At 37.5% G+C, this 144,179-nt stretch overlaps 1 long non-coding RNA gene across 1 annotated transcript; it reads right to left on the bottom strand.

The window, feature by feature from the left end:
* Nucleotides 1–29,177: 29,177 nt before the first annotated feature.
* Nucleotides 29,178–135,123, bottom strand: LOC128653840 (uncharacterized). Its single transcript, XR_008401396.1, has 3 exons — nucleotides 135,066–135,123; nucleotides 124,906–125,067; nucleotides 29,178–29,995 (listed from the first exon to the last, which is right to left on the bottom strand). It is a non-coding gene; the product is annotated as an uncharacterized LOC128653840 (long non-coding RNA).
* Nucleotides 135,124–144,179: the final 9,056 nt, after the last annotated feature.

Raw genomic sequence — 144,179 nt, 5'->3', positions numbered from 1 at the left:
ATATAGTAATTTAAATAGGAAAGCAACATGGCTTTAGGTGTACATGAGGGCTGCACACACTCCATGCAGCATGAGAAATAATAGGTAATGTGTGATCGCTCTAACTGTAGCTTATTTAGTTTAGAATACATTTTAGATGTTTTCTTATTTAGTTGTTAATCTGGTGTGTACACACCTACAATTCTACCAGCCTACATGGTCACCATATTTTTAAAGAGGCAATGAATGTGCTAAAAAAAAACATTTAAAAAAAAATCAGTGGTTTAAAGTCATTGCAGAAAAAACTGCTCAAAAGCTTTCCTTTAACCCCTGGAAAAAATCCCCAAGGCTGGCACATTCCACCAGCCCACATTTTTTAAGGAATGTAAACACTTTGAGAATACAACATTTTAAATAAATTCTAGTAAAACACCTTTGCAATAAACTTTCATTATTTTGCACCATTTTCTGCAATTACACTTTGAAAACAAAGTTTTTTTTTTTCCAATTCCAAGAATTGGAAGTGATCATGCACTATCTAATCCCAGTTGGCTTCAGTAAAGGTTATTCCTGGTGGGTTCTGCTGGCTATGGGTCCTGTGGTGGGTCCTACTGGCTGTGGCGTGCTGTGGGTCCTGTGGCTGTGAGCTGATTTGTTGGTGCAATGGGCCACTTGACTGGATTTGCCCCCCAGGCCTAAGGCTGCCAGCCCTCCCCTGATTGCAATGTCGATCAGGCTTCACTTCCGGTTTAAGGTATTGCGCAGCAGTCAGAGAGCTCAGTGCGATGTTTGATGATATCTGCCATGTTGGTAATCGCAGATTCATAAAAAATGGCTTATCATGGTCTGCATAGATTCAGCGATCATCTCCCATACTTTGCCGCTTGAGTGCTCAGTATATTGCCAGAACTTGTTGTAGTTAAGGGCTAATTGCACGGAGCTCCGGTTTTACACTGCTCTCATGGCAGCTTCCGGCTCCGCCTCCCTTTCCAGTTTACTTTTATCATCAATTTTGCTTTGTTATTTTTGTATTCCTAGTTGAAAGCTAAACCTAGGAGGTTCATATGCTAATTTCTTAGATCTTGAAGGCCGCCTCTTATATGAATGCATTTTGACAGTTTTTCACCACTAGAGGGTGTTCATGTGTGTCATATACATAACACTGTGCTCACGCACGTGGAGTTACATAGGAGTTAGCACTGATTGGCTAAAATGCAAGTCTGTCAAAAGAACTGAAATAATGGGGCAGTTTGCAGAGGCTTAAATACAAGTTAATCAAAGAGGTAAAAAGTTAATAATTTAACTGTGTTGGTTAAGCAAATTTAGGGAATGGGTAATAAAGGGATTATCTATCTTTTAAAACAATAAACAAATCTGGTGTAGACTGTCACTTTAAATATTTTGCATGAAAATAAATAATGCTAATTTATTTAGGGCCAGATTACATGAAAAGTGATATTTGCGCACCACTGTGTAATACCAGCTCAATCTAATGTGTGCTGGTATTATAAGTTGACAGTAATACGACCGCAAGCTGGACTCATTGCTGGCCAGTTCAGTACTCTCCAGCATTTTGTATTAAACCATTTCTGGGTGCTTTTTGATGTGTGTTTGGGTCATTGTTCTGCTGTAAGACCCATGACCTCTGACAGAGGCCCAACTTTTTGACACTGGGCCCTACAATGCACGACAGAATTCTTTGGTATTCTTCAGATTTCATAATGCCATGCACACAGTCAAGACATCCAGTGCCTGAAGCAGCAAAGCAACCCCAAAACATCAGTGAACCCCCACCATGTTTGACTGTAAGGACTGTATTCTTTTCTTTAAAAGCCTCATTTATTTTTCTGAAAACAGTAGAATGATGGGCTTTACCAAAAAGCTGTAATTTTATTTCATCTGTCCACAGCACATTCTCCCAAAAGGATTTTGATGTATTATATGCTGGTTGTCACTTATAGAGGCATATTTAAGAAATGTCTTCCGGACTTGATCCGACAGTGCGGATCAGGTCCGCAAGATATCGCTGAATGCGGAGAGCAATACGCTCTCCGCATTTAACATTGCACCAGCAGCTCACAAGAGCTACGCCGCCCCGTGCAGACTCGCGGCCAACGGGTCGCCAGCAGGGGGTGTCAATCAACCCGATCATACTCGATCGGGTTGAATTGTTGCGATTCCTGTTTTTTTTTAATTTAGCCCTGCGGAATCTGTTGGCACTCTACAAATACCTGATAATTATAAAATACATTTTTTATATGTACTATTTCAATAAAGTGGATTGAAGTTAGCAAATCTTCATGTGCACTAACCCGGCCACGTTAGTGCTAAATTGCAAACCTTGATACGCATTACGCATATTTTAAATTCCTCTGTTCGTCACATAGAAAATAATGCACTTTTTTATTAAACATATATATATATATATATATATATATATATATATATACAGTATATAAAAATATATATCATAATGTTCATGTAAAATAGATATTTATACCTATATCTAAAGGAATAGATATAAAGGTATAAGTATATAGATATCAAAATAACAGGAGTTTTGCATCGAGCAATGATACTTTTTTCTTGGACTAACTATGGGTCAGATTACGAGTGGCAAAATAAAAGTTTTGTGCGAACGATAAGGGGTTTAGCACGGGTATTTGCAAGCGTCGGGTTTTCCGCTCGTATTACAAGTTGAAAGAAAACGCAATTGCTTCATCACAATCGCGATTTACACGAGAATGATTACTGTATCCTCAGAGCTCTGGGTAACTGTTCCGCGAAACAAAAAAGTGTCACAAAACACATCACAAATACATTACAAAGTACAGTTACACTCATAATAGCAATATCTAATAAAAAATTATTTTAAAAAAATTACACAAAAAAAGTTATAAAGGCTCAAAGATATGAGGTTGCAGGTGCTAGAAAAACAAATGCAGGCAAAGGGCTTCAACATTGAGATACATACATATACATTTCTAATGATGTATGTATATATACCCTCTCTACATATCTCAAAACAGAATGCACCTGTCATGGTTGATTATATATTTCCTACCTGTTCTATGTAAAATTTTTGCATATATTGTGTATTATTGTTTTTTTAATTTTATTGTACCCTACTGTATCAATGCAATGTTTTGTGGACCCAGGACATACTTGAAAACGAGAGAAATCTCAATGTATCCTTCCTGGTAAAATATTTTATAAATAAATAAATATATATATATATATATATAATATTTTGCGTAATTATTTTGGTTTTGTTGGCTGCACCCCTAAGAAGAAATAAAAATAATATTGTGGGGGGGCGGAGCCTAGCCACGGACCTGAATGGCTGCCTAATATAAGAGCTCTGTGGTCCCCTTGTCTCTCAAATAAAGTTAACGTTTTCCTGACACTCATTAAAAGCCATCAAACACCTATTAAAGCTGCAGGAGTCGCCAGGGTACAGTATAAACTACATATCAGGTGCCGCTGCAAAGACACAAATGTTTATACCCGCATAGGAGACAGAGGCTGGTGAGAAGAGACTTTTTGGTGCGAGTTAGCGCAATTGCAGAAGCAAGTAGACTACCCTGTAAACGAGGTGGAGAGGGGGTTAGAGCTCACCTTCAGTTTCAGCCCGATCGGAACACCGGACAACAGGCTCTCCAGGCACCGGGATCACTCGGATCACGCGATCAAAACAGGGCCCTGGGGACCGGAGCCGGGGAGCAGCTACACTCTGTGGGCCCTGCATCGCAAACACTGGCACAAGATACCGGTAAGACAGATACTTACCATACCACACCAAAACTTACCCCCTCACCCTGAAAAACTAAGACAGGCAATATTAGCGGCATCTGTTTCATATCGCAACATTGATAAAGGGCTCACATCAAGAACCCCAGTAAACAGGCCGTACACAATCTGAGAGCAGGGGCCTGTCTCCCACTGCTAAGGACACTTTGCAGAATCTAATAAACCTGTAAAGGAGCAGCAATATTAAGGCTAACAATTTACAGCATAGGCCCCGAGAGCCTTAACACTGACAATTTTATAACTTTAACTGGTACTGAAAAATATATCCTTGAACCAAAGGACACTGACTCAGTTATTGAAACAATCATAACAGGCAAAAGCGCTAACAACACACAACTACCATACCCATAAAAGGCAGGGGTATCCCCCATAAAGAGTGACCCCAAAACAGAATCCACATAAGAAGGGGACACTATAAGCAAACAAAGTTAACGTATAACGACCAAGAAAATATTAATTATTAAAGAGCCAGCTCCAGAAGTGCGCACGTCCCCTGCTAGGCCTGAGACCAACTCAAATCAAATAAAGGTGATACATAGGCGTACTGAATAGCTCATCACAGACAGCCATGACCTCCAAAAGAAATAACAAGCCACTCAAGGCCACACAATCCACAGCGCTAGATAATTACCTGATCCCAGCTGAACCAGTGGCAGCCTCCATTGACACTGAGCACAGCATACCCAAGCCAACAGCAGCTGCACAAATACACGAAGCTGACCCACAATCTAGGTCGCATGCCTACTTAACAAGAGAAGATATAAAACATTTATCCTCAAAAGAAGATATTAAGGAGGCAATGCAAGACTTCAAGACAATGTTTGGAGAACTGAAAAGGGACATCATGGTGGTAGACCGACGTGTCACACAGATGGAGGAAAGACAAGAAACCTTGAGCTCTGACCTGCAACACCAGACCAGTCAAATGCAAGCTCAAGAGGGCACAGTCCAAACACTGATGGACCGCATAGAGGACTTAGAAAATAGGAGCAGGAGGAATAACCTCAGACTGCGTGGGATACCTGAAGCAGTGGACCCTCCTGCCCTACAAACATACATACAAGACTTTATCAAACACCTCAAAAATAATGACGCAGCACCAAATATAGCTATTGAAAGAGCTCATAGAGCCTTACGCCCCAAACCACCAAACAGGGCGCCCCCCAGGGACATCATCATGAAATTTTTGTCATTTAAAGATAAAGAGGAGATCCTGCGACTCGCCAGAACACAACACCCGCTTAACTTCAAAGGCGCAGAGATCCAAGTGTATTCTGACCTGTGTCCCGCGACACTTCAGAAAAGAAGAGACTTAAGATATGTCACAGCAGTTCTCAAAGAAAAAAGGCTGCAATATAGGTGGGGTTTCCCCACATGCCTGATAGTTACAAAAAATAACACCTCTCACGTCCTGAGGTCACTTGACGACCTTCCAAACTTCAACCAAGCCCTGGGTACCAACATACACCCACCACAAGAAGCAGATGAGGCCCAACGGGGCCACCCCGGACACAACCAAGGACTGAACCAACAACACCCGGCCTAATGGGACAACACCAAGCCTGCTCACCACAACTGCATCTCTCACTGTGGAGTGGGACACTGTGGACACTCCCTAGTGAAACTGAAGATGTGACCCCTAAGATCTATACAGGTCGTATGTCTCCTTAAAGACTCAGATACATAAGTCTAGGTTATCAGACTATAAAAAGTGAACTTTTAATTAAGATCTTGTCAGGGTTGGGTATAAATGTTATGGTAGTCGCCTAATGGGCCCATTATAGAGTTGTAATTATAACTGTATATTGTAAACTAGCACTGTGACCGTTAACATACACTGACTCTAGAAATGCGACGCGCACACTGACGGTAACCACACCTGACGCTGTGGGTAAGCAGTTGGGACTGACACACAACTACAACTCAACCTCACCTCAACCGATAGCCACACTCACCTAGAATCACACGTCTGACCGATACATAATAAGGCATGACTGAGGACATACGTTACCTACTCCACTCACAACTATACACAAAGAATAGCGCACTACCTTCCTAACACACACACTACAAGACCACAACAACCACCCACAACCACAAGAGACAGCCTTACTAAGAAGGAAAACTCCCTCTACACCAATATACACGGACAAGCCTTGAAATTAGACAGACACCTAAGCACTTTGATGACCTGGAGACATAGGACGACTTCTGCATATCAGACAAAATTCAAAGTTGAGCTACTATAGTTCAGAATGGAAAACGTTGATTTAATGTTATAATGTTATATGTTTATATTTCAATTGAGAGCAAGGGGATAACTACCCCCAATTTATAGTAAACTTTGTTTTAGATATTAGCCAGGTGGAGGGTATTGTACTGAATTTGTATTACTGCTCCACTACACCTTTGAGTAGCTGACCTTCTACTTTACTCCATACTCCTTCTCTGTTCATTCCTTCCTCCCTCTCTTTTCACCTCTTCTCCCATCTCTGTAGAGGCATCTGTCCTCACCTGCTACTCCTCTCCCACTTTATCACCCATCCGCACACCTTCACCGCCATCACCAGCCCTATCCTTACCCTCTCTTAATCTCCCCTCTCCCCCCTCCTTACCCTCTTCCCCTCCCCCCTTTTTTTTTTTTTTTTCTCTTTCCCCTCCTCCCCCCTACATATAACATCTCACTCTTCCCGAGTGCAATCACAACATGGCAATCAGACAGGGACTTCCACGCACACACCCAATAGAATTGATCTCTATAAATGTAAAAGGTCTTAACAGCCCCAACAAATGCTCCATAGCACAAAGAGATCTGTAAAGGTTGGGTGGGGATATAGTATATCTTCAAGAGACTCACTTTGTAGCAGCCCACGAGCCTAAGTGGATCAGCCGCCACTACCCAACTGCATTCTTTGCGTCAGGTCCCAAAAAGAAAAATGGAGTAGGAATCATTCTACACGCAAAACTACCATTTCAATTAGCACAAATACACAAAGACGCGGAGGGCAGATTCATAATTGTGACCGGCTCTCTTTACGGCAGGCCTATTACACTGGTCAATGTATACTGCCCACATCACTCACAACACATTTTTCTAAATAAAGTCATTCGAAAAATCCTAGAAATGAGAATTGGCATGCTTTTTCTAGGGGGGGACTTTAACACTCCATTGGATCCTGCCCTAGACACCTCAGATGGCATCTCCAGCACCCCCCAACAGGACACTTAAACGTGTGGTGACAATGTTGACAGATCTGACAGTTCATGACATCTGGCGAGTAAACCACCCGAGGGGCAAAAACTACACATTTTACTCACACCCACACAGGAAATACTCCAGGATAGATTATTTATTTACGGACACAACCGGGCTCACAATCACTCAAAGCAGTAACATCAATACGATCACCTGGTACGACCATGCCCCGGTCAGCTGCTCTATCCTCTGGCCAAACGTTCCAGTCACACCTTATGTGTGGCGGCTGGACGACACTCTACTGGAAGATCCATTATTCAAAGCGGAAATCCATAAAGAAATAACAACCTTCTTTCAAACGAATACCAACAGACACATAGAGAACACTACGGTTTGGGAGGCACATAAATGTACCATTAGAGGGCTGTTGATTAAAAGAAAAGCCAACCTTAATAAAATTAAAAGAGAGCGCTATAGAAACTTACTAACACAAGTAGCGCAAGCGGAACAGCAACACAAATTACAGCCTAGGGACACTGCCAAAACTGAGGCTTTAGAAACAGCCAGGAGAAACCTCTTGCAGTATTTACAAGAGGATTATCAAAAAAAGGCACTAATGATGAGACAATTGTTTTTTGAGCAGGGCGATAAAGCAGGTAGACTGCTAGCCAGAGCAATAGCAAGGAAGAAAATTAAGACACATGTTCACCACATAAGGGATAAGGAGGGAGAGAGGAAGGTAGATGCTGATTCCATCGCGGACACCTTCAGGGCATACTATGAAACCCTGTACAACATAACACATACTGAACAAGAAATAGGTGGTAACGCACCCCAGATACATAATGATGCAGACATTATAGAATATTTGGAGGGAACTGACCTTCCAAAGATAGCAGACAAAGAAAGGGAAGAGCTGGACGCCCCAATCTCAATTATTGAGATTAAAAAGGCGATCAATGATCTCCCCTCGGGGAAAAGCCCCGGGCCTGACGGCTTCAGTCTCAAATACTATAAAATATATACTGACTCATTAGCTCCACACCAGACAAGTCTATTCAATGCCCTATCCCAAACCCCTAATCTCCCAAGCTCCATGCTAGAGGCATACATCACGGTGATCCCCAAGCCCGGAAAACAACACGATACGCCAGGAAACTTTAGACCAATATCCCTCCTAAATTCGGACATCAAGATTCTCGCAAAAGTCTTGGCCAATAGGGTTAATAGACTGCTGCCGGATCAGGTGTCCACAGACCAAGTAGGATTTGTTCCTGCTCGTGAGGCACGAGACAACACCTTGAAGGTGCTGCAGATGATCACACACTCTCAAATACACGGAACACCACTCTCTCTGGTCACTACAGATGCAGAGAAAGCATTTGACCGGGTGAGGTGGTCGTTCATGAAACTGGCGTTGCATCGGTTCGGCTTCGGAGACAAAATCATAAATATGATAATGTCCCTCTACTCCTCACCAAATGCAAGAGTCAGACTAAATGGTACGCTCTCCAACACATTCAAAATCAACAACGGCACTAGACAGGGCTGCCCTCTGTCGCCGATACTATTCGCCCTTATGATCGAAGTGTTGGCGAGCAAGATCAGGAATAACCCCCTTATCGGAGGGTTCTTGATAGGTGGCAAAGAACAAAAACTTTCAATGTATGCTGACGATGTTTTGCTGTCTATCTCAGACTCACCAAACTCCTTAAGGGAGGCCTTGACAGAGTTCTCGACTTTCGGGAACATGTCTAATTTTTTACTAAATCCACAAAAATCAGAAATATTGATAGTCAATGAACGACCAGAGCATATCAACACCCTACAGTCCAACTGCCCAATTAAACTAGCACAACATTCCATAAAATATCTAGGGATAAAAATCACCACTGATATTAAGGAAACAATAGAAATCAACTATAAAAACATTAGGGACGAGATAACAACAGATTTAACTAATTGGAAAAATAAGACCATTTCATGGCTGGGGCGCGTCGGGGTCATCAAAATGAATATCCTACCAAGGGTACTGTATATAATGCAGGCTATCCCGGCGCTCTCAGCTACACCTTACGTTCAGCAGATTCAGAAAGCCATAGAAACCTATATATGGAATGGCATTAAACCAAGAATAAAAAAACGCACCATATATATATACCTAGAAATGATGGCGGTCTAGGCGTGCCCCTACTAAAAGAATACCAGAAAGCCATCACATTGCAGAGACTAGTTGAGTGGAGTCAAAACAAGCGTAACAAAGCCTGGGTTCAAATTGACAATGACCTACTGAAACGTGGAAATGTGGGAGCTCTGGCCTGGGTCTCTTCTGGGAACAGACCAGCTAACATCACACAATACCCCCTGATTCGGGGAGTGTTTGAGGAATGGGATAGGATAATAGCTAAGGAACCCCACATCTCCACACTATACTCACCGAACATCCCTGTCCGAGAAAACCCGGACATAGGTATGGAATACAAACCGCACACAACGGGCGAATTTTACACACTAGCGGACACTTCTATAGCCAACATCCTACAACAGGGTAAACTTAAAACACAAGCCGAACTGTCGGACTGGGCACCTGAGGTCTTTGAATCATGGTTCAGAGTAGCGCAAATGCAACACTACATTCAGAAGCACAAGGACAAACCAGCTCTATCCAGACAAAGAACGTTTTATGAGACACTATGCATCATGACTCAGCCACCGACACATCTCATATCACTATTATGCAAGGCATTACTTACAAAAGGGGGATGCACACTACCGTCTTACACAACTGCATGGCAGAAGGACTTAGGTCAAGACATAGACGCAAAAGACTGGACAAAGATCTTTGTAAAAGCAAAAAAGGCCTCAGTATCAATGAAACTACAAGAATCACACTACAAACTGTTAAGCAGATGGTACATGACTCCCCAACGCCTCCATAGAATTTACCCACAAGTGAGTGGGGACTGCTGGAGGGGGTGTGGGGGGGAGGGAACACTTCTACATATTTGGTGGGAATGCCCCGGCATACGATCATACTGGCAAGAAGTACTAGGGGAAATGAGCAATAAACTAGGTGTGATGATCCCACCCAAGCCCACGTATTTAATCTATCATGGCCTACCCAAGATGGTCGGGGAAGACAAATATCTACTCCTCTTGCTCATGCTAAATGGAGCAAAGGGACTAATACCCACTTACTGGAAGAAAACGCAGGTCCCGACCGTCCAAGAATGGAGACTCAGAGTGGGGGACTTACTCAAATTAGAGAGATACCACTATCTCAAAACAGGCAAAATAGGCACACACGAATTGATGACACTGAGATGGGAGGGTAGAGGGATATAACATCAAACATCAAAAGGAATAGCCACAAACACAGGACAGAACCCCGGAAAAGCTACCGCCTAAAATCATCTACTAAAGATATCTCCCCTGCCTCTCTTCCCCCCCCCCCCCCTTTTTTTTTTTTCTCTCTTCCCCTTCTCTCTCTTCTCACTCTCCCTTCTCCTCTTACTACTCTTCTTACCTTACACACCTCCATCTCTCTTTTCTGCACTTGCTCCGCCTGGCACATGAGGAGCAAGGCCACAATCTCGGGAAGCAATATAGACTCGGTGAGATGTATCAGGAATCCGAGAACCGAACTGACCAAAACCAGTGGTAATCCCGAGATTAAGCTCCAAAGTTTAAGATTAGATGTTGATAGAAATGTTAATACTTAATAAGCAAATTATATGGTTAAAACAAGCTGCAGAGCAAGGACTTACGTCCACACAAGACAAACAGACTGGAGAAACAAACTATGCTACAAACTCTAGGCACTTCTGGAACTACCAAAAGACTATAAGCACTTGATATTAGGCACTTCACTATGAATGTTCATGATGATGTATCTGATAAACTAGAAATGTATGTACTGATCAAAATTGTTCCAAACTACTCTCCAATAAAGCTTGTTTTTGAAAATTAAAAAAAAAAAATATTGTGAAGTGTGCTAAACCATATGATATATATATACATATGTTTATATGTGTGTACATATGTATTTATATGTGTATATATGTGTATTTACAGACATATATACACATATAAATACATATATAGAAATGGAGTCATTTGCAGTTGTACATGTTAATACATATGTATGCAATATTCATATTTGTGTTATACTGTGTATTTACTGTAAATATTTCACATTCTAATGTTCTGCACATATGGGAATATTTCTAAGTATTTACAAATAGATATTCCTAAATATATCTGTATATATATATATATATATATATATATATATATATATATATATATATATATATAGGTATAACATATATATTTTACCAAAATACCATCAGATATATGTATTTATGAATAAATAGAACATATGCTTCTATGTGAAGAACATTGGAATGTGAAATATTCATATTTTCATGTTGGGTTAATGCACTTGAGAATATGGGATCAGGTTTGCGTGTGAGTAGGGTGTTTACAGTTTACTTTCAACTCATAATATAAGCGCAACCCGACGTGCGCAAAATGCTTACTTCTAGCGCAGTTAACGCTTGAGCAGGAGTGTTAAATAGCTCTCTGTTAATAATCTGTCCCTATATATTTATAAGTAGACAAGCTTTCGGGATATTCCTCCTTTTCTCAAGTCTGAAGCAATGATGTCCATTCAATAGAATTTACAGATTGTGACTGTCATTTATCACGCAAACCTGTCTGCCCAGGATCGCAGAATGCAGGCAGCATCTTGCAGCAATACACTGCCTGCATTTAACATTGCACAAGAGTTTGCTTGTGCAATGTCACCCCCCTACTCGCCCAATGGTGTGCGAGTAAGGGTTGTCAATTACTCCAGGGCAAATGTAAGTAGACAGACAGGGGAGAGGTATAATTATAGAGCAGATACTGACAAAAAGTATATATCTACCTGGCATCAAGATTTATAAAAATATGTAATTATGGGGAATATAAAATAGTCAGAAAAAAATAAATGAACAAAAAATAATAATAATAGTAATGGACATAAGCTTACCTGTGTACCTATGTATAAAGAGGGTGGAATATACAATGTAACTGACTATTTGAAAGTTTATTACAAAACAAATTGATAATAAGATTGATAATAAGAACCCAGTATTCAGTATTTAGTCCAGTAGGTAACTTGTTGAAGTGCATTATAATCTTGATTTTGAAGTTTTGGATGGAGTGGTCAGTTTGGGTGAAATGGTGACCAACAGGGGTACAGTATTTTGCTTCACATTGATTTTTCTTTCAGTGTCTGTGAAATTTCATCTGAAAGTGCAGTTGTTGGCTTGTTTCTCCATTATAACATTCCACATCACATGCAGTGCAATGTATCATGTATACGACATTTGCAGATATATATGAATATGACCCTTTAATGTTATAGGATTTTTTCTTGTGATTTGCTGTGTTGTTTTCACAAATGTGTTGACATAGGGCTCGTTTCCATTGAGGTGGTAAAGTCTGGAAACTGGTGATAAAAACATTTACCTCTATTAAAGTCTATGGAGAATTTCATTGTTACCACCAGTTTTCAAACTTTACCATCTCAATGGAAACTAGGCCACAGTTTGCATAGATCTTTATTGCAGTGCTTGGTTCCATTCTGAGTGTTTTCTTTCTCACGTGGTGGCTTCATGTGGATCCGTTTCTGTTTTAGGTCAGGTGGTTGTCTGAATGCCAGGATTGGGGGCTGTGGAAAGATTTTTTGGAGTGTGTGATCCCTGTGAGTAATGGTCTTTTATGATTTTTCGAATCCCCTCCAGAGCAGGGTTGTATTTGAATACTAGTGGGATACGTGATAGGTTTTTCTTCTCCCTGTATTGTAATAGATGTTCACGTGGGGTATTGAGGGCAGAGTTAATTCTTTTACTTATATCCCTTGCTTTGTGGCCTTTCTGTTTGAATGATTGGGACAGTGTGATAAGGTGTTCGTCACGGTCCTTGGTATCTGAGCAGATTCTGTGACATCTGGTAGTTTGGCTGTAGATTAATAGATTTTTAATGTGACTGGGGTGGGAGCTGGAGCTGTGGAGGTAGCTGCATCTATCTGTTGGTTTCCTGTATACAGTTGAGTGCAGTTTGCCATTTGTGATGGATATTGTTGTATTCAGGAAGCTAACACAGGGCCAGATTACAAGTGGAGCCACATATAAACACATAAATATAAATATATATATATATATATATATATATATATATATATATATATATATATATATAAGCATATACTGTGTATATATATTTACAGGGAACACATAGTTCCCCATAGGCCTTTCAGTACCTTTTTTTCTAACACCCTCAACCCGCCAACTTTAACCTCTAAAAACTACTACAATATACTTTATTTTGGGGCAAATGGGGAATATTTTAAAAATTAACCAGAGATATGATCTCTGGTTAATTTTCTGAGCACTAATTGCTACCGCGAGCTTTCGGTAGCAATAACCAGCCACTTGTAATGGCTGGATATTTATCACGTGCCCATAAATGGGTGAATTTGCCCATTTACGGAAGCACAATAAATTATCGCTCCACTTGTAATCTAGCCCACAGTCTTTAGAAAACTTAATTTTAAGCTTGATTGCTGCATGAAATACATTAAATGATTTATGAAAATGGTCTAGGGTTTTTTTTCCTTCTGTCCATATGATGAATAAATCATCAATGTAGCGAAAGTAAAAAAGGGTTTGCGAGGGTGAGTGACTAGGAATCCCTGTTCTAAGTCTGCCATGAAGGGGTTTGCATACTGTGGTGTCATTTTGATGCACATGGCTTGTCTACTTATAAATATTGATGGCTAGATTACAAGTTTTTGTCGGTAATGGTGTGCGTGGCTAACGCACAGTTTTCCCTCACCGCTCACCTAAAGTAACGCTGGTATTACGGTTTTTTTTAAACCCGGCATTAACCACAAAAGGGTGAGCGTAGAGCAGAATTTAGCTCCACATCTCACCTCAATACCAGCACTGCTTACGGTAGCGGTGAGCTGGCAAAACGTGCTTGTGCACGATTTCCCCTAGGAATCAATGGCGCAGAGCCGGCTGAAAAAAAACCTAACACCTGCAAAAAAGCAGCGTTCAGCTCCTAATGCAGCCCTATTGATTCCTATGGGGAAATAAAAGTTATGTCTACGCCTAACACCCTAACATGAACCCCGAGTCTAAACACCCCTAATCTTACACTTATTAACCCCTAATCTGCCGCTCCGGACACTGCCGCTACCTACATTATCCCTATGAACCCCTTAACTGCTGCCCCCAACATCGCCGACACCTACTTTTTATTTATTAACCCCTACTCTGCCGCCCTCAATGTCGTCGCCACCTAACTACACTTATTAACCCCTAATCTGCCGCCGACAACGTCGCCACCACTATAATAAAGTTATTAACCCCTAAATCTAAGTCTAACCCTAACCCTAACACCCCCCTAACTTAAATATAATTTAAATACATCTAAATAAAATTACTATTATTAACTAAATTATTCCTATTTAAAACTAAATACTTACCTATAAAATAAACCCTAAGATAGCTACAATATAACTAATAGTTTTAGGATTATTTAGGATATATTTTTATTTAACAGGCAAGTTTGTATTTATTTTAACTAGGTACAATAGTTATTAAATAGTTATTAACTATTTAATAACTTCCTAGTTAAAATAAGTACAAATTGACCTGTAAAATAAACCCTAACCTAAGTTACAATTAAACCTAACACTAATCTATAATTAAATTAATTACCTAAACTAAATACAATTAAATTAAATAAACTAAAGTACAGAAAAAACACTAAATTACAGAAAATAATAAAATAATTACAAGAATTTTAAACTAATTACACCTAATCTAATACCCCTAGTAAAATAAAAAAAATAAAAAAATAATAAAAATCCCTACCCTATACTAAATTGCAAATAGCCCTTAAAAGGGCCTTTTGCAGGGCATTGCCCCAAAGTAATCAGCTCTTTTACCTGTAAAAAAAAAATACAATACCCCCCAACATTAAAACCCACCCAATCCTCCCTTCATAAATCCCCCCTTAATGAAACCTAACTAATTTAATTATAGTGTAGTGTTAGGAGTAATTGTAACTTAGGTTAGGATTTATTTTACAGGTAAATTTGTACTTATTTTAACTAGGAAGTTATTAATAGTTAATAACTATTTAATAACTATTGTACCTAGTTAAAATAAATACAAAGTTGCTTGTAAAATAAAAATAAACCCTGAGATAGCTACAATGTAATTATTAGTTATATTGTAGCTATCTTAGGGTTTATTTTATAGGTAAGTATTTAGTTTTAAATAGGAATAATTTATTTAATTGTAGTAATTATTTTCCGATTATTTTAAATTATATTTAATACATTTAATATAGTGGTGGCGACATTGGGGGCAGCAGATTAGGGGTTAATAAATGTAGGTAGGTGTCGGCGATGTTAGGGAGGGCAGATTAGGGGTTAATAAAATGTAACTAGTGTTTGCGATGCAGGAGTGCGGCGGTTTAGGGTTAATATATTTATTACAGTGGCGGCGATGTCCGGTCGGCAGATTAGGGGTTAATAAAATGTATTTAGGGGGGCGGAGCTAACTGCCTAACAGTGAAGACGTGTTTAGAGGGAGCTCTCTGCCTATCTTATATAAAATAGTCAAATCTCGACTTTTAAAGTTTTGATAGTACCCTAGCAGGGTTAAAAAGTCTTGCCAGGGCTGCAGATTTCATTGTTGGATGAGCCCCTTCTTGACCCGGCTGGTTTGAGGAGCTAGGTCACGTAAGAAATACTGCTGCCGTGACTTAGAGGCCTGAATTTGCCGTCTCCTTTAGGCTTTTACTTATCTATCTGAGCTCCGGAGGGTCGGGGATCCGCTCCGGAGCTATAACCTACACTGAGGACCCTCCCGGTGCTAAAGAAGGGGACATCAGCGCTGTAGCTGAGTAGACACGACCGGGCCCACGTGGCGGGTAGCTAAGGAGGTGGTGGAGTTCCGTGACAAGAGGCACCGCTGCATCTGGGATACAAGGTCTGTCTAAGACAACAGTGGACCCTTAGATTTCTGGATCCCGAGCTCAGTATCGGGGGAGATTGAGCGAGAAAGAGCCCTGTGCACCTCTCATCTGCCGCCGAGCCGGTCGCTGCCTCCGAGGTGTTGTGAAGGGTGATGACTGCCACAAATAAGAAGCAAAGGGAGCTTGAAGTGGACTAACCTTGCACCCAGCTGCACAAAAGCACTCCACATCGGCTCCGGAGGGTCAGGGATCCACTCCGGAGCAAGAGGCTGCTGCCGATTAACTTCGGCTGTTTGAGATTTTGCAGCGCGACCCGGCATACCTGTTAAGTATTGGCGCGAAGATCCGCCATTTCCTGAGGCCTTTCTTGTCCCTCGGAGCACTGTCACCAAGCCTGGAGAAGGGAGGAAGAGACCGGCTTGCCTCCACACTTACCGCCTCAGCTTGCTTTGGAGGGGGACCACCTCGCTCCTAGACAACTAAATCAACTGCCCACAGACCACAGCAGGGGACCGCCTAAAGCTACCGACGGCCTCCATGCAGGGGGAACTGATCCCGGTTTGAGGTGAGACTGAGAGGGACAGAGGGCTACACGGGGCTCACATATATGTCAGGGCTTGTTCCTCAGGGTCACCTGTAACACCCGGTCTTCCCTTGCCAACCCTGAGGCCCTGTTATAACCGGGCAACAACAACTTTAACCAGCTGGTCCTCGAGGCCCAGTGAGGCCTAGTTTACTAAGTCCCGGGAGGGCCCTTCCCCAGACTTGCCAAGCCTACATAGCCCACCTCAGAAGCCCTACAGTCTTAAGCATAGACTCCATTTAGACTCTCCCCTCTTCTACTTGGGGCTTGGATTAGGGCCCTACACCCAGTTGTTTTCGTTCTTTTGCCTTTGAGGGTTACAAGTGGAGCTACTCCCCACTGATAGCGAGACATACATCTGCATTTTTATGTAAAGTGTACTGCTTTGTTGCGGCTGTTTTCTGCTTTATGTATTGAAAGTACACATTGTGAGCACCCTGCTAACTTTCAACTAGGGCCTCTGGAACTCTTCACAATACAACAAAGCTGCTGCGTCAGCTCAGGTGTCCCTGAACTTACATTCAGGGTGTAGTGTCATTATTTTAACCTGTACTTCTTTTTCCAGGGTCCTTGCCCCCTACATATCCCACGGGCCACCAAGCCCTTCTCCCTTACTTTAATAACTACTCTACACTGGGGGAACATACTCCCTTCAGTTTCACTGGGGTATTAAAAATCCCCCCCTCTCTCTACAACCACCTGGAGCCCTTTACTAAATATCTCTCTACAGAGCCAAGATTTACTCCTCAACTTGCCCTACTCAGGGCCTGCACACCGGTACACCATTTCATAAGCTGGGCCTGCTCATATTAGCATCACTGCAGCTCAACTCACCTCCCTACATACCTGCAACACATGCTAGTGTTATAGACAGCTGCAGTACCTTTCCACCTAGCAGGCCTCTCTCCCTGGTTTTGACCTGCAAAGTTATACCCTCCTATATTTTTCAGTCTGACCTGCTCATACCCATTGCTGAACTTATTGACAGGGGGCATTGTCATATAAATGTGATCACTTGTGCTGCTGCGTCAGCTTCTGTTTCTCTGGTGCCCAGGCCCAGAGTGGAGTGTTTAAGTTTTCCTTTTTATCATGCATTCCTCACACACACATAACTAGCGGAAGATATTTGCTTAATTTAACCTGTCTTTATCAGTACATCTTAGACTAGGATCTAGATCCTTTTACCCAGTCCACACAGAACCACTCAGTTCTATATCTTTATCTGAGTGGTAAGTTCTAGTTCTTTCATCCACATACTTGCTTCCCCCCTCATCCCCCCCCCCCCCCCACTTAGAACATCATTCTAGCTGGATTGGTCACATAAAGAACTACAGTAGTTTTCCACATCTGTAATTTCCCCTCACCTCCCCACCCTCTTCCTACTAACCAGGCACATAGGCCCTTACTCAATACAGTAGAGGATAACTTATTAGCTTCGGCCTTAGAGTATTTAATTCCCAACACCTCAAAAGAGGAGCTCCCCATCACTCATACCCAGTTATCTGCTGGGACCTTTGCTAACTAGAGTTGTCCTAGACATTGAAACATTCTGTTGTGTGCCCCTATTGCTCTGTGTATTTGTGATAATTCTGTGGGTCCCGCTGCACGGGACGGGCCGCATTGGTCCCCCTCGCGCCTCCACCGCTCCGGCCCAGCTTGTCTGGGTTGGTCACTTCCACCTCCCCTTTTCCCTTCCTTTTGGTCGTATCCCTCCCCCCGAGGTGCGTGGGGGCTCTTTGAAGCCACCAACATTACTGAGGTGTAGAGCTATGTGCTAGGTGTCACTCCTTCTGAGGATAGTGCAAGCCCCGCTCTTACAATATACCATATTATGCTAATGTATCATCCAGGTGTTGAAGTCTAACCTTTTTTTTTTTTCCCTCTCTGAGGTTAATCCAGGTCTCTAACGACTTCTCTGTGGGTACGTGGTCAGGGTGGGCCATACCTTCACCATACCGACAAACTCCTTGGTCTCCTTTAAATATTAATCATGTCACATTCAGCTAGAAAAAACACCAAGTCCCAAGCAGCCTCGAAGCAGACTGTCCTAGATCATTTCTCCCAACCGAACAAGAAACCTCCCTCCATGAGCAAAGACATTAGTGACCCAGAATCTCAAGATGAGGGTTCGCAATCGAGCTCCCAGTCTGTTGCGCATCTCAACCACTACATCACGGAAAGTACCCTCCAGAAACTCCTCGCAGCTCAGACTAAATCTATCACTGCTGAGATCCAGAGAAGTTCGGCTGAACTTAAGAAGGAAATTCAGGAAATAGGAGGTAGGGTTGACTCCTTCGAGCGGCAACAAGACAACCTGGCCACTGATAACTCGAACCTCCTGGCCTATGCAGAAAATCTGGCCGAACAAATCTCCCAGCTAGAGTTGAAGCTGGCAGATGTAGAGGACAGAGCTAGGAGGAACAATATAAGATTTAGGGGCATACCTGAGACGATAAATCCGGGTGGTCTACAGGAATTTCTCACTACTTTGTTCACCGCATACTTGGGCCCCCTGGAGGGCAACATGCATGCTATGGAGAGGGCCCATAGGGCTCTTCATCCACGCTCCGTATCCTCAGATAGACCGAGAGACGTGGTCGTCTGCTTCCACCACTTTACCTTCAAAGACCGGCTGATGCAGGCAGCATACAACAGACCTATTCTACCCGATAATCTCAAAGATATCCAGCTCCTACCTGACCTCTCCTCACATACCTTACAACAACGAAAGCTCTATGCTCCAATTACTACTCAGTTGAGGAAAGCAGGGATCAAATATAGATGGGGATTCCCCACTAAGCTGATTGTGACCAAGGACAATCAGACCCACACAGTTTCTTCACCCTCTATGGGAGGTACTCTACTAGCTAACTGGGGCCTTCAAGCTGCCCCCATCAACCAGCAGGACTCTCGCTCCAGATTGAGGGTCACAGCTCCTGAATGGTCTGTCAAAGAACAGAGACCAAAGAGGTCAAAACCGAATCCCCCTGACCACACCTTGAGGCCACAAGCCTCACCCACCTGAGATTGTCAATATACACCTCAACACCACTGTCAAGTTCATATATTGTGATTTGTTTCTATTTTCAATGTTTATTGTAACTAATTTAAGTTAGAGTTCAAACAGTTACGTATGGTTAATTAACTATTCTGTGATTTTTTTACAGTTGAGCGGGGCTACTTGCACTAGTCCCTCTGTCTCTTAGACAAGGTTAACTCCCCCCCCCCAATTTCTGGTGCCCATTCTAGGGCCCCACATAGGTGGACTATTTCCACTTGCTTCCCTTTATCCCTTATCCCCCCTCCCAACCTACCCTTGATTCTACCCTCCTTTCCCCCCCCCAAAGACCCCTAAATGACCTCCCTCCGACTCCTCACCCATAATGTCAGAGGCCTCAACACTGTGGGCAAGAGATGTCTCCTTTCACGTTCTCTCCGTCACCACGGTGTAGACGTGGCATTCCTACAGGAGACCCATCTCCTGGCGGACTCCCCCCCCCACATCTCCAAGGACTTCCCAGTCTTTGAAGCAGCTTCTTTTACAAAGAAAGCCAGAGGGGTGGCCGTCTTAATACACAAAAGAGTGGCTTACGAGCCCCTCTTTATATTCAGAGACCCACAGGCTAGATATCTCACCCTTATTTGTAATTTGGATCATGTCACATATACCCTCGTCTCGGTCTATCTCCCAAACTCTCTCCATACCTCAGGAAGGTCCTTCTGCATGTGGAGAAAGTCAAACAGGGCAGAGTTATTCTCGCCGGCGACCTGAACATGGTATGGGATGAAAAGATAGACAGGAAAACAGGCTCCTCTAAGAGGCTCCTCTCTAACCATGACCCTACCAGTCGTAGGTTTCGGGAACTTATTTGTCAGTTCACATACTTCGACGTATGGAGGTCTTTACATCCTCTAGATAAAGATTATACCCACTTCTCTCACCCTCACTCTACACACTCTAGACTTGATTACTTTTTCTGCCACCCCTCCGTACTAGACCTGGTCCGTTCAGTGAACATCCATCTCACCCCGTGGTCAGACCATGACCTCATTACCCTAGACATAGACTCCAGTCACACGACTAAAACCAGAGCCCCTTGGAGACTGCCACACCATCTCCTCTCAGATGTCCCGTTTAAAGAAGAGATCAGGAAGGAGATCTGCTTCACCCTCCAGACCAATGATACCCCTGGAATTAGTGATAATACTATATGGGGGGCATTTAAGGCTACTCTACGAGGCCTTTTCATCCGTAAGCAGGCTCATCTCAGGAGACAGGCAGGCCTTTCCCTCTCACAAGCGCATAGCAGACTGCGGGTACTTGAGACCCAAAGACGGACCCCTGACTCGGGTACCCACAAACCTGAGGTGGAGGACCTTAGGCGGCATATTTGCCAATTAGAATTCCGTAAAACGCAATCCAATCTCCTTCGGCTGAAACACATCCTATACTCCAAGGGCAATAAAGCAGACTCTCTGCTAGCCAATAAAATCAGACAGCGTGCAGGTGCCACTCGTATTCATGAAATTAAACAGGGTGGCCGTTCAGTCCGACTTCCTTCCCAGATTGGCCAACAGTTCCATCAGTTCTACTCTGAACTTTACAATATAGGCAATACAGCGGCGATAGGGAAAGCCCCCTCAGAAAACATAGATTCTTTTCTTCACTCCCTAGACCTCCCCACCCTAGACGACTCCCACAAAGAGTGCATTGACTCCCCGATTACTAGCCAGGAGGTTAAATTGGTTATCAAAAAACTAAAATCCCTTAAAGCCCCTGGTCCTGATGGCTACACGGCCATTTTCTATAAGAGATACCTAACAGAACTCATCCCTATACTTACCAGATTTTTCAACAAGGCTATGTCCACAGGGACATTCGACAGGGAATTCCTTGAGGCCTCCATCATCACCATCCCCAAACCCAATAAAGATCCTACCCTCTACGCTAGCTACCGACCCATTTCACTCATCAATACTGACATTAAGATATACGCCAAAATACTGGCTAATCTGCTAGCAAAATTACTCCCAACACTGATTGACCCAGACCAGGTCGGGTTCATACCAGGGAGAGAAGGCCCTGATAACACCAGGAGGCTCCTTAACATACTTCTAGAGGCCAAGAGACTGAATAGGCCACTTGCAGTGCTTTCCCTGGATGCCGAGAAAGCCTTCGACCGTGTCAGATGGGAATACCTCTGGCGGGTCTTGGAGAACTTCCAGTTCCCTACGCGCATCATTCTTTCGATCAAGGCTTTATATTCCTCCCCAGTGGCTTCAGTGAGAGGACTAGGATTTGACCCCACTCCCTTCCCTATTTCTAATGGCACCCGTCAAGGTTGCCCCCTTTCCCCCGATTCTATTCGCCCTGGCCATGGAGCCTCTGACTGCGGCCATAAGGACAGATAATGAGATCTCGGGAATCACCCTCCACGGTACGGTCCATAAAGTAGCCTTGTTTGCAGATGATACTACCTTATTCTTTTCCAGACCCTTACAAGAGATACCGAGACTCTTGTCCCTCCTAGAGACATTTGGCTCCCTGTCATACTATAAATTAAATCACTCGAAATCCGAACTATTCACCTCTGGGTTACCTGAGGAGATCTCCAGGACCCTTTGTAAAAAATATAAATTTACCCCCAGCCATAAGTATGTATCCCACCTTGAGGTTAAACTATCCGACTCTCTCCCCCAAATTCTTGAAGATAACCTCAAACCGCTTCTGACCGAACTGCGGTCCCTGCCCGCACGTTGGAACTTCAAATGTGTATCCTGGTTAGGACGCAGAGCAGCACTAAAAATGAGCTATCTCCCTAAACTCACATATGCCCTTCGATGCCTACCAATAAGAGTTCCTAGAACCCTTTTAGTTCAGTTCCAGAGCGCCTGCACCAAATACATTTGGCAGGGTAAACCCCCTAGAGTTGCCCATAATGTCCTACAATACCCCAAAGTACATGGCGGGGTTGCTTCCCCCTCTATCTTTAGGTATGCGGATGCCTCTATGCTCACTCATATCTCTCAATGGGGCGTCAAGGAATCAGACAGCAAATGGAGGTCTATCGAGCAAGCCTCCCTACCATATAACCTTACGTTGAGGGACCTAATATGGACTCCATCCCACTGCAGAAGGAACCTAGGTGCCTCTAACCCGATTATTAAGGAATGCCTGGCTGCCTGGGACTGCCTAAGGCATAACCCCAAGGTAGCCCCTCACCCTTCCCCAATAACCTCTGTAACTGGCCTCCTGTCCGGTTTACCGGACTCCCACCCGAACGCTTGGGCCCGACTGGGTATTACGAAGGTGGGAGACCTTTGGTCAACCCCGCCACATACAACTTTCACCCCCTACACCCAACTCAGCATAACTCCATCTACCCCTTTGTTCATGAAATTTGAATACTCCAGAGTTACTAGTTTCCTATTTAGGTGGGGCTTCAAACCATCTTCATCTCGACAGCTTACCATTTGGGAAGCTAGATGGCAACAGGGACTCAGACTGGGCAAACCAATGTCCTTACACTACTCCCTTATTGAAGGTGCTGCCCCAGTTGATAAAGCCCAGCATATTCTGAAATGGGAAAGGAAGTTAGACTTCACGAAACCCTCTATAGAGTGGCAACGCACACTCCTTCTCACAAAGAAAACCCTTCATTGCATCACCATCCTGGAAACCTACATCAAAGTTCTCACACACTGGTATTATGTCCCAGCTAGGCTTGCGAAAATCTTCCCGGAGGCCTCCCCCACTTGTTGGAGAGACTGCTCGCACGTAGGAGATATGATCCACATCTGGTGGAGCTGTCCCAGACTTAAACCTCTTTGGAACAAGTGTTTCTCTACACTAACCAGTTTTGGTATTAACATACCCAGAACTCTCGAGACGGCCCTGTTTCACCTGGGTGTTTGTAAACTGCCCAAACACTATGGTGCACTTTGCATCTACTTGTTATCAGCAGTTAAACTTAATATAGCGAGATCCTGGAAGAGATCCCTCCCCCCAGCCTGGTCGGATATTATATCCACGATGGCATACATGTACTCTATGGAGAAGAGTATTTACTACGCCTCAGGTAGGACTGATCTCTTTGAGTTGATCTGGTCCGACTGGAAAAACAGTTTTAATACCCTCTGGCTCCCCACCTTCGAAACCTAAATAGCAGTACATCCCTAACCACACGAACAGTGGATCTGACCTCACCCTTACAAATCTGTACTAACCCCCTTCCTGTAGTCACCTCAATGTACCTTCCCACTCTGTTCCCCTTCCCCTCCCCCCCCCCCCCCCTTATTGAGGATAGCTTATGTCCTGATAGGACACTGTCTCACTTTTCATCGAAATTTACATTATGTCTGTATTGATTATGTAATTGCGTTGATATTTGCAGTACTTATATTTGACGTACGATTATCTCGTACAGTTGTTTGAGAAAGGTCAGTGTATGACCGAAACGTGTCGACTGGTAAGTGACACTCTGGTAGGATTATTTTGTTTAAAACCATCTGCACTATTATTGTTTTTGTTTTTGGCAGAAAAGAATAGAAAACTGCTGAGAATTGCATTGACCGTTTGGGTCACCACTTAGAAGATAGATTGTACTTCACATTGGCGAGAGGAACACTGGGAGATAAGTTTCTACACTCCATTTGGGAGGAATAACAAGTACACATTTTTATCCTAAATTGACATTTTTATGGATGTGTGACTGTTCACATTTTTTCAGGATTATATTTTTATATTATTATTTTTTTATTATTTTTTTCATTTTTTCTTTTTTCTTTCACATTTGAAGTTTTACTTTTTTCATTATTTTTGTTCACCATTGACTGTGACCACTATTATTTTACCACAAGGGAATATTAAGTTTGTTCACATAGCAATTTGATTATCGTTTGTTCACTTTGTTCTTTGATTATCGTTTGGGAAATTTGTTTTTCAACATTTTTTAAGGAAGAATTTTAAAACACTCAACTTTAGACACGATCATTTTTGGTATTATCAGGCACTTTAAACTCACATTAGTTCATTGGAAGACAGAAATTAGCAAAACACACAGAATTACATTGCACACCACTATTACCACAAGATGCAAGACATTTAGTTATCATTAGACAGACCTCAATACAAGAAAGTTACTATTTGACAGACCTTAATACAAGAAAGTGTCTCTCTAGTAGAATTAGCTACACTGATTCACCTTACATTCGGATATATTACACTATTTGAAATTTTACTATTGTATGGAAAGATTGTATAATTAATTGTTTTTAATTTTTGATTTTAACTTATTGTAAAATCTTGGAACATTGGAAATATGTTCAGCACATATACAGTAAAATACATACATACTTAACCCCTTAATGACCAGCGATGTACCCTGTATGACGATGCTGTCCTCGGCTTCTCTCTGCCGCAATCTCACTAAAAGTAGTGAGATTGCGCTATGTCTGCATGCCCCATGAGTGGGACAGTGTAGAAATAGGCGTGCAGAGTAACCGATGCAGAGAGGGACACTTTGTGTTCCTCTCTGCATCGGGCATCAGTAGTGCCTATTGTTGGTGGTGTGGGAGGTTTAAGAGGGAGGTGGATGGGCGGCCCATTGCTGGAGAAGGGTGGGAGGCATGGAAACAGGTGAGTCTGCTACACTACAGGAAAAAAACCTTTAAGAGTGGCAGGGAGGGGGAAGGAAGGAGGGGAAGGTGGGAGGGGGAGGAGGGAGGGGGAGGAGGGAGAAGGAGGTAGAGGGGAATCCTACGGTGAAGGGGATAATTAGAGGGTAGGGAAAGGATCTTGGAGGGGGGTAAATGAGGTAGGGGGGAGGGAGTTGGGCAGCTACACTACAAATTCACTACAAATTCTCAGCCTTCTAATTACCAAAAAGAAATGGCAAAGCCATATATGTCTGCCATTTCTGAACAAAGGGGATCCCAGAGAAGCTTTAACAACCATTGATGCCATGATTGCACAAGCTGTTTGTAAATCATTTCAGTGAGAAACCTAAAGTTTGTGAAAAAGTTAAAAAAAATTTTTATCGCATTTGGAGGTAAAATGGTGGCATGAAATATACAAAAATGGGCCTAGATCAATACTCTGGGTTGTCTACTAATATATATATATATATATATATATATATATATATATATATATATATATCTTTTTGATAGTTAAATAAAAAAAAGGCTCTATTTCTGTTTAAATGTAGTGATGGCAAAAAAAAGCTAAAAAATGCTCTGTTCTTTTGGGGAAGTTTTAGTCTGAAATGCCCGGTCCTTAAGGGGTTAAATACATATGTTTCCACATCTATACATATATATATATGCATACATACACATATTTAGACATGTCTATGTATGTATATATCTAGGGGCGTGCACTCATATGAGGCGTTGCCTTCCCTAAGATATGGGGCCAAAGTTTAATTAAATGTAATTAAATAAAAAAAAAATTCAACATCCCCCCCCATGTAATGCTATGGAGAGGCAGCGTACAGGACCACTTCTCTCCATTGCGCTACATGGGTAATAAGAAAAGCCGTGCTGAAGCGCCACCTGTTTGCCGTCTATCAGCACAGGAAATTGGGACCAATAGGAGGCAGCCCTCTTCATGCCTCCTTGCGAGGGAGCGAATCAGAGATGGTCATTTTCTCCTGGGGATTTACAGCACCAAGAGAATGTGACCAGCACTGATTGGCTCCCTGCGCATGCGCAAGGGAGTACTAGAAAGAAAAAGCAAGACTGCCTGGTGGGAAGCGTGAAGAGAGAAAAGAGACTTGAAGAGTTGTGATCATCTGACTGCTACCCAGCCCTGCCTGAGACACTTGGGCACTCACCCTACAGTTACTTTCTAGTACAGAGATGTAAGTAACTGATAGGAGAAAATATTTGACAGCTTGTGTTGTAAAACCAAAACCTACCTACTCATCTGCTCCTCTATGCCAACTGAAATATTGCGCATCAAGTATTTTATTTTTTGAAAAAAACAAAAACAATGCGCAATCTATCAGTTTGGCATAGAGGAGCAGATGAGTAGGTTACAAGTTCCAGAATCCAGCTGCACAATGGGAAAATACTTAATGCACAATCTATCATTTGGAATTAGAGGAGCAGATGAGAGTAGGTTACAAGTTCCAGTCCAGTGTAAAATAATTTTCAGATTGTGCATGCTTTTTATTACACTGGACTGGATCTTATAACCTACTCTCATCTGCTCCTCTAATTCCAACTGATTGCACATTAAGCAGGGTTGTGACTGTGATTTTTTTTTACAAAGCACGGGCGGCCGGCAGACAAGCAGGCACATGCACTGGCAGCATGTTAGCGATAAACTTCAGCCCCTACGACACTGGTGAGTGCCAGCCAGGATCTGGGTGGGATATCTGAGGAGTGTCAGCTGGTGAGATGGGTATAGGTGCTGCATGTCTGAGTATGATTTTGTAGGGTAGGTGCGTGGTTCACTAAATGTAAGTTCTCCTATGACTTCCCTGACTGACACTGCTAACGAACTAGTCAGCACTGCTGTAGTACACTCAACTGGGCTGTAAGCAGACAGAGGCACGTTGGACAATGTGTGTGATTCACAAAATGTACTTCCTGCAGCCCTCCTGAAACTGCTAGCTCATTTATGGTTCAGACGGGCTACAGAATCACACACATTGTCCTACAGCAGCGCTGACTACTTTGCTAGCAGTGTCAGGTCACGGTGAGCCGGTTATCTTGATCCCTTGTTTTACTGCCTCCTGAGTCCACTCCTTCAGTACAGAAGCCTTGCCACTGTTCGTTTTCTGCAAATACCCTAGGCCATGGGCGTGGTCAGGTGTCACAAAGAGACTAAGCTATTTTCTTTTCTTGAGCATGTTTGTAGCAGGGATTGATAAATGTGTGAGCCCAGCACCCTGCTTTCCCTCAGAGTCTCAGACAGTGCCACTGCTTACAACGGAGCTCCACCTCCCATGACCAGTAGTTCCTCAAGATTAGAATGTTGATGTTCATATAAGCAGAAATAAAAATGTATATTTTTTTTATTTTAAATAACTGTCCCTAGACTCTCCACTGATAATATGTATAGAGTTACTTAGCCCAATATTAGGATACCTGGTGGTGAACTGCTGCTCTGAATATCAATATATCCACCTACCTCATCTAGTCAGAAGCCAAATAGATCTATAACAAGATAAAAATAACATTTCATCCAAGCATGTGTGCCACTGCCTGCTATTGTGTAATAATGACCTGGAAACTGGTGGCTTCTTCATAATATATAATGTTAAAAAGATATGTGTGTGTGAAAAAAATGGTTATACTATTGACTGCAAAGTAATGAAATAAAAGAGAAAGTCCAGTTACATTCTAGAAAATAAGGTTTTTATTTTTTTGTGCTGACAGAAAATGAACACATTGAAAGAGAGATACCAGTGTGACTATGTTCCTAATTAATGTTTTTACTGAAATCCTAAATGTGAGCAATGTTTATGGTTCAATCCATTCATGAGTCATGTTGTATCATGTGTAGCACAGGAGAGCAGTGGGTGATCTAATTTCCCTGTACATTCTTATTTCCTTTTCTGTATATGTGCAGCAGTTATATGTTTAAAAACTGTTCTTCAATATGCATGATAACATATTTTAGAATTTAATGTCCCATAAATAACTAATAAAATTATGGTCACATACTTAAAATACTAGTTGAGTAGAAACCCTCGCTGTGATTAATGTGAAAATAAAAAGCTGCTTGACTACACAAGCTACATTGCTATAAACTTCCATGATGCAGATAGAAATTGCAATTTAAAAAAAAAACAAAAAAAACTTTCTAATTTACTTTTATTATTATGCAGTTTATTCTATTGGTATCCTTTGTTAAAGAGCATGTTGGGGATTTACAAGTGCATGTTTCAGAAAGAACAAACATACAATATTAAATAACTTTACATGTTACTTGTTATCTAATGTGCTTTGTTCTCTTGGTATCCTTTGAAAATCATAACTAGGTAGGCTCAGGAGCAGCAATGCACTATTGGGAGCAGCTGCTGATTGATGGCTGCACATATATGTCTTTTGTCATTGGCTCATTTAATGTGTTCATTTAGCACCCAGTAGTGCATTGCTGCATATCCTTCAACAAAGGATTCCAAGAGAATGAAGCAAATTTAATAATTAGCAAATCGGACCTGAAACCTGTCAATTTAATCATAAATTTAAGCTGCCTCTGTCAGGCGTATCACAGCCAGTGCCTCACCAGCCTCTGACCTCACCGCACGTCACTGGTATATACTGTATATATATATATATATATATATATATATATATATATATATATATATATATATGTTAAAGCCGTTTGAAGACCTATTTATTTTCAAACACCTTATACCATCTATCTTTGAGCCATTATAACATTTAATATTTTTTATTCATTTTTATCATACAGTGTTTATATAAGTGTAACTCACTCATACGTGTTCTTTTAAGCACAAGTTATTATGAATAGAAATTCTGAACCTCCATCAATTCTGCTTCTTAAACACCCCTGACCCATTTAGTCATTATGACTCAGAGACCGGCTTTACTATGTCAGTATTAAGCATTTTAATACAGCAAGGGATCATTATAATTTCAATCATAATTATATTTATTTGCATCCTTCATAGGGAGTTGAGTTTGTTTGTAGGCTGTTTTTTCAGCCAGTACATTTACATAATTTTATCAAGGTGCCATTTTAATAAAACAGTACAATTTGTATATCACGGCCTTATTTTGCATTAATTTAAAAGAGGGTATTCTTCCTAATGGTTTCTATTCATGTGACATACATAACACTGGAGTATATTTTTTTCCATCAGGACTTATATTTTTTAATATATTATTATATACATTTGCCCCCATTTATGAAGCTGCTTAAGTAGCTTCTAGACTGTTTCAGTGCGGGCTCGATCGTGTGAACCAGCAATCGAAAGTTATTCAGCAGCTGCTTCCTAAATATGCCTGTAACATCAGAGGCTTGAAATGTCAAATAGCTAGGGCGTGCTTTTCCGGAATGACTTATAAACCCTGCTGGTACACAATTGGTTAGACATGAGCAGGGGGCGGGGCTGCGTGCTTAAATTCTGGCAGTTCTTGCCAATCCCAAGGCCCCAAATGTGTGCAAACAGGTTGTCTTAATGAGAACCTGGTCCATATGCATCATCATAAATGGGGGCCATTGCCCTGGTATCTTTTTATATTAAACATCTCTCTAATATTCACACTTTTCTGTTCCCTGATCTTGTTGCATATAACATAATATTTAAACGTTGGACGGTATTGTCAGTGTGTTTTTTCAGTAATCAAAATCCAAAAATGCTTCTGATCTTCATACTCCTGAAGCAGGAAATGTTTAACTCCTGAAAACAACACAAAATGGTTATCTTTGTAGTTAAATGCGCAGGATTAAGGAAAAACAAAATGGTGATTTTGTGGGTTTAGCAATTACGTCAGAGATTAAAGGAGCTGTATGTTGAGTGATCTCTTTTTAATAGTGTGTAGTGATGTGATGCTAATAGTTGACGTGCAATTAACCTATTATTCTCCAAAATCATAGAGATATGTGTATATGTCTCTAAGGTATTTTAAAAGGGGCATGTGCGTTTGTTGGATTATTGGTTTCCCAAATTTCTATAAATATAAAAGTGCTTATTATTAGTTTTTAACTTTAATTGACTTATTGGATTGTCACCCAATATCAGGCATGGCGCACTATTTAGCCCTATCGTTCGCTCGCAAACACAGCTGGAAGTAAACTTTGAACGTGCATGGGTAAGCACGCATTACAAGTTGAAAGTAAATTGTTTGCAATGCGTGCTAACTTCAGGAGTTCAGATATCGCAACCTCGCTAACTTCTTCTCCCCAAAAACATAAAGTGATTGTAAACTTTAACGAATTAAAGCCCAGTATCAAGTACAAATCTTAAAAACAGGGGCGCTTTCATTAATTTACGTTTACAAAGACGCTTATTTTTAAAAATACTTACCTTTGAGTTATGGTAAACATAACGCCAATCCTCAGCCCGCATCTCCTGCTTTCTTTAGCAGATTGATAAAGAATCCCGCTTCCTCCAATCATTGTGTGCTCCCTTAGGCCTAGATTTAGAGTTCGGCGGTAGCCGTCAAAACCAGCGTTAGAGGCTCCTAACGCTGGTTTTGGGCGCCCGCTGGTATTTGGAGTCAGTGATTAAAGGGTCTAACGCTCACTTTTCAGCCGCGACTTTTCCATACCGCAGATCCCCCTACGCCATTTGCGTAGCCTATCTTTTCAATGGGATCTTTCTAACGCTGGTATTTAGAGTCGTTTCTGCAGTGAGCGTTAGAGCTCTAACGACAAGATTCCAGCCGCCTGAAAATAGCAGGAGTTAAGAGCTTTCTGGCTAACGCCGGTTTCTAAAGCTCTTAACTACTGTACCCTAAAGTACACTAACACCCATAAACTACCTATGTACCCCTAAACCGAGGTCCCCCCACATCGCCGCCACTCGATTAAAATTTTTAACCCCTAATCTGCCGACCGCCACCTACGTTATACTTATGTACCCCTAATCTGCTGCCCCTAACACCGCCGACCCCTGTATTATATCTATTAACCCCTAACTTGCCCCCCACAACGTCGCCGCAAGCTACTTAAAATAATTAACCCCTAATCTTCCGACCGCAAATCGCCGCCACCTACGTTATCCCTATGTACCCCTAATCTGCTACCCCTAACATCGCCGACCCCTATGTTATATTTATTAACCCCTAATCTGCCCCCCACAACGTCGCCGACACCTACCTACACTTATTAACCCCTAATCTGCCGAGCGGACCTGAGCGCTACTATAATAAAGTTATTAACCCCTAATCCGCCTCACTAACCCTATCATAAATAGTATTAACCCCTAATCTGCCCTCCCTAACATCGCCGACACCTACCTTCAATTATTAACCCCTAATCTGCCGACCGGAGCTCACCGCTATTCTAATAAATGTATTAACCCCTAAAGCTAAGTCTAACCCTAACACTAACACCCCCCTAAGTTAAATATAATTTTTATCTAACGAAATAAATTAACTCTTATTAAATAAATAATTCCTATTTAAAGCTAAATACTTACCTGTAAAATACATCCTAATATAGCTACAATATAAATTATAATTATATTATAGCTATTTTAGGATTAATATTTATTTTACAGGCAACTTTGTAATTATTTTAACCAGGTACAATAGCTATTAAATAGTTAAGAACTATTTAATAGTTACCTAGTTAAAATAATTACAAATTTACCTGTAAAATAAATCCTAACCTAAGATATAATTAAACCTAACACTACCCTATCAATAAAATAATTAAATAAACTACCTACAATTACCTACAATTAACCTAACACTACACTATCAATAAATTAATTAAACACAATTGCTACAAATAAATAAAATTAAATAAACTATCTAAAGTACAAAAAATAAAAAAGAACTAAGTTACAGAAAATAATAAAATATTTACAAACATAAGAAAAATATTACAACAATTTTAAACTAATTACACCTACTCTAAGCCCCCTAATAAAATAACAAAGCCCCCCAAAATAAAAAATTCCCTACCCTATTCTAAAATACAAATATTACAAGCTCTTTTACCTTACCAGCCCTGAACAGGGCCCTTTGCGGGGCATGCCCCAAGAATTTCAGCTCTTTTGCCTGTAAAAAAAAACATACAATACCCCCCCCCCAACATTACAACCCACCACCCACATACCCCTAATCTAACCCAAACCCCCCTTAAATAAACCTAACACTACCCCCCTGATGATCTTCCTACCTTGTCTTCACCATGCCAGGTTCACCGATCCGTCCTGGCTCCAAGATCTTCATCCACCCCAAGCGGGGGCTAGACATCCACTGAAGAAGTCCAGAAGAGGGTCCAAAGTCTTCCTCCTATCCGGCAAGAAGAGGACATCCGGACCGGCAAACATCTTCTCCAAGCGGCATCTTCTATCTTCTTCCATCCGATGACGACCGGCTCCATCTTGAAGACCTCCAGCGCGGATCCATCCTCTTCTTCCGACGACTAGACGACGAATGACGGTTCCTTTAAGGGACGTCATCCAAGATGGCGTCCCTCGAATTCCGATTGGCTGATAGGATTCTATCAGCCAATCGGAATTAAGGTAGGAATTTTCTGATTGGCTGATGGAATCAGCCAATCAGAATATAGTTCAATCCGATTGGCTGATCCAATCAGCCAATCAGATTGAGCTCGCATTCTATTGGCTGATCGGAACAGCCAATAGAATGCGAGCTCAATCTGATTGGCTGATTGGATCAGCCAATCGGATTGAACTATATTCTGATTGGCTGATTCCATCAGCCAATCAGAAAATTCCTACCTTAATTCCGATTGGCTGATAGAATCCTATCAGCCAATCGGAATTCGAGGGACGCCATCTTGGATGACGTCCCTTAAAGGAACCGTCATTCGTCGTCTAGTCGTCGGAAGAAGAGGATGGATCCGCGCTGGAGGTCTTCAAGATGGAGCCGGTCGTCATCGGATGGAAGAAGATAGAAGATGCCGCTTGGAGAAGATGTTTGCCGGTCCGGATGTCCTCTTCTTGCCGGATAGGAGGAAGACTTTGGACCCTCTTCTGGACTTCTTCAGTGGATGTCTAGCCCCCGCTTGGGGTGGATGAAGATCTTGGAGCCAGGACGGATCGGTGAACCTGGCATGGTGAAGACAAGGTAGGAAGATCATCAGGGGGGTAGTGTTAGGTTTATTTAAGGGGGGTTTGGGTTAGATTAGGGGTATGTGGGTGGTGGGTTGTAATGTTGGGGGGGGGGTATTGTATGTTTTTTTTTACAGGCAAAAGAGCTGAAATTCTTGGGGCATGCCCCGCAAAGGGCCCTGTTCAGGGCTGGTAAGGTAAAAGAGCTTGTAATATTTGTATTTTAGAATAGGGTAGGGAATTTTTTATTTTGGGGGGCTTTGTTATTTTATTAGGGGGCTTAGAGTAGGTGTAATTAGTTTAAAATTGTTGTAATATTTTTCTTATGTTTGTAAATATTTTATTATTTTCTGTAACTTAGTTCTTTTTTATTTTTTGTACTTTAGATAGTTTATTTAATTTTATTTATTTGTAGCAATTGTGTTTAATTAATTTATTGATAGTGTAGTGTTAGGTTAATTGTAGGTAATTGTAGGTAGTTTATTTAATTATTTTATTGATAGGGTAGTGTTAGGTTTAATTATATCTTAGGTTAGGATTTATTTTACAGGTAAATTTGTAATTATTTTAACTAGGTAACTATTAAATAGTTCTTAACTATTTAATAGCTATTGTACCTGGTTAAAATAATTACAAAGTTGCCTGTAAAATAAATATTAATCCTAAAATAGCTATAATATAATTATAATTTATATTGTAGCTATATTAGGATGTATTTTACAGGTAAGTATTTAGCTTTAAATAGGAATTATTTATTTAATAAGAGTTAATTTATTTCGTTAGATAAAAATTATATTTAACTTAGGGGGGTGTTAGTGTTAGGGTTAGACTTAGCTTTAGGGGTTAATACATTTATTAGAATAGCGGTGAGCTCCGGTCGGCAGATTAGGGGTTAATAATTGAAGGTAGGTGTCGGCGATGTTAGGGAGGGCAGATTAGGGGTTAATACTATTTATGATAGGGTTAGTGAGGCGGATTAGGGGTTAATAACTTTATTATAGTAGCGCTCAGGTCCGCTCGGCAGATTAGGGGTTAATAAGTGTAGGTAGGTGTCGGCGACGTTGTGGGGGGCAGATTAGGGGTTAATAAATATAACATAGGGGTCGGCGATGTTAGGGCAGCAGATTAGGGGTACATAGGGATAACGTAGGTGGCGGCGGTTTACGGAGCGGCAGATTAGGGGTTAAAAGTGTAATGCAGGGGTCAGCGATAGCGGGGGCGGCAGATTAGGGGTTAATAAGTGTAAGGTTAGGGGTGTTTAGACTCGGGGTACATGTTAGGGTGTTAGGTGCAGACGTAGGAAGTGTTTCCCCATAGGAAACAATGGGGCTGCGTTAGGAGCTGAACGCTGCTTTTTTGCAGGTGTTAGGTTTTTTTTCAGCTCAAACAGCCCCATTGTTTCCTATGGGAGAATCGTGCACGAGCACGTTTTTGATGCCGGCCGCGTCCGTAAGCAACTCTGGTATCGAGAGTTGCATTTGCGGTAAAAATGCTCTACGCTCCTTTTTTGGAGCCTAACGCAGCATTTGTTTGAACTCTCGATACCAGAGTTAAATTTATGGTGCGGCCAGAAAAAAACCCGCGGAGCGTTAACAGCCCTTTTACCGCCGAACTCTAAATCTAGGCCTTAGTGTCCAACTCGTGGGGCACGCTTTAAAAAAAAACCAACTAACACTTATCGTTTGTGCACTAACCCAACACTAACCTACAGAGCTAAACCCGTAGGTAGTTATGCATATTTTACATTCCAATGTTCTTTATATAGAAGAAAATGTTATTTTATATATATATATATATATATATATATATATATATATAAAATTAAAAATGTTTTAAATATATGTCTATACCTATCTATATGAATGTATACAGGTATAGATATATACAGCTATATATAGCAATGTATATTTAAAAATACTAAGAACATTTTCTACTATGTTAAGAACATTGGAATGTAAAATATTTACAGAACAAACACAGTAAAACACATTATAAAATATTAAAATGTAATACAATTGATTTTCATGTTTTGAAATATTTGAGTGGAAAGGGCTACAAAATTTATATATGTGTGTGTGTGAATATATGTATGTATATATGTATATTTGTGTATATACTGTACATGTATATATATATATATATATATATATATACACCCATACCCATATTTATAAATATATATCCATTATATACCTTTCCATTCAATTACCTTGTCATATACCATATACCTTTAAACCCTTATTTAATTTTTTGTTAAATGGACAGTCCCCTTATTTCAGTTATTTTGATAGACTTGCATTTTAGCCCTTTCATAAATAACTCCATGGGCATGAGCACAATTTTATCTATATGGCACATATGAACTAATACCCTCTAGCTGTGAAAAACTGTCAAATGCATTCAGATAAGAGGCAGCCTTCAAGGCCTTAGAAATTAGCATATGCGCCTCCTAGGTTTAGTTTTTAACAAAAAAATACCAAGAGAACAAAGTAAATTTGATGATAGAAGTAAATTGGAAAGTTTTTTTAAAATGACATGCCCTAGGTGAATCATGAAAGTTTAATTTTGACTAGACTGTTCCTTTAATATTTATTTGAATATTTTTTATCAGATAGTGTGTATATATCAGTTTAAGGGGTCAATTTATTATTGTGCGGACAGACATGATACAATGTATCGTATCATGTCCGCCGCACATCAATAAATCATTGCACCAGCAGTTCTTGTGAATTGCTGGTGCAAAACCGACCCCTGCAGATTTGGCCGCTAGCAGGTGGTGTCAATCAGCCCGATCGTATTCGATTCGGCTGATTGCTGTCCACCACCTCAGAGGTGAAGGACGAGTTAAGGAGCAGCGATCTTAGGACCGCTGCTTCTTAACTTCCACTTCAGACGGAACTGAAGCGGAGTGGGTCGGAAGCAGCATCCGCTGCTTCATAAATCGACCCCTAACACTTTATTTTAAAGTCTTTATGTTGTGTTTGGTGCACATTTTATCCACTCTGCCAAATCTGACGCTGGCTAATTTTGTTTGCGCTCAAACATTTTTATATTCAACTTGTAATATGCGTGCAAGTTAGCGCGGTGTCGATATTGCTTATCGTGGCTCGCGATCCACTTGTAATATGACCCATTGCAGGGTAATTTCAGTCTGTTTTGGCCATGTGGAATACCAATGTTATATTTGCAAAATGTTTGCGGTACTTAATAATCATTTGAAAAGTATTTTCTGGGATTTATCAATCCTTTTAGCTGTTCAATTAGATAAGTGGAAATGGTCTTGGAAATGTGCTGTTAAAGGGACAGAAATGTCAAAAATGAAATGTGCATAGATGCAGGTAAATGTTAAATATAATCACATTTTATACCTTCATTAGTAACAATGCTTCTAGGGAAAGTTATTACTGCTGTTCTGTTGTAAACACACGCTGTGAGAGCTCCATTCACCAGCATTCAAACACCACACCATCTCAGAGAGTCAGCGGTGGCTTGCATGACACAAGTTTTCACTAAAGCAACGCATGCCACCGCCAACTCTCTGACCAGTCAGGGGGCTGTAGCGAATCATGTCCGCCCGGCATCGCTAAATGCTGACAGCATACGCTGTCAGCATTTAACATTACACAAGCATTTCACAAGACAGCATTTGTTTATTGGTGGGTAAATTAATCCACCAATCAGCATGAATAACCCAGGTTGTTCACCAAAATTGGGCTGGCATCTAAACTTACATTCTTGCATTTCAATTAAAGATACCAAGAGAATGAAGAAAATGTGATAATAGGAGTAAATTAGAAAGTTGCTTAAAATTGCATGCTCTATCTTAATCACGCAAGAAAAAAAATTGGGTTCAGTGTCCATTTAAGGTCAGAATTTGTGCTGTGATCAAGCAAACATGAATAATGTTTAGTAAAAAATGTATTTGCAAGTTACATACTTTAATTGTCCTCTTAAAAGTGAAGGTCAATTTCAATAAATTAGTGCCCGGTTTTTAATAATCCTATTAAAAACAGGGGCACTTTAATTCATCAAAATTGACATTTCACTCGTTTTCTTAAAAAACTTATATTTTAATCCTGACTCTAGCGATTGCCCCGGCTGTCGGAAGCCTCTTCATACGTCAGAAATGACGAATCCGGCTACCTTCAATCACAGCTTTCCCACCACGGGGGAATCATGGCCTGAGGCAACGCCATGATTGGAGGTAGCCGGATTCGTCATTTCGGAGCCGCAAAGAGGGCTTGCGACGGGCGGAGGAAGCGCTGCAGCGGCTGTCAGGATTAAAAGGTACGTTTTTGAAGAAAACTAGTGAAATGTCAATTTTGATGAATTAAAGTGCCCTTGTTTTTAATAGGATTATTAAAAACTGGACACTAATTCATCGAAATTGACCTCCACTTTAAGGTTCATGAGACAAGTAAAATGTACACAAATGCAAGAGATGTGCAATATTCTTTAAGGCTGCGTTGCTTTTCCATGATTTTACCACATTTTCTAAATATGGCTAGTACTTCCTCATCTTTCGCCTCACTGCCAGTTAAAGATTACAATAAATGTTCCGCTTTATAACTCAGAATAATATATTTCTGCTTTGTAAAGTTAGTCATAGCTTCTCCTAAGGCACATAGTGAAAGTGTAAAGTAAATGTTATGTTGTAAGTAGCATCACTTTATATATATGTTTTCTACTGCTATAGTTTAGGTTTGTGTTGTGCTCCATGTTAAATATTGATTTTCAAATGTAGCTTTTGAGTGCATGAAATGAGGAAATGATAGTCACCCAGCACATAGCAAATTTTGAAAATCTGAAGTAAATTGGTTCAGTATTCTAAGTTATTCACGTGAAAAGCATAATTTTGTGAGGGCAGCCATTTAAGTGAAATATGCAGAATTTGATCTTCATGGATTTGGCAATTTAAGGGACATTTTTATGTGCATATTGTTTATCAGCAATTAAGGTAAGTATTGAATTGCACATTACCCAGGTAATGCTAGGATTACCCAAGCGGCGGTGGGTAAAGCCTGATGTAAGATCATAAATCCCCTCAGACCGCTCGAGTCACTGCATCAAACATATATACGATGCACTGTAATTCCCCCATCTTCACTATCTTTTTTGCCTCAGCCTAGGGTTTTCAAGGGGGGCAAAGCTGGAGGGTTCAAGGGGGGTAAAGGTTCACTTGGTGTGGATGCCAGAGGATCGGTGTGGCAAAAATGTTAAAACATTGTGTAGAATGGGGAATTACAGTACATCAGACTTTACCCACAGTTGCTTGGGTAATCCTAGCATTTCTGACTTCACCCGTAACATTATATATATATACACCTATTTATATACTGTATATATGTGTGTGCATGGCTATGCTAGGTATCTGTGCATGTGCGTGTATATATGGCTGTGCTGTGTGTTTGTGTGAAAAAGATGTCCTTAAAGGGACATGAAAGCCAATTTTTTTTCTTTTGTGATTTAGAAAGATCATGTCATTTTAAACAACTTTCTATTACTTCTATTATCTAATTTGCTTCATTCTCTTGATATCACTTGCTGAAAAGCATATCTAGATATGTCAGTAGCTGCTGATTGGTTGCTGCACCTAGAGGTCTTGTGTGATTGGCTAACACATGTGCATTGCTATTTCTTCAACAAAGGATATCTAAAGAATTGAGCAAATTAAATAATAGAAGTAAATTGGAAAGTTGTTTAAAATTGCATGCCCTATCTGAATCATGAAAGTTTAATTTTGACTAGACTGTCCCTTTAAGGGATATGAAACCCAAAAAAAACAAATTTTACGATTCAGACAGAGCATGTAATTTTAAGCATCTTTCTAATTTACTTCTATTAACAATTTCCTTTGTTCTCTAGTTATCTTTTTGCTTAAAAAGCAGGGTTGTATGCTTAGGAGCCGGCCCATTTCTGGAGAACTATATTGCAGCAGTTTTGCAAGAATGTTATCCATTTGCAAGAGCAGTAGATGGCAGCACTCTTTCCTGTATTGCTCCAGGTGCCTACCTAGGTATCTCTTCAACACACAATATCATAGGAACAAGCAAATTTTATAATAGAAGTAAATTGGAAACTTTTTTTTTTAAATGGTTTGTTCTGTCTGAATGACAAAATAAACATTTTGGGTATCATATCCCTTTAAGCACTTGGTTGCAATTTTAACAATGCATTGCAGGCAACTGAATAAGGAACATTTTTATTATTACATTTGTTTAAATAAATGAAAAGGGGTGAATTCAATGTCAAAAAATAGGAGTTCAATTTCTCTCAAATGTAAAAAAGCAAAGAAATGAATGCTTTCAACTCTGTTAATGAGAATCTGAGACTTCTTATTATCCCATGATGCAAAAAGTAATTGCAGAAGATGCACAGAATGTTACTGTTACTAATGAGGAGCACATAATGTTACAGTGTGTGGCTATAACGCCCATGCTGCGAATCTTCACCTTTCCTCTTCTTCATCATCCATCTATTCCATCAGGAAGGAGACAAATAATCTACAAGCATAGGCAACATCATATGTTTTATGAAGAAATGATTTGTAAAGAAATATTTTTAATATAACAAAATGTGTTATTTGGGCATGCAAGTAAGAATTTCAAATGTGATCCCATATTTAGGAAGGCCAGATTTGAACATTGGTAGAAAAGAAAACAAATACAAATACAGCCAGACTATACTTCCATTTGCTTTCTAAAACAGGGACCTGGAGTCTGGTACGCATGATTGTCTAGGGGAAATAGCCCAGGTACTTTGGCAGGGTCCTCAGGGGCGTGGTCAGGTTGTTCAGGGTACAGACAAGGAATTTCTAGGTGAGGCTTTAATCTCCCTGGTTTTAAAATGAATGCAAAGTAGAGCAAGGACAGCAGTACACAGATCTCAAACTGTAGCAATACCAAGAACTCAGAGCTAGACACACACCTAGACATGAAATACAGATGGATAGAAAAGCAACAAAATATACACACAGACTACCAAGACGTTCTACATGAACACATACAACTTTCCACATTTTTATTCACTAAAATTTGAATATTGCCCTCTTGTCTATTTAGCACTTAACAGATGAAAGTTGGGGATTTGAGAATGTTCCCTGGCCACCCTCATTGTGTTTTCTTTGTTTATTTTTTGCTAAGCTCTGTGAGCAAGTTTGGCAGCCATTCAAAATAATCATACATTCATAGCAGAAACAGAGAAATCCTGTTTGCATTTTACAACTGATTCACCGGCATTCTGTTCTCTGTCACCAAATTACTTACAAAGGTCTCACAGGAAACTTTAACACATCCAATGAATCAGCCAATATCGAATCAGGCTTGAAAGCTATTCCGTTGGCATTTCCTCTCTATTGTAGAACATCTGCCAACACCTCCATCTGACTTGCAGAAGCATGAAGGAGACAGACTGCTGATATTTCAGGTTGCTTATAAAGATGCACCTTTTAAATCAACTAGAAATAAGCTGAACCCTGGAGGATCCAAAACTAGTTTAATAATATTTTCACTGTTTTTTATGTTTGTACAAAACACTAAGGGGTCAAAATGCATTGCAGCCTTAAAAATATAATTCAATTTTGGGCAAATGGCATTTCATTACAAGCCTATCAATCCAGATAACTGATGTGTGTGATGTGGGTGAGCAGGGCAATATGCCTAAGTGGTGATTACTACAACTCCACTATACTTCTAGATTGTAAGCTTTTTGGGGGAGAGTTCTTGCATTGTCAATTGTAATGTACTGTATAATTCAGTGAAGTGATCATATACTCTTTGCTGTGAACTATGGTGGCACTTTACAAATAAATTACAATCATAATAAGGAAAATTATGTGTTGTCATTTCCAGTGTATTCCTGCAAGTTTCAGGAATGTAATATGTGTACTTTGTGGTATATGTTTCTGTTCCCATCAGATTTGTTTAGCTATCATAATTCAGATACAGCATGTAATTTTAAGCAAGTTTCGAATTTAGTATCCTTTGTTGAAGAGAAAACCTAGGTATGCTCATAAGAGCTAAAGAGTGTACAAGTGTCTTTAGTACTTTATGCAGCAGTGTTTTGCAACACTTTTTGTAGCAGTGTTATACAATGTCGCAAACACTTCTACATAAAATGCTAACCTTAGCTCCTATGAGTCTACCTAGATTTACTCTTCAACAAAGGAGACTAACGGAACAAAGAAAATTTGATAGTAGATGTAAATTGGAAAGATGTTTAAAATTTACAGTTCTGTCAAAACCAGGAATGTTTAATTTTGACTTTACTGTACCTTTTACTTTTTTATTCCCTTAACAACCGCAATGTACCATGTATGTCACCAGTCACAAAGGGTTTTTGCACTGTGACCAAGGTATTATACCCTCCCTTCTTGTCATTGGAAATAGCACAGTCTCACTACTGGCCGTGAGACCGAACTATTAATTGCACAATCCCCTTGGAAAGACCAGCGATGGTCTTTAAGGGGTTCTTAAGGGGGTACTGAATTTAGTCCAAGATACAACAATTTAAACTGATTATTCTTTTTTTATAATCTATTTATCATTATTTATACTTATTCAATATGCAAAACCAGAATACAAGATAAATAAATATATTTATACCCACCTGGCATCAATAATCTGACCCACGTACAAGAATAAAATAAGTGTATAGCTGCTTGTATATACAGCCAAGAAACAAACTATATACTTACCACCCACACAATGTATTTGCTATTTGGCCACATAAGATCATATGACTTGCAGTAAGCCACTAAAGGTACATTCTTTTTTTTTTATTTAAATACATTTTAATTAAATTTCAGAATATCTCATGCACAGTAAATAAAAAAGAAAAAATATAGAGGATCATTCTTCCTCTGACATAAATCCAAAGAAAACAAAAGGGGAAAGAAAATTCAAGCGTAGTGAACATTTACATATCTACTATGTCACAATATACTAGCTTATACAATAACCTCTCTGCAAGGGAAAGAAAAAGAAGGAAAGAAAGAAGGAAAGAAAGAAGGAAAGAAAGAAGGAAAGAAAGAAGGAAAGAAAGAAGGAAAGAAAGAAGGAAAGAAAGAAGGAAAGAAAGAAGGAGAGAAAGAAGGAAAGAAAGAAAGAAAGAAAGAAAGAAAGAAAGAAAGAAAGAAAGAGGGTGTGTGACTGGGTCAGTCTCTCTCTCGCTCCCTCCACCCAATCTTAAATCTACCGATTTGCCCAATTCTCTGGAAAGTGGCCTGCAAAGACATTTTGTAACACATATTCAGTATTACTGAAACTAATTGAGATTGTACATTTTCTGGGAGAGCCTTAATGAATACTGTACATTTATTAAAAAAAAATAAAAAAATTGTAGATCTGTAGGATATTGCATAGCAAATTGTTCCATGATAAACTGCGTTATATATGCCTTTTTGCACTCAGCACATTTAGAAACTCTGTGAGATTTCCAATTCTTAAGGATAAGGTTCCGAGTTACTAATATTATTACACTGAGCAAGTCGGTATTCCTATATTGCTGCGAATATTTAATTAAAAAGAAGACATGTTGAGTAGCAATCCCATTTTCCATTAATAATGTTATTTTTAGCCAGTAGTTTATTTGGGACCATAATGTATCTATTTTAGGGCATAACCAAAAGTAATGGAGGGTATCCGCTGCCTGTGCGTTACATTTAGGACAGCCTTGATTTATCTTATACCACTTCTTAAGGCTATATGCTGTTATGTATGTTCTATTTATCAATTTTAAATGTGATTCATGCCACATCGTTGATATCCAAGCTTTATTTATTATTTTTAAATTATCTTGTACATTTTACTAGTGATGTCGGGAAAATCTTTTTGCCATCTAGTTTGAATCTCCTCTATTTGTTTTAGATTCAAATTTGAGTTAATTAGACCATATATATGTGAGATTGAATGTACTCCCCCTTGATATAATTTGATGCTAATATCTAATGGCCCCAAAGACCAATCTGCATTATATAATTTTAGTAGCTTGTTAATATAATGTCTGATTTGTAGAAAAGCAAAGAAGTCACATTTAGACAAGCTAAATTGCATTGCAATATTCTGGAAGGATTTGATAGATAAATCTGGTGATAGAAATTGTTTAATCTGTGTTAAACCTTTGGTCTTCTATTGCACAAAGACCCTATGTGTAAAACCAGGTTCAAATGCAGGATTTCTAATAATTGGTAAAAATTCTGTACAAAAAGTATTAATAATAATCTCTAGGCAATAGTTTTTTCCACGCCAATATTATGCTTTTGAAGGAAATCAGATTGATTATTTTACTCCGCAGCATGTATTGGGGGCAATGTAATAAAGCTTTAAGATCATATGGAGCTAACATCCCGGTTTCACATTGGAAAAAAGTTACATATTCCTGATCAGTAATTCAGTATATTGCAAATTTAAGTAAAGCAGCTAAATTGTAAAACTTAATGTTTGGAAAGACTAAACCAGCTGCTTCATTGGGTTGCATCAATTTATTTATGTCAATTCGTGGTCTTTTCCTGTTCCAGATAAATTTTGTACATGCTTGATTGAAACTGGTCAAATCTGCTTTTCTAAAGAGAAGCGAGATATTTTGGAGCAGATATAATAGTTTTGGAAACAGGATTATTTTGATTAACATTACTTGGGCCGTGACAGAAATTGGAAGGTTCATCCACTCTATTGTATTTCTTTTACATTCTATTAAAAATTTGGTAAAATTACTATCGTAGCATTTTTGTGGGTCCTTGGTTAATATAACTCCCAGATATTTTATTTGTTGGACTTCTTTAAAGGGATGATTACAGGAAAGTTTAACTGGTTTGTTTAACCATAAGAGTTCCAATTTCTTGATATTGATTTTGTATGCTGATATGGAACCAAATTGTGATATAATAGCTATCAAGGTCGGTAAAGTCTCTTCCAAACTACTTAGGTATATTAATAGATAATCTGCATATAAAGAAAGGACAATATTCTGTCCTACTATTTGGATACCTTTCAATTGTTGTCTCAATAGAATTGCTAAGGGTTCCAGAGAAATATTGAAGAGAAGAGGAGATAAAGGGCATCCTTGCCTAGTGCCTCGATGGAGATTAAATCTGACAATAACCCTTTGACTATAAAGGTACATCCCAATTTTTATTTATATATTTATAGTGCTTGCTGATTTTTTGCTACATATAGCCACCAATCAGCAAGCGCAACCCAGGTGCTGAACCAAAAATGGGCTGGCTCCTTAGTAAAGATTCCTGCTTTTTCAAATAAAGATAGCAAGAGAACAAAGAAAAATTGATAATGGGAGTAAATTAGAAAGTTGATTAAAATTGCATGCTGTATCTTAATCATGAAACGGATCCTTCTTATATTAAAAATTTCTATTTATATATCACTGCCTACTTCCTAATGGTTTCTATTCATGTGACCTACATACTTAACAGGGGAGTGTTTTTTTTGTTTTACCATCGGGACTTATCATTTTTATTACATATGTTGGTCCCCATTTACAAAGCTTCTGAGCTGCATTGGAGCAGGCTCGCTCATGAGGTCCTGTAACTGAAAGTTCATCAGCAACTGCTTCTTAATGTGCCCCTAACCTCAGAGGTTGGAAATGTCAAACAGTTCGGACTTGTTCATCCAGGATGACTGACAAGCCCTGCTCGTACACAATTGGTTGCATGCGAGCAGAGGGCAAGGTTGCGCGCTTTGATTTCGGCAGCGGATGCTAATCCCAAGGACAGAATGTTTGCAGACAGGTTCTCTTGATGAGAAGCTTGTCTGCATGCAGCTTCATAAATGGGGACCATAGTCCTGGTTTATTTATATGATCTCTCCATTTTTCACAGCTTCCCATTCCCTGATCTTGTTGTACATAACATACTTTTGATTTACTCAGCAATATGGGAGACAATTGTATTTTTTTAATCAAATCCATATAATTACCAACACCATTACAAAGAGCACAAATTATTTGTTTTTTATGTTTCCAAATTTGTATCATCTCTTAATGAATTAAGTTTTATGTATCCTACACATTTTAGCCTTCTATAGAATCTTGAGGCTGAGTACTATAAATTATATTCTACCTAATAATTCCGCTAATAATTTTACAGTGCTTTAGATAATTTTTCATATCGATAGACTTTGTTCTCCAAAAAAAAAAAAATGTTCACACACTGCAATGCTTCTTTGGAAATTTGTACCGCTTGCTTGCTGCTGTGCTCACTTTGCCTCACATGGTATTGCGTAACATCCATTTAATCTACAATTGACAGTGAAAATTATGGTAAATTCAAAATATTTTATTGTGATAACCGAGCATTTAAAAAAAATTATATTTGAAAGTGACTCCAAATTTTAATGTTAAAGCAAATGTAAATTTTGATGCTAAAGTGCTCGGTTTTTAAAAATTTGATTAAAAACAGGGGCACTTTAATTAATCAAAATTTACATTTCACTCGTGTCGTGAAAAAATACTTACCTTTTAATCTTGACAGCTGTCGCAAAGCCTCTTCCTGGGTCTAAAATGAGGAACCGGCTTCCTCCAAACACGGCTTCGAATCAGACACTGATTCCCCAGGGGGGGAAGCTGGGATTGGAGGATGACCGATGCAACATTTCTGATGTCAGAAATGGCTTTGCGATGACCGGGGGAAGCTGGAGCGGCTGAGAAGTTTAAAAGGTAAGTATTTTTTCATAACAGGAGTGAAATGTAAATTTTGATTAATTAAAGTGTCCCTGTTTTTAATCAAATTTTTAATAAACGGGCACTTTAGCATCAAAATTTACATTCACTTTAATGCTTATTTGCTCTAAAAAAAAATCACTTTTTGTTTAAATATTCCAACAATTGGATAGTGCTCCACTGGGGCCGTCTTCATGGTCTCTAATAAACCTGAGTCATCTAATCAAGACACAAAAATGGCAAATGAAGTTGAGTTCAGCAACAAAATATTATATTATATTACCATTCTGAACCTGGTGACATTCTATGGGAGTATTTCAGGAATCATTTTGAACACACAATTGTAATGCTGTTTTTGAAAGGTGAACTGAGGCTTTATAGAATCAAAGTAAACGCTTGAGAAGTTTTGTAAAGAAAAAGCGACACAAATCTTTAAAAAAAAAAAAACTTTATTACATTTCTTTAAAATATAATTTTAAATTAATAAAAGCTATTGTGAAATGAAAGCTGTGGGGGGAAACAACATACAGGGGCCGAATTATCCAATGGAGGGCGGACATGATTTGCTGAAGGCTCGCACGGAAACAGGGGGATCAGGGGGCATTCGGCCCTTGTTAAATCGACCACATAATATATAACTACATACATGATGTTTAACTAGAAAGATAATAGAAGTTAAAAAAAAAAGACAGAATAACATTTCAGTATTATTTAGATTGCATTGGAAATTAAACATGTTCTACATTTTTTGTACAAGTCACTCATTCCTAAATAAAAAGATGAACAATAAAATATAAATTAGTGTGTATTTTCCCACTGTATTAATTTGAGACAAATACTGGATTAACCATAGATGTAGTGAGTAGTGTAGTATTGGAATATACATTTATACAATATCAGTTTAGAATAAAAAGAGAATTATTGTGTGCTTCTTATTTTGATCACTATGAAATCAACGCAAAAAGATTGAGATTTGGGGGGTATATCTATCAAATTCTGTATGGAGCTTGAAGCACCGTCTAAAGACCGCTGCTCCATAACCTGTACGCCTGCTCTGAGGAGGCGCACTGCGCGCTTTGGGTGTAGCGCTTGTATTACAAGTTGAACGTAAACATGTGAGTGAAATCGCGATTTACCCTAGAGCTCTGGTAAACTGTTTTACAAAACAAAAAAGTGTCACAAAATGCATAAAAATTCATTAAAGAGTACAGTTGCACTCATATTAATGCTATCAAATAAAAATGATTAAAACAATTGCATTAAAAAGCTATATGGGCTCATATATATATATATATATATATATATATATCTACACTTATAATACACATAAATACATATGTGTACGTATATATAAGTGTTTTGGAGCCCTTTGCAGTTAAGTAGATGAAAACATGTAAAAACATATTTATGCAATATTTATATTTAATGGTGTTTATGTATTTACTGTAAATATTTCACTTCCAATGTTCTGCACAGAGCAGAATATGTTCTTTGTATTTATAAATAGATATTCCTATATATATCTGTATATATCTATACCTATATATAATTATATATATAGGTATAGATATATATTTTAGAAAAATACCCTGAGATATAAGTAGAAAGCAGGAGCCTTAAATATTGTTTCACTTGTAATCTGGAGTAAAATGTTAAATTATATATAGTGTGGAGGGGAGGGGACTTTGCAAAGCACTTTCATTACTTATTTTACATGGGTTTTTTTTGTAATTTAAATTATGATAACCTTTTGTAATGCAGTGATTATCATAAATTGTTCTTTAATGATTCAGACAGAGAATGCATTCTTAAACAACTTTTTAATTTACTTCTTTTATACAATCTGCTTATTTTTCTTGGTATCCTTTGTTGAAAAACATACCTAGGTAGGCTCAGAAGCAGAAATGCACTACTGGGGGCTAGCTGCTGATTGATGGCTGCATATATTTGCCTCTTCTCATTGATTTACCAGATGTGTTCAGCTAGCTCTCAGTAGTGCATTGCTGCTACTTCAACAAACGATACCACGATAATGAAACAAATTTGATAATAGAAGTAAATTGTAAACTTGTTAAACATTGTATACTCTGTCTGAATTTAGAAAGAAAAATGTAGGTTTCATGTCCCTTTAATTTCTGATGTATACAAAACAAAATTACTTTAATGCCCCTTTAAGAAATCACTTTTTCAATGGAGTGTAACTTGAAAACACCTATTGTGTCTATTTGAATAATGCTAAATTCTTATTCAATGAATCTACCAAACTGGCTTAATTTCTGGTTCCAGGTATTATCTTGGTAAATTATATTTCCTTCCAGCACTTTGGTAAATTCCTTTTATCTAAGCCGATCCCAATCAGTTAAGATAGTAAAATAAGTTTAACTGCTAATAAAACAAAATATATTTTTTCATACAGTAAAATAAAAAGGTTATTAACATTATTATAACAAAAAATATATCTCAGAAAATGAATCTCTCATACATTTCTTAAATAAATAGGAAATAACACAATGCAGCCTACAGGAAAGTAGCTTCCTTTAAATAAATACCTTAGGATACAGTTTTCACAGCCTCTACTAAATAACAAGATTAGTGGCAAAAAGGAAACACCTGAAATAGGAAATCTCTTACAACAACTTTCTATTATAATTCATTCAGATTTTAAGTTACTCCTTAAAGGGACATCAAGTCAAAATAAACTTTTATGATTCAGAAAGAGCATGCAGTTTTAAAGACATTTTCCAATTTACTTCCATTATCAAATTTTACACAGTCTTTTTTATATACACACTTTCTGGGGAACAAGATCCTACTAAGTATATGCACAAGCTCACAGGGTATACGTATACTAGTCTGTGATTGGCTAATGACTGTCACATGATACAGGGGGACGGAAAATGGGAGAAAAAAATAAAATTTGTCAGAACAAAAATCTACTGCTTATTTGAAATTCAGAGTAGGTGTTAATGCATTTTCTTTTATTATGCACTTGTTAATTATGCAATCCTACTACATTGAGTGATCCTTTAAATTTCCCTTTAAATGCACATTTAAAACATGTTTGACCATTCAATTTTTTAGTTTTACAGGGACATAAAATGATATAAAGCTTCAACATGCTATATTATTTTCTTTTTTCATTATTGCTTGTTGGAAACTATGGGCCTAGCATAAAAACGCAAGTAGCATTTTTTGCTCTGGTATATGGTTAATATTTATTAGACTTGTGCATTCCGATCCTACATTAGGATCCGAATGCGGAAGTAATTGCTATTCGTCTCTTTTCAGAGCTGGATTGAATCTGGTGCAAGATCACCACGTTAAAGGGACACTGAACCCATTTTTTTTCTTTCAGGATTCAGATAGAGCATGCAATTTTAAGCAACTTTCTAATTTACTCCTATTATCAAATTTTCTTCATTCTCTTGCTATCTTTATTTGAAAAAGAAGGCATCTAAGCTAAGGAGCCAGACAATTTATGGTTAAGAGCTCTGGACAGCACTTTTTTATTGGTGGATGAATTTATCCACCAATCGGCAAGAACAACGCAGGTTGTTAACCAAAAATGGTCTGGCATCTAAACTTACATTCTTGCTTTTCAAATAAAGATACCAAGAGAATTAAGAAAATTTGGTAATATGAGTAAATTAGAAAGCTGCTTAAAATTGCATGCTCTATCTCAATCACGAAAGAAAAAATGTGGGTTCAGTGTCCCTTTAAGATCTGTGCAAATCCAGATCTTGATTCCTGCTTAAAAAAGAGACTAATATAGCTTACTTCCACATTCGGATCCTAACAAAAAGGATCCGAATGCACAAGCCTTATACAGGTTTATTGTGAGTGTAATAGCTAGTGCTTCAGTGATGACGTCACTAAAGCACTTATAAGATGCGCCTAGGATTGGTATTACAAAAAATTAATTAATTATAAAAAATTAATTAAAGATAGAATTATTGGTATGTGAGCTATAAAGATAGAATTAATTAGTATATCAAATAGCAACAACAGTAGCATTGTGATATTAATATTATAACATCAGTGTAATGGCACTCCAAAGTGAAGAAAATAATACAAACTGTATAGTCCAGTGTATATATTCTAATACAAAGTCCAGGAATACACAATGGTGATTCCAAAAGCTGGCAGGTAGACAGGAGTATTCCAAGAGAGTGTAGGCCGCTCCTCCAGGGTGTTGTGCCGCAACACGGATGACAAATCTAGGAAGGAAAGGATAGAGGGCGCCACATGGTGCAAATCATAAAAAATAAATTAGAGCAACAATTGGATCACAAGAATCCTACTCACACAGTATAAGGCACCAATGTGCAGTATTCGCAGTCCGGAACCACACGTCGTCCGGTAGACCTCTTTTGAAGTGTGTCGTCAGATGGGATTCCTCGTCTCACCAGGGAGAGTCCAGGGAAGCCCAAAAGTGGTATAATGGGAGCAAATCAGTGTCCAAAATAGCTCACACCATAGATCCAAAAGCTCCAAATATATGGTGATACAATATAATATAATTGGCCTAAGCCAAAATGATGCAGCAGATGGAGAGTTAAAAAGTAAGATAAAATTTATTCCAAATTAAAAACAACAGCAACGTGTTTCTCAGTGTTAAACACTGTTTCATCAGGTTATACAAACATACTCTCAACTGCCATATTTAAAATAAAAAAGAACCAATCATTGATCAGAAAAAATCCACACCCCAATTGGGGCATACCATTATACATATAATGAGGTGAACAACAGTTTTGTTTATAACATTCTATAAATTAAAATATATAAAAATTATGTAAAATCTGCAGAACCTATTGTAGTATGCCACATAAGCAATCATTTTCCAAGGACAACAAAAAGTGGTTTCTTATTTGAAACACAAAGTAATTCTAATCTGTTATCATTAGCACCCCTGGCATAATCTGATAGTGGTATGAACTGTTGATAGCAACAGCTTTTTATTAGTAGCGACTTTTTATTACATGTAATTTGTACATACCAATATTTTTTTATTATTTATTATTAATGTGGTTACATATATTTCTCCCCTACTAGTTAGGAGAATATAAAGAAATGATAATTATTATGATGTTATTAGTTTAAAGGGCAACTATAATAGACACTTCATGTTTCCATAGTAACCCTCCTGTGTCGATCTAAAATGGGTTTGATGACAGAGAGGGGGTGTGTGGTTGAAGTCACGCCGAAAACTCTAGAACGGACATGCCAAATTTAAAATGACCTGTTGATATAATGTCTATAGATTGTAGAGCACAGCACTCACGCTGTCTAGGTAGACCAGTTGATATTAATATGATAACATAACACGGCATTTGAGCAGAAGGCGTGAATATTAACCAGGGGGTGTGTGGGTTTCGGCACAGGGGTGTGTGTGAATGAGCCAATCCGAGGGGCCGAAAGATAAGGAGGACCAATCGGGTTAAAGGATGGATGCAAAGGGGAGGGAGGATGTGACGTACACCCATGCAATGGGGGCGTGAATGTAGGGGAAAAGAAGTCGTGAATGACAATCAATCGATGGGGCCTGTCAGTAGCCAAGTACGTGATAAAGAGAAAGGGACATGCTAAGCCCGTTCCTAACATCATAGTGCATAAATAGATGGCATAAGTGAAGGCATAAAAATGATGGGTAATAAAGTTAATTACAACCCATGAAATGTACATACAGGAAATATCAATAAGATAATAATGTCTATAAATAGTATTAAGGCAAATGGAAGAATAATAATACCGTATTTTTCACTTATTTCTATATATATATATATACCCTTACGGTATTATTATTCCTCCATTTGCCTTAATACTATTTATAGACCTTATTATCTTATTGATATTTCCTGTATGTACATTTCACGGGTTGTAATTAACTTTATTACCCATCACATTTATGCCTTCACTTATGCCATCTATTTATGCACTATGATGTTAGGAACGGGCTTAGCATGTCCCTTTCTCTTTATCACGTACTTGGCTACTGACAGGCCCCATCGATTGATTGTCATTCACGACTTCTTTTCCCCTACATTCACGCCCCCATTGCACGGGTGTACGTCACATCCTCCCTCCCCTTTGCATCCATCCTTTAACCCGATTGGTCCTCCTTATCTTTCGGCCCCTCGGATTGGCTCATTCACACACACCCCTGTGCCGAAACCCACACACCCCCTGGTTAATATTCACGCCTTCTGCTCAAATGCCGTGTTATGTTATCATATTAATATCAACTGGTCTACCTAGACAGCGTGAGTGCTGTGCTCTACAATCTATAGACATTATATCAACAGGTCATTTTAAATTTGGCATGTCCGTTCTAGAGTTTTCGGCGTGACTTCAACCACACACCCCCTCTCTGTCATCAAACCCATTTTAGATCGACACAGGAGGGTTACTATGGAAACATGAAGTGTCTATTATAGTTGCCCTTTAAACTAATAACATCATAATAATTATCATTTCTTTATATTCTCCTAACTAGTAGGGGAGAAATATATGTAACCACATTAATAATAAATAATAAAAAAATATTGGTATGTACAAATTACATGTAATAAAAAGTCGCTACTAATAAAAAGCTGTTGCTATCAACAGTTCATACCACTATCAGATTATGCCAGGGGTGCTAATGATAACAGATTAGAATTACTTTGTGTTTCAAATAAGAAACCACTTTTTGTTGTCCTTGGAAAATGATTGCTTATGTGGCATACTACAATAGGTTCTGCAGATTTTACATAATTTTTATATATTTTAATTTATACAATGTTATAAACAAAACTGTTGTTCACCTCATTATATGTATAATGGTATGCCCCAATTGGGGTGTGGATTTTTTCTGATCAATGATTGGTTCTTTTTTATTTTAAATATGGCAGTTGAGAGTATGTTTGTATAACCTGATGAAACAGTGTTTAACACTGAGAAACGCGTTGCTGTTGTTTTTAATTTGGAATAAATTTTATCTTACTTTTTAACTCTCCATCTGCTGCATCATTTTGGCTTAGGCCAATTATATTATATTGTATCACCATATATTTGGAGCTTTTGGATCTATGGTGTGAGCTATTTTGGACACTGATTTGCTCCCATTATACCACTTTTGGGCTTCCCTGGACTCTCCCTGGTGAGACGAGGAATCCCATCTGACGACACACTTCAAAAGAGGTCTACCGGACGATGTGTGGTTCCGGACTGCGAATACTGCACATTGGTGCCTTATACTGTGTGAGTAGGATTCTTGTGATCCAATTGTTGCTCTAATTTATTTTTTATGATTTGCACCATGTGGCGCCCTCTATCCTTTCCTTCCTTTATTGTGAGTGTGGCGGTATAGTGATCACTATTCCTGTATAATAGTGCACATGGGTTATTTCTCTCAGATGACATATTTCTATGAGGGCCTGCATCAAAATTCATGTTGAATAGCGCTCAAACGCAAAGCCTATGGAGTGCAAAAATTCCACTCAAATAGTGGAATATTTGTTTAAGCCATACACCTTTCATGCTTTTGAATGCACAATAGCAAGTGATAATAGTTAATACCTGTTTTTCAAAAGCATTAAAAGAGAAAAAAATATTTCCCTTTACTTAAAGGGCACTAAAGTAAAGATTAAACTTTCATGATTGAGACGTACATGCAATTTCCAATATACTTCCATTATGAAATTGTTTAAAGTCTTTTTATATTAGACGTATGCATGCATTCAACAGTTTTGTCCACTGCTGAATGCAGAAGATGGCAGCCCCTCCCAGCATTCTGCTTTTTTTGGAGCCGGATTTCTTCTTGTGCAAATCCAGATCTAAGTGTGTTGCACTTTTATAAGAATAAACCCTTTCCCCAAAAATAGACTAATGTTGCAAGCGATCAGTTTTGTCTGCATTCAGCAGTGAACAAAGCTGCATAATCTGTTTATATGCACACTTTCTGAAGCACCAGCTACTACTGAGCATGTGCAAGAGCTCACAGTGTATACATATATGATTCTGTCATTGGCTGATGGCTGTCACATGATAAAGTGGGTAGGGAAATGGAAGTAATATGAAATTTCTCAGAAAAAAAATCTACTAATAATTTGAAATTAAGAATAAGTGCTATTGCATTGTCTCTTTATTGCACAATGACCCTTTTTTCCCCTGAAAAGGATTTAAAAACAGTTAATTTTCAGTTTTGGCCGCTGAGCTGAACATGGCCACTAAGTCAATCAGGAGCTGCATATCTGCATAGACATAAATCACCAACCATAATCAGCTTAAGGGATATGAATCACTTTAAAATTGTAAAACGTTAACTTGCGTAGTAAAAAAACCTTTGGGACATACTTTCACCAGCTGAGGCCAGTTAGTAACAGTTATAAACGAGCTGATAAAATCTAATTCACATTTATAATGGGACGTGATAATCAGCATGGTAAGTCAAATGTAATCAAGTTTCAGTAATACGTTGTAAAAACCCCCTGTAAACTGATGTGTAAGCAGTAATAGTCCTCTCCAATCTTTTAAAGGGACGCAAAACCCAATTTTTTTTCTTTTATGACAGAGCATACAATTTAAATGTTTAAAGGGACAGTCAACACCATCATTTTTGTTGTTTTAAAAGATAGATAATCCCTTAATTACCAATTCCCCAGTTTTTCATAACCAACAGTTATAATTATACACATTTTACCTCTGTAATTACCTTGTATCTAAGCCTCAGCAGACTGCCCCCCTTATTTCAGTTCTTTTGACAGACTTGCATTTTAGCCAATCAGAGCTGTCTCCATGGTAAATTCACGTGCATGAGCTCAATGTTATCTATATGAAACATGTGAACTAATGCCCTCTAGTGGTGAAAAACTATAAAAATGCATTTAGATTAGAGGCGGCCTTCAAGGTCTAAGAAATTAGCATATGAACCTCCTAGGTTTAGCTTTCAACTAAGAATACCAAGAGAACAAAGCAAAATTTGTGATAAAAGTAAATTGGAAAGTTGTTTAAAATTACATGCCCTATTTGAATCATGAAAGTTTTTTTGGACTTGACTGTCCCTTTAATTCTGACTTTATTGTCCCTTTAAATATTGAAATAAAAGCATAAAGAACTGGGCACCACCATGTTGTAATCTTGGAGTATCAATGCTCTAGCTGGTGATTGGTGGCTACACATATATGTTTCTTGTCATTGGCTCGCCTGTTGTGTTTATCTAGCTCCCAGCAGTAACGCATTGATGCTTCTGAGCCTACTGTTCAACAAAGGATACCAAGAGAATAAAGCAAATGTGATAAAATAATTAAAATGTAAAGATGTTTAAAATTGCTTCTCCTATCTGAATAATGAAAGTTTAATTTTGATGAAAATGTAACAAAATCAACTAGCATTAAAGGGATATTAAACCCAACATTGTTCTTTCATGATTTAGCTAGAGCATGCCATTTTAAACAACTTTATCATTTATTTCTATTATCAATTTTTCTTTGTTCTTTGGGTATCTTTTGTTGAAAAGCAGGGACATATGCTTAGGAAGCCGACCCATTCCTTGCAGTTTTGCAACAATGTATCCATTTGCAAGAACACTAGATGGCAGCACTATTTCATGCCATGTAATGCTCCGGATGCATACATAGGTATTTCTTTAACAAAGAATAGCATGAGAACAAAGAAAATTTCATAATAGAAGTAAATTAGAAACTTTTTCTTTAAAATTTTATGCTCTGTCTGAATCACAAAATAGTTTTTTAGGTTTCACTTTGTTTTTGTAATTAAGATTCCTATAAATGTTATTTATTGTACAAAATGCATGAATAGTACAAAACATTTATTTCAAATATGACAAAAAGTTTTTTGTATAATGTGAAATCTAAACATCGCACTTGTTAGGACGCAGCACACTAATGTCTCTGTGAGAAGTCCTCCTAACTGTATTCATTTAAAATTGTGGTTTGGCTTCTTCACATCATTGCCAAAAATATGACAAAATACAGCCACATAAGTTATTTGGTGAAACTGTTGGGATGTGAAGCTGTGCAACATAAGCACAGCAAAATAAACTTTACACGAATATATAAAACAGTTTTGTGCTGTGAACTCTTTTAAAAAGGACCCTGGGAAAATAAACTTCAAAGATTGCCAAATGTGACCCTCCCGGCACGGTGGTGTTGGTTATTCGCTATGGCCACTTGGATTAAAGCTCAGTCGGAATCACAAAATATTTTTTTTAGGTTTCACTTTGTTTTTGTAATTAAGATTCCTATAAATGTTATTTATTGTACAAAATGCATGAATAGTACAAGAGTTATATCCTACAAAACATTTATTTCAAATATGACAAAAGTTTTTTGTATAATCTGAAATCTAAAAATCGCACGTGTTCTTTTTCATCATTCATATAAACTAGTCTCGCTGAATTCACTATGTGCAATGATTGTAACCCAAAGGAAACATTACAAACTGACTTTACATTGTAACATTACAAACTGACTTTACATTGTAACATTACAAACAGACTTTACATTGTGACATTACAAACAGACTTTACATCGTGACATTACAAACTGACTTTACATTGTAACATTACAAAAGACTTTACATTGTGACATTACAAACTGACTTTACATTGTAACATTACAAACTGACTTTACATTGTAACATTACAAACTGACTTTATATTGTAACATTACAAACTGACTTTACATTGTAACATTACAAACTGACTTTACATTGTAACATTACAAACAGACTTTACAATGTAACATTACAAACTGACTTTACATTGTAACATTACAAACTGACTTTACATTGTAACATTACAAACTGACTTTACATTGTAACATTACAAACAGACTTTACATTGTAACATTACAAACTGACTTTACATTGTAACATTACAAACTGACTTTACATTGTAACATTACAAACTGACTTTACAATGTAACATTACAAACTGACTTTACAATGTAACATTACAAACTGACTTTACATTGTAACATTACAAACAGACTTTACATTGTAACATTACAAACTGACTTTACATTGTAACATTACAAACTGACTTTACATTGTAACATTACAAACTGACTTTACATTGTAACATTACAAACAGACTTTACATTGTAACATTACAAACTGACTTTACATTGTAACATTACAAACTGACTTTACATTGTAACATTACAAACTGACTTTACATTGTAACATGATTTCATTTTGCACTTAAGCAGATTGCAAACATTCCATCTTCTTTATTGGCGAAGATTGAAAAGAAGCAGCATTTTTAAGCATTAAGCTTTCTCAAGCTGTTCACACCCAAGACATTTAAACACTTCACATCCACACCATTTTATAACAATAGAATTAACCATTCAAGCTCATTTTACAAAACAATAAAACCCTTATATGTGTGTGCATATACATACAGTTTAAATCTACTGCTACTGTTGATAGATATATAGACAGATAGATTGATAGATAGATCTATCTTTCTGTGTGTGTCCCTCTCAGACTGTGCAATGCTAATTAGCGTATAGGTTGCATATTAGAATTGTATATTTAAAGGGGCAGTTTATGTATATATGTGCACATATATGTGTGTGTGTATATATATATATATATATGTGTGTGTGTGTGTGTATGTGAGTGTATTTGCATGTGTGTGCAGTGGAGGTTCTATAGGGGTGCAGAGGGGTTATATGCACCTCCAAATATACATGTAGCACCCCTGTTGCTCCATTTATTATTTATGCTATGTCTTCACAGCCTTTATTAACCGCCAATAAGCTCCCTAAATATAAAGTTCTAGAACCACCACTGTGTGTATATTTGTATGTCTGTAGATATACTGTATATGTGTGTATGTATATATGTGTATGTATTTGTGTGCAGATATATGTTTGTATGTATATATGTATATATGTGTATGTATTTGTGTGCAGATATATGTGTGTATGTATATATGTGTGTATGTTTATATGTGTATGTGTTTGTATGTGTGTATTTATATGTGTGTGTATGTGTTTATATGTCTACGTATATATGTCTATGTTTGGTGAATTTGTATGTGTATATGTGTGTATTTGTTTGTGTGTATGTATATATGTGTATGTTTGGTGAATTTGTATGTGTATATGTGTGTATTTGTTTGTGTGTATGTATATATGTGTTTAAGTATCTATGTGTATGTGTGTGCATTTGTATGTGTGCAGATATATGTGGGTATCTATATATGTGTATGTGTGTGTATTTGCATGTGTGCAGATATATGTGTGTGTATATATGTGTATGTTTGTGTATATATATATATATATATATATATATATGTATGTATGTATGTGTGTGTGTGTGTGTGTGTGTGTGTGTGTGTGTGTGTGTAAGTTTATATGTGTATGTGTTTGTATATGTATGTGTGCAGATATATGTGGGTATCTATATATGTGTGTGTATTTGCATGTGTGCAGATATATGTGTGTATATATGTGTATGTTTGTGTATATATATATATATATATATATATGTATGCGTGTGTGTGTGTGTGTGTGTGTGTGTGTAAGTTTATATGTGTATGTGTTTGTATATGTATGTGTGCAGATCATATATGTGTGTATGTCTGTATTTGTATATGTGCAGATATAGGTATGTATGAATATATGTGTATGTGTCTGTATTTGTATATTTGCAGATATAGGTATGTATGAATATATGTGTATGTGTCTGTATTTGTATATTTGCAGATATAGGTATGTATATATGTGTATTTGTATGTGTGCAGATATGTGTGTGTATGTACAGTATATATGTGTATGTTTGTGTATTTGTGCAGATATATGTGTGCAAGTATATACATGTGTGTATATGTATGTGTGCAGAGATATGTGTGTATGTATATATGTAAATGTTTATGTATTTGTGCAGATATATGTGTGTAAGTATCGTAAGTGTATATATACATTTGTATGTGTGCATAGATATATGTGTGTATGTATGAAATGTTTTTCCATTATAAAAAGGTATGATTTCGAACATCCCTCTTATTTTGGCACATAAAAAATGTCAGAATTATATTAGTGGCAGATAATGTTAGCAATGCTTTAATCTTTTACCATCTAGAAAAAGAAAACAACAAAAAATGCTCAACTTTGCTGAGTAAGCATGGAGAGATGAATTAGGAGCGTATAGTCAGGCGTCCCGGCATTCAAGCACAGACCTGCTGAATCTAGAGATGAGGGTTTAAATTCCTTTAATGTGAGACAAATAAAAACTCTGTTCAGCTTTTACAGGATCAGAGAAAAATGAGTGAAACAAGTTACATACCAGGGTGCAGAGAAAACATTTCTTTGCATGGGGATAAAAACCTATATGTAAAATATATTACAAGGATTCTTTAGACCAGTGATGGCCAACTTCCCAACACATGCAGGTCGCAGATATATTTTAGAAGCCTTAAAGGGACAGCAAACACCTTGTAATTACAAGGCAATTCTGTTGTGTTCACTGCAACTGTTTTCAAATAACAAAACAGCACTTGACTCTTGGCTTATTTGGAGGAGCCAATCCAGGCTTGAGTTTGGAGACAACAAGCCTACACATGGTCATGGTATAAAGTGTATTGTTTTGCAGTTGTTTTGCAGTTGTTAACAGTTAAAGCCAATTAGGGTAAGATATGTAGCAAGGTTATTCCAGCTCTGCGAATGAGAAAATACACAATTTTCAAATTGGCACATGGGCAGATTTTGTTATGGTCTGCTGTTTTGTCCTCACAGAGGGCTCTTTAAGTTGCAATTACCCCAAAGCACACGTTTTTAGTTCTGCTATTTCTTGGGGCCACAAAAACAGGTGCAAATAGCCACATGTAGCCCTTTGGCCGACAGTTGGCCATCCCTGATTTAGAATACTGATTATTCAAAACCTAAGCTAGATCATACTCAACTTCAAGACAAGGAAGTAAAAAAAAAAAAACTTTTATGAAAGAGATATAGCAGCCGATTTATCAAGTGTCTGGTGGACATGATCCGTTGCTTGCGCAATGCCGCCCCCTGCAGATTTGTGGCTGCTAGCAGGGGGTGTCAATCAACCCGATCATATGAGATCGAGCGGATTGATGTCCGCCGCCTCAGAGGAGACATACAAGTTCTTAACTCCTGTTTCCACGGAAACAGGGGTTTATGGCCCCATTCGGGCCGTGATAAATCAGCCCCAAAATGTGTAATTTAAAAAAAAATCCAATTTACTTTTGTTATCAGAATGACATCTTACTATTGGTATCCTTTGATTAACCTTATAATCGTTTGTGCAAAAAAGCATACTGAGGTAGTGTGCGCGTCTTAAGCACTGTATTTATTAATGTATGGCAGCAGTTTTGTAACAATGTTATACACTGGTAAAAAAAATTGCTGACATATAGGGCTCCATTTAAGAAGCTGCAAACACCCGCAGCCAATAGTTATGAAGCAGGGGTCATCAGACAGCTGCTTTCTAATCTGCTACTCCAGCTATAAAGTGCCTTTCCTCAATCCCCCCCAGACTTCTCCAACCAAGGTGATTGACAGGCCCTGCTCATGCGCTATTGGAATATTCCACTGACAACTCATACTGAAAACTGGAATCTGCCAGAGGTTAGAAAATGCAGCCAACATGTGCTCAATATCCATGCACACTTGAGCCTATGTTATTATTATCTGATGAAAAAGAGCTGGGTTTTAACAAAGTATAACTAGAGAAAGAAATATTTAATTAAAAAAAACTAAATGGGATTTTGTTTTTTTATTCTCTGAATCTAAATCCTGAAAGTTTAATTTTCACTTCTATATCCCTGACTGACAGCAACAATCTTCACATACCTTATGCATAATGAAACAATTTTGCAATTTATTTTCAATATTTAGCTCTGAAAATTGAGTAATTTATTATTCTCTGAATTTGAAATGCACCGTTCTGACTTCTCAAGGCTAACTCTGATCTATCTATCTATCAATATAACAATGCACTTTTTATTTCTTTTTTTATTAGTACTTAAGTATGGAAACATAAATGAGAGGCTGAAATCAAACGAAATACAATACTGCAGACATCAGGAGCAGATGGTAAGCCTGTTTCCACTTGAGAAAAAGTTTACATTTTATAACAAACTAACTAACTAACACATACCTAGATTACAAGTTTTGCATTACGGTTTTAACACTGAAAAAATAGCCATTTCAGCCTAAAAACAGTAACCCAGCCATTATGAGTTGTGTCGGTATAGCTATACCGCATTTTATCCTGTAACGCAACATCGATCCCGCACTCAAAAAAATTACGTTTTTGCGTGAGATTTCCATAGCGCCGGTATTACAGGTTGTGCGTTCAGGCTAAAATGCTTGCGTTACAGCCTATACCGACACGATCCATTCCGCTATCTGAGACCAGTAGTTATGAGTTTTGCGCCACAAAAATGTTCCACAAAACTCATAACTAAAGTGTTACAAAGTACACTAACACCCATAAACTACCTGTTAACCCCTAAACCGAGGCCCTCCCGCATCGCAAACACAATATTAAACCTATTAACCCCTAATCTGCTGCCCGCCCACATCCCTGCCACTATAATAAAGTTATTAACCCCTATTCTGCCACTCCCCGACACCGCTGCCAATAACTAAACCTAATAACCCCTAACCGCCAGCCCCCCCCCACATCGCCACTAATAAATGAAACTATTAACCCCTAAACCTATTACCTCCTAATTTTAAATTAAAATTACAATATCCCTATCTTAAAATAAATACCTGTGAAATTAAAAAAACCTAAGTTTAAACTAACAATTAACCTAACATAACTATATACTAAACTATTATACTAAAATTAAAATAACTACCAATTAAAAAAACTAAATTAGACATTAAAAAAAACTAACACTACTAAAAAAAATTAAGTCTAAAATTACAAAAAATAACAAACACTAAATTACGAAAAATAACAAACTAAATTATGCAAAATAAAAACAATTACACCTAATCTAATAGCCCTATAAAAATAAAAAAGCACCCCCCAAATATAAAAACCCCTAGCCTACAATAAACTACCAATAGCCCTTAAAATAGCCTTTTGTAGGGCATTGCCCTAAAGAAATCAGCTCTTTTACCTTTAAAAAAATGCAAAGACCCCCCCAACAGTAAAACCCACCACCCAACAAACCCACCAAAATAAAAAACCTAACTCTAACAAAAAAGTTGCCCATTGCCCTGAAAAGGGCATTTGTATGGGCATTGCCATTAAAAGGGCATTCAGCTCTTTTACATTGCCCTGAAAAGGGCATTACGCTCTTTTAAAAAAGCCCAAACCCTAATCTAAAAAATAAAACACTGAAAAAAGTCAAAAACAACCTAACACTAACCCCTGAAGATCAACTCACAGTTTCTGAAGTCCGGACATCCATCCTCATCCAGGCGGCAAGAAGTCTTCATCCAGGCGGCATCTTCTATCTTCATCCCGGCGGCACAGAGCGGATCTATCCTTGAAGATATCCAGCGCGGAGCGTCCTCTTCATACGGTCACCACCATACACTGGATCTTCAATGCAAGGGAGCCTTTTCAAAATGGTGTCCCTTGCATTCCTATTGGCTGATTTGATTCTTGAAATTCTATTGGCTATTCAAATCAGCCAATAGAATTTCAGTAGCTCTCATCCTATTGGCTGATTTGAACAGTCAATAGGATGTCAGTGGCTCTCATCCTATTGGCTGATTTGAATTTCAAGAATCAAATCAGTTAATAGATATGCAAGGGACGCCATTTTGAAAAGGCTCCCCTGTATTGAAGATCCAGTGTACGGCGGTGACCGTATGAAGAGGACGCTCCGCGCCAGATGTCTTCAAGGATGGATCCGCTCCATGCCGCTGCGATGAAGATAGAAGATGCTGCTGGGATGAAGGTAGAAGATGCTGCCTGGATGAAGATAGAAGATGCCACCTGGATGAAGACTTCTCGCCGCCTGGATGAGGATGGATGTCCGGACTTTAGAAACTGTGAGTTGTTCTTTGGGTGTTAGTGTTAGGTTTTTTTTAACTTTTTTTGGGGTAGGTTTTTTTTAGATTAGGGTTTGGGCTTTTTTAAAAGAGCTGAATGCCCTTTTCAGGGCAATGTAAAAGAGCTGAATGCCCTTTTAAGGGCAATGCCCATATAAATGCCTTTTTTCAGGGCAATGGGTAACAGGTTTTTTTATTTTGGGGGGTTGGTTGGGTGGTGGGTTTTACTGTTGGGGGTTCTTTGTATTTTTTTACAGGTAAAAGAGCTGATTTCTTTAGGACAATGCCCTACAAAAGGCCCTTTTAAGGGCTATTGGTAGTTTATTGTAGGCTAGAGGTTTTTTTATTTTGGGGGGCTTTTTATTTTTATAGGGCTATTAGATTAGGTGTAATTGTTTTTATTTTGGATAAGTTTTTGGATAACTTTGGCCTAGATTTGGAGTTTGGCGTTAGCCGTGAAAACCAGCGTTAGAGGCTCCTAACGCTGGTTTTAGGCTAACTCCGGTATTTGGAGTCACTCAAAATAGGGTCTAACGCTCACTTTTCAGCCGCGACTTTTCCATACCGCAGATCCCCTTACGTCAATTGCGTATCCTATCTTTTCAATGGGATCTTTCTAACTCCGGTATTTAGAGTCGTGTCTGAAGTGAGCGTTAGACATCTAACGACAAAACTCCAGCCGCAGGAAAAAAGTCAGTAGTTAAGAGCTTTCTGGGCTAACGCCGGTTCATAAAGCTCTTAACTACTGTACTCTAAAGTACACTAACACCCATAAACTACCTATGTACCCCTAAACTGAGGCCCCCCCCACATCGCCGCCACTCGATTAAATTTTTTTAACCCCTAATCTGCCGACCGCCACCTACGTTATACTTATGTACCCCTAATCTGCTGCCCATAACACCGCCGACCCCTGTATTATATTTATTAACCCCTAATCTGCCCCCCACAACGTCGCCGCCAGCTACCTACAATAATTAACCCCTATTCTGCCGACCGCAAAGCGCTGCCACCTACATTATAGCTATGTACCCCTAACCTGCTGCCCCTAACACCGCCGACCCCTATATTATATTTATTAACCCCTAATCTGCCCCCCACAATGTCACCTCCACCTGCCTACACTTATTAACCCCTAATCTGCCGAGCGGACCGCACCGCTACTATAATAAAGTTATTAACCCCTAATCCGCCTCACTAACCCTATAATAAATAGTATTAACCCCAAATCTGCCCTCCCTAACATCGCCAACACCTAACTTCAATTATTAACCCCTAATCTGCCGACCGGAGCTCACCGCTATTCTAATAAATGTATTAAACCCTAAAGCTAAGTCTAACCCTAACACTAACACCCCCCTAAATTAAATATAATTTTAATCTAACGAAATTAATTAACTCTTATTAAATAAATTATTCCTATTTAAAGCTAAATGCTTACCTGTAAAATAAACCCTAATATAGCTACAATATAACGAATAATTACATTGTAGCTATTTTAGGATTAATATTTATTTTACAGGCAACTTTGTAATTATTTTAACCAGGTACAATAGCTATTTAATAGTTAAGAACTATTTAATAGCTAAAATAGTTAAAATAATTACAAATTTACCTGTAAAATAAATCCTAACCCAAGTTACAATTAAACCTAACACTACACTATCAATAAATTAATTAAATAAAATACCTATAATTATCTACAATTAAACCTACCACTACACTATCAATAAATAAATTAAATACAATACCTACAAATAACTACAATGAAATAAACTATCTAAAGTACAAAAAATAAAAAAGAACTAAGTTACAAAAAATAAAAAAATATTTACAAACATAAGAAAAATATTACAACAATTTTAAACTAATTACACCTACTCTAAGCCCCCTAATAAAATAACAAAGACCCCCAAAATAACAAAATGCCCTACCCTATTCTAAATTACTACATTTCAAAGCTCTTTTACCTTACCAGCCCTGAACAGGGCCCTTTGCGGGGCATGCCCCAAGAAATTCAGCTCTTTTGCCTGTAAAAAAAAACATACAATACCCCCCCCAACATTACAACCCACCACCCTCGAATTCCGATAGGATTCTATTAGCCAATCGGAATTAAGGTAGGAATATTCTGATTGGCTGATGGAATCAGCCAATCAGAATCAAGATCAATCCGATTGGCTGATCCAATCAGCCAATCAGATTGAGCTCGCATTCTATTGGCTGATCGGAACAGCCAATAGAATGCAAGCTCAATCTGATTGGCTGATCGAATCAGCCAATCGGATTGAACTTGATTCTGATTGGCTGATTCCATCAGCCAATCAGAATATTCCTACCTTAATTCCGATTGGCTGATAGAATCCTATCAGCCAATCGGAATTCGAGGGACGCCATCTTGGATGACGTCCCTTAAAGGAACCGTCATTCGGCTAGTAGGCGTCGGGAGAAGAGGATGTTCCGCGTCGGAGGTCTGCAAGATGGATCCGGAAGAAAGAAGATTGAAGATGCCGTTGATAGAAGACTTCATCCGGATCATGGACCTCTTCAGCTCCCGCTTAGATGAAGACTTCAGCCGGATCATGGACCTCTTCAGCCCCCCGCTTGGGCTTGGATCAGGACATCGGAGGAGCTCTTCAGGACGGATCGGTGAACCTGGTAGGGTGAAGACAAGGTAGGAAGATCTTCAGGGGCTTAGTGTTAGGTTTATTTAAGGGGGAACAAAATTGAAAAAAAGGAGCACGAGCAGCAGATCTATGCACAAAGAATTTATTTACAGACAGTAAACATAGCGCATTGGCGCTCAGAGTGAAGAAAAACAAACACGTTTGTCAAACAATATACAAAACGGTGAGAGGGGAGAAAAAAAAAAAAAAAAAAAAAAAACCCCCGGGGTAAATACTGACAAATTAAGGAGACTAGCTAGTAGGAAAACAGGTATACGCGTTTCAGCTTACAGCCTTACTCATTACCTGACTAAAACACAGTGAGGTGAACTTAAAAACAGTAGCTAGTCATCCCATTGGTGGATGGGAACACTCCCCCCAAATAATCCTCCAATGGGTGTTTAGTTACGTAGCCAAAGACACCTGGGGACGCACAGGGTTGCACACTAAATACAGCATACTGTGAATACACTTGGAGCAGGATAAGAATACAGTTGAAACAAGATGGGAATGATAGTAGTAAGTACTGCATAATTAATAAACGGTAATAAACGATAAAAGATAATAAGCAGTACCCGTGCATGATATACAATTTAATCCTATAATTACAAATAATTACAAAACAATTACAGTGATCAAAGTAGAAGAAATGTGTTCAGTACAGCCGAGGGCAGAACAGATAGCTCCGGACCCAGCTGGACACACCTACAGTGCTGGGACGCAGATTTATAATGGCTGAAATGAAAACACAAATGGTATAAGCACAGGATAACAATCGTTTATATCCAAAGACTAACAAAATATAAAGATTATTATTGCTGAGATATAATCAGTGCGCAATGTGTACACTTACTGGACCTTGAGATATATCAATAGCAGCAATAGTAATAATAATAATAATACTGCAGTTAACCCTTAGCAGAAGTAAAGTTGATGCGGGGTCTACTAATACATAGGATCATTAACATATGTATTTCATGCCATATCGGACCATAGATAGCTTCACTATTAGAAGGAGCCCCAATTACACTAGAGAAATAAGTCCATAGTGCACACCTGAGTCCCATGGACCTGATAGGTTAGACTAGGGAGTCCTGAGATAGTAGGCCACTACGCTCCTAAAGTGGCGTGCAAAGACTATATATAGTTAATGTGTACAGGGCGAACCGGGTGGGGGAGAGGGTCGGCCCTACCAGAAATTGATGAGGTCATATTCCGAGTTTAGGCCCCCTGGAACTCTTGTCTTGAGTTTGAAAATCCAGAAGGCCTCCCTCTCCCCCAGTCTGTGGACCCTGTCGACTCCCCCCTTACAGGGAGCCACCCTCTCAATAATGGTCCAGGAGAAGGAACTAGTGTCTTTCTGGTGTATCCCCGCAAAATGTTGAATCAATGCTGTGGTGAGTACCCCCGCCCTAATGTCACTGAGGAGCAAACATTATGTCTGGTTAACAGCCGATGTGAAATCGCTCTACACCTCTATTCCACACAAAAAGGGGTTGCAGGCCATTCGTTTCTTTCTAGAGAAACAATATGGACCGGAATCAAACTTTGTGAATTTTGTGATAGAAGTTACCAACTTCCTTCTCAACCATAACTACTTTGAATTTGAGGGGGATTTCTTTCTCCAGAGGCGTGGGACTGCTATGGGGGCGAAATTTGCCCCCTCCTACGCCAACCTGTTCATGGGTTGGTGGGAGCTGTCCCACGTCTATGGAGATGGGAATCCTCACAAAGACAGGGTGGTTTGGTATGGTCGCTATATCGACGACCTCCTCTTTATATGGGGAGGTAGTGAAGCTGAACTACAGATATTCATAAAAAGTCTTGAAGATGACTCTATGGGGCTTCACTTTACAAATGAAACACAATGTGACACCATTAATTTTTTAGATGTGACTCTTAGAGGTAGACATGGTCACTTCATCAGCTCAGAGACCTACCGTAAACCCATTACGGGCAACTCACTGCTACATGCAGCTAGTTGCCACCCGCCAGGAGTGTTTAAAGGAGTAGCGAAGGGTCAGTTCATTAGGCTGAAAAGGAACTGCAGCGATGCAGGGGTTTATGAGAAACAGGCCAATGATCTGACCTCACGCTTGAAAGAGAGGGGCTATAGGAGTTCTGTCATCACCAAAGCTAGGAATATTGTAAGAGGAATACCTAGGGAAAGACTCCTCAGACCAAAATCCTACATTCAGGAAAGGAAAGACAACAAAATAGTCTTTTTAACAGAGTATTCAAGACAATATAGAGAAATCTGCCAAATAGTGAAGCATAATTTTAATATGCTATCTGCAGATGACAAACTCCAACAGGTAGTTACAGAGGGCCTAAGATACTCCTACAAGAAAAACAGAACAATAGGCAACATTGTGGCACCCACAAGAATTAGAAAGACAGGACAACCCATCTCTTCATGGTTGAGCTGTAAAGGTACATTCCACTGCCACCATCGCACATGTGTGGCTTGTGAGAAGCTGGCCCCTGGTGACCGGTTTATCTCACTAATGACAGGTCAGAATTTCATGATAGATTCTTGCCTTAACTGTAGGTCTACATATGTGGTTTATTTGATCTCTTGTAGGGAGTGCTCCCTCCAATATGTAGGCCTCACGACAAGAGAAGCTAGAACCCGTATTAAGGAGCACCTCAGTGACATTAGGGCGGGGGTACTCACCACAGCATTGATTCAACATTTTGCGGGGATACACCAGAAAGACACTAGTTCCTTCTCCTGGACCATTATTGAGAGGGTGGCTCCCTGTAAGGGGGGAGTCGACAGGGTCCACAGACTGGGGGAGAGGGAGGCCTTCTGGATTTTCAAACTCAAGACAAGAGTTCCAGGGGGCCTAAACTCGGAATATGACCTCATCAATTTCTGGTAGGGCCGACCCTCTCCCCCACCCGGTTCGCCCTGTACACATTAACTATATATAGTCTTTGCACGCCACTTTAGGAGCGTAGTGGCCTACTATCTCAGGACTCCCTAGTCTAACCTATCAGGTCCATGGGACTCAGGTGTGCACTATGGACTTATTTCTCTAGTGTAATTGGGGCTCCTTCTAATAGTGAAGCTATCTATGGTCCGATATGGCATGAAATACATATGTTAATGATCCTATGTATTAGTAGACCCCGCATCAACTTTACTTCTGCTAAGGGTTAACTGCAGTATTATTATTATTATTACTATTGCTGCTATTGATATATCTCAAGGTCCAGTAAGTGTACACATTGCGCACTGATTATATCTCAGCAATAATAATCTTTATATTTTGTTAGTCTTTGGATATAAACGATTGTTATCCTGTGCTTATACCATTTGTGTTTTCATTTCAGCCATTATAAATCTGCGTCCCAGCACTGTAGGTGTGTCCAGCTGGGTCCGGAGCTATCTGTTCTGCCCTCGGCTGTACTGAACACATTTCTTCTACTTTGATCACTGTAATTGTTTTGTAATTATTTGTAATTATAGGATTAAATTGTATATCATGCACGGGTACTGCTTATTATCTTTTATCGTTTATTACCGTTTATTAATTATGCAGTACTTACTACTATCATTCCCATCTTGTTTCAACTGTATTCTTATCCTGCTCCAAGTGTATTCACAGTATGCTGTATTTAGTGTGCAACCCTGTGCGTCCCCAGGTGTCTTTGGCTACGTAACTAAACACCCATTGGAGGATTATTTGGGGGGAGTGTTCCCATCCACCAATGGGATGACTAGCTACTGTTTTTAAGTTCACCTCACTGTGTTTTAGTCAGGTAATGAGTAAGGCTGTAAGCTGAAACGCGTATACCTGTTTTCCTACTAGCTAGTCTCCTTAATTTGTCAGTATTTACCCCGGGGGTTTTTTCTCCCCTCTCACCGTTTTGTATATTGTTTGACAAACGTGTTTGTTTTTCTTCACTCTGAGCGCCAATGCGCTATGTTTACTGTCTGTAAATAAATTCTTTGTGCATAGATCTGCTGCTCGTGCTCCTTTTTTTCAATTTTGTTTGCACTTGCCTGGCCTTTAGTGTAGCACAGCAGCTAAGTATTGCACCATTGTCCTGACCGCATCTACACGCCCAACACCTGGGACGTTAACGAAAGGAGGAGTCATCCACTGCAGCCACCGGAGCTCACACAGGAGCTGGATACCAACTGAATGAGACAATCCATACACAGCAAAGAAACCGGATATATTGCCGAAACGGACTGTCGCTCAGGTTCCAGTAGTACACAGGTATGGAGTGTGGACTGTTGGCATCTTTATATATATGTATTAGTTATCTAGGGTGTTTGCACCTATAACCTCATACGTGTGCATTTAGCGGTGGTATATGATTCTCACCGGTCCTAACTTGAGGCAGGGAAAACTCATAGGACCTGGTCACTTTCCACTATCAATACTTGTTATTCTAACAAACACTTGCATTGCGTGTTGGGAGCTAGCTGATCAACACACTGCTCTCAGCTGATAGGTATACGTTATCATTGTTACTCTCCACTTTAATTGACTTTCCCTTATTTGTTATTTTATTTAAGGGGGGTTTGGGTTAGATTAGGGGTATGTGGGTGGTGGGTTGTAATGTTGGGGGGGGTATTGTATGTTTTTTTTTACAGGCAAAAGAGCTGAATTTCTTGGGGCATGCCCCGCAAAGGGCCCTGTTCAGGGCTGGTAAGGTAAAAGAGCTTTGAAATGTAGTAATTTAGAATAGGGTAGGGCATTTTGTTATTTTGGGGGTCTTTGTTATTTTATTAGGGGGCTTAGAGTAGGTGTAATTAGTTTAAAATTGTTGTAATATTTTTCTTATGTTTGTAAATATTTTTTTATTTTTTGTAACTTAGTTCTTTTTTATGTTTTGTACTTTAGATAGTTTATTTCATTGTAGTTATTTGTAGGTATTGTATTTAATTTATTTATTGATAGTGTAGTGGTAGGTTTAATTGTAGATAATTATAGGTATTTTATTTAATTAATTTATTGATAGTGTAGTGTTAGGTTTAATTGTAACTTAGGTTAGGATTTATTTTACAGGTAATTTCGTTATTATTTTAACTAGGTAACTATTAAATAGTTCTTAACTATTTAATAGCTATTGTACCTGGTTAAAATAATTACAAAGTTGCCTGTAAAATAAATATTAATCCTAAAATAGCTACAATGTAATTATAATTTATATTGTAGCTATATTAGGATTTATTTTACAGGTAAGTATTTAGCTTTAAATAGGAATAATTTATTTAATAAGAGTTAATTAATTTCGTTAGATTAAAATTATATTTAATTTAGGGGGGTGTTAGTGTTAGGGTTAGACTTAGCTTTAGGGGTTAATACATTTATTATAGTAGCGGTGAGCTCCGGTCGGCAGATTAGGGGTTAATGTTTGAAGTTAGGTGTCGGCGATGTTAGGGAGGGCAGATTAGGGGTTAATACTATTTATTATAGGGTTAGTGATGCGGATTAGGGGTTAATAACTTTATTATAGTAGCGCTCAGGTCCGCTCGGCAGATTAGGGGTTAATAAGTGTAGGCAGGTGGAGGCGACGTTGAGGGGGGCAGATTAGGGGTTAATAAATATAATATAGGGGTCGACGGTGTTAGGGGCAGCAGATTAGGGGTACATAAGGATAATGTAAGTAGCGGCGGTTTACGGAGCGGCAGATTAGGGGTTAAAAATAATATGCAGGGGTCAGCGATAGCGGGGGCGGCAGATTAGGGGTTAATAAGTGTAAGGCTAGGGGTGTTTAGACTCAGGGTACATGTTAGGGTGTTAGGTGCAGACGTAGGAAGTGTTTCCCCTTAGCAAACAATGGGGCTGCGTTAGGAGCTGAACGCGGCTTTTTTGCAGGTGTTAGGTTTTTTTTTCAGCTCAAACAGCCCCGTTGTTTCCTATGGGGGAATCGTGCACAAGCACGTTTTTGAGGCTGGCTGCTTGCGTAAGCAACTCTGGTATCGAGAGTTGAAGCTGCGTTAAAAATGCTCTACGCTCCTTTTTTGGAGCCTAATGCAGCCTTTTTGTGGACTCTCAATACCAGAGTTATTTTTATGGTGCGGCCAGAAAAAAGCCGGCGTTAGCTACGCGGGTCGTTACCGACAAAACTCTAAATCTAGGCCTTAGTTTGTTATTTTTCGTTATTTAGTGTTTATTATTTTTTGTGATTTAGTATTTTTTGTAATTTTAGACTTACATTTTTTTAGTAGTGTTAGTTTTTATGTGGAATTTAGCTTTTTTAATTGGTAGTTTTAGTATAATAGTTTAGTATAATAGTTATGTTAGGTTAATTGTTAGTTTAAACTTAGTTTTTTTTTTATTTCACAGGTAAGTTTTTATTTATTTTAAGATAGGGATATTGTAATTTTAATATACAGGTACAATTTTAATTAATTTTAATCTAAAGTTAGGGGGTTGTTAGGTTTAGGGGTAATATATTAATTTATTTTTTTGTGATGTGGGGGGCTGGTGGTTTAGGGTTTAATACATTTATTGTAGTGGCAGCGATGTTGGGGTGCGGGGGAATAGGGGTTAATAGCTTTATTATAGTGGCGGCAATGTTGTGGAGCAGCGGAATAGGGGTTAATAACTTTTATTAGTGGCGGCGATGTCATTAGCGGCAGATTAGGGGTTAATAACTTTATATAGGTGTCGGCTTTGTCAGGGGCGGTGGATTAGAGGTGTTTAGACTTGGGGTTTATGTTAGGGTGTTAGGTTTAAAGGGACATGAAACCCAAATTTTTTCATTTGGGATTTAGATAGAGCATGCCATTTTAAACAACTTTCTAATTCACTTCTATTATCTAATTTGCTTAATTCTCGTGATATCATTTGCTTAAAAGCATATCTAGATAGGCTCAGTAGCTGCCGATTGGTTGCTGCACATAGATGCCTCGTGTGATTGGCTCACCCATGTGCATTGCTTTTTCTACAACAAAGGAATAACTAAAGAATTAAACAAATTAGATAACAGAAGTAAATTGGAAGGTTGTTTAAAATTGTATTCTCTATCTGAACCATGAAAGAAAAATGTTGGTTTTAGTGTCCCTTTAAACGTAACTTTTTTTCCCCATAGACATCAATGGGGTTGCGTTACGGAGCTCTTCATTCCGCGATTGAGGTATTATTTTTTTTTTCTAAAACTCTCTCCCCATTGATGTCTATGGGGAAAGCGTGCATGAGCACATCAAAGCAGCCCTTGGATTTTGTGCGGTATGGAGCTTAACACCACAATATCGCACGCACAAGGAGGCTTTTTTCAGAAACTTGTAATGGCAGCCCTTTAGAGGGTGAAATAACACAACTTTTGTTGCGTTCGTTTCGCACCCTCTATAGCGCAAAACTTGTAATCTAGGCAACAGTAAACTAAATATCCAAGACTGTTCAACGGTCACTTTCAAACCTATACATATAGAAATAAAAACTCACCAAGCAATCCCAAAAGCAAAACAATGCACTTTGTACTAACTTTTAGACAATGGCTATAGAATTAACCCCTGGATTGGCTACTCAAAATAAGTCAAGTGGTGGGCGGAGTTTGGCTATTGAAAAATAATTGCAGTAAAATAATTTTAATTAGTTTTAGAAACATTAAGACTTGGTTGATGTGCAATTCTGTAGCAACGCAACAGATATGTCTTGTAATTACACAATGTTCACTATCCCTTTAAAGCAGTTTTTGTAGATAAAAATCATATGAAAGAATTAACGTACAAAAATGTCCTCATGTGAAGTGAAGAAGAGCTGATAATCCAAGAAAAAATGAGAGAGAGCGGTTTTCTTATAAATTATTATTCTATTACTCTGTTCTTGTCAGTATAAATTATGGATGGGTGAATCTATGTATTTTGACATTTGATTATTAGAACAAATGTTCCCCTGCCCCATTCGTTGTACGATCAGTGTGCTTCTAAAGAACAAATGAAGAAAAAAGAAATTTGAAAATACCATAAAAATAATTCAAATATAAGATTTAAATATAACATTTTAACCACTTCAGTGCCAGGGTTTGAGGATTTTTTTTCTGCTAAGTAACTTATCATTTCTGATTGTAGATTTGCATGTACCCTTACTGTAAATATACATTTGTGTATATATATATATATATATATATATATATATATATATATATATATACTGTATATGTTGTGGTTTAAGGGACAGTAAACCTTAAAAATAATGTTGTATAATTCTGCACATAGTGCAGAATTATATAACATAATATTAGCGCAATCTTTATAAAACATATTTTCAGGATATTTTTTCTTTGTGAAAGGGGTATAGTGTGCTAAAAGACTGTGCACCCTGAGGAGTTATTATAAAAATGGACATGCATGGAAGGTTTTTTCCAGCTTCTGTTCTATCTCATGGAGTGCTGTTCTTTCATTGTGTTTTATGTAAATGCTCTTAGGTCACCCTAAGAGTAATGGGGAAACCAGACGTGGACTCCATGCACACTTGCCCTTAGAGAGATACAACTGCACCTCACTGACGAGGCCCATAGAAGGCCGAAACGATCGTCTGGGGTTGTTGCTTCCCTTGTTCAGAGAAGAATTGCCTGGTATTTTGGCGCTGGACTGTCATTGGGCAGGGTCAGACTGATATGCTTCAGGATATTTTTTCTTTGTGAAAGGGGTATAGTGTGCTAAAAGACTGTGCACCCTGAGGAGTTATTATAAAAATGGACATGCATGGAAGGTTTTATCCAGCTTCTGCTCTATCTCATGGAGTGCTGTTCTTTCATTGTGTTTAATGTAAATGCTCTTAGGTCACCCTAAGAGTAATGGGGAAACCAGACGTGGACTGCATGCACACTTGCCCTTAGAGAGATACAACTGCACCTCACTGACGAGGCCCATAGAAGGCCGAAACGATCGTCTGGGGTTGTTGCTTCCCTTGTTCAGAGAAGAATTGCCTGGTATTTTGGCGCTGGACTGTCATTGGGCAGGGTCAGACTGATATGCTTCAGGATATTTTTTCTTTGTGAAAGGGGTATAGTGTGCTAAAAGACTGTGCACCCTGAGGAGTTATTATAAAAATGGACATGCATGGAAGGTTTTTTCCAGCTTCTGTTCTATCTCATGGAGTGCTGTTCTCTCATTGTGTTTTATAAAACATATTTTCCCCTTTAAATTTTTAAAAAAACTGCTGTTTTATAGACCCGCTCTCTGTCACAGCCCGGACCGACTGCGCCATAGTACTAAGTGCAGCTGTCTGACAGCAGGAGCGAGCTGCACTGTGTATAATGGCGCGGTCGGGCCGGGCTGTGACTATACAGCTGGCCCGATGCGCTCTTTGAAAAAAACAGACCCACTCAGAAGATCACAGAGAGCGGGTCTATAAAACAGCAGTTTTTTTAAAAATTCAAAGGGAATATTATGTTTTATAAAGATTGCGCTAATATAATGTTATATAATTCTGCACTATGTGCAGAATTATATAACATTATTTTTAAGGTTTACTGTCCCTTTAAGGTCCGAAATTCGGTAATCCTAGCATTACCCAGGTAAAGCTGACATTACCCAAGCAGCTCTGGGTAAAGCCTGATGTAACATGATAAATCTCCTCAGAGGGCATTGAGCCACTGCATCATATATACGATGCACTGCAATTCACACATCTTCACTATCTTTTTTGCCTCTGTCTGGGGGTTCAAGGGGGGTGAAGCTCCCCTAGTAAACCCCATTCCCCAAGGTTAACTTGGGGTGGATGCCAGAGGATTGGTGGGGCACCTTCCTTCAACTCCGCAGGCAGAGGCAAAAAGAATAGTGTAGATGGGGGCATTACATTACTTCGGGCTTTACCCAGAGCCGTTTGGGTAATTCTAGGATTACCCGGATTTCAGACTTTACCTGTAACACATATATACAGTATATATATAATATATATATATATATATATATATATAAAAACCCATCAGTTACACAGTGTTACCCTCCAATGGTCATCCGCCTGGGTGCCAACATGTAATCAATAATCCAAAAATAATGGTCGCACTCTCAGGTCTTTTAGTGAAAAAAACGTAGTAAATTTTAATGAAACGTTTTCGGGGTAATCTACCCCATCATCAGCATAAACAAACAGTGCATCAAACAAACTTAAATAGAAGCATGTTGCTCATTAAACAAATCAAAAGTAAATCAGAAATACCTGTGTGTATAAATTTCTCAGTGTGGTGTCTCCAAACAGTGTGTGTGTGGACCGCTTACTTTGCGTTCCACTGTGAGGACCGGAAGTGTAAAGTGTAGTATTGTATCCGGTGTCCTCGATTTTATAAAAGACTTATATTGTTATTATATACATGTAAAGATCCTGTGTTGCTTGTTCTAAGCTACTAAATATGTGATAATGTTTCAAACTCTGTGTCTTTCTTGACAGTGTATCACACTCTAAGTGTATTGTAGCATTTGCGTACATTTATTTAGCCAGTGCCTAATATATTACACCTAAGCTCTTATATACATATATACATTACTTCCTGTTATCTGGATTACATCTCCCTTATTCGCATGTTACTGCTGCCTGTTGCGATGATCTGCGTGACAGGTTCGATAGAACTTGCTGTCATATTGTAGTTGTCATGGTGACCATTTGTTGTGCCGGTTCTACTTAGGCGGATTGATCTATTGGTTTACCTGTCTCAGTTTACGTTATCCTATAGCCGGTACATATTGCCTTCATGCCTCACTGTTAGCCTGGTTTTCATACATCTATATACCTCTTTTGCCTGTCCTAAAGTGTGTTAGTTAAAGGCATATATAGGGGCTGAACAGTATGCTCTGGCTCTTATTGTATATAGTGTCTGTATATTATCTCGAGTATGGGACATGTATTTCTAGAGCTGGCTATGTGGATTATGTGGTAGGTCCCCACCACTGAACTTTGATAACAGAAAAATAAAAGCATCAAACCATATAGCATGGATAGAAAATACAAGAATCCAGAAATAACTAGTAAATAAACAAATAAATAAACAGCAGCCTCTTTGTTGCTGCTGCATTGCACACTTAACTTTAGTAATGTATAGTTGGTTTTTGATCTTGTTGTAAATTATACTGTATCTATCTCTATTATGTCTGTATACACTTTACATCTAATACACACATCTTAGCTCTCTTAATGTATAATAAAGAAAGCTATTGTTGCCTTATAAGTCCATTTAGTTGCTCCGTATCATGTTGCTTATATAGTGATGTCCATCCTTAATGCAACCATTGGTTTCATCGTAGTTAGACAATCCTAGTGCAGTGTCCCTATTTCGTGATGTAGGCACAACCTGACCCTAGGGTGTATGGGGTATCATCCTTAGTTCCATGGTTGATGTCATCTCTTGTCATGGTTATATGCCCATGGTTCCTCGGCCTATGGCTTTTCTGATGTTCCTATCGGTTGTTCTCCGCACCTTGATGTTGTCACCTTAGATTGGTGTTAATGGATAATCTCTATGTGATTGCCATGGATGTAAAAGAAGCTCAGTGTTTTAAGACTACATGAGAACTTGTTGGCTATAGGCATTAATATACCGAGTATTATTGCATTGGAGGAATCATTACCATGGCTCCCCCAACACCAGATAGTGCACCCTGCCCTGCGTGGTCTACCCCCCACGAGGCCTGACCCTCAGTGCATTGTCACCAATTACTCCAGGTGTATCTGCCATGGCCCAGTATGTATCTCAGCTTAAATGAGCGTTCTAAAATCTGGGGGTGAGTTTAACCCTCCTGGGGCCACCGTGCCCAATCTATAGATCCATTCAGCTTCTCTTCTAAGCAGGGCCTTGTTTCTGTCCCCACCCCTATCGAGGGGGGGGATATGGTCAATCAGGATATATCTGATGGTGGACACCTGGTGCCCCATGTTGGCACAGTGTCTGGCCACTGGTTGATCCGATCCTCCTTGTTCTAAGGCCAATCGTATTGCCCGTCTGTGGTTAGCCATCCTATCGCGGAGTGTTCCGCTCGTCTTGCCCACATAGAACCGGGCACATGGACAGAATAATAGGTAGACTACAAATGTTGTAGTACAGGATATTGAGTGCTTGATCTTAAATACTTTATTCGTATGAGGATGGTGGAAGGTTTTAGTTGTTATGAGTCCATTACATGTTGTGCACCCTAGGCATCTGTATGAGCCTTTGATGTTAATATGGGCAGTATCCATGTAGCTTGATTTAGGGTCTGTGCGTACCAAGCTGTCCTTGAGGTTACTTCCCCTCCGGTATGCTACCATTGGTGTCAGGTTGTGCGTGAAGGTCAATTTAGGGTCAGACTGTACTATTGGCCAGTGATCTCTTAATATGTTACCAGTTTGTGTGGTGTTTGGTGAAAACGTTGTTGCCATTATCAATTTATTCAGCTTCTCTGTCGGATTCCCCTTATATATCAGACTGTCCTGTGTATGTGGAAGGACTTCTCTTAGGGTACTATCCAGTATCTGTTGCTTGTATCCCCGCTGTAAGAATTTGTCCCGCATGAGCTGTAACTGTGAGACCCCTGTGGCTCTGTTTGAATTATTGCGCATTACTCTAGTCATCTGTGATTTGACTATCCCTTTTAATAGGGCTGGGGGGTGACAGCTTGTTGCACTTAAAATGGAATTTTTATCAGTAGGCTTACTGTAGAGTGTGGTGCCTAGGGAGTTTCCATCTATGTAAATTGTGAGGTCGAGGAACTGTATCTCCTTATGGTGGTGCGTGATCTTAAATCTCACTGGTGTAGGGGTATTGTTCCATTTCATAAACCATTCTAGTAGCGCCTGTTGTCCGCCACGCCACACCATGAACACGTCATCGATGTATCTTGCGTAGTAAACAACCTGCGATGTGTCAGTGCTCCATAGGAATTGGTTCTCAAATTGAGACATATATATGTTGGCGTACGATGGGGCCATATTGGACCCCATCGCAGTGCCTGTGAGTTGCAAATAGAAAGTTGTCTCAAAGCGAAAATAGTTCCTAGTGAGGCAGTATTCCATTAGTGTCAACAAGTAGTCAATAGGCGGTCCCTCATATAGTGTACTGTCTATGAGGTGTTGTTTAGTAGCCAAGAGTCCTGTATCGTGTGGGATGATAGTGTAGAGACTGTTGACATCCAGGGTGACCAGGATGTCACCAGTCTCCACACGCACATCCCTCATCTTTCTAATAAGGTCGTTGGTGTCTGAAATGAATGATCTGACAGTCTTGACAATGGGTTGAAGAAATATGTCTATTACCTGTGCCACTGGCTGTGTGAGTGATTGTACCGCGGAGACTATGGGCCGCCCTGGTGGGTGGTGTAAGGTTTTGTGTATTTTTGGGGTGGTGTATATATATAGGGAGTGCAGAATTATTAGGCACGTTGTATTTTTGAGGATTAATTTTATTATTGAACAACAACCATGTTCTCAATGAACCCAAAAAAAATAATTAATATCAAAGCTGAATAGTTTTGGAAGTAGTTTTTAGTTTGTTTTTAGTTATAGCTATTTTAGGGGGATATCTGTGTGTGCAGGTGACTATTACTGTGCATAATTATTAGGCAACTTAACAAAAAACAAATATATACCCATTTCAATTATTTATTTTTACCAGTGAAACCAATATAACATCTCAACATTCACAAATATACATTTCTGACATTCAAAAACAAAACAAAAACAAATCAGTGACCAATATAGCCACCTTTCTTTGCAAGGACACTCAAAAGCCTGCCATCCATGGATTCTGTCAGTGTTTTGATCTGTTCACCATCAACATTGCGTGCAGCAGCAACCCCAGCCTCCCAGACACTGTTCAGAGAGGTGTACGGTTTTCCCTCCTTGTAAATCTCACATTTGATGATGGACCACAGGTTCTCAATGGGGTTCAGATCAGGTGAACAAGGAGGCCATGTCATTAGATTTTCTTCTTTTATACCCTTTCTTGCCAGCCACGCTGTGGAGTACTTGGACGCGTGTGATGGAGCATTGTCCTGCATGAAAATCATGTTTTTCTTGAAGGATGCAGACTTCTTCCTGTACCACTGCTTGAAGAAGGTGTCTTCCAGAAACTGGCAGTAGGACTGGGAGTTGAGCTTGACTCCATCCTCAACCCGAAAAGGCCCCACAAGCTCATCTTTGATGATACCAGCCCAAACCAGTACTCCACCTCCACCTTGCTGGCGTCTGAGTCGGACTGGAGCTCTCTGCCCTTTACCAATCCAGCCACGGGCCCATCCATCTGGCCCATCAAGACTCACTCTCATTTCATCAGTCCATAAAACCTTAGAAAAATCAGTCTTGAGATATTTCTTGGCCCAGTCTTGACGTTTCAGCTTGTGTGTCGTCTTTCAGCCTTTCTTACCTTGGCCATGTCTCTGAGTATTGCACACCTTGTGTTTTTGGTCACTCCAGTGATGTTACAGCTCTGAAATATGGCCAAACTGGTGGCAAGTTGCATCTTGGCAGCTGCACGCTTGACTTTTCTCAGTTCATGGGCAGTTATTTTGCGCCTTGGTTTTTCCACACGCTTCTTGCGACCCTGTTGACTATTTTGAATGAAACGCTTGATTGTTCGATGATCACGCTTCAGAAACTTTGCAATTTTAAGAGTGCTGCATCCCTCTGCAAGATATCTCACTATTTTTGACTTTTCTGAGCCTGTCAAGTCCTTCTTTTGACCCATTTTGCCAAAGGAAAGAAAGTTGCCTAATAATTATGCACACCTGATATAGGGTGTTGATGTCATTAGACCACACCCCTTCTCATTACAGAGATGCACATCACCTAATATGCTTAATTGGTAGTAGGCTTTCGAGCCTATACAGCTTGGAGTAAGACAACATGCATAAAGAGGATGATGTGGTCAAAATACTAATTTGCCTAATAATTCTGCACTCCCTGTGTATATATATATATATATATATATATATATATATACACATACATATATACATATACACACACACACACACACAAACACTACTCTTCCCTCCTCTCTCCCCACTAACTGATCCTCTCATGATAATTACCCTGTTCCAAGAGGTTCCCTGTGGGTGACCCTGCAGCCCCCACCCTGCAGCCCCCTCCCACCTGGATGCACAATGCTTTTCCAAGAAAGGTAGCTTTAAATTTTAATCAACAAGTCTCCCCTTTCCTAGGAATGCTGACCTGACAATATATTTTAAACATGTTTAAATTATGATCTATACACCTTATTCCCTAGAACATATCTGTAGTTCCTCAAATAGACTGAATCATGCAATATCTTAGCTATATATTAGCATCCAATCCACAAAACGTAGGTCTAAATCTCCTACTGTGATTCGGTGGGAGGCTGATGTGGCGGGAGAAAGGGACACTGGCCAATGGGATAAACTATTCTATAATTTAAGCAGAGGCTTACTTAGCGCAGACATGAGAGAAAACTGTATTAAAACGTCTTTTCTTTGGTACCTAACCCATTTGAAAATAGAACACTTGATAAATGGAGGATCTAGAGACTGTTATAAAGGGTGCAGTGAAGTGAGGACTTACCTTCATATGTGGGGGAAGTTCCCTAGGGTTCAGGGAATATGGATAGATCTCTCCAACTTTTTGAGCACTTTATTGATTGAAAGAATTTCCATTACTATAACACAGGCCATGTAAAATGAGAGGATTCCCAAATTCAATAATCACTCTAACACTTTTATTAGGATCCTATGCACTATTGCCAGCATCAATATAGCTAAATACTGGAAGACAGGGGTTCCAACATGGTCTGAAATACTAATTAAAATAAAATATACATTCTCAATGAATCCGCAGCACATATCCACAATAAGACAGACAAAAATTGAAGCACATAGGGACAAAAATTGTTTATTACACCAGGTTTTACTTTTAAAATGTTTACTTTTTCAACTCTCGGGAACATTCAGTAAGCAATAAACCTCTTTACTTCCTCTCCTTGATAAAGACTTGTGACGCATACAGCATATGATGATACCCACTGGACTCATTGGGAATACACTTGGGACTAGAATTGCTGGGATCATCAGTTTGACAATAATTAACCTCATTTTATGTTATATCAGAATCTTAGAGCATTAACTAATCTCATAAAGGTTAACCAGTTGAGTTTTTTTCTTTGAAATGTACTCTGAAAAATGTTTAATAAAAAAATATTTCAACTTAAATGGACATGAAACGCAAACATTTTCTTTAATGATTCAGGCAGAGAATACAATTTTAAACAACTTCCTAATTTACTTCTATTATCTATTTTGTTTTATTCTCTTGGTATCATTTGTTGAATGAGAAGAAATGCACTACTGGTTTTTAGCTAAACATATGGGTGAGCCAATGACAATAGGCATAAATATGCAGCCATCAATCAGCAGCTAGAACCTAGGTTCTTTGTTGCTCCTGAGATTACCTAGATAAACCTTTCAGCAAAGGATAACAAGAAAAGGAAGCATATTAAATAATAAAAGTAAATTGGAAAGTTGTTGAAAATTGTATTCTATGTCTGAATCATGAAAAAAAAATTGGGGTTTCATGTCCCTTTAAATTATGGTCTTTACTATGCCCAAGAGAAATTAGTTTTTTTGCATTTAAAGGGGCATAAAGCGATTTTTTTTAACAAATGTGCATCATTGTATTTAAACATTACCAATGAAAAAAAATGTTTCTTTTAAAATTATAAGTAATACCTTCTAGTGTACCTTGAAATGGCTACACACACTGTCAAAAGTAATGCTCACCTACTCTTTCTGCCACCATTGTGCCAATGACTTCACTGCAAAAGCTGTCCTACACCAATAAGCCTGTTCAGGAGAAAATGGGCATACAGACAACTTATTGCTGCACATGCAGTTGGTTGTCAGCATTCGAAGGGCTAGATTACTAGTGGAGTGGTAAGTGGAATGCGCAAGCGATAAGGGGTATTTTGCGGCTCTTTGCACGCGTTGGAAATATCACACATATTACAAGTTGAAAGTAAACGCGTTCGCTTGAACGTCAGAACTCTGCTTAACATTTGCACAAGACAAAAAAGTTTCACACAAAAAAACATAAACAATACATTTAAAAGTACAGTTACACTCATAACACTGTCTGGTAAAAATTATTTTTAAAAAAATTGCATTAAAAAGTTATAAAGGCTCAGGGCGTTGGGTTTATGCTCACACTCAAACTTTTTACTTTCAACTTGTAATACTAGCGCAACCCGACACGTGCAAAAAGCCTCCATCAAGCGAAGTTAATGCGGAATTGCTAAATTGTGCTCTACTCGTAATCTAGCCCTATGTAGTATTAGTTAGGGCAATTAAATACAACCGATCTGCATAATCAACAGATGCATTATAACTTTTTGCCTTTCAACAAGTGATTCCAAAAGAACAAGGTAAGACTGATAACTGAAGTAAATTGGAAAATTGTTTTTTAATTTTTTTTAATTTTTAAATTGCATGCTCTATCTGAATCAAGAAAGTTTCATTCTGAATTTCATGTTACTTTAACTATTTACAACTTTAAAAAAAAAAAAAAATTCATGTGAAAAAATATTACAAACATTATAATAGTATTTCAAATACCATAGAATTGATTTTAAAAACACTTTTAAGTCCCAATAATCGGACAACGCCCCAACACATTTTTCTTTTTCTTCTCTTTTTTTTTTTTTTGCTTAATGTCTTTATATCTTCTCTAATATAGCACACAATTATAAACCACTAAACTTTTTTTTAGCTTTACAGTAACTACCCAAGAGCAAGAGCATTCCATAACTAACCATTAAGCTCTTCCTGCAGCGCCTGCCAAAAATGCTTTGCTCCCAGAAAAGATCAGAGCTTCTCTGAATGATACAAACTATAAAAACAGCTTCTAAAATTCAACAGATAAACTCAAGTAGCTCCTTTTTAATGTTCTCAACTTGCATTCCGCCATGTTGGAAAGGTGCAATGCCTTCCCATGAAACTATTTTAAACATAGTTGAATGAATACATCAGATGGCAAAAACTGCAGTCATCACTGAGCCTTGAGAACAATGACTTAAAGGGACATAATACTCATATGCTAAATCACTTGAAACTGATGCAGTATAACTGTAAAAAGCTGACAGGAAAATATCACCTGAGCATCTCTATGTAAAAAACATAATTTATGCTTACCTGATAAATTCCTTTCTTCTGTTGTGTGATCAGTCCACGGGTCATCATTACTTCTGGGATATAACTCCTCCCCAACAGGAAATGCAAGAGGATTCACCCAGCAGAGCTGCATATAGCTCCTCCCCTCTACGTCAGTCCCAGTCATTCGACCAAGAATCAACGAGAAAGGAGTAACCAAGGGTGAAGTGGTGACTGGAGTATAATTTAAAAGATATTTACCTGCCTTAAAACAGGGCGGGCCGTGGACTGATCACACAACAGAAGAAAGGAATTTATCAGGTAAGCATAAATTATGTTTTCTTCTGTTATGTGTGATCAGTCCACGGGTCATCATTACTTCTGGGATACCAATACCAAAGCAAAAGTACACGGATGACGGGAGGGATAGGCAGGCTCATTATACAGAAGGAACCACTGCCTGAAGAACCTTTCTCCCAAAAATAGCCTCCGAAGAAGCAAAAGTGTCAAATTTGTAAAATTTGGAAAAAGTATGAAGCGAAGACCAAGTTGCAGCCTTGCAAATCTGTTCAACAGAGGCCTCATTCTTAAAGGCCCAAGTGGAAGCCACAGCTCTAGTGGAGTGAGCTGTAATTCTTTCAGGAGGCTGCTGTCCAGCAGTCTCATAGGCTAAACGTATTATGCTACGAAGCCAAAAAGAGAGAGAGGTAGCAGAAGCTTTTTGACCTCTCCTCTGTCCAGAGTAAACGACAAACAAGGAAGAAGTTTGGCGAAAATCTTTAGTTGCCTGCAAGTAGAACTTGAGGGCACGAACTACATCCAGATTGTGTAAAAGACGTTCCTTCTTTGAAGAAGGATTTGGACACAAGGATGGGACAACAATCTCTTGATTGATGTTCCTGTTAGTGACTACCTTAGGTAAGAACCCAGGTTTAGTACGCAGAACTACCTTGTCTGAGTGAAAAATCAGATAAGGGGAATCACAATGTAAGGCTGATAACTCAGAGACTCTTCGAGCCGAGGAAATAGCCATTAAAAACAGAACTTTCCAAGATAACATTTTTATATCAATGGAATGAAGGGGTTCAAACGGAACACCCTGTAAAACGTTAAGAACTAAGTTTAAACTCCATGGTGGAGCAACAGCTTTAAACACAGGCTTGATCCTAGCTAAAGCCTGACAAAAGGACTGGACGTCTGGATTTTCTGACAGACGTCTGTGTAACAAGATGGACAGAGCTGAAATCTGTCCCTTTAATGAACTAGCTGATAAACCCTTTTCTAAACCTTCTTGTAGAAAAGACAATATCCTAGCGATCCTAACCTTACTCCAGGAGTAACCTTTGGATTCGCACCAGTATAGGTATTTCCGCCATATTTTATGGTAAATCCTTCTGGTAACAGGCTTCCTAGCCTGAATCAGGGTATCAATAACCGACTCAGAAAAACCACGTTTTGATAAAATCAAGCGTTCAATTTCCAAGCAGTCAGCTTCAGAGAAGTTAGATTTTGATGTTAGAATGGACCCTGTATCAGAAGGTCCTGTCTTAGAGGTAGAGACCAAGGCGGACAGGATGACATGTCCACTAGATCTGCATACCAAGTCCTGCGTGGCCAAGCAGGTGCTATTAGAATTACTGATGCTCTCTCCTGTTTGATTTTGGCAATCAATCGAGGAAGCAGCGGGAAGGGTGGAAACACATAAGCCATCCTGAAGTTCCAAGGTGCTGTCAAAGCATCTATCAGAACTGCTCCCGGATCCCTGGATCTGGACCCGTAGCGAGGAAGTTTGGCGTTCTGGCGAGACGCCATGAGATCTATCTCTGGTTTGCCCCAACGTCGAAGTATTTGGGCAAAGACCTCCGGATGAAGTTCCCACTCCCCCGGATGAAGAGTCTGGCGACTCAAGAAATCCGCCTCCCAGTTCTCCACTCCCGGGATGTGGATTGCTGACAGGTGGCAAGAGTGAGACTCTGCCCAGCGAATTATCTTTGATACTTCCATCATTGCTAGGGAGCTTCTTGTCCCTCCCTGATGGTTGATGTAAGCTACAGTCGTGATGTTGTCCGACTGAAACCTGATGAACCCCCGAGTTATTAACTGGGGCCAAGCCAGAAGGGCATTGAGAACTGCTCTCAATTCCAGAATGTTTATTGGAAGGAGACTCTCCTCCTGATTCCATAGTCCCTGAGCCTTCAGAGAATTCCAGACAGCGCCCCAACCTAGTAGGCTGGCGTCTGTTGTTACAATTGTCCAGTCTGGCCTGCTGAATGGCATCCCCCTGGACAGGTGTGGCCGATAAAGCCACCATAGAAGAGAATTTCTGGTCTCTTGATTCAGATTCAGAGTAGGGGACAAATCTGAGTAATCCCCATTCCACTGACTTAGCATGCATAATTGCAGCGGTCTGAGGTGTAGGCGTGCAAAAGGTACTATGTCCATTGCCGCTACCATTAAGCCGATCACCTCCATGCATTGAGCTACTGACGGGTGTTGAATGGAATGAAGGACGCGGCATGCATTTTGAAGTTTTGTTAACCTGTCTTCTGTCAGGTAAATCTTCATCTCTACAGAATCTATAAGAGTCCCCAAGAATGGAACTCTTGTGAGAGGAAAGAGAGAACTCTTCTTTTCGTTCACTTTCCATCCATGCGACCTTAGAAATGCCAGAACTAACTCTGTATGAGACTTGGCAGTTTGAAAGCTTGAAGCTTGTATTAGAATGTCGTCTAGGTACGGAGCTACCGAAATCCCTCGCGGTCTTAGTACCGCTAGAAGGGCACCCAGAACCTTTGTGAAGATTCTTGGAGCCGTAGCCAATCCGAATGGAAGAGCTACAAACTGGTAGTGCCTGTCTAAGAAGGCAAACCTTAGATACCGGTGATGATCTTTGTGGATCGGTATGTGAAGGTAAGCATCCTTTAAATCCACTGTGGTCATGTACTGACCCTCTTGGATCATGGGTAAGATTGTCCGAATAGTTTCCATTTTGAACGATGGAACTCTTAGGAATTTGTTTAGAGTCTTTAAATCTAAGATTGGCCTGAAAGTTCCCTCTTTTTTGGGAACCACAAACAGGTTTGAGTAGAACCCTTGTCCTTGTTCCGACCACGGAACCGGATGGATCACTCCCATTGTTAACAGATCTTGTACGCAGCGTAGAAACGCTTCTTTCTTTATCTCCCTCTCCCACACAGCAGTGAAGAGAAACGAAACTGTCACAATTAAAGCAAAAAACTGCCAAGTGGAAAATAATGCCCAAATATTTATTCACACAGTACCTCAGCAATGTAAACGATTCTACATTCCAGCAAAAACGTTTAACATGAGAATAGTTATTAAAAGGATTAGTGACCTTTAACACAGTAGTTCCGGTGAAATACCATCCCCAGAATACTGAAGTGTATACATACATGTCATTTTAACGGTATGGCAGGCTTTTCTCATCAATTCCATTCAGAAAATAAAAACTGCCACATACCTCAATGCAGATTCATCTGCCCGCTGTCCCCTGATCTGAAGCCTTTACCTCCCTCAGATGGTCGAGAACAGCAATATGATCTTAACGACTCCGGTTAAAATCATAGTAAAAAATCTCTGTCAGATTCTTCCTCAAACTCTGCCAGAGAAGTAATAACACGCTCCGGTGCTATTTTAAAATAACAAACTTTTGATTGAAGTCATAAAAACTAAGTATAATCACCATAGTCCTCTCACACATCCTATCTAGTCGTTGGGTGCAAGAGAATGACTGGGACTGACGTAGAGGGGAGGAGCTATATGCAGCTCTGCTGGGTGAATCCTCTTGCATTTCCTGTTGGGGAGGAGTTATATCCCAGAAGTAATGATGACCCGTGGACTGATCACACATAACAGAAGAAAAGGAAGATATTTTACCTCACAATTTCCTCAGCTCAGCAGAGTAAGTTCTGTGTAAAAAGTTATACTTCAGTTACTGCCCAGCTGCAGGTAAGAAACATAAAAAAAATGAAGAAATGAACAGCAGCCAATCAGCATCAACAGTGCTGAGGTCATGAACTCTTTTACTGTGATCTCATGAGATTTCATTGTAAACTTCCTTAAGATGAATAGGGAAATAAGATGAGAGTGCACGAAAGCTTGCTCCTTCCGCTGTCCCGGGACAGACATACTGATTTGCTGCTTAGAAGTCCTTTACAATGGGATGTGGCTACTGAGAAACTTTTGAGGTAAAATATCTTTCTTTTTTACATAGAGATGTTCAGGTGATATTTTCTAGTCAGCTTTTTACAGCTATACTGCATCACTTTCAAGTGTTTAAACATTTGGGTATTATGGCCCTTTAAAACCTGGAAGCTATGGATCATTTACATAACTACCTTTTTTCTTAATGTGATTCCTGTTTTTTTCTCCCTATAAATTCTTTTTAAAAAAGTAGTTGACCACTTCTGAAAGGAACATTATTCCTTCCTCTTTCCTTTTGTAATGTTAAAGTTGGTGAAAATTTTCTTAAAGGGATATGAACCCCAAAAAAAATATTTTATGATTCAGACAGAACATACCATTTTAAAAATGTTTCCAATTTACTTCTATTATTAAATTTGCTTTATTCCCATGATATTCTGTGTTGAAGAGATACCTAGGTAGGCATCTGGAATACTACATGACAGGAAATAGTGCTGCCATCTAGTGCCCTTGCAAAAGGATAACATTCTTGCAAAACTGTTCCCATAAATTGCTTTAGGAAAGGGACAGCTATTGATATTACAACCCTGCTTTTCAATAAAAGATACCAAGAGATCAAAGAAACAATTATAATAGAAGTGAATTAGAAAGTTGTTTAAAATGGTCTGGATCATGAAAGAAAACGTGGGTTTCATATCCCTTTAAAGGTAGTAAATTGAAAAGTATCTGAAACTGCTCTATTTGAATCATGAAAGTTTAATGCAGCTTAAAGGGACACTAAAGTCAAAATGAAACTTTCATGATTCAGATAGAGCATTCAATGTTAAACAACTTTCCACTTTAATTCCATTAACAAAATGTGCACAGTCTTTTTATATTTACACTTTTTCAGTCACCAGCTACTACTGAGCATGTGCAAGAATTCACAGAATATTCATATATGCATTTGTGATTGGCTGATGGCTGTCACATGGTACAGGGGGAGTGGAAATAGACATAACTTTTAAATTTGCCAAAAAAATATCTACTACTCATTTGTTCAGACAAAGATATTGCATTGTCTTGTTATCATGCATTTGTTCATTATGCAAATATACTGTATTTACTAGGGTTGCACCGATACTAGTATCGGTATCGGTGCCGATACCAAGTATTTGCATGACTACTTGTACTCATTCAAAAGCACCGATACTTAAACCGATACCTCCAATTTCTACCCATATGCCATCTTGGATCTTGGAACTGAGATTTAATGGCCCCAAAATATCTTTCTGACCCATGTAGTTGTGTGAAAAGTGAAAGACTGTTCAGCTTAGCATCAAACGTCCTTACTGATAGCAGAAAGACTTATAGCTGAACATGCAGAGATGCTTCTGTTACTTAATAAGAACTTGCCACTAACTGTTGAAAAATTATTCTAATTGCTAGATTTCCTGTTATACTGCTAGTTCTTATCTTGCACAATTATGCTCAAAACATACTGTACTCTGAGGAACATCCTTAGCCAGGGCTGGACTGGGAATAAAAAGCAGCCCTGGAAAAATATGAAGACCAGCCCTATTTTCTGTTGAGTCAGTAGAATGCAAATGCCCCATTTTTCTCAAAGGGGATTACTGGGATACTCCTTCCCCAATATTATTTTCAGAATTAAATTACTTTGTATTAAGTACAAATGTCAGATTGATGAGTTATATAGGCACCCTACAACCCAATTGCATCCAGTAATCACCCCTTTAAATTGTAGCTTTCCAGCCCCAGCTGCTGCAGCTGTTTTTTGTTGTTATTAATATATGTTATTGTAATATTTTTATTTATAAACATGTCCTGTGAACTTTGTGACAGCAAGCACATAAAACTGTTTTAGTATTTCAAAATGTCTTTTGAGATACAGTTCATAATTATAAAGAAGTGATCTTAAATCATTAGTCTGTATTGTGCTTGGTAAACTGTCATGGCATTAAAAAAAAGTATCAGTAATTGGTATCGGTGAGTATTTGAAAAAAAAGTATCAGTACTGGTACTCGGTCTTAAAAAACTGGTATCGGTGCAACCCTAGTATTTTCTAGTCCTTTAACATAAACTCTCCTTTATATTAGTTGTTGGAATGAAAAAAGTATAATGATGTTAAAGTGAAGGTAAACTTTGATGAATGAAAGCCTGGTTTTTAAAAATACTATTAAAAACAGGGGCACTTTCATTCATCAAAGTTTAGAAAGCAGCCGTTTTGTTTAATAATGTAACTCTCTCCTCTTCACAGCCGGAGCAGCTTCCCCCGCACGGAGAAACTCTCTTCACACGTCAGCATGACTAATCCGGCTTCCTCCAATCACAGCATGGACTCAGGCAATGATTCCCCTGGGAAGAAAGCCGTGATTGGAGGAAGCCAGATTAGCTTTGTAGAACGAATAGTCCTGTAAACATTCGTTTTGAAAAATCGAATATTGATAAGAATGAAAATCCATTAAAATTCAGTAATCTATTCCGGTTTTTGAATATTACTTTAGTTTTTGAATGTTCATAATTTGATCGAATATCCACATTCGAAAATTAACAAATAGTATTCAGAAGTTCATATGGTAGGGTATTTAGTAAATTGATACATAATAGATACAATTTACAAATATATCAATTTGAATGTTTCTATTTTGAATATTGCATAATTTGAATATTACATTTAAAGAAAGCATTAGAAAAACTATTACATTAAACAAAAGTTTACAAATATTTGAAAATCGAAAGAAACGTGTTAAAATTTGTTTCTTTTTTTGAATGTTGTAATAAAATGAAGGTTATTATAACCTGTTAAGATTTTATTAAAGACAAGAGGCGTGTAATTATTCTCTCCCTCCCTATTATCCCATAGGTGGTGGATTTTTTGTTTTAATATGTGTCTGTTATAGTAGATTGTTGTGAGTTTCTATATTTTCTAATTTTGGTCTAGTGCTTGTTATTTTTTTTTCCAGAATGACAAATCTCATGAAGATTTGGAAATGAATGTCTCATCCAGCATTGAAGTCCTCACTTTCATTCTTCCTGAAGTTTTGGATTTTCTACAATTGACAAATACATTTCTTTTGAAGATGATTTGGTTATTTCTTCACTTTCCATTTTGTGGAGTTTTCCCAGACTTTTGTAAAGAAAGAGGAAATCCTTATTTTGGGAGGGTTTATTCATACTCTCTGCATGTTTATTGGTTTAATTTTTGTATTCCTGTTGCTATGTACTGCTAGAGAGCTTTGAGTAAAGAAAGTCAACGCAAAATACTCGACTCATTGACTATTAAGTCACTAAGGTTATAATAATCTTCATTGTATCATAATCTTGTGGAATTTCACTGTGATCTCTCAAGATTTCACAATCAACTTTTTTTAACTGAGGAGAAAAAAAAATTGACTGTGCATGCACGTGCCAGATGCACGCCCCCTTGCTAGCATCAAGACAAGCAAGCATCATAGATTCTTAAGGGACCATTTAATATCTATAATTGCATAATCAACAAAGGCATACTAAAATACAAACCAATAGCATTTATTCTGAATTTTAAATAAACAGCAGATTTTTTTCTGACAAATTTTAAACTGTACTTAAATTTAATGCCCCTGTATTATGTGACAGCCATCAGCCAATCACAGACTCCTATATGTATACACTGTGAACTCTTGCACATACTCGCTAGTAGCTGGTGCCTCAAGAAAGAGTGTTTATGAAAAGACTGTGCACAATTTCATAATTGAAGTAAATTGGAGAGTTTCTGTAAACTGCATACTCTACCTGAATAATGAAAGTTATTTTCAAGTGATGCAACATATGGGTAACAGGTCCCATTATAAAGAAATTAGGCCCATATTAGTCTTGTTATCCTCTACAGAGCAGATCCCTGTAATCTGTCTGTTCCAGTGACTTCCACGTCCAGTCTTTATTTATTGTACCCGCTGTATAGTGCTGTGGAATCTGTTGGTGCATTACAAATAAAGATAATACATAATAATTTTTTATTTAGTGAATACCTTTGGTACCTTATAATACACTACACAGTTATTTTACATAGATAATTCTTAGGCATCAAAGTCCAACTTGTAGAAGCTGAGGGTATTATTTTTTATTGTTCAATGGTTTGTATTTGAGCAGTTTCTTATATACATATTGTTTATATGAAAAAGAAAATAAACATTTTATTACAAAAATAAAGATTTAGTGCATCTATAAAAGGTGACACACAGATAACAAGAATATATGAATATATACCATGCATTCCACACATACCTTATGGACAGTTTAAGTGCGTAGACTGAAGAATATTGCAAGAACAATAAGGATTTTTAGGGGCATTATGACTGGTTTAGTAAAACACAGCTGCCCCTTAAAGTCCCTCATTTTTCTTGCTGTCTGCGGAGCAACTTCCGCCCAGAGTTCCATTTGTTGTTCAGAAGCCGTCAACGAAATACATTTAGCTTAAAAACCTGCGTCATTTTTAGAGAAATAAATTGCAGATTGTTAAAGCTGGTCTTGTAGGATTAGAAAATCAGCTTAAAAACATAAACATTTTTTCACATTTATAACACAACTTAAAGGTACATGAAACCCTACATGTTTCTTTCATAATTCAGATAGAGCATACATGTTTAAACAGCTTTCTAATTTACTTCTATTATCAATTATGCTTCATTCTCTTGGTATCCTTTGCTGATGAAACAGAAATGCACTACTGAAAGCTAGCTGAGCACATCAGGTGAACCAATGACAAGAGGCATAGGTGTGCAGCCACCAATCACTAGCTATCTCCCAGTAGTGCATTGCTGCTCTTGAGCCTACCTATGTAGGCTTTTCAACAAAGGATATCGAAAGAACAAATCAAATTAGATAATAAAAGTACATTAAAAAATTGTTTAAAATTAAATGCTCTATCTGAATAATTTCATTTGGGTTTTATGCCCCTTTAACTCGTGGCTGTTTTTTAAGAGTTTCCCATCTTATCCTCTCCATATATTATTTTTCTCTCTCTCTCTCCTATCCCAGTATTCTTCTTTTGCCTCTTCAACTTCCCATAAAATGGAGGTCAGACTAATAATAGAAGATGACAAATTAATTTCATCTCCAGGAGCCAGCTTCACATATTTAGAATCCATGTAGATACAGTATATATGTAGAGTAAGTTAAGAGCCAGAAATATAATTCTAGGAGCCATGGCCTCTTCACTCCCAGAATTTGTCAAGACCTGTTCTAGGCCCCTGAATGATCAGCACAAAAAATGGGCCCGCTACGAAGCTTTACATTCCTGCTCTTTAAATAAAGATAGCAAAAGAACGAAGAAAAATTGATAATAGGAGTAAATTAGAAAGTTGCTTAAAATTGCATGCTCTATCTGAATAATTAAAGAAAATGTTTGGATTTAGTATCCCTTTAAGCCTACCTAGATATGCATTTCAACCAAGGCTACCAAAAGAATGAAACAAATTAGATAATAGAAGTAAATTGGAAAGTTGTTTAAAATTGCAGGCTCTATATGAACCATGAATGGAAAAAAATTGGGTGTTATGTCCCTTTAATGAGCTATGAAGGATTCTGGGTGTGAGGGAGACATCCTACATTACAATATAATGATCACAAAAGCACCATTTTTATTTTATTTATTATTTGTTCTTTTTTTGTTACAGTTTATGATTTATATAAAAATGTAATTTCCTATGAGATCAAAGTATAGCTTTTTTTGCACAATGCAATAGTGGAACTTCCATCAGTCAGGTTAGTTTTCTTGTTTTCTTAGCAAGTTAGTAATCTCTCACATATCAGACTTGTAAATTGTGTAAGGAACACGTTTTCCATTTATTTGTACTCCGATCTCAGTGGTATTTCATGCTTAAAACACAGATCTCTATTCACTTTGCTAACAAGGTTCTTTATTACTGCAGATTTATCCTGCAGGGTGAGGGTATGATACGAATGTCAATCTTAATTAACAAAAAAAAACTGTTTAACCCAGAAAGTCGACCTTTTGACTTTATAGGGGGATTTTGTCCTTAATTTTTTTTGTTCCATATAAAAGATAGTATTTCCAAAGTTGAATCTGTTATAAATATAACCAACTATTTTCTTGCTCATCGTAGGGAGGTTTCTGCCCCTCAAAACAAATGTGGGGTTTGTCCCTCCCAGCCAGTAGATAACTGCTATATATGTATCAATTGCACTCAAACAGACATTTACTGTTAGTTTAATATTTTTTTACTGGAAAATATATTTTTTTAAAGTTTAATTGGTTCTCTTCTATATGCATTTGTTGAGTACAACCTTTCTTTATACAACTGATTTGTGCTTTCTTTAATCTAAATCTTTATAGCTAATATATGGAAATCCATAAGAGGTTTCTAATTTTGTCAGTTTAGTGCCCTCTTGCACATTTTGGCTGCAAAGAAATTTCAATATACTGTTTAAAAGGGCACATTGAACTGATAACACTAAAAACAGTAAATGGTAACCTAACTTTATCATTAGCTAATGGTAATGTTCTTATACACACACAAATATTCAACCTCTGCAGCATATTAATAAAGGGACAGTCTAGTCAAAATTAATCTTTAATGATTCAGAATGGAGCATGTAATTTTAAACAAATGTTATCAAATTTGCTTTGTTCTCTTGGTATTCTTAGTTGAAAGCTAACCTAGGTTGGCTCATATACTAATTTCTAAGCCCTTGAAGGCCGTCTCTTATCTGAATGCATTTGATGTTTTTAACAGCTAGAGGGTGTTAGTTCATGTGTGCCATATAGATCATGTGTGCCTAATAGATAACTTGTGCTCAAACCTGTGGAGTTACATATGAGAGGGCACTGACTGGCTAAAATGCAAGTCTGTCAAAAGAACTGAAATAATTGGGCAGTATACATACAAGGTCATCACAGAGGTAAAAAGTATATACATATAACTGTGTTGGTTATGCAAAACTGGGGAATGGGTAATAAAGGGATTATCTATCTTTTTAAACAATAACAATTCTGGAGTAGAATGTCCATTTAAATGTTCTCTGATCTCCTTTTACAGAGCAGCAGTAAAGCAGCAGTAAGGCAGGAGAGGCATACTATTCAACAGAAGTGCAGCCCCCTAAGTCTTTTGGGGAATTTTTCTCTCCATAAAGCTACATAGACAATCTCAGTTCCATTACTATTTTTTTTCCTCTTCATGAGAATAAGAAAGACATTGAGTGTGTGTCTATATAGTGTGTGTTTATGGAAATTTTAGTGAAGTCTAAGAATGCATAAATCACTGAATTTTTTTTCATTAACGGGATAGAAAGGTATAAAATGAGATGTGCATGGATGCATTTCAGTTTAAAATATCAAAAAAATTGCAATATACTTCCATTAGCAAAAATGCTTCCAGTAAAAGGTATTAGTTTTCAGTGGCATACCCACATAGGCTGTGTGTTTGAATAGTGTTTGAATACTGTGCACCAGTATTCAAACACTATGCATGCTCAGAGAGTCAAGGTGTGTATTGCTTCTGAAGACAAAATTTGTGTCATACAAACAACTGTGTATTCTCTGAGGAGGTGTGGTGTTTGAATACTGGGGCACAGGCCCTTACAGGATATGTGCATATGCCACAGAAAAACAGTAAATGTTGTTAAGTTACTATTATTAATGTCAACATTGCAGTAGTGCACCCTTGTTACTATTTGTTTAGGATTCCTCCATTAAACAAATCAAGTACACTGTTAAACACCAGTACACTGTTTGTTTGTTTGTTTATTTATTTATATATATTTTTGCAAAACTGATGTCCTTGTACTGAGAAACATTTTTACATTTATGTTTGCAGGGCAGGTCACAATCTACAAATACAGATATGGGACTTTTCCATATCACAGAGCTCCCAATCATCAAACATATTTATGGACTGTCAAGGTTTAGGACTCTGCCTACTGCTCCCTGCCAAGCTTTGCTTACTGCGTGCTCATCTCCGACCCACTGTGTAACTCCACCCATGGATCTCCCTGACTAGGCTGCCAACCTCCCCACCTAGGATAGTCTACAGAAACTTTTATACCAATTGTGTGTAAACATCCACTTTCTGTTAGTTTCAAAATAGAAGTAACAATCTTTTTTTTCATTAAAAAAAAATAAATACATTTTTAACATGTTTAAATAGCTTCCCTTCATACAGCAATATTTTGAGTTCAATGGCCCTTCAACCTATATAGCTCATAAATCATTTAAAAATGTAACTTAAAATTAAGGTTAACGGTCTTCTGTCCGAGAGTTTTACAATTACAAACGGCACTAGACAGGGTTGCCCCCTTTCTCCGATCCTATTTGCGATATCCATAGAAGTCCTGGCCCTCAAGATTCATGCGAACACCCAAGTTGCGGGTATTAAGATAGGTAACACACAACACAAATTGGCAATGTATGCGGATGACATTCTGTTAATGCTTACAAAATCTGAAACATTCCTCCCGCAGGCTCTTAAAATAATACAGGAATATGGAGTTCACTCCAATTTCTTATTAAATATCAATAAATCAGAACTCCTAAACATATCACTACCGGAGGAAAAATTGTCCCAGTTAATGTTAACATGCTCGTTAAGAAAACAGAAAGATAGAATGAAATACCTACCTAGGGGTGTTCCTATCGGCAGTCCCGGACATAGTCATTGAGGCCAATTACAAACAGTTGGAGAGGACACTTGTCTGTGATCTTTCTAACTGGATGAATAAAACGAGCTACCCCGAATTCTCTATATCTTACAAACACTCCCGGAACCATTGCCACCAGACTTCATTACAAAACGTCAAAACACACTAGAGACATTTATCTGGAACGGCATAAAACCAAGAATTAATAAACAGACCTTGTATTTACCAAAGGATGAGGGGGGGCTGGGCGTCCCTAACATACAAACATACAGATAAGCTATCATGCTACAGAGACTTGTGGACTGGTGTGCTAATGATACTAAAAAGTACTGGGTACAGATGGACAGTGATATCTTGCACGCAAGCAATTCTGGATATATAGCGTGGTTATCAAAAAAAAATAGACCCCACATAATAGAGAGATACCCTCTCCTAAAGGAATTCTTTGTTGTTTGGGACAAGGCCATACACACCTCCACGCATATAACCACTTTAGTATCTCCAATGACACCATATATGGGGAATCCAGACCTCCCTCTGAGCACGCTGAGGAGGCATCTGCAAACTGAACAAACAGCGGAACAGAACATCATATTCCACCTGACAGATCAACACAAGTTAAAAAAATGGGAAGATGTCTCAGAAACAGACGTTCCCTTGAATTGGCTAGCACATGCCCAGATAAGCCACTTTATCAACACCCACAGGCAAAGGGAATCCTTACTGAGACAAATGACCAACTTTGAAAAGCTTTGCATAGCAAAACACCCACATCCACACTTGATAGCCATCTTGTACAAGAAGCTACAGGTATATGATACAGAACACCTCCCGACATACACAAGGGCATGGGGAAAAGATCAAAAGCTAGAACAGACACTGAGTGTTTGGAAAAGGATATTCGCTAACAACAAATTTACCTCCGTCTCGGCGCAGGTCCAGGAGACCAATCTCAAATATCTCACTAGGTGGTACCTTACACTGAGCAGACTTAAAATTATATACCCATCCTCCTCGGGTAGGTGCTGGAGGGGCTGCACAGATGAGGGCACCATACTACATATATGGTGGGAATGCACAAGACTACACCAGTTTTGGACAGATATCATACCACATATATGCAAGACCCTGGAAGTCATAGTCCCTAGGGACCAAAAAATACTACTTTTCGCAGATCTCCCGCAAATCAAAGAAATGGCGAAACATAAACTGTTATTGACAATGCTAAGCAGCGCAAAAATTTGATCGCTAGATACTGGAAGACAGCAAAGGTTCCCACCTTTCAGGAATGGGAAAGGCAAGTGGATACACTCCTGCAGTTGGAGCGATATCACTACCTTAGAAATGGCACAGTGGAAATACATGAAAGGATGCTCCACATTTGGAAAAAATAAGACTGACATTAACATACTTCATAGGAGGATATATGAGCGACACTTTGTTAAACCTCAGCCCCTTACCTCTACCTTTTCCTTTATCCCTGCAATATCACCCCTTCTTCCTTCCCCCTTCCGTAGATAATGACCCTCCCTTCAACCTGGACGGAGCTGTTTAGAACAGGGCAGGGTGCGCCCGAGGAAAAGGTCATGCTGCGGCAGACCTAGATTTAGCATGCACTAAGATTAGAGCACATATATATAGTAATAATTGATCAGTAGAGTTTACAATTTCTCACTAATAGCCTTACTTAGACAAGAGGGATTGAAAAAAGATCGATTTGAAAACCTTCCATAACCTCCCATAACCGTAAAAACCTAAATGACAAGAAGTTTAACACACTAGTACAAAGGAACGTTAGTGTGCAGGTAGAGCGGTAGGAGGGTATAGAAAAGTGTGCGCACCAACGGATTGGATAACCTAACAGTGGAGCAAGTGAAAGTGTGAAGTAGAGGACGGAGGTCTGAAGCGTAATATCTTGCTACTCCGCTACTTCTAAAAACTAAGGTAATCTGGACAATCACCTGAATATCCAATAACAAAATAAAAAATTCCAAGACGTTTTCAATAACTTTGTGACTCTAACGAATATTGTTCATACAGAGCAAAAACTTTTTTCCTTTGAAGTCAACGTATAACGCTGTGACTTTAATTATTGTGGCTTTATTGTGGCTTGGACGAATACTGTTCACTCAGAGCAAAAAACTTTTTTCCTTTAAAGTCAAGGCTGAAATTGTGCTGAGAGAACAAGCACATTTGTAACTGGGATCACATTTTAAACTGGGATTTTTTTCTTAGATGACAAGTGAGCACTGAATATCTGATTTTAGTTTATTTTAGATATTATGGACACCGGTGTCAATAGATGAATTAAGGAAGTATTTGTGTTTTTTATGTGATTAAATTTGTGTATTAATTATAATAAATTATTTGGAGTTTCATACATAGTGAACTGAATATTTATTTTTGGCTGTTCATCTATATATATATATATATATATATATATATATATATATATATATATACATACATATATATATACATTTATAATTGTTTGAAACAGACTGCCTTTGGCGCCTCCCACAATCTCCCTTTTCACTGTATATGTTTTGCAATAAGGTGACTTTTTTGTATAAACATTTTAGTTACACTGTGTGAGAAGTGTGACTACTGGGATAGGCTAGTGCTGTGAGACTGTAGTCCTAGATTACCTTTTTGAACTTAGACAAGAGTAAATCATCCCCTATGATCAACACTTTGAGCCGAGACTTAAGACCCAAGACTGAGTGGTCCCTGATATAGGGGTATATATCAAGGTTTCACAGACATGGCTTACATACCTACACAATCTGGATGGAAAAGTTATCTGTTTATACTCGCATTATAATCACATTTGGTAGTTTGCTCAGCTAGTTTCATGTTATAAAAACATATGTTTTGAAGCATTGTATACTATTTTGATATGATATCTTGACTTTTGTGAAACCTAGAATTTATCAATAAAGCTTTTTTGAAACTAAAAAAAACTAAAAAAAAATGTAACTTAAAATACAATTTAAAAAAAAACACACTCAACTTGTTTTACAGGTGAGAATGTCCCTTTAAAGAACCCACTCAGTTCTTCACTCTCCTCTAGATGTCAAGTGCTGTCACTCAAACTGATTAATCAATCAGTGCATATTAAACTTAGATTTTTGGGTCTATTTTCTGGCATTAGGAATATTTATTAGCTTGTCTGAGCCAAACTTTACTTCCACTACAAACTACTCATGCAGGGTCTTAGATAGTCAACCGCATGTTCTAACTCACTCACTTGGAACTGAATAAACATCCCTTTACCATTTGTCAAAGCAAGCTCTTTAGCAGCCATACAATGAGCTGCAATTACAGACGGAGGGTCAGCAACAAGGCCAGTTCTGGTAACAGGCTATGCTAAAATCCTGTAAAGAGTGGACTCTATTCATAGATGAGAGTACTCCCTTCCCCTCATTTCTAAACATAGACCCTCTGTACTGCAAGTTTGCAAGGCCATAGTAACCACCGCACCATAATGATCTTCTGCTTAAAATTACCTTAAAACACAACATATCATAACAAGCCATACAAGCTAAAAAAATACTAATTTAATAAAGTAAAATCAAAATAAAAACAGCCGCAAATAATTTATCTGTTTATACAGATATATATTAATAAATTAAGTATAAATACTGCTAAGCATCTGCTGCAAGGAAACAACACAACATTTGTTTGAAACTTAGTAGCCATCTAGAATATAGAGGAACAAAACACAATTTTAGGAGCCATTCATTTTTTAAAAATGTTAGAAGCCAGAAATATGATTTTCCAAGCTATCTTTAGGATCCATCAAATCCTGCACTGTAACATACTGTCCTCCAAAGTATTGAGAATATTTGAGCAAATATTCAGATTTATCATTTTTAAATGATTTTCATCACTGAAGCTGTGTAATGAAAGTAAAAAAAGGTGTTTTCAAAATGTAAATGCTAATTTTATCAGATTAGTTTAAAACGTATATAGTAGTTGCCAACAGTCTCAGTTCTCCTTGGACAATCCCGGGAATTTGCTTTTTGTCCTGGGAAATGTGCCAGAGACTCAGGCTGTGTGTCCATAGGCCCTGCATAGAGCCTATTGCACGTTCTGGCTATGGTAAGCTGGGCCAGCCTCTGTCCTGTCCAGATCACCTTTAGATCCGTTCTCCAATCAGCATTTGGGTCAGCACCAGGCTGGAGCAGATGTCCGTTTCCATGAAGTGCTCTTGTGTGAACAAACACTCTGAGGATATAGCCAGGTTCGGACTTGGTGCTGAAGGCAGCCAGAGGGGGGCGAGACGGGGAATGAACGCACTAGGAGAGTACACACAGGTCCCACAGACAGGGGTTTCTCCCAAACTGTTATTATGCATTTGCTGGCAACTAAGTGAGCTAAGAACTAAGCTTCCCAACATTCTTAGTTTTTCTGGGAACGAGTTACCACAGTTAGATTTCAAGCTCTTCCTGACAGGTAAGCACTAGGCGCGATAACCGGGGGTACACATATAGACACCTACAACATAGCCTTAGCCCTAGTATCATAGAGAGAGTGATCCCGCCATCTCTAAGAAGTTGCTCTTAGAGACAGGCGGAATATAGGAACATGTGGAAATCATTGATGAGCAAGTTTATGTCTTATGATGGGCTCTAACACCCAGTGACTTAGCAGTAGAAAAAAAAAGAGAAAAGGCTGGATGGGCAGTCAGGAAATTTGAAGAAAATAATAATAATACTAATAAGTAAAATGCTACCTTTAAAACCCCTTTTAGTGAATTAGTTGACTTGTGGGGTCTTAAGCAAAGTGCAGATCTAAGGTGAGAATAGTGCAAGAAGGTTTCCTTGTTATGAAGTGTACTGTCCATTTAACAAAACAACTTTATTTTTACACTAAAATGTCCCATTAACATTTCCTTAACCATATGGTTTTGAGTGTGGGAAACAGATCCTACTACTAGATACCACCATATCATAAAGCACAATGCTTAAGTTATGCTGGTGATGATTTCTTCTAAGGGCTAGATTACAAGTGGTGTGTTATCGTTTGCACGAGAGCAATATCGGGTTTTCGTGGTCGTTTGCACACAAGTTAAATTCCGCTCGTATTACAAGTTGAAAGTAAATGAGAACGTGTGAGCGCAATTACTATTTATCTAAGATGATCACCGCGACCTCAGACCTCTGGAGGGATAGTAAACACCAAAAATGTTATTGTTTAAAAAGATAGATAATCCCTTTATTACCCATTCCCCAGTTTTGCTTAACCAACACTGTTATATTAATATACGTTTTACCTCAGTAATTACCTTGTATCTAAGCTTCTGCTGACTGCCTCCTTATCTCAGATCTTTTGACAGACTTGCATTTCAGGCAATTAGTGTTGTCTCTTAAATAACTCCACGTGTGTGAGCACAGTGTTATCTATATAAGACACATGAACTAAGGCCCTCTAGCTATGAAACACTGTCAAATGCATTCAGATGAGAGGCGACCTTCAAGGGCTTAGAAATTAGCATATGAGCCTACCTAGGTAAGAATAACAAGAGAACAAAGCAAATTTGATGATAAAACTAAATTAGAAAGTTGTTTAAAATTACATGCCCTATCTGAATCATGAACGTTTAATTTGGACTTTACTATCCCTTTAACTGTTACACATGACAAAAAAAGTGTTACAAAAACATAAAAAATACATTTAAAAGTACAGGTACACTCATAATAACACTAATAAAAATTATTAAATAAAAATATTGCATTAAAATGTTATAAGGGCTCAAAGATATGAGGTCTCAGGAAAAAAGGAATGCAAATGGCTTTAACATAGAGATACATATATATATACACATGTCTAAATATGTAAAAGTATTAAACATGTGCATTCGTTTTCAGAAGAATCTGAACGAAACGAAAATGGCATTTCCGTTATTTTCTTTATGGAAAACTTGAACGAATGAAAACGAAAGAAAATGAAACATTATTTTCTTTGAAAATATTCGTTTTCACTTGATGCCGTTTATGATGCAAGCAGGCATTATCCAATGAAGGCAAACCAGGAAGTAGCAGCAGAATAGATTGAGATAGTTAACCATATATGATGCAAGCAGGCATTATCCAATAAAGGCAAACCAGGAAGTAGCAGCAGAATAGATTGAGATAGTTAACCATATATGATGCAAGCAGGCATTATCCAATAAAGGCAAACCAGGAAGTAGCAGCAGAATAGATTGAGATAGTTAACCATATATGATGCAAGCAGGCATTATCCAATGAAGGCAAACCAGGAAGTAGCAGCAGAATAGATTGAGATAGTTAACCATATATGATGCAAGCAGGCATTATCCAATGAAGGCAAACCAGGAAGTAGCAGCAGAATAGATTGAGATAGTTTCAGAGATTGTTTCTCTCAGCCTGTCAGCGGAAGCCTGTGATGTTTTCTAGCCAACCAGCATTCTCAGGGGGAGGGAATTAAGTCAAATTTTTATCGTATTGCAGAGCTGCGCAGAGGCTCAGATCTGTTTTATTCTTCACTGAGTTAGCAGTCCAAGTTAAAGGGACAGTCAACCTAAAGTTTTTTCTTACTTATTCACATAATGTATGTAATGTTTTTAACAGCAAACTGTAGCCCAAATTTGATCGGAATACATTTAACAAGTAAAACAATTTACAAGTTGTTCTTCGGCCGTTTTGAAATGGCCGCCTCACCTCTCCTTCCCTGACGTCACCGACCACTTCCACTGACTTCAGCTAGTCGATCCTGCGCATTCCCTGCTTTCACGCATGCGCAATGCGCCGGTTTTGTCATTAATAATAGTATTAAAACAGTACAGGCCAGCACTTGCCTTTCCCTACACTGAAGACAGCATCTGTATACACAGCTTAATGCATAAGTTTGTAAGACGTTGTGTCCTGTTAGTAACCCAACAACTGCCTTTAGCTTGACATGTGTGGCGACTTTCACTCATCAATGCACACAGTCCTCACTCGCCAGATTTAATGCTATTAATTAAAGCGTTAACCTGATTGGGTAGAAAGCTATGTCCCAACAGGCGAGTCTTCTTCATAATAACCTACTCAGAGATAATGATGTAAAAGACTCCCCAGTCTGTGGCTACTGCTGCTTTATGGCTCGAGATTTCCGGAGTGCTTAGACTTAATAGTAATGTCTATTACATGCAGTTATATGAGAATTGGTGTACACTGTCCCTTTAAGTTTCATTATACTAATACTTTTTCATACATAGTAACCAGTTCTTTACTGTGAAGATGCACTCAGTTTAACTAGTACTATTTAAAAAGTTTACTTACTTATTGGACTTAAATATAGTATAGTAAATTATGTATAGTACTACTACTAGTTGTTACTGTACCTTCATGTAAACGTCTAGTTTTCCAAAAATGCAATGCACAAAAATTAGATGTATAAATAGAATGACAAAACCAAGGCTAATATAGCTCATTACAGCTTCGGAAAAAGAAAAAAATGCAAGAATCTGCACTGTAGTTCAAAATGAATATTTTAGTTCGAAATTAAAATTTCAAATGAAATTCGTCCAAAACTATGAAAGAAAATGAACTAAAACATTATTATTATTATCATCAGGTATTTGTAGAGCGCCAATAGATTCTGCAGCGCTATAAACATAGGCGGTGTACAAGGTAACATTTATAGGGGGTCAAATGGGTAGAGGTCCTGCCGACAGTTGCACTGTTGTAATCGGCTTTTATGGGGTTGATCTACAAACAGCTGGGCTCATAGGCTTACATGCTAAGGGATTCGAGGGGATAGCAGTGGAGTAAGGAAAGGTCTGATATGTAGGGGGGAGCAGTGCAGTTGAGGGCTATGTATCAGAGTGAGAATTTTGTGTTAAAGCCTGGAGGCAAGAGGATGTCAGTGAAGGGATTGGCAGAGAGGTGCAGCAGATGAAGAACGACGTGTAAGGAAGATGAGCCTGGCAGAGGCATTCATTATGGATTGTAAAGGAGCTAGGCAGCAGCTAGGGAGACCAGAGAGCATAGAGTTGCATTAATCGAGGCGGGAAAGGATGAGAGAGTGGATTAGAATATTAGTTGTGTCTTGTAAAAGGAAATGTCTAATTTTAGAGATGTTTTTAAGGTGGAAGCAGCAGGCTTTAGCCAAGGACTAAATGTGAGGAGTGAAAGAAAGATATGAGTCAAGTGTGACCCCAAGACATCGAGCATGTGGGGTAGGGGTAATGATGGAGTTATCAACAGTTGCAGAGAAGTTGGGGATGGAGATTTTTGCAAGGAAGAAGATAGGTCTGGTATAGAGAGGTAGATTTAGGTGTCATCGGCATACAACTGGTATTGAAACCCATGGGACTTTATTAAGGAACCTAAAGATGATGTGTAGATTGAGAAGAGAAGGGGACCAAGGATAGGTGTGACCAGTGCATGTTTAAGAGATGAGGGAAATATACCAGTGCTGAGGGAGAGGTTGAAGATGTTTGTGAGTAAAGGGGTAAGGGTAGAAGAGAGGGCAGGGAGTAGCTGTGAGGGGATGGGGTAGAGGGGACAGGTAGTGAGGTGAGAGGATAGTATAAGGGCAGAAACTTCATCCTCTGTAAAAGGGGCAAAAGAGATAAATTTATGGCTATGTGGGTTTTGGATGATAGTGAGGTTTTGAGGTGGTTTGAGACCGGTAGCATGTTGAGAGTTTTTTTAATTTCTGATGGAGTCTATTTTGTTATTGAAGTAGCTGGCAAAATCTTGAGCTGAGAGAGAAGTTGTAGTAGGAGGTGGGGGTGGGAGGAGAAGAGTATTGAACGTGGAGAACAGACGTTTTGGGTTTGAAGAAAGAGTAGAGATAGGAGTGGCAAAGTAATGTTGCTTATATAGATTAAGGGCAGAATAGTAAGAGTTCAAGATGAACTTGTAGTGAAGAAAGTCTGCTGAACTTTGAGATTTTATCCAGTGTCACTCAGCAGTACGGGAACATCTGCGTAGGTACCGTGTCAGAGGAGTATGCCAGGGCTGAGGATGAGTGTATGATTTCCGAGCTATGGAAGGTGAGGCCAGATTGTCAACGACCAATGTAAGGGTGGAGTTATAGTGGCAGATAGATTCAGTAGGGCAGGAAAAGGAGGGGATGGAAGAGAGGAGAGGTTCGAGAGAGCTAGCAAGCTGTTTCTCATCTAATGACTTGATGCTTCTGTGAAGTTTGGTGTGAGAGGTAGAAGGAGGTAGAGTTGTAGGGAGGGATGTGATGTTACAAGTGAGGAGATGATGATCCGAAAGAGGAAAAGGGATGTTTGTGAAGTTTGAGATAGTGCATCGATAGCTGAAAATCATATCAAGGGAGCGACCATCTTTGTGAGAGGGAGAGTCAGTCCATTGAGACAGGCCAAAAGAGGAAGTTGTGTGTAGAACATTGGATTGTGAAATATGCAATATTATCTTCTTATATTGCGCTTTTAAATAACTGCAATTGTGATTGCACGACTTGCGTTTGTTACTTCTCAAAGTCTATTTGTTACGGCGATGTTACGAACATGATAGCGGAAACCTTTTACTTTCAACTCGTAATACAAGCGCAAATCTCTGAGCGTAGTTTTAACTCTTAAATGCAAGCGCAAACTACCACTCCACTCATAATCCAGCTCTAAAAGTAGTACTGCTGTCTAAAGACACATGTTTTTAACTTGCTATTTTTGTTTTCCTTCTAATAATTGAGTTTTGCTTTAACACAGTATGCATGAGGAAGAAATTAAAACAATACATAGAGGGACTTTTTTCTGTCTTTTAAAGGGACACTAAACACAATTGTTTTCTTTCATTATTCAGATAAAGCAGGCAATTTTAAGCAACTTTCTAATGTACTCCTTTTATCAATTTTCTTTGTTCTCTTGCTATCTTTTTTAAAAAGCAGGAATGTAAATCTTAGGAGCCGGCCCATTTTAGGTTCAGCACCTTGGATAGCACTTGCTTATTGGTGGCTACATGTATCCACCAATAAGCAAGCGTAACCCAGGTTCTGAACCAAAAAGGGCATCTAAGCTTTACATTCCTGCTTTTTAAATAAAGATAGCAAGAGAACAAAGACAAATTGATAAAAGGAGTTAGATTAGAAAGTTGCTTAAAATTACATGCTCTATCTGAATCTTTAAAGAAAAAATTTGGGTTCAGTACCCCTTTAATGCTTATCTTTTAGCTTGATTGTACTATCACTCTCATTTTCTGCAACATTTAGAATCAGATAAAGGGAGTTGGACATAAAAACACAATAAATAAATCAAAATAAATGTTTTTCTTCTTGAGCTTTTGTTGTCTTTAACTTCTTGGCTGCAAAAGCATTAATTAACATTAAGTTGCAGCCAAGAGGGTTAAAGACATAGGGGTAGATTTAACAAGCAGCGGATGCTGCACTCTACCCCCGTAGTTTCCAGATCGCTGGAAACATAAGTTAAGAAGAAGCAGCAGTAAGACCGCTGCTCCTTAACTCGGTCGCCACCTCTGAGGATGCGATCGGGATGATTGACACCCCCTGCTAGCGGCAATTGGCCGCAAATCTGCAGAGGGCGGCATTGCACAAGGATTTCACTAGAAATGCTTGTGCAATGTTAAATGCCAACAGCGTATGCTGTCAGCATTTAGCGATGTCGGGCGATGTTGGGCCCGACATTTAGTAAATTGGCGCCATAGCATCATCATCATTATTATATTATATAATCATATGCATTAAAGAAAAAATAGGGAAATAAAATGGCAATAAAAAAACGTATGTCCTGCTATACAGATGCTGAATGGTTCATATCTTAACCCTTACTAATTTTGGTACCCCCTGTAGGTATTCTTCCTATATTATTTATATACTTATTATTGCCATGTTGCTTGCATGTAACTATTTGTTTAACCCTTGCAAAGGTATTAAACATCTAACTAAAATCCTATCCAAAGCAGCAGTGTACTACTGGGAGATAGCTAAACATAAATCCCAGTAGTGCATTGACACTGCTGAGGATATCATTTTCAACAAAGGTACCCAAGAGAACAAAGTAAATGTAATAATAGAAGTGAATTTAAAAATGACACGAATCCTGAAAGTACTAGTATGGCTAAATGATACTTATAGAACTTTACGTGCTTGTTTTGGTGTGGATTGGAGTGGGCGTCCCTGGTAATTATTTTTCAATTGTTGGCAACTATGAGCTTACAACACTGCATTCATTTAATAAAAGTGATATGAGAACCACAGGTTTCAGATAGAACATGTGATTTTAAACAACTTTCTAACTTACTTCTAGTATCCTTTTTTTCTTTATTCTCTAGGTATCTTTTGTTGAACAAAAAAGGATGCCCCATTCTGGAGCACTATATGGCAGCAGTTTCACAAGAATGTTATCCATTTGCAAGAGCACTAGATGGCAGCACTACTTCCTGCCACATAGTGCTCCAGGTGCCTACCTAGGTATCTCTACAACACAGAACATCATGGGAACTAAACAAATTTGATAATAGAAGTAAATTGGAAACTTTTTTTAAATTGCATGCTCTGTCTGAACCACAAAATAAAATATTTGGGTTTCTTATCCCTTTACTTTTACTTTTTTGTAGATATTCACAAAAGGCAGAATAAAAAACAGATACTAGCATTAATGTAAAGCAATTATATTAATGGCAGCGGCTTCGGTTTTCATTTGGACTTTGGTTATATATAGGGTGACCATATTACCGCTTTAAAAAGGGACACATATGAATAATACATATGTCAGGGCTGTTTAAAGAAATGTATTGTATAATAACCCTGACATATGTATTTTCCATATGTGTCCCTTTTAAAAGTGGCAATATGGTCACCCTAGTTATATATAAATAATATCTTAAGATCAGTGTGGGGTCTGTACTCACATATAACGCAGTATAATATGGAAAAACCGTCTAATAAAAATTATTAAAAAAAATATATTGCACACAAAAGTTATAAAGGCTCAAAGATAGGAGATCTCGGGTGTTAGAAAGAAAAATCAGACGCCGGGACTTTACATTGACATACATACACATGAATAGAGAAACATGGATTTATATGTATAGAGATATGTTTAACTATAGAGATAATGAAAATATTTCACATTACAATCTTATGCATTACACAATATCAAAGTTCAATTTTCAAAAAGATTTTCGCATATAGATCTCGAGATATCTAGACATATTTACTGTATACGGAGTGGTGGGAGACTAAGCGCCAAGGAAAGAATACACCTGGCTCTGAACAAAGGTTACCTAGCTAACCAAGAGAAATGTGAAAGGTGCTGTTCAGAGCGCCTAAAATCTGAAGGCTAAGGAGTCTAGTATGGTGAGTCTCATGCAGTATCTATTACTAAAAGATTAGATATCAAAAAGTATATAAAACATTTATTACAACAGATAAAACTTAAAATCATGGATCCATTAGTACAATGAAGCATAAAAACATCAAAGCTAAAGATGCGGAACTTTGTTACCTAAGTGTGGACAACCTCAAACGAGATTGTGCTGAGATGGTTTATTTGTCAACAAATGATTGCACTAAAGATATGGCAGTGGTCCCTATCAGTCCCAATAGGTTAACCTATACACACCACTTTTTGTATAGGTTAACCTATTGGGACTGATAGGGACCACTGCCATATCTTTAGTCTTTTAGAACTAGATACTGCATGAGACTCACCACATATATACTGTATATTCAGATATATATCTCTCAATAAATAGATATATCAGTCCAAAAATCATCACATATATAGAGAAATATTTATTTAGAATTAAATAGAACATATTCCGGTGTGAAAACATTTTCCCAATATGAAATATTCGCATTTTCAGGTACACTTTTGAGGAGAATACATCATGGGCTTTGTGCAACAGATTAGGGTTTTGTGGGGTTTTTTTTCTATTTGTCTTCTCCAGTGACTTCTATGGGGAATACGTGAATGTGCACAGGATTTCAAAGTTTGCATTACGCGGCTTAACGAGCGCTCAAAAGAAGTTATTTCTCAACTTGTAATAGTTGCGCAACCCCAAATGCGAAAAAGTCATAACGCGCGTGAGTTTTCGCAACTGATTTGCTGCGGGACTTGTAATCTTGTCCACTGTGTTTTGTGATTTTATTTTTACAGGTGCTGGCTTGTTAGAAGAAATAAAAAATAGTTGCTTTGGAAGATATATAAACCTGAATAGAATCATTTTCATTAAGAAATATGATACACTAATTATACAACAAAATCATTTTCTCAAACTTATTTTTAAATATTAGTCATCTTGAGGCCTAATTCCAAAGCTAAAAATGAATAGCCGTAAATATACAATTCATAATAAAGCCATTGTTACCATTGATATTTGGACAAGTTGACTGCCTGTTAAAGTATTTTTGCTGAAGAAAAAGCAATTATGACTAACACATAAGAATAACAACAAGAACATTCTTTAATTTACAGATTGAGTTGCAGATTAAAAGAGGTTTAGAGAAGTGTAACTACCAAAAATAAACACAACACACGTATACAAAATTTATTTTAAGTTAGGTGTTTGGAAAATCAAATCAATTTTTAAAACAGCCTAATCACAAATGTAGCTGAAGACGTGAAGGAGCTGTGTATTGATACTAAAAATACATTTGCGATAAGCAATATTGCAACCTCACTAACTTAAGCCCGAACTAAATTAGTGCATGTCAGGTTTGTGCAAGTTAAGACCTGGCGTAAAGTGTAAGAGTTAAAAAATATGTGCTCCAAGCACCACATCAATACATAAAAAAAAAGAATATAGGTGTGAGCTACTGCTCTGATTGCCAGGTACATTTAGGTGTGTTACCCTTTACCCACTAGCCTATACAGTTCATTTTAAACAACAGGGGTTAATAATAAGAACACACCTATCTTTACAACTCCCACTGGCCCTTTACACCTATAAATTAACCTCCAGCAGCAGGAACCAATATCTCTGATGAAGCGCATGTGCTCATGCGCGAAACGCGTAAGTAGGAGCTTACCCGAAGTCTAGTATGGAAGTCTGCTCCTAATAAAACCCTTTGCATTTACTCAAAGACTCAGCGCTTCTTTTTCCTCATTCTCATTAAAAAAAAAGTATTACATTCATACATACACTGTCTGAAAAAAAAATATATATATAAATATAATTTAAAAATGTATACAAGGGTTAAAAGGTATATGGTGTATGACAATGTATTTGAATGGAAAGGGCTATAATGGATATATATATATATATATATATATATATGTGTGTGTATGTATGTATATATATATATATATATGTGCATATACATGTATATTTATGTATTTATATGTGTATATACATTTAGGCGTACCTCGTTTTATTATGCTTCAATTTATTATGCTTTGAACATATTGTGTTTTTCACAATTTGAAGGTTTGTGGCAACCTTGCATCAAGCAAGAGTTTTGGGTCCCTTTTTCCAACATATATACACATATAAACACATAAATATACATATATACACATGTATACATATTTATATATGTACACACCACCAGCAAAAAGATTACAACTTGCTGAAGGCTCAGATGATGGTTAGCATTTTTACCATTAAATTTATTTTATCTAAGGTGTGTACATTGTTTTTTAGACATAATGCTATTGAACACTTAAGGCTAGACTACAAGTGGAGCACTAAACATTGCTTTCGTGAATGCGATATTTGCGCTCCACTGTGTAATACCAGCGCACGCTAATCTGCACTGGTATTACAAGTTGAGCACAATACAAATGTGACCTCGCATTTGAATTGCTAGGAAGCGAGACAGCGCTTCCATAGGCTGCAATAGGAGTCTCGTTCTCATGTTGTGAGACACTGTTGTGTGGTTCTCATTGTGATTATCACAGAATAACCTAAACCACGTGCCTCCACCATATTTGACCGCAGCATAAGCAAGACGAAAATGCCAGGGAGGCCAGAAAGCTTTATATCCCACCTCTTTCTCCTGATTGTCAGTTGAGGCATCCAAAAGATATTTAGTAACCGCCCCCAAGGTTCCACTGACAGCTGAAAGAAACACCAGACGTCTTTCAACACCTTTTATTCATTATTGTCTTTTTACAAATATTTTGCATTAGCTGAGCCGCTAAATATGCCAGCCCCTTAATACTCATTGGATACGGAAAGAATAATACATGCTGGGATTTATAGTTCGATTTACATTTCCGGTTTCAAACATAATAATGGTTAGTGTGAGGCTGTAATCGTGTACACAATAAACTTAATCATGAGCACATTTTAGTAAATCATGATCACCTTTTAGTAAATCGTATGCACGATTTAGTAAATTGTGCACACGATTAATAAAAAAATATTGTGTGGCAACTCTGGGGCTCCGTAGAAAAGGATATTGTACCAACAAAAAGAATTAAATAATTTATAGCTGCTATCTTAGAACATATATAATTACCAAGGCAACTATATAAAAAAATATTAAAAAAACAGACACTGCTAAAAAAAAAAAGTATACAATAAATGTGTTTATTTGTTTTAAAAATTCAGTAAAAATGCATAAATGAAAAATAAAATTATTATTGTCCATAGGTTAGCAAATATACAAAACAAAAACAACAATTTCAAAACATAAACTAAAAACTAAAGAATACTTGCCCAGTCTTGAAACTTTAGGTGTGATGAAGAGGTGTTTCCGTAAAACGTGCTGTGTTTGTTTGTTTGTTCTTGTTTAGTTTGGCCAGAAATGAATCAGAATTTTGGAGAGATTCTCTAAAATGGGCAATTATTTTTGCTTTTAGTTTGTGTAATGAAATTAATATTGTTTTTACATATTTGCTAGCCTATAGACAGTAGTAGTTTCCAATTGTATATGTGTTTACTCAATTTTTTTTAAACATAACAATGCATTATTTGAGGCTTTTTTGTAGCACTGCCTGGTTTTTACATCTATAAAGTCATGCCTTGAATCTATTCAGTGTGTTTGGATTGTAAAATAGCTTCGATAACAGCCACAAAGCTGGTGGTCTCTCTTACAGAGCAGTTAAAATAGCAGCTTAACTATATTGCATGTTTAAAATTACTTGCTAATTTGAGCTGCCTTTATAAAGAGAGGAGGGAATTTTCCCTTCTAATTCTGAAAGGCTGCTTCCACTAAAGCCTTAAACATCAGTTACCTCTCTATAAAACTCTAAATTAAATCTTTACTCCAGTACTAAGAAAACAGAACAGAAAAGTACTGTATATTACAGTGTTCATAAAGATTGTCTGCCAATATTTTATGGTTACACTATATTACAAACTGACATAATAGAATTTAAAGTATTTATGTAAATATTTGTATAGACTTTGCATCTAAAATGTGGAGCCTTGTCAACAAATTTACCTAGTGTGCATGATTTTCTCTTTCTTTAAATGAAAAAATATCTAAGGATATCTAAACATTCTAGAAACAAATAATAAAACAAAAAAACACTTATTCTTACGGTGCACGTATCATCTGTGTTTTGATGTGCATTAGTGATTTTAGAGGGGGGGAAAGATAAAAAAGAAAAGAGAAAGAGAGATCAGATGTAAAAAAAGCACGCCGACACTCACTGGGGCTGCCCTCTGGGAAGAAGCGAGATGCTTATTGTAAAAAATAGTGGAAACTTTACTGGGGATGGCGCAGTTAGCAGGGGTGGTCATTCCATCTAGAATTTATCTGATATTGTGTGGCTTAATAATAATAGATAGATAGATAGATAGATAGATAGATAGATAGATGATAGATAGATAGATAGATAGATAGATAGATCCCACCAACCCACCAACAAATGTGGGTTTGAGAAGTATTTGTTAACACCCTTAAAGGGATACTGAACTAAATTTTTTTCTTTCATGATTCAGATAGAGCATGCAATTTTAAGCAACTTTCTAATTTACGCCTATTATGATTTTTTCTTCGTTCTCTTGGTATTTTTATTTGAACATTGATTGGTGGCTACATTTAGCCACCAATCAGCAAGTACTACTCAGGTGCTGAACCAAAAATGGGCTGGATTCTAAGCTTACATTCTTGCTTTTCAAATAAAGATACCAATAGAATGAAGAAAAATTCATAATAGGAGTAAATTAGAAAGTTTCTTAGTTGCATGCTCTATCTGAATCGTGAAAAAAAAATTGGGTTAGATATCACTTTAAAATCACTTCTATTCTAATATGCAAGTATTTTTCTGTTAGAATAATAAGTGGTTTGCATATTTTGACACACTCTTGCCACCTTTGAATTTGCATGAACTGCGAGTTCTGCTTGCGCAAAATTTTTAGAGAGGAAACCAGACTTCACAGATACATTTCAGCTATGCCCAACGACCCTTTTCAGCCCACTAGCAGAGGCGGTTAGGATTTCACGTTTTTTGCATGTGCAGTGAGACCATAGGATACTCAGGCCCAAGAGGAAAAAAAGAGACAGAGATAGATAGATAGATAGATAGATAGATAGATAGATAGAGCTCAATGATGCCTACAATTCAATCTTTTATTTATCAATGGTTTCTTCAAACTGTTATAGTCTAACAAAAAAACAAAACTGTAGTTTAAATGACTCCCCTTTGGTTTTTCTATTACTTCTAAATATTTCATCAAGGATTTTTAAAGCAACAGATCATTGGCTGAGATTATAGGGAATCAATCCAATAAAACAACAATATTTAAATTCGGAATCTGGATAGATTAACAATAGTCAACATTCAGTTCTTATTATAAAGGAGAAGTCTCAATAGATCCCTCCTAAAAAGACTAGTTATCTTGAGTTTGAAAAAATACACAACATATGTAACCTTGACTCTACTGTTGGAAAACATCACTTATAACCAGGAAATTGCTCATATTATGAAGAAGAAGCGTAATCTTTTTCCCTGAGGGGCTAAACTCATGTGCGTTTGCACCCTGTCTTCAATCCAGTTCAATTAAACACTGAATAAATAGTACATATACTAGAACCCTTATAAAAATAGTATTACAATGTGTACCAAGCAGTGCCCACCATTCAAATTTTTGCCCACTTCAAAAGGCGATGAGTGCAAAAGACAAAATCATAATTCTGTTCCTATATAGTTCCCTGGTAAGATCTCAACTTGAATATGAGTTTGGGGACAAATTTTTTCAAATTTTTTCAAAGGACTTTGCAGAACTAGAGATCGTTCAGAGAAGAGGTACAAAATGAATATGGTGAATGGAGAATTTAAGCTATGAGGTGATGGTAACCAAACTGGCTTGCTCTTTGGTGTCCACTCTGCTATAAAGGTAATAATAAAAATATGGGGTGATACAAATGGGGTGTAAGACTCTTTAAACAATTGTATTTGAAACCACTGAACTGACTGGTTGGTCAATAAATTATCATATAATCTACAGTAGAAAACAGGCACTTGAGAGGTTACATGATTCCTTAGTAAAAAAAAACTCATAGCCCATAAAGAAAGTTGGCGGGAGCACTGTTTATTCCAAGAAAACTTTATGAGAAGACGTCACACTTTAAGGTTGGTGGAAAAAAGGATCACTAGCAAAAATAAAAGGTTTCACTGTAACAGCAATCAAACTGTGAATCTCTTTGCCTAAGAAGAGGGTGGGAATGACAATGTAACCTTACTTTAAAATGCTTAGCTATATTTTCTCCTAACAACAGAATCCAAGGTTGTGATTTCACTTGGCAGGTATTTTTTTTGTAATTCCAGAATAAGGATCAAAGGGGATCTGTAAAGGTTAATCTTGATGAACTTTTTGTATTCTTTCAACCTCATCTACAATGTTATTTTTCCTTCTGGGAAATTAATTTGGCTTTGAAATGTCACTTATTTTGAAGCAATTATGTCTTCTAGAAGATTTTGTTTTGGATGTTAAAATTATAGATAATAGACAAGAATTATTTTTTATGATTAATCTGAGTTTCATTCTTTCTCCAGCCCAAATAAATAGGAGCCAGAACTGTTTAAGATGTTCAGCTCCTAGGTTGCCAAAAAAGTGATTTTTAACTCTGGTTAGCTTACACAAAGCATCATTTTAACCCCTTGAGTGCATGGTTACCATATGCAAAACATTGTTTTAACCTCTTGGAAACAAGTAACACATGCAATGACTTAAATGTTTAAAGGACCAGTAAATACAGTAAGATTTGGATAATCAAAAAATACCTGCCAGCCTTCGAGCCCCTACGACTGCAGGTTCTCACAAGGTTCTCTCGCTGCTTCCCTAACCTCTTTGCCACCTCTTAGGAGGCGAATATAAATCTCCCCGGTTTCTTCCGACCGTGAAGATTGACAGCTCCTGCCCACGCGTGATTGGCTGTACTCGTGCAATGCTGTATTTCTGCAGTGGAATTCAGCCTGCAAGAGGCAAGCTGCGGCGGACAGGGGCGCTTATGTACGCCCCTGTCTGCCGCAGCTTGATAAATCGACCCCTTAGTCTGAACTTCAAAAGAGTAGTAGATTTTTTTTTTACAAATTTCAAAGATATGTCTATTTCTACTCCCCCTGTGTCATGTGACAGCCACCAACCAATCACACATGCATATTCTATTAACTCTTGCACATGCTCAGTAGGAGCTGATGACTCAAAAAGTGTAAATATAAAAAGACTGTGCACATTTTGTTAATGAAAGTAAATTGGAAAGTCGTTTAAAATTGCATGCTCTATTTGACTTGAGTGTCCCTCTATATTCCATTGGTGGTGTAAACATTAAACTTAATCATTTGGCCTGTATAAAGTGTTATTATCTTCCTCTGCTGTAGTTTGGAAACAAAACACAAATCGAACAGTTTTGTAAACTTCTGTATGGTGTTCTTTTTATTAACAGGCTTTTTAACAGCTAATGGCTGGCAGCAAATTATAACCACCAAAGTAAACTTGACCTTATCTTCCCAGGAATATACACACATAACCAACATCAGCTATTTAAATTATTGAATATCAATAAACTATCAGCCATGATTTAAACAAGAGTGACATTTATACATATTTATATTCATGATTTAAACCCCTGATTACCCAGAACACAAATGCAGCAGAAATGTAACCCACTGATTGCCCCTATACCGAGTTCACTGTATTATCACTTATGCATGGTATGAAATTTCTGGCTGACAGTAAGGGGAGAACTTAGCTTGGCTTCCATTTGTCCAAGGTGCATGAAATAAAGATGTGAAGAGCAACTCTGAACCCTGCAGCTTTGACCAATCTCTAGGGGCATTTACCTGCTGCCGCAACCTATTTTCTTCATACCATGATGCTCGATATTCGTGAAAACCAGCACTAAACAGTTGTTCTTTTAAAATGTTTAGTCCAGGAGGTGGTTGTTACAGATTATAGACTTTGTCTGGTGTTAATTATGTTTTTGGTGCTTACTTTGCTAGAAAGGTGGTAACAAAAATATTTGTAAAAAACAACACAAGTGAGGTAAGTAGAACTCTAATTAATCATTCAAGATGTACAGGTGCATCCTAGATAGATAAATATATAACAACATAAAAAGAGAGAGTAGAAGCCTAAAATACAGGATTCTAAAAGTCTAGGCAAAAAAAGCACAACTGTATGTAGAAAAATGAAAAAAGATTCAACAGATTCTTAAAGTACAAAATAGTTTAATAAAATTTCATACATCCAAACTACCAAACATACAAATCACATCCATACAGAGGATCTCCCGGTTGCAAAAATTGTAACAAATTGGCCGTGAAGGAGACTGGTGCACCAGTATGCAACAATAAATAAATGTTCGTAACAATATTGCATATATCAATAGCATATATTTGTAATTCAAAAATGTAGTACGTGTCCCCAAAATACACAAGCCAGGTGAGTATAGTCTATACCCCTATGTATGTAGTAAAGTATGATTACGTTAGAGCGTCTGTAAACAAGGAGAGCTTAGGTCCGCCGCTTTTTTTTCACAGGTACATCAAAAAGTAATGGAGAGAGGTGTTATGAATAACAGTTCACTTTAATACCTGTCTTTTTCACGCGGTTGCTCTTCCCTTAGCGGTTGCTCCCATAACGTAATGTCTTCTGGGGTAGACTTGGGGTAGACCACGAGCAAGCCAAGGATCCTCTGGAAAATTGCTGCAGACATTACGTTATGGGAGCAACCGCTAAGGGAAGAGCAACCGCGTGAAAAAGACAGGTATTAAAGTGAACTGTTATTCATAACACCTCTCTCCATTACTTTTTGATGTACCTGTGAAAAAGACCCAAGCTCTCCTTGTTTACAGACGCTCTAACGTAATCATACTTTACTACATACATAGGGGTATAGACTATACTCCCCTGGCTTGTGTATTTTGGGGACACGTACTACATCTTTGGATTACAAATATATGCTATTGATATATGCAATATTGTTACGAACATTTATTTATTGTTGCATACTGGTGCACCAGTCTCCTTCACGGCCAATTTGTTACAATTTTTGCAACCGGGAGATCCTCTGTATGGATGTGATTTGTATGTTTGGTAGTTTTGATGTGAATTTTATTAAACTATTTTGTACTTTAAGAATCTGTTGAATCTTTTTTCATTTTTCTACATACAGTTGTGCTTTTTTTGCCTAGACTTTTAGAATCCTGTATTTTAGGCTTCTACTCTCTCTTTTTATGTTGTTAAACAAAAATATTTACTTTATAAGGGGAAGAAGGGATGTCAGAATCTACCTTTAAACAATTTTATATGAAACCAGTAAACTGACTGGTTGCTTAAAGGGACACTGAACCCAATTTTTTTCTATCGTGATTCAGATAGAGCATGCAATTTTAAGCAACTTTGTAATTTACTCCTATTATCAAATTATTTTCATTCTCTTGGTATCTTTATTTGAAATGCAAGAATGTAAGTTTAGATGACGGCCCATTTTTGGTGAACACACTGTGTTGTTCTTGCTGATTGGTGGGTAAATTCACCTACCAATAAACAAGTGCTTTCCATGGTTCTGAACTAAAAAAAATAGCTTAGATGCCTTCTTTTTCAAATAAAGAAAGCAAGAGAATGAAGAAAAATTGATAATAGGAGTAAATTAGAAAGTTGTTTAAAATTGCATGCTCTATCTGAATCACGAAAGAAAAAATTTGGGTTCAGTGTCCCTTTAATAATGTATCCTATGAGAACACTTTTCCTTTTGGATGTTTCAACATTCTATCCCCTATAACACTATCTTTATTGGCTGTTATGCTTTCCATATTTTTTCTGCACTATTACTCTTGTAACTAATCTTTCTGCTGTGCATTTAATAGGGACTTTTTCCAAAGTGTGAAATAAACAACAAATCTTTGAATAAATACATGCTCCGCTGAAAGCGCAGTTGCTGCAAATGTGTGATCCTGTGAATTCCTGTCATATTGATTCTAATATGTACTTTTATCACTTTTATACCTGATTAAATAAAGTGTGGCATAATATGAACTTCTGCATCTTTATTTAAGTCATAATTATTTTCCAACAAATTTAGAATAATTTCTATTGCAAAACATTCATTTGAATTCAAAAGCAGATGAATCAATACAATGAATTTATAGTTATAAGCCTTTACATATCCCATGAAACTGTCAGGGGAGGGCAATTTCATTCCGAATAAAGAAGGTACTGTGTATAAAGGTATTCCCAGAATGCTTAGCAACTATGTATTTATACATGGTATTGACGTTTGAGGAAAATGGCTAGGAGGTTCTAGTTCTCAGAAGTTTTGGTAGTTAAATTATGGCCTCTTAAAATGAGATGAAGCAAATATTAACAGGCAGTAGAATAGTCTGAAATCTGCTGTTCATAACTTTGGAATTCATACTGTCAGGGGAAGGAAATATTATACATACATTTCTAAAGGTCTTGGAAAAATAGTAATGAAGCACAGAGGGAAATCTGATTATGCCCCTGCAGTATTTCTGTTTACATTGTTATAAACTGACTATTTTTGTATTTTTTGGGATAAATTTTAAATTAAAGCAAACACATTTATAAGTTAAATACATAAACACACACACACACACAAATATACATACATATATATACACACACATATACATACATATATATACACACACACATACATACACACAAAACAAAACATAAAAATCTGTATACATCTTTCATTTAGCTATAGGAAGGACTAGAAATTGCCACTAATTCAAGACAAGTAAATCACTTCAACAGATGAGAAAGATAAAACCTGTCCATTGTTGCCCACCATCACACTCATTTAAAGGATCATGTAAGCCAAAATTAAACTTTCTTGATTCAGATAGAGAAAGCAATTTTAAAAAAACTTTCAAATTTACTTCCATTATCAGATTTACTTCATTCTCTTGATATCCTTTGTTGAAAAGAAAACAGTATACAAGTCTGTGATTGGCTGATGGCTGTCACATGATACACAGGGCAGGGGGGGGAATGAGGTGTTATCATATTGTCTTTTTATGATACATTTATTGATTATGCAATTGAGCTGTATTTAAGGATCCTATAACCGAAAAAGGCAGAGAGCTGAGCCTAGTCGATACGCATACAAAACAGGAAAAAATAAGAAATGGCAGAGTCAGCTCAAGGCGCAAAATGAAGAGGGGCAGTACGTCAAGCAAGATCATCAAGCAGTCATTTACTGGGTATCAGGCTTCTTTTATTTTGAATAAGTAATTGTCATGAAAGAGACAGTCAACACCAGAATTTTTGTTGTTTAAAAATATAGATAATCTCTTTTTTACCCATTCCCCAGTTTTGCATAACCAACAAAGTTATGATAATACACGTTTTACCTCTGTAATTACCTTGTAGCTAAGCCTCTGCAGACTGCCTCCTTATTCCAGTTCTTTTGACAGACTTGCATTTTAGCCAATCAGTGCTGACTCCTAGGTAACTTTACGTGCGTGAGCTCAATGTTATCTATATAACGCACATGAACTAATGCCCTCTAGTGGTGAAAAACTGTAAAAATTCATTCAGATTAGAGGCATCCTTCAAGGTCTAATAAATTAGCATATGAGCAAGGTTTAGCTTTCAACTAAGAATACCAAGAGAACAACGGAAAATTGGTGATAAAAGTAACTTGGAAAGTTGTTTAGAATTAGATGCCCTATTTGAATCAAGAAAGTTTATTTTGGACTTGACTATCCTTTTAACACTATATCCAAACCCTTGAGTTTAGATACTAGGGTTTATGGTGGTGTAAAATAACATGATCTAATAATCAATTAGCTTTAGAGAAAATTGGGTAAGGACATAATAGGATACATTTGTCTAAAATATAATCTATACTATCCATATAATAAAAAATAAAGGTAAAAAAATAAATGATGTCTTCTAAGTATCTGGTCATAAAACCCTGATGGGAGATTTTGATAAAAAGCATACAGCTGGCTGTCTGCCTCCTCTGTGGAGAAATACCGACTTCATTACCTAGATAAGGTCTCTGCATAACTTCATATAATGTTTTTTGGCACATTTCAAACTTCCTGTACTTTCTCAAGGGTGCCAAACATAGCTGTTTTTTTTCTTATTAGTAGTCCTGACCCTGGCATAATCACCCAAGGTAACTGCTCCAGTCTTTTTTTAGCTGCAGGCTAGCAGGCCCATTTTTATTAGCATTATTAAATATGTTATAGAACCATTCCATAAAAATAATTAAACATAAATTTCCATCTGTCATTTCTTCAAAAGACCATATTGATAATGTAATTTGAAAAGGCCCTGCATTTAATGTGACTGTATGGGGAGAACATTTTTTTTGCATAAATGCACACAGGTACTCATTTTCTCTCTGTTCATTTACTTTATAGTATAACGGCTGGCATTTAATTTTCAAAAAAGATCTGATAAGAATGATAATATTTTTAATTGATTCTGTTTTAAGAGAGTCCAGCCTTAAAAGGGACACTCAAGTCAAAATAAAATGTTATGATTCAGAAAGAGCATGCAGTTTTAAGACACTCTCCAATTTACTTCCATAATCAAATTTTGCACAGTCTTTCTATATTCATACTTTCTGGGGGAAAAGATCCTACTAAACATGTGCTTGCAGGGTATACATATCATACATAGTCTGTGATTGGCTGATGTCTGTCACATGATACAGGGGGCAGAAAATGGGATAAAAAATCATTTGTCAGAAAAAAAATCTAGTGCTTATTTGAAATTCAGAATAAGTGCTATTGTATTGTCTTTTTTATTATGTACTTGTTAATTATGTAATTATACTGCATTAAGTGGTCCTTTAAATATTGGCTATTGAATTACATATATGGTTGATAACAATAACTTTTTGTATATTGAAAGCAATAAGAAAATCATTTAATGTAACCGTAGAATCACTAATATTCTGAATCAGGAGTTTGATCACAAAGAACATAAATTGACACAATGAAATGTCTTCGCATTTACCAACAGCCACACCTGGTTTAAAATTATACTAAAAACCACACCCTAAGCAACGGCAGTTTTATGTCCCTTAAAGGGATAAGTCCCTTTAAAAAGTTAAAGTTCAATTTAAACGCTTCAGTCAGAGTGACAGAACAACTTAAAATAAAATATGTTTCCAATTTACTTCTATTATAAAATGTACTTCTTTATCCTGTTGTCCTGTGCATGAGCGTGCACGTGCCTTGAAAACTATAACAATGTAGCAATATTAGAAATAAACAATATTATAAATAAACACATAGATGCTGCCTACTTCAGTATGCTCTCATGGAATACACCTAGGCTTTTACAAAGGAAACCAAGAGAAAGAGGCACATTTGATAATAAAGGGAAATTGGAAAGTTTTTATTTCTAAATGATTTAAAGGGACAGTCAAGTCCAAAAAAAACTTTCATGATTTAAATAGGGCATACAATTTTAAACAACTTCCCAATTTACTTTTATCACCAATTTTGCTTTGTTCTCTTGGTATTCTTCGTTGAAAGCAAAAAAAGGAGGTTCATATGCTAATTTCTTAGACCTTGAAGACTGCCTCTAATCTGAATACATTTTGACCACTAGAGGGCATTAGTTCACATGTTTCATATAGATAACATTGAGCTCATGCACGTAAAGTGACCTAGGACTGAGCACTGATTGGCTAAACTGCATGTCTGTCAAAAGAACTGAAATAAGGGGCAGCTTTAGATACAAGATAATTACAGAGGTAAAAAGTATATTAATATAACTGTGTTGGTTGTGCAAAACTGAGGAATGGGTAATAAAGGGATTATCTTTCTTTTTAAACAACAAAAATTCTGGTGTTGACTGTCCCTTTAAGTTTTATTTTGATCTCCATGCCCCTTTATAGTAGAGATATCCACAAAATCTTCAATGGCTATCTATGGCTGGATTTGGACATTCCCTTCTATATATAAAACAAGTGTGTAACTTTTATTAATAGTATATATTTAAGCATATTCCAGTACTAATATTTGCATATGAATTGACCACATTTTTTAAAAAAAATGTTGATGAGGAAGTTAACCCCCCACCACCACCACCCTGAATGGGTGATACAAAAGTTTAAAGAGCTAGTGAAAAAATACATGCTCTGATTTGTTAGAGCAAGTCTGTTTTAAACTAGCAATGCTGCAAAGGGTTACTGCTCAGGAGTCACAGAAAAATGCTAGTCTGAAGCAAGCAAACACATCTGGCTAGTCAATTAGCAGCAGATATGGTACTTTAACCATGTGTTTAACGCTAGACTTTCAATATCGCTACTGCAAAAACGACATGCTCCAATGAATTAGTACTTTTTTCACTAAAATAGCAATTCAACCACGATACAAATACAAGAGTTTAAGCACAGTAAAAATGGCAAGTAGTATTTTTATTGTAAGCTTCGATTTTATGGTATAGATATGATTACTCTTAAGTAAGTTTCTGTCCGCCCCGCATCGTGAAGTGTTGACGCTGAGGTTCCCTATGAGGTAGAGGAGAAGGACATTTACATTGACACACTATTTGCATCCCATGCAACCAGAGTTCTTTAGTGCACAGTATTGTATATTCTTTATATAACTGTAACACTGTTCTGTAATCCACCACTTTATTTAGTAACTTTTTGTATAATTAGTTATTTATTTATTTTACTATTATTTTATTTCAGCTAATTAAAAACTCTTTGTTTAAATAAATTGAATAATATATTTGCTCAGCTGGGTAAAGAAAAAAAAGGCTTTGGATTAGTCTCCTAGCTTTATACAGAGAATGCCTGGGCAGCTGTACTGCATACTCATAGATGAATTCATTTTATTGCTGTAAACTAAACATCAAGCTTCAGTTAAACAGCAACAAATCCTCCCCTACACTGTCATTTGGGATCCAGGCAATAACATTAATATGACAATGTGTATTTCAGAGAATATATTATATGGATAAGCAGGAAAACAATCTGTTATGTCACCTCACTATCTTATGAGAAAGGACCAGTGTGCAGCTTGCAATGAGTGCCAATTGGATTTGCACCTACAATATGAGAAGTGTTCCAAAATCATCAGAATATGATATGTTTCTTAAGGTTACATTGCACATCAAATGCCAATTATAATGGTGTTAGATACAGATTCATCTGCTCTCAACCAAATGGCCCTAGAAATACAGCATGTGCTCTGCAAACAGACACAAGTGCACTTATTCCCAAATTAAACTGGGCACTCCCCCAAATACTGCATACAGCCACAGCTGCAAAAAGCCCACCTCTTCATCCAAGTCCTCTGCACTACAAGTTTAACATTTGTTAAGGGAAACTAAATACAGTAGACATGAATAACTGACAAATACACAATTATATATTTTGTAGCAAATATCAAAGTTAATCCAATTTTCCCTCCGCTTGTATCATGTGACAGCCATCAGCCAATCACAAAATGCATACATGTATAAACGGTGCACTTCTGCACATGCTCAGTGGGAGCTGGAGACTCAGAAAGTGTGCATATAAAAAAACGTGGACATTTTTATAATGGGGATTATATTATAAAGCTTTTTTTATTGCATGCTTTATCTGAATTATAAAACTTTAATTTTGACTTTAGTGCCCCTTTTAAGGCTTTCCTTTTGTTTGTTTTTACCAGAGCAAAATGAAAATGCTTTAATGTGTTAGACCATTTCAATTTTGTGCTATTATTTACATATATCTATGCGTTTAATTCCTGCAAATAGGTTAAACACATACAGCTCAGATCAGCATCAATGCACTACTGTGAGCTACTGTGTAGTCACCAATCACCAGCTAGCTCGCAGTGGAGCATTACTGCTCCTGAGACTATCTAGGTATGCATTTCAATAAAGGATACAAAGAGGATGAAGTCAATAGTAATACTATGAAAAAACTGAAAAGTCTCTAAATTTAATTTTCCATCTGAGCCATAAACATTTAATTTTGACATTGATGTCCCTTTAAGGGGACACTAAACATATTTTACAAGCATTGCATAAAAGTATAAAGAAAGCTTACCTCAAGGGGGCTAAACAAGCTTCTATGGGATATGTTTGCATCACACTGGGTGCTTGGTTCTAGGAGGCTCCATAAGCCCCTCCCAGTAAGCTTTTTCATTATTTTGTATTATTTTTTTGCCCTGAAGGGTGTCTCATCCAATCAGCTGCCATACCAACAATCCTATAGGTTACACAGTAAATGCTAAAAGTTGTTTATCATGAATATAAAAGAGCGCTATTTAACATATGCAGCTGACTCACTGATAATATGCATAATTCTTATTGATCTATTGGTGGACACATACACACCTCACAATTTTGATTATTATTATTATTTTCTGTGTACAGGAGCATCAGTTTCACAAAAAATGCCTTTGTTTTGCATTTAAATGCAATAAAAAATGCAAAGAACCTAAACCTAAGTAAAGACTCTAACAGCATAAACTGTATAAAAAGTGAGCTTTTATAAGCCTAACGGCAATACTTACCTCACACAACAGGTCTGACTATTGGTTCCTAAATTTGAGTAATTCATTAGAGGGTGCTCTGGAGGGCAAAACTGCTGCAGTAAGACGTGGCTTTTGTAATTTAAAAGAGCCTATTACCAGATTTTAGCTTCTCATATACGACCATAGGCTCAACTTTACGTCTCACACTCTTATGTGTAAAGTGTTAAAATACCTATTTAAAGCTGTTATTTCAAAATGTAAAACACACACATATTCAAGAAAATCATATAAATAATTAATAATTATGTTGACTATAATAATTTACATAAAAACAGTAAAAAAATTAAAATTATGGGAACAAGTTGTCAAGAGAACCTGTCTGCGTGCAATTGCCACTTGCTATGTAGCATCTAGTGGCAATAATTAGCATTGCGCAAGAGCTCTCTCGTGCAAAACTGCCCCTTGCTCTCGCGCAACCAATTTGTGAGACTAGGGCATGTCAATCACTAAGAACAAGCGAGTGTCAGGGGGGATTTATCTCCGAGGTGGCAAAGCGTTTAAGATGCAGTTTAAGCTTCTTAAATTTGTGACTGTAGGCTGCACCGTAACCTCAAAAGCTCTGAATGCTGCTTAATAGATCTTCACAAATAAGTAATAAATACTAAAATATTATATATTAATAATTCATAATTATATAAATATACTGTTTAAAACCATAAAAATATATTAACTAATGACACAGTTTTAAATTAATTAGTTTAGAACATATTTAAAAATATTTATGTGTGTTCATTGAGGTTAAGTTGATCACAGGATGGATACAAAAAAACTGCCTTTTACACCATTTTCTTGCTAAGGAACATACTCTGAGATGCTAATTTTCCTCTAAAAATGACCAAACTGCTAAATGTCAAATGTTAATGAAAGGGTCGTTATGCTTAAAGGGACACTGAACCCAAAATTTTTCTTTCATGATTTAGATAGAGCATGCAATTTTAAGCAACTTTCTAATTTACTCCTATTATCACATTTTCTTCATTCTCTTGGTATCTTTATTTGAAAAGCAAGAATGTAAGTTTAGACGCCGGCCCATTTCTGATGAACAACCTGGGTTGTTCTTGCTGATTGGTGGATAAATTCCCCCACCAACAAACAAGTGCTGTCCAGTGTACTGAACCAAAAATTGGCTGGCTCCATTTCTTAGATGCCTTCTTAGCTTAGATGCTTTCTTTTTCAAATAAAGATAGCAAGAGAACAAAGAAAAAATGATAATAGGAGTAAATTAGAAAGTTGCTTAAAATTGCATGCTCTAACTGAATCACGAAAGAAAAAATTTGGGTTCAGTGTCCCTTTAACCCCTGACAACATTTTCCCTTTACAGTTCAGAGTTAACACCACCTATGTGAATGCTGCATTTATTAATTTACTACAAGTTAAAGGGACGTCCAGCCCAAAACTGAAATGTGCATTTCGATTTTAAATATAAGCATTTCGAAATACACATTTATTAGCAAAATTACTTCTAATAAAATCTGCTTAGTGAGAGCTTTTTTCATGCACAGCGGGAGGAGGCACTGCCGGCTATCTGAGCAGACAAGCTGTTTAAAATACTGGTTTAAGGAGAATAGAGTCTGTGCACAGTAAAAGCTTACAATGAAATAATGATAGCTTTTTTACTAGATGCAAATTTGCTAGTACAAGTGTATTGCAAAAATACTTATGTAAACATAATACTGTGCACTTTAATTTCTGGTAGGAATATTCCTTTAAAGGGACAGTCTACTTGTTTGTTTGTTTTTAATTGTTTAAAAAGATAGATAATGCCTTTACTACCCATTCTCCAGCTTTACACAAGCAACATTGATATATTAATATATTTTATAACTACTAAGATTGCCTGTTTAAGCCCCTGCCTCTTATCTCAGTGCTTTTTTTTTTTAGCTTTTTACAATCTTGCAATACAGCCAGACAGTGCTAGTTCATGTGTGCCATATAGATAGCATTGTGCTCACTCACATGGAGAATCATAATGTTTTTTCAAGAACCAACACTGACTGACTAAAATGCAAGATTGTAAAAAGCTAAAATACAAAGCACTGAGATAAGGGGCACTCAGCAAGGGGCTTAGATACAGGTAATCATACATATAAAAAGTATATTAATATAACAATGTTGGTTATGGAAAACTGGAAAATGGATATTAAAGGGATTATCTATATTTTTAAACGATAACAATTTTCAAGTAGACTGTCCCTTTAATTGTAGATTTTGCTGAAGTGTGTTAAAAAGTTGTTCATGTCTGCATCCAGCCGCCAACATTCCTAAGGCCTTGATCTGGCCCAGTTCATTTCTATTTCAGAATATGCCCCAGCTTGCAAAGATTTACGCCACTTCCTGTAGCTTTAGAGGCGTGAGAGGGTTTGGCCAATACAGCAGATTAATTATAACATTTCTGGATACCAAAAGTGTTGGGGGGGGAAAGGACACATTTTTTAAAAATGTAACATTGTGATGGAATTGCATTATTTGCTGCCTATTTTCATACAGTTAAGTCATTTACGATTTTGATATATTAATTGGCAATTTAGATTAAAAATAAAAGTGGATCGGACAGAAAAAAAAAAAGTTTCTGAAAGAAAAAGAGAAATGTTTTGTGACAAAGGAAAAATAGTTTAAAATATCTCAAAAAACAGAACATCTGTTTCTGCACATAACCAAATACTTTATTTTTTACTTTGGAAACTTTTTTTTTTTTTTTATTGTGATCCCCCCCACCAATGAAGTCACAGGAGAAGAAAGATCATAACGTAATTTATTAGAGCATTTTATTTTAACTCTAGTAAAGGGTTAAAGGGACATAAAAGTGTAAAAAAAAAGAAGCAATGTCCTACTGGAAGCTATCTTTTATAATATAAATAAACTGAAATGTCTCTTAAAGCTACATGCTCTGCCTAAATCATGAACATTTAATTTCGACTTCTCCCATTACACATATAGCTAAAGTCACACACTCAGCAATCACAACCTATTGCAGCTTCTAGGCAAAATATGACCAATGATTGGCCGCTACTTGCATATGCTGCGCCTTAACAGCTCATCGTCTGTACCCTCCAACCTTTGCTGACACATAACTGAGCAAACCCATATTTTTCTTACTTACAAGCATCATCTTGTATACATAGAGTGCGTCACACAAAGGCAGGAACATGTCTTTGCTTTTAAAAACATTTTTTTTCGGTCAACGCCAGACTTAAATTTATGTTAAAGGGATAGATAAAATGTGTAATTTTAATAAACTTTCTAATTTACATTATATTATCAATTTTTGTACATTCTCTTAGAAACATATAGGTAGGGGTATGCTGATCCAACAGTCTTAAAGTCTCCCACAGTCCATGAATCAACTACCCTTAGCTTCTGCAAATTACTCCTCAACTTGAGATCATGACCCCTTGTTCTTGTATTGCTATCTGTGTCCTTTGCTCAAGACTAAACCTAGGTAGGCTCACAGGAACTCAGGAATGTGTATGTGTCTTTAGCACTCTATGGAAGCAGTATTTGCAACAATGTATAACATCGCTAGAAACCTTGTTTCAAACACAACTGTCACCACATGCTAAAGACGTAAACATTTCTGAGCTCCTATGAACCTAAGGATACCAAGAAATTGACACAAATTTGATAATAGAAGTAAATTGGAATGTTTGTTAAAATTGTATGCTCTAGCTAAACCAGGACAATTTACTTTTCACTTTACTATCCCTTTAATGTTTTAACCAAGTGCACATTCCATGCATGCTGTAATAGGCCATTATACAGGGACTTAAATTTGAAGAAAAAAAAGTTAAACAGTGCATAGAAAAAAATATTATTTGCACATATGTGCCTATTGTCATTGGCTCACCATATGGGTTTAGTAAGCTCTCACTGGTGCATTACTGCTTTTTTAACAAAGGATACCAAGAGAATGAAGCTAATTAGATAATAGAAATAAAATGGAAATGCTTTATCTGATGTCCCTTTAAACGTGTTTTGTATGCAAACAATTTCGCAGTATATAATATGATATATGATATATAATGTGCATATATAAAATATCCTAATGTAAAAATTATTAATATAATATTTTGCTATTTTTAGTTTAGAGACCAAAGCACATTTTAACAAGTTTAACAGAATCTAAAAAAAAATCTAAAGCTTCCTAATTCTATTAATTACTCTATGGACTTTCAAAATCTAAAAAAAAACTTTAACTTCCTAATTCTGACAATTATCAGATGTACTTACTCCTGACCATTGAGACAATAAATGCAACAGGCTTCAGGCCTAACTCTGTCTTTTAAAGCTCCCATGTACTCAAAAGTGACTCACTGTATTTTATTTAACCCATAAAATTCCCTTCTGTGAGTTGGCAGAGGATGGGTTTAGGGGAAATGGCTATAGAGAGGGGCTGCATGTATTTTATGACAGAAATAAGGCTTTGTTTTCTAAAGGAACACAATGGGAACTACCCATCACTAGCCTGACACATAAAGAGGTATAAAATAATAATAATGCTCTTATTTGTTGTTATTACATAAATACTTGTTTCTTCCTATCCTAATACGTTAGAAAAACTTATCAAATTATTTATCTACAAAAGCCTCAATATACTTTAATGGTGAATTAAGAAGAAAATAATTAGATAAACTTTTTTACAAGATTGTGATTGACCCTTATGTGTTAAAGCCCTAAGGTTCAGATTACGAGTGGAGAGCAAAATATCGCTTATACAAGCGCAATATTTGCGCTCCACTCAGTAATACCACCGCACACAATTGTGCACTTGTATTACAAGTTAGGTGCACTGCGAACTTGAGGTCCAGGGAAGCTTTGCGCTCACAAGAACGTGCTTCCTAAGGCTTCAATGTGAGCCTCGTTCTCTTGCCGTGAGACACGGCATGAGAGCCTGCAGTGAAGGGGGTAGGTTGCTCAGAAAATTTAAATATATATATATGTATATTAATCTATACATACATATTTATGTGTTTATATGTGTATATGAATCTATACATACATATTTGTGTTTATATGTGTATATGAATCTATACATGCATATTTATGTGTTTATATATGTATATGAATCTATACATGCATACTTATGTGTTTATATGTGTATATGAATCTATACATACATATTTATGTGTTTCTATGTGTATATGAATCTATACATGCATATTTATGTGTTTATATGTGTATATGAATCTATACATACATATTTATGTGTTTATATGTGTATATGAATCTATACATACATATTTATGTGTTTATATGTGTATACAAACAGAAAGAGAAGCAGTCTGCCAGGAAGGAACAGCTCAGTGGCTTGTTCTTTGGCCTGGTTACCACCTGGGAGTATCTTCTTTTTCCACAATTGTGCTTTTCACAGAGGAAAACGCTCCTGAAGTATATCAGTCTGATCCCGTCTAACAAGGTCAGTCCAGTCCCGAAATACCAGGTAATTATTCTCTGAACAAGGGAAACGGCAACCCCAGATGATCATTTCTGCCTCCTTTGGGCCTCGTCAGTGAGGTGCAGCCATATCCCTCTAAGCATATAGGGCAAGGAGTCCACGTCTGGTTTCCCCCATCACCCTTAGGGAGATTTTCCCCAGGGTCATAATACAAATATAAACAGAAACATATTAACACATAAATAAATAGGTATATAAGAAAATATACATATATATTTACAGGGAACACACAGTACCGTAGACCGCAATGTAAAGGCACTTTTCAATGCCATTTTCTTTTCTTAACATCCCACAACCACCAAATTTAAGCCTTAAAAACTGCTTTGTGCAGTTATTTTTTTAAAAAATAAAAATGCTATTTTTTTATATTAAAAACCCACACTAGACATACATTTGGAGGCAATTAGGGCACTTTTTAAAAATCTGAGATCTGATCTCTGGTTAATTTTTGAAGCGCTAATTGCTACCGCAAGCTCGCAGGAACAATAACTAGGCACTTCTAATGGCTGGTTATTTATCGTACGCCTATAAATGGGCGAATTTGCCCATTTACAGGGGTGCAATAAATTAGCGCTCCACTTGTAATCTAACCCTGAATATTCAAGGCTGTGCGTATAGACTCATTGGAACTCATAGACAGGAGATCATAGATCAGGTTCAACATTCTTATATAGTGGCTCATAACTAGTCATGTCCTGTTTATGAACAGCAAAGGGGCACACCTTTAACTATGTGTGTAACCCCTTTTGTAGATACTTACTGGATAGATAGAATCAAGTATTTGTTTAAAAGTACAGTCAATACAAAATTAAACTTTCATGATTCAGATAGAGCACACAGTTTTAAACAACTTTCCAATTCATTTCAATTATCTAAAATCTGCACCATCTTTTTCTATGCACACTTTCTGAGGCATCCGCTCCTACTGAGCATGTGCAAGATTTACATGATATATGTTATGTAATTGGCTGATGGTTGTAACACGATGCATTAGGAAGGAAATTGTAACCGACGTTTGTCAGAAAAATAAATATGCTACTCATTTGAAACCAAGTGCTTTTGCATCGTCTTTTTATTATGCATTATTTGATTATGCTAAAGAAAGAAAATAATAATTTTCAACACATAAAAGAAACATAAAAAAGAAAGAAAATCATTTTTAACTCTCTCTCTACACACACATTATATATATATATATATATATATATATATATATATATATATATATATATATATATATATATATATATATAAATTTGGTCGTGCTGTAAAATAGAAAACACATATTTTCAGCAGATATATTAAATAAATTCAGTAATCCAGAAAAAACAAATAGGAATGAGGTTTAGAAAATAAATAAGAATGGCCTATCTAGTAAGGATTCTAACTAATGTCTGCTCTCAAAATCTCTCTGTATTACTAATAAAATCACTATAACTATTGCTATCTGTAAATAACCCTTTTTGTATCAATAAAAAAAAAATGACTTTTCACTGCATACAGTTTTTAATTCATGCTTCAAATGCCTTTTCTAACAAAGGCTGTGGATTCAGCAACACCATGAGCCGAATTTGTTTTCACTTTTAATTATGCAGAAAATGTAAATTTGAGTTAATCACACATTTTCTAGCACCTGGATTGCAACAAAATGTGAGCTGACTACTGCATATCAATTCAGTGATTAATAGACCCACTTTTTTGGCTGTTATTTTGCTTTGAAATTATTTACAAAGTTGCAATTCAGTGATGAATATATACTAATGGAGAGTGTGTTTATTGTATGTAACCATACCATAAAAACAAATTTGACATAATTTGTGTACTTACAAGAATTTCCTGCACATTTAAAATGCACTTTTATTGCATGGTATGTTTTTTTATTTTATTTAAGATATGACACATTAGCTATAATGCATTAATGTAATTACTTTTTTAAACTGATGCAAACTTAACCCCACCATACACGTTTATGTTTATTATTTCTATTTCTATTTTTTGAAAATAATTAGTGAGTGAATTGCGGTGCACTATGCATATTATGCTGCTTATTAATATGGTCAAAGCTTGTTTAAAAAATACACTCACAAAGGGGTGGGGGGCAAACTTCTGTGGACTTTTTTTCTGGAAAAGTAAAAGATGCAGAATGATTTTGCAGGGTTAAAAATATATTACTTATAGCAATAGCGATAATGTATTAAAATGAAGGCATTTCTTCTAAATCCCTTTTATATATATTGTGTTCAAGTATATTAAATTCATTTAGTTGATGCTGAAAGTAAGAAATTATACACACATAATGTCAAAATTTTGGAGCTGTGTTAAACTCTTAATTAGACATTAAAAAAAGACTATAACACAAATCTATTACAAAATGGATATGATGACAGAAAATTATTCAAATTGATAAAAAATTTAAAAAAATCACTTGTGTAAACATCCAGAGTATAATAATAAAATTATCAAATTAAAAAAAATATACTGCTATGCCTTCCACGACAAGTTCACATGTTGGAATATAAATTGATTTACACATAAGTATCATAATCTATTGCACTTAGTATATTTTCAAACCAATGTTTGTATCTGTTTTCAGAACAAATAAAGTTATATTTTCAAACCAATGTTTGTATCTGTTTTTAGAACAAATAAAGTTTTAAAATTAGAGAACAATTTCTAAAGGTGTATTCTGTGTCATATATATAACTATTAAAACTTAGGAGGTACTCCATAAACTAATACAATTACTTTATATATTGAATAATAAATCAGGTATAATTATTTGTAAGTCTTCTAAGCAAAGGGATAAAGAAATATGCACAATTAAATTAAGAGTGGGTCAATTTTTATGAGAAATACCAATGACAGGCCTTAATTTAGATGTATATTTTTGGGGCCAACAATTGAGAAGGTTTTATGAGCTTAAGGACAACATTATCAGTATGATTCTAGATAGAAAAAAAAACATTTCCTTCCAATAAGTCTTTTTTTTTCTGCTGTTTTGCCAAACTTTTTGTAAAGAATCCAACAAATGAAAGAGCCAAAAGTGACCAAAATTTATGAATAAAAAAAGTTTAGGCTCTAAATCCGTGACTTATATTTTTAATTACGGATTACATATTCTTCAGTAACTATAGTAGAGCTGTAGTTTTTCAAATTCAGCACGATTATCCAACAATTAAACCAAAATTATGTTTGTTCCCTGGAAACACAATTTGTGCAGTTATGTGTGTTTGTATGTGTATATATATATATATATATACATATATATATACATACATGCAGTATATATATATATATATATATATATATATATATATATATATATATATATATATATATATATATATATATATATATATATATATATATATATATATGTATGTATAAATAAATACAGTATGTATATAAATTCTTACTCATCCATTGTATACATATAAAGAGATATATATATATAATATATATATATATATATATATATATAAATATATATATATATATATATATATATATATATATATATATATATATATATATATATATATATATATATATATACACACACACACACACACATACAGATTAATAAAATGATATATAACAAATCACTTCACAATCTGCTTTTAAAATGCCTGATTATGACTTTTTTTTCCCCTCACTTTTTGTATCATTTTAAAGCTACTTTATATATTAATTTGCAGGATGAAAGTTTTTATTATCTTGTTATTAGCGATGTATAAAATGAATTGTTTTCTCAATTTCATAAATATGAAATCACTACTTTTTAGGACAGACTCCATATAATCCATTTTCATTATGGCTGCCAAAGGTTAGGCCCCTAAACTGCCTTCCAAAAATTCAAAATAAAAAGCAAAATTAAAAGGGAGGTCTACAATTGCCATGCAACATTATAAACAACAAAAATTATATTTTATAGAACAGAAACATGAATTACTGCCATAGATTCTCAAATGGTCAACGTATAAAAAAGTATTTAGGAAAAACATTAACACACTGAATTTAAAGATAATGTATTCTGATTGCACTGCTAGTTGGAAATGCATTTTTTTTTACATATTTTATGTTGTGAAGCAGACATTCTGTGAACATTTAAGAGAATATACTGAAAAATATATCAGTCACACTTTATAATTCACATTAGTAATAGACAGCAAACAGCAATGCTTGACACATAAGAAAAAAAGGCCTTATGGAACTTACTTCTAATTCTGGTGCCAAGAGGCAATAACGTTATTTGGCTGATATTGGGACTTACAATGCTGAGGTAGTGACATTTTCAAGAAGTTGTTCCTGTCACCCTGTATAATGACCAAAGCAAGTTGTAGACAGGGAGGGATAAGGACTGGGACTTTGTAGGCCAGTTGGAGAGTGAGCCTCATCTCGCCCGCAAAGACCCAGCCCCAAAACCCTCTTTTTTTCATGTGTCCACTACTGAATATAGAGTCCGTTTGAATTCACTGCCACACCTAAAATCTGCTTCTCATATTTTATAATTGCACAACTATATCATTAAAGTAAAAAATATAAGAATTAAAATGTGCATACATACATCTATACTATACACACACCCAGGTATATTCATACATACACATTATTATTTTTTTATATATATATATATGTATAATATACATAAAAAACATTCTTCATTATGCTTAATCTATATGAGTTGAAATAATAGTTTATAGTTAGCATATTTTGCATTTTGAATATGCATGTTAAGAACTAAAGCTTAGTATACTTGCTGAACAATTGGTAAAATAAATAATGGCACACATATTGTTGTATTACAAGCATATACAAATATATAAACTAATACAATATTTTATATATATATATTATATATAGTATAGGATATGAGACATTTGTAGGCCCTGTAGTCAGATCAAGGGAATAAAGCAGTTACAATCTAACAGGCAGAGAGAAAAGATTATGACTAAAAGCAACTTTCAGGGGAATTCTGGTCTGTGTGCCATAAATACTGTGCATAGCTTTACTTGCAAAGGGGCATAGACGGAATTGTGTAAGATTGCCAGTGATGTCTCTACTAGACATAATTGCATTGCAATAATCAAATTAAATTGAATCAATACCCCACCTGCGGACTTGCAAGGGATCAATAGTAAATTAACATTTACAGCTAATTATCCAATATCTACTGAAAACACACAGATCAGACATTTAGCATTCCAGTTGCAAATGTTATAAAGTGTGTTATGTGTGTATATATATATATATATATATATATATATATATATATATATATATATATATATATATATATTTAAATTATCACAGCCACTTGATTATTACTGACAAGTTGCAATTTCTATATAATAAAAAAAAAAACTATTACTATTTTATGAAAGCTGTAAAGCAAATGGATTCCTTATTCTGATGCCAAAAGCACAGCATTGTACCAAAACAAGGTAAAATAAATACACTAGCTCATTTACCTTCCATGAGATGTTTAGCAGACCAGATACCACCCTTATTACATACTCTTATGTCATGCTGCAAATTCAGATTATTTCAAGGAGAAAGTACAACTTTTATAGGTTGCCCCCTCCTTTCTGAAGGTCAGCACGTTACCATCTCCATGCCTTGGCCCCCTTTGCCAGCCTGTGAGGTATCTGACACAATTACTCCTGGATCAGATGCAGGAGATCTTCAGCCACCAATGCAAACCAGAAAGCATTGAGCCTGCGAGGTCATTCAGAAACTGGGTCCAAGGAGCAATGCTCACAGGCACATCCTAGAAAGTTTTTTTTTCACGTGTTAAATGACACATCCAGCAATGTGATCCTAATGCCCCTGTGCTACTGCTACTGCAAATTCAGCATGAGAAGCAACCAGGCTTGTTCTGCAGAGCTAGTCTACTCCTCTTCAGACAAAATCGGAAGGGATTATGAAATCTGCAGCCAAAGCCTATTTATTTCGTCTCACCCATTGATCCATGATCTTGCTGTTTGCAGATTTTCTTCTTTTAATCTGCCTTTTTTTCACATACCCTCCCTTTATATGTGCAATGGCTTTGAAAGCATAAATGCTAGTGTAGTGTGTGCAAGCAAGAGACAAAGATCTCCCTCTAATGGTGACAGAGCAGATTGCAAGACATTAATCAAAAATCGTCCGACAGCGCTCCTGAATATTTATTTTAATTTATTTATGGCATAAGATTTCAAGCTAATTATTATGCTTTTTTATTACATTTATTTATTTATATCCATGAACCTGTGTTACACAGATTCTCTGTCTCTGTTCCCCTCACTTTTATCACTAGCTGGATTTGTTATATGTAACTACTAATGCTAAAAGGGTCATGAAACCTCGAATTTTTCTTTTATGATTTAGATAGATTATACAATTTTAAAGAACTTTCCAGTTTACTTCTATTATAAATTTTGCTTTGTCCTTTTGTTATCCTTTAGTTGAAGGTGCAGCAATGCACTGCTGGGAACTATCTGAACATGAACACTTATTAAGCCAATGGCAACAGGCATATATGTGCAGTCACCAATCAGCAGCTAACTGCGAGTAATGCATTGCAGCTCCTGAGGCTACCTATGTATGCTTTTCAACAAAGGATATCAAAAGAACAAAGCAAATTTGTTCAGAGAAATAAACTGGAAAGTTGTTTAAAATTGTATGCTCCATCTGATTCATGGGGGGGGGATGTGTTTCATGTTCCTTTAATAGTTTAGTTAATCAGCTCCATGGAATAGCATAGGAATGCTTCACACCACAGAATGTTTATTAGAACAAACCTTTAAAAAAAAAAATTATAGCGTACATTAATTTCCATGACTGTTGATTTCGCAATGATGGTAATCACAGAAATACACCTAGTATGAAATGCATACCTGAAATTCTAATTGAAACTTACTTTATATAAATGATACTGTAAGTAAGGTGTTTTTCATTTTATAGTGTGATTTTACTGATTCAGAGGGTAGTTTGGAGAACAGACTTCAAACAATGTGTCACTCTGTGTGGTTTGCTCCAGACTAGAAGCAGTAGATTTGGTTCCAAATCAGGTTTTATGTTGGCTCCATACCAGTAGTGTTGTTCTGACTAGACCACTAGTGTTGTTGGCTACAGACCAGTAGTAGTGTTGGGACTAAACCAGCAGTGGTTTTGGCTCTAGATCAGCAGTTGTGTTGGTTCTAGATCAGCCAGCATTGATGATGGCTCCTTACCAATAGTAGTGCTGGGTACATACCAACCAATTGTAGTGTTGACAGTAAATGGTAATGGCTACAGACCACAATTGGTTATGGCTCCAGGCCAGCAATGATGTTATCTCCAGAGCAGCATTAGCCTTGGCACCAAATTTCACCAGACCATCAGTGGTGATGGCACCAGATCAGCAGTAGTGTTGACACCATCCCTTCAGGGGATATGGCTCCAGACCAGCAGTAGTGTTGGGTTCATACCAATCAGCAATGATGTTGGCTCAAAACCAGCTTTAGTATTGGCACCAGACAATGGTACAGACCACCATTTGTGTCTCCAGATCAGTAGTTGTGTTGGCTCCTGGCCAGTAGTAAGTGCCATATGGGGAGAGCACTGATTGGACAGCAATTCATACCGTTAGCTCACAGAAAAATGTACTTTTGCAGTGAGTGGCAGAGCGCGTGGGAATTTGAATTTCATATCTATATTAAAAAGTTATAGAGCAACTTCATTACAACTGATGAATGAAACGCCATCTAAAATATCACTAACATTCTGGATCTAATTTTAAAAGTTTATCATCACTTTAACAATACATTTTTTTCTGCATATTTTTGTGTGAATGGTTCAATTATTCATTTTGTATGATTCTTATTTTACGATTTTCATTGTGCGCTTTTGTAACATATGCAGTGTATGCCCTTTAGCGAGGCACCCTGTTTACAGGGTAAAAAGTGACTTTAGATCATTCCACCAGAGAAATAGAAGTACTGGCGAGCATTCTTAAATAATCTCACCAGCCCAGAGACCTTAGCTCATCGAGCTGTACATTTTTAAGCTTTTAATCCCTTGAGTGCTAACGACGGCTCTGAGCCGTCGCCGAGTTTCCCACTCAGGTGCTAACGACGGCTCAGAGCCGTCACTAGCACTCTCCCACCTTGGGGGAGATCTGGGGGCTGCCACCCGCTCCTACCCCGGCGATCGGGCCTATATAGTGACAGGCATCACCAGGGCTTCACGTTTTGCGTGGTGACATCACCGTGCAACTTTATTTTAAAATTACCATAACAAGTATAGGGAAAGGGGGTATGCTGCTTAGAAGCCTGTATCTAAGCAGCCACAGACCCTCAAGACCCACAGTTGGAAAGGTAATCGCCTAACCTTTCCAACAGTGTAAGTCTTGAGGATCTGGGGGGTTACAAAAAATATATTTAAAAAAAATATTTAAATCGGCTTAGCACCCAGTTGGGAAAATGCTTAGCACTCAAAGGGTTAAGCTTGATTCAACTGAGTCAGTGTTGGCTACTGTGGATGCATTTGATATTTGTATGTGATCTTTCTCTATTTGTCAATACATTCAGGATTGCCTGAGTTAACTGTTTGAGTCACTGGATGTATATCCAACTTTGTGTGAGTGCCAGGTGTTTTGTATATAGATTATCAGTAATTAAGCACCACTTTGCAGAATATATAATATTTAGAAATGTTATTTTGTTATATCACTGTCCAGGAAGATACTACTTCAAAAGCCTCTTGAGTATTGTTTAGTGAGTTTTCTGGGTCAATAGAGACAGATATATAGATGAACTCCTGCACTGATCAAACAGTCACTGTATAGTAATCAGGAGGGTCAGAGTACTTAAAGGGACATGAAACCCAAAAATTTTATTTTATTACTCAGATAGAGAATACAATTTTAAACAATTTTCCAATTGACTTCTAGTTTTCAATTTGCTTCCTTCTCTTGCCATCCTTTGCTGAAAGGTTTATCTAGCCAAGCTCAGAAGCAGCAAAGAACCTAGGTTCTAGCTGCTGATTGGTGGCTGCATATATATACAGATTTTCATTGGCTCACCCATGTGAGTTAGAAACCAGTAGTGCATTGCTGCTCCTTCATCAAATGATACCAAGATAATTAAACAAATTAGATAAAAGAAGTAAATTAGAAAGTTGTTTAAAATTGTATTCTCTATCTGAATCATAAAAGAAAAATTTTGGGTTTCATGTCCCTTTAATTGTGCATAATGTATTCTGATCTCTATGGAAGCAGGAAACCACAGGAAAAGCCGACACAAAAATATTGAAATGGTTTTTTGTTTTGTTTTTTAAACAACACATAATCATTGTATGTGAAAGTAAAATATTTGTTTTAATGCCTATTTTATTAGCCAGTTACTGTAATTGATTTGTTATCACCTTATAATTTGTTAAAGGATAAGGAATTACACCAATCTGTGCCACCATTGATATATTTTTTTACCCATTCAGACCCAATCTGTTTCCTATATGAACCATATTGTAGCTTTTTGCATTATGTTCAAATTAATTTTGGTCCATCAAAAGGGTTAAATAAAATCAAATGTGTTCTGACTGCCTGAGGTCTATCTTATGTAAGACAAATGTTCTCTATTTACTAATGCAAAATATTGTAACAGTCTTTTTCAGCAGTTGATGTTTTCTGCAATTAACAAATTGCTGTAGAATTATTTTAATGTAAACCATCTGTAAAAACAGATTGCAAGATGTTATATATATATATATATATATATATATATATATATATATATATATATATATATATATATATATATATATATATATATATATTATTTTATTTCTCATCATCCTTATCTGATCATTTATTTATTCTGATAATTTCTTTATATACTTATTTTATGATCAAGTCAGTCAATTTTTACTACAAGTAATTTAAAAGAGCTTTTTTTTATTATTTTTTAACATATTAAAAAACCATACAGCTAGATTACAAGTGTTGCAGTACGGCTTTTAATGCTGAAAAAATGGCCCATTTCAGTGTAATGGCCAGGAATGCATATTACAAGTCGTGATGGTATAGGTATACCGCAAGCATTTTAGCCTGTAACGCAACGTCCATTCCGCACACAAAAAAATTAAGTTTTTGTGTGGGATTTTTATAGCGCTGGTATTACAGGTTGTGTGTTTAGGCTAAAAAGCATGCGTTACAGTCTATACCGACACAATCCATTCCGCCATCTGAGACCAGTAGTTATGGATTTTGTGAAAGAAAAACTCATAAGTAAACTGTTAAAAAGTACACTAACGCCCATAAACTACCTTTTAACCCCTAAATTGCCGCCCTCCTGCATCGTAAACATTATTTAAAACTTATTAACCCCTAATCTGCCGCCCACCCACATCGAGACTATTAAATAAACCTAATAACCCGTAATCTGCCGCCTACCCACATCGCCAGCACTATTTAAATATATTAACCCCTAATCCGCCGCTCCCCGACATTGCCACTATAATAAAGTTATTAACCCCTAAACCTCTGGCCTACCACATCAAAGAATCAAATCAGCCAATAGGAATGCAAGATTACGCCATTTTGAAATGGCTACCTTGCATTCAACTTCAGTGTACGGCGGTGACCGTATGAAGAGGATGCTCCACGCAGGATGGGATCGTCTTCCAGGATGGCTCCGTTCCGCGCCGCCGGGATATAGATAGAAGACGTCCCCAAGATGGATGAAGGTGTCACCACCTGGATGAAGACTTCTCGCCGCCTGTGTGAAGATGAATGTTCAGACTTCAGGAACCATGAGTAGATATTCTGGGGGTTTTATTTAGATTAGGGCTTTGGGCTTTTGTAAAAGAGCTGAATGCACTTTTAAGGGCAGTGAAAAATAGCTGAATTCCTTTTTAAGGGCAATGTCCATACAAATGCCTCTTTAGGGGCAATGGGTAGCTTAGATTTTTATTTAGAGTTAGTTCTTTAATTTTGGGGGGTTGGTTGGGTGGTGGGTTTTACTGTTGGGGGACTTTGTATTTTTTACAGGTAAAAGAGCTGTTTAATTTAGGGCAATGCCTTACAAAAGGCCCTTTTAAGGGCTATTGGTAGTTTATTGTAGGCTAGGAAATGTTTTAATTTTGGGGAGCTTTTTTATTTTTATAGGGCTATTCGATAAGGTGTAATTGTTTTTATTTTTGATAATTTTGTTTATTATTTTAGTAAGCTTAGTAGGTTTTTTTTTGTAATTTATTGTTCATTATTTTTTTTAATTTAGATTTTTTTATTATTTTTGTAGTGTTAGTTTTTTTTTAAAATTTGTAATTTAGATTTTTTAATTGGTAGTATTTTTTTATTTTATTAGAATAGTTATGTTAGGTTAATTTATAGTTTAATGTTAGGTCTATTTTTATTTCACAGATAAGTTTTTATTTATTTATAGCTATATTGTAATTTTAATTTATAGTTAGGGGGGTGTTAGGTTTAGGGGTTAATAGTTTAATTTAGTGTTTTGCGATGTGGGGGGCCGACGGTTTAGGGGTTAATAGGTTTATTTAGTGGCAGCGATGTGGGAGGCCGGAGGTTTAGGCGTTAATAGGTTTATTATAGTGGCGGCAATGTCAGGGAGCAGCGGATTAGGGTTAATAGCTTTTATTAGTGTCGGCGATGTCGGGGAGCGGTGGAATAGTGGTTAATAACTTTATTATAGTGTCAGCAATGTTGGGGAGTGGCGGCATAGGGGTTAATAACTTTTATTATTGTTGGTGATGTCGGGAGCGGCAGATTAGGGGTTAATAACTTTATTTAGGTGTCGGCTATGTCGGGGCAGCAGATTAGGGGTGTTTAGACTTGGGGTTTATGTTAGGTTTAAACGTTTTTCTTTTCCCCATAGACATCAATGGGGTTGCATTACGGAGCTTTGTCATTCCGCACTTCAGGTGTTTTTTTTCTAACACTCTCTCCACATTGATGTCTATGGGGGAAAGCATGCACGAGCACGTCAAAGCAGCCCTTGGCTTTTGGGTGGTATGGAGCTTAACGCCACCATATCACATGCACAAGGAGGCTTTTCAGTAACTCGTAATAGCAGCGTTATGGAGAGTGAAATAACGCAACTTTTTTTGGCATTAGTTTTGCACTCATAATCTAGATGTTTGTATTAAAATACACAGAAAAGATATCTCAATTAAGGACTGTAAACCATTTGGAACATAAAATTTAAAATAAATAATTGAGAGGCTGATAGACCCTGACCCCAGCGATCTTTCCTTGGTAGAAGTTGCTACCCGGAGTGGGGGACTAGAACTTAGCTGGGCCCCACATAGATTGCGTGAGCAAGTCAACGCTCCACCACCGGAGACTCACAGTGGACCCTGACTGCATGAGAGCACACCCGGCGCAGGCATAAAAGGCTTCCACATACCTTTGAGAGGGGGATTGGAGCGCCGTACATGTAAGAGACCGGACTGGCCTTTGTTAAGGGCAGAGAGAGGCGGGTGAGAGACCCGGAGTACCGCTGTCCCAGGAAACTTGCCACCGGTTTCCCCAAGCCTCCACTTCAGCTGTGGGAACCTCTGTAAGACCGGCAGGACTTGGTGCGGAGATCTGGGAGTAGCGGCCGCCGACTGAGAGGGCTCCGGGTTCTCTCAGGCAGTGAACTCCCCTTTGGCGCGAAACCCGGCGCCATCTTTGGAGACGGTTAAGTGACATCTACGGAGCCGAGACAGGAGGGTAAGAACTGAGACGCATTGCCTGGGCGGCTGAGGGAAAGGAACACTAAAGCAATACTCTCAGGCCCCTGACAGTCGCCCCCTCTTGCTCACCCACACTCTTTTGTAAGGCCGGGGTAAAAACAGTAAGCTGCACTGAACTAAGCAACGGACTGCCACTGTTGAAACATCCCCTGTTACATCAGACGCTGCCATTCAGCCTTTGCCTTATACGGACTTCAGAGACACACTATCCCCCTAGTGGAACTGCTGGGGCTTTTGTCACACACCATCCCATAAAATACTCCGTGGCTATCCCTATACCTAGGGTGGACCCTGTCCCCAACTTCTATACATCTGGGACACTCAGGGCTGCAACCTGACAGAGCATGTACACGGCGATACGGGCCTAACACACACAGAGGCCCTTGCTACAGCTCCTTGCCCTGTATACAGTTTTACACCTCAGGGCCTTTTGACTTGCTTTACTCCTGGTGTTAGGCTATTGGCATTTGGTGGTTCAGCCCTGCAGATATTGAAAGGACTATAACTAAGCTGTCACTGAGGGTACTGGATCAGGTATCACAGACATCCTTACTTTCCCAACAGAATTACAGGACCTACCATCACGCAACACTTAACAAAATACCTCGTGGCTAG

Source organism: Bombina bombina, chromosome 1 (genome assembly GCF_027579735.1).
Source record: "Bombina bombina isolate aBomBom1 chromosome 1, aBomBom1.pri, whole genome shotgun sequence".
NCBI classification, from domain to species: Eukaryota; Metazoa; Chordata; class Amphibia; order Anura; family Bombinatoridae; genus Bombina; species Bombina bombina.
The sequence above is the reverse complement of the archived record's forward strand: the minus strand, read 5'-3'. Positions and strand labels throughout refer to the sequence as shown.